This window comes from Nicotiana tabacum, chromosome 23 (assembly GCF_000715075.1).
Source record: "Nicotiana tabacum cultivar K326 chromosome 23, ASM71507v2, whole genome shotgun sequence".
Taxonomy (NCBI): domain Eukaryota; kingdom Viridiplantae; phylum Streptophyta; class Magnoliopsida; order Solanales; family Solanaceae; genus Nicotiana; species Nicotiana tabacum.
The window spans coordinates 134,906,926-135,051,104 of record NC_134102.1 but is presented as its reverse complement, the minus strand read 5'-3'; the positions used below and the strand labels follow the sequence as shown (position 1 = coordinate 135,051,104).

General features: G+C 37.2%; 5 protein-coding genes across 9 annotated transcripts; 1 reads left to right on the top strand and 4 right to left on the bottom strand.

Moving 5' to 3' along the window:
- The first annotated feature begins 53,567 nt into the window (after positions 1 to 53,567).
- On the top strand, positions 53,568 to 61,736 carry LOC107820209 (mitogen-activated protein kinase kinase kinase YODA). 5 transcript variants are annotated; one of them, XR_001655891.2, is made up of 15 exons: positions 53,568 to 53,705; positions 54,693 to 54,788; positions 54,898 to 55,035; positions 55,540 to 56,286; positions 56,398 to 57,102; positions 57,346 to 57,433; positions 57,670 to 57,732; positions 58,015 to 58,175; positions 58,297 to 58,372; positions 59,182 to 59,241; positions 59,328 to 59,435; positions 59,512 to 59,751; positions 60,602 to 61,227; positions 61,320 to 61,419; positions 61,492 to 61,736. XR_001655891.2 is itself a non-coding variant. In XM_016646440.2 (13 exons), the coding sequence occupies exons 4-13, from the start codon at positions 55,733 to 55,735 to the stop codon at positions 61,061 to 61,063; spliced, it is 2,517 nt and encodes an 838-aa protein (XP_016501926.2). In that variant the 5' UTR covers positions 53,582 to 53,724; positions 54,693 to 54,788; positions 54,898 to 55,035; positions 55,540 to 55,732; the 3' UTR covers positions 61,064 to 61,736. The 5 variants fall into 5 exon arrangements, 1 of the variants encoding a protein (XP_016501926.2); XR_001655894.2 differs by having other exon boundaries at positions 53,582 to 53,724; positions 59,530 to 59,751; XR_001655890.2 differs by having other exon boundaries at positions 53,582 to 53,724.
- Positions 61,737 to 62,770: 1,034 nt separating this feature from the next.
- LOC107825842 (short-chain dehydrogenase TIC 32, chloroplastic) lies at positions 62,771 to 78,578 on the bottom strand. The gene is made up of 8 exons (XM_075246151.1): positions 78,295 to 78,578; positions 76,955 to 77,186; positions 76,714 to 76,793; positions 75,656 to 75,809; positions 75,023 to 75,101; positions 63,439 to 63,523; positions 63,203 to 63,249; positions 62,771 to 63,114 (listed from the first exon to the last, which is right to left on the bottom strand). The coding sequence occupies exons 1-8, from the start codon at positions 78,398 to 78,400 to the stop codon at positions 62,950 to 62,952; spliced, it is 948 nt and encodes a 315-aa protein (XP_075102252.1). The 5' UTR covers positions 78,401 to 78,578; the 3' UTR covers positions 62,771 to 62,949.
- Positions 78,579 to 79,670: 1,092 nt separating this feature from the next.
- LOC107825853 (putative aquaporin PIP-type pTOM75) lies at positions 79,671 to 83,320 on the bottom strand. The gene is given in 5 exon segments (XM_016652767.2): positions 79,671 to 79,959; positions 80,118 to 80,258; positions 81,542 to 81,715; positions 81,717 to 81,838; positions 82,898 to 83,320. Coding segments are annotated over 5 exon segments (864 nt in total). The 5' UTR covers positions 83,229 to 83,320; the 3' UTR covers positions 79,671 to 79,863.
- Positions 83,321 to 92,510: 9,190 nt separating this feature from the next.
- LOC107825862 (signal peptide peptidase-like 2) lies at positions 92,511 to 101,795 on the bottom strand. The gene is made up of 14 exons (XM_016652777.2): positions 101,345 to 101,795; positions 100,208 to 100,366; positions 100,009 to 100,120; positions 99,661 to 99,780; positions 98,947 to 99,098; positions 98,661 to 98,849; positions 98,005 to 98,039; positions 97,237 to 97,393; positions 95,670 to 95,723; positions 94,401 to 94,493; positions 94,173 to 94,315; positions 93,599 to 93,669; positions 93,420 to 93,503; positions 92,511 to 92,815 (listed from the first exon to the last, which is right to left on the bottom strand). The coding sequence occupies exons 1-14, from the start codon at positions 101,489 to 101,491 to the stop codon at positions 92,700 to 92,702; spliced, it is 1,632 nt and encodes a 543-aa protein (XP_016508263.1). The 5' UTR covers positions 101,492 to 101,795; the 3' UTR covers positions 92,511 to 92,699.
- A 3,921-nt stretch (positions 101,796 to 105,716) lies between these two features.
- LOC107825868 (UDP-N-acetylmuramoyl-L-alanyl-D-glutamate--2,6-diaminopimelate ligase MurE homolog, chloroplastic-like) lies at positions 105,717 to 110,332 on the bottom strand. The gene is made up of 6 exons (XM_016652790.2): positions 108,408 to 110,332; positions 107,719 to 107,835; positions 107,191 to 107,366; positions 106,834 to 106,979; positions 106,269 to 106,377; positions 105,717 to 106,154 (listed from the first exon to the last, which is right to left on the bottom strand). Exons 1-5 carry the CDS (start codon positions 110,260 to 110,262, stop codon positions 106,359 to 106,361), a joined length of 2,313 nt encoding a protein of 770 aa, XP_016508276.1. The 5' UTR covers positions 110,263 to 110,332; the 3' UTR covers positions 105,717 to 106,154; positions 106,269 to 106,358.
- Positions 110,333 to 144,179: the final 33,847 nt, after the last annotated feature.

Here is a 144,179-nt window from a genome sequence, read left to right as displayed (position 1 = left end):
CGGTTTCTTAGAGGATAACTACTGTCACACCCCTTTTATACCCCCCAAAAGATATATATTATGGCTTGTTGTGGGTTAAATTATTTTTTCAATTAAAATGATAAATTTGAGTAGGGATTATTTTATTTACAGAGTCGCCACTTGAAATTGATTTTTTGGATGTTCCAAGTCACCTTTTATTTGAATCCCTAGTCAAAGGAAGGTTTGACTCTATTATTATTGATCTGCAAAAATAAAGTTCGGGTAAGAAATTTTGTTGACCGGGGAGAAGGTGTAAGGCATTCTGCGAGTCCCGTGGTTCTAGTACGGTCGTTTTATTGACTATATTTGGCTTGAATTAATTTTGGATAAACTGTGATTTATTGGTTTTCATGCTTTATCTATCCGCTTTTAATTATAAAAATACGTAATTATCTTTGAAATGAATCACGTGTGTGAATCTATTTTGTTTATTGTGCCAAAATCATGTCACGCGTACGTGTACACAATTAATAATATTTTATTATATTAAAATTGTTTTGACCAAAGTTGCGCAAATACATACTTCGGTTTTAATTTTGAAAATCACAATTATGCCACGCGAAGGTATACATAATCGCGATAAACTAATTAAAAGTGTGCCTAAAGCACTCTAACAGTGTTCATTATTCTTCCTAAACTTTGAGATTATTGTGAGGTCGTGAATTATGGAATTACTTGTGGAAGAAGTGTATGATTTTAGATATTTGAATAAATAAACTATCATATACCAATACCCTATAGCCCAACAATTGAAGCCCAAACTTATTAGGGTCCAAATCTTCCCAACTTTAAAGCAAGCTTGAATACCATATTTCTAGAAACATAATTAAGCATATAACTTTTAAGGACTAATTTACATTATTATTTATAAAATTTAAAGGCAAATAAATAAAATCACATGAAATAAGATAGGAAAGAATAAACCTTTAATGCAAAATTTCCAATTAAATGAGGCTTCAAGAACAGGTAAAATAACTCAGACGAACGCCGAACAAGCATAAGCGAAGAAGAACATTAAAGCTAGTGAACGGAGCTCCAACGGAATTCTCAACCTCGACTTGTAACGACCCGGCGGTCGTTTTGAGAATTTAAGTCTCGTTCCGCAGCATAAGCCCCTGAGCAGCTTCATATTATGTGTATTGGCATGCGTGCGTGGTTGAATTCGGTTACCGATTGTTTCAGAGTGATTTGGGACACTTAGTCCCTAAAACGGAAGCTTAAGTCTTAGGATTTTGACCGTAGTCGAAACTATGTGAAGACGACTCCGGAATGGAGTTCCGTCGGTTCCATTAGCTCCGTTGGGTGATTTTGGACTTAGGAGTGTGTTCGGACTGTAAATCTGAGGTCTGTAGCCGATTTAGGCTTGAAATGGCGAAAGTCGATTTTTTGGAGATTTGGACCGGAAGTGGACTTTTTGATATCGGGGTCGGAATGCGATTCCGAGAGTTGGAACAGCTCCGTTATGTTATTTGGGACTTGCCTGCAAAATTTGACGTCATTCCGGGTTGATTTGATAGGTTTCGGCATGGGTTTTAGAAGTTGAAAGATTTATAATTTATAAGTTTGATTCATGGTGCGATGCGTAGTTTCAACGTTAGTTGATGTAATTTGAGGGCTCGACTAAGTTCGTATGGTGTTTTAGGATTGGTTGGTATGTTTGGTTGAGGTCCAGGGGGCCTCGGGTGAGTTTCGGGTGCTTAACGGATTAAAAGTTTGATTTGTGTTATTTCTAAGTCTTCAGCGCAGGTGCGAGAGCGCAGGTGCGGAAAGGCAAGCACAGAAGCAGAAAAGTGGAGGAGTGCCAGGGGCCGCAGGTGCGAGAAAAATTCCGCATCTGTGATGCCCGCAGATGCGAAGATTGAGGCGCAGGTGCGAGAAGAGCTGGACTTGACAGTCTCCACAGGTGCGGAGAATATGTGCGCATCAGGGGCTCCGCAGAAGCGGATTTTGGCACGCAGAAGCGAGAGGACGCACAGGTGCAGTTGGACATGCGCACCCGCGGTCGCGCAGATGCGGTTAATTAGACGCAGGTGCGGTCACGCCTGGGCAGAAAAGAGAAATTCGAGGGTTTGATTTCATTCTTCGTTTTTGGACTTGAGAGCTCGGATTTTGGCAATTTTTCGAGGGATTTTCAGAGGATGCTTTGGGGTAATAATTCCTAAATCATTTTTGGTTGTATTCCATTAATCTATAGTTGTTTTCTCCATTTAGTTTCGGATTTTTGGGGTTGAAATTGGAAAAAATTGGAAGAACTCCTTCAATAAAGATTTCGAGTTTTGAAAGGGGATTTGTTGTCGGATTTGAGTAATTCTTATATGGTTGGACTCGTGGGTGAATGGGTGTTCATATTTTATAATTTTTACCCGATTCCGAGATGTGGTCCCGGGTCGACCTTTTAGGGCGAATTTCGGAATTTTTGTTAAAATATTGATTTCATTAATTAGATAAGTCTATTATGGTTGTATTCATGATATGCAATTGTGTTTGGCTAGATTTGGACCATTCGGAGTCGGATAATTGAGAAAAGGGAATTCTTACAGACTGATTGAGCTTGGTTAGAGGTAAGTATCTTGCCTAGCCTTGTGTGGAGGATTCACTCCTCCCCCTAGGATTTGAATCTTTTATGTTGATTGTAGCCCGTATGCACGAGGTGACGAGTGCGTGCACGGACTTATTTGTGAAAAGTTGGCCTTTTAGGGTTCTTAGGTCCTTGTATTCATTGAATATGCAGTTGTTCTTGTTATGATTATATATCTTAATTACTAGATTCACATCTACCTGCTTAATTAGAATAAATTGCTTCATGATCCACTATTATCGTTACTTGATTCATATGTGCCTTAATTGAAACTGTTATCTCTTTTATAGCCACGCTATCTTTTCATAACTGCTTATCTTTATTTGGAATTTATATTATTTCATCCTATAATTTGTTCAGTCTTAATTGAGGTTATGATTATTTTTTCGCTATTATCCTTAATTAAATTATTGAAAATCCTTAGTAATTTCTCAACCTTAAAAGAAGTTTTAGATATCCTATATCTTAGTCGACTTGTTTTATTTGAAATTATTCGACTCGGGTTAGTTTTTCTATTGTTGAAATGTATATTGTGGGATCGTTGATACACATTAGTTTTCCTTTGTTGAGTTGTTCTCTTTACACCTAGCATTCTTTACTGTGGTTATTCCTTGTGATTTGGTCCCACATTTTTCTGTGATTTAAAAGTTCTTGAGTTGATTTACTTGTCGTACTTTGTATTATTGCCATTGTTATTGTTGCATTTGTTGTGGTGATGCACGAGGTTTCTGTCGTGCGGTTGTTATTATTGTGATGCACGAGGTTTCTGCCGTGCGGTTGTTGTTATGGGGTTGCACGAGGTTTCTGTCGTGCTATTGTTACTATTGATATTTGCACATGCGGCGTGACAAGGCGAGATATATATATATATATATATATATGTGGGTTGCGCATGTGGCGAGGGGGGTTGCACATGTGGCGAGACAAGGTGGGAACATTATCATGTACGTGTGGCGATATATATATATATATATATATATATATATATATATATATATATATATGTGTGTGTGTGTGTGTGTGTGTGTGTGTGTGTGTGTGTGTGTGTGTGTGTGTGTGTGTGTGTGTGTGTGTGTGGCGAGACAAGGTGGGAACATTATCATGTACGTGTGGCGAGACTAGGCGGGCATTTATGTTATTATTGCACACGTGGCGAGACAAGGTGGGCTGTGTCAGGGATTGATTTGTAATGATTTATGGCCTGGGGGCATTCTTGTTGTTGATATTTGTGTAGTAGTCTACGTACCTGTGTGAGCTTTATCTTGTGAAAGCTGTGAGAAAATATTCTACGTGTTGTCTGTTCTTCTTCTTCCTTATGCTTATTTGCTGGTATGGACTATGTTAGGACACTTGCACAAGCATACACGTAGTTAAGCACTCTTATCGAATAAGAGGTGTTCTTGATATTGTTGAGCATTGATGCTCACCCTTGTTTACTTGCCTTCTATGTGAGAATGGCTCTATTGGCATGTGAGTCTTTAGTGTGGTTATGAGGTGTTATGAGGGCACAGGATGCCAAGTGTTAGGGTTTGGGTATTTAGACCCGTAAGTTGTGAATTTGTCCGAGGTTCAGTACCTCGAGGAGTTGTTGACTAACACTTGATGTAAAAGCGGTTGTAATTACTGAATTATTACTTGTCCTTGCTGTATTCGTGATTTCGGATTTAGGTTGTGTTCCATTCACTTTGTCTGCGTCGTTTTCATAATATTCCGCTGATATTTGTTGTTTGTTGCTTAAATGCCATTACTGTATTGTGAGCCATATTGCATAGTCTTTATGTAGACATCATACTTCTGTTATTCATGTTCTTATATTTGTACAGTTTATTGGACCGGTAGGTCTCTTGACTGTTCCTCGTCACTACTCCACCGAGGTTAGTCTTGATACTTACTAGGCACCGCTGTGGTATGCTCATGCTACTCTTCTGCACATTTTTGTGCAGATCCAGGTACTTGTTCGTTAGCTAACTGTGTGGACTGTTGCTGTGGAGACTCAAGGTAAACCTGCTGCTGCGTTCGCAGGCTTCGGAGTCACCTTCCAGTTTCGTTTTGCACTGTTTATTCTTATTTCTGGACAGTTATATTTAGAAGTTTTCTAGCAAACACTCTCTAGAGCTTATGACTTGTACCACCGATTTTGGGAATTTTAAGAGATTCTAGTTAAATAATGTTGTTGTTTTAATTAATGTTAGGCTTACCTAGTCCCTAAGACTAGGTGCCATCACGATACCCAACGGAGGAAAAATTGGGTCGTGACACGACTATTGACTCCACTGTTTGGCGCGTGAAAATGGATGTTTTGAAATATTTTTTGTTGGATTTTGGGTGATGACTTGCTGGATTTTTCGAAAGAAAGACGAAGAAAAAAATGACACGAGAAGAAATTTCCTTAGCGTAGAAGAAGAAAAACAATTTCTCTCAATTCCCTCCTCCCTTCTTTTTTTTCTTTCTCCCTCACATTTCTCTTCTATTTATAGAAAAAAGATTCGGAATTTTTTCAGATTTTTTTATTTATTATTTTATTAGTTTTTAATTAAAAAAAATTCCCACTTCCCATTTTTCTTTTTTTTTTTTAAATAAAAATAATTCCCCACTTTCCTTTACTTTTATTTTTTAATTTTCCACTTTTTTTACTTTGCATTTTTTTTCCACTTATTTTACTTTTCTTTTTTTTTAATTTCCACTTATTTTACTTTTTTATTTTTTTAATTTCCAATTATTTTACTTTTTTTTTAAAAATTTCCACTTTCAATTACTTTTTAAAAAAAAATTCAGCTACCTTTACTTTTATTTTTTAATTCCAACTTTCTTTTACTTTTTATTTTTAAAATTTTCACATTCTTTTATTTTTATTTTTTTAATTTTCCACTTTTTTTTACTTTTTTATTAAATAATTTTCACGTACTTTTACTTTTACTTTTTTATTCCATACTTTTAATTTTTTTTTTATTTTATTCCTATCCGAAAATTAAAAAAGAAAATTTAGTTTTTTCGGTTTTTTTAATTTATTTTATTTTAAAATAAAGATAAAAAATATAAATAATACTAATAGTAATAATTTGACCTTTTAAATTATTTTTAATTCTTACCCTATATAAAAAAAATATAACAAAGCTAAAAAATATATATATATTAAATTTCTAATATTATTTACATAGTAAAAGGTGGTAAAAATTTAAATATAGTAAAAAATTAGGTGTTCACAGCTGCCTCTCTTTGCTTGGAAACATGAAAAGTTTTTAGGCAAAAGACTAGGTGAGCCATATGACTAATTTTTGACCAAACTGTTATTCAAAAGGAAAAGAAATAAAAGATAGGGTGTAACCGAGTCCTGATTTTGGACGACCTACATATCCCGGGTTATAGGGGAATCAGGTCACGTGTAGTTCAAGGAGAATGGTGGAATGATAAGTTGAGGAGTCGAGTGAGGTTTCGTCGAGGCTCCGGTCCGCGATCCTACTATTATAATAAAAAGAAACTAAACAAGTCTATCAGCTATGGGTTACAAGATTTCTATCTATAAGTATTCTGAAACTTGATCTTGAATATTGACTGTTCTTCATGCAGACTCTGATCTAAACCTTGATGCTCGCTAGCTTTAGGTGCTAGTTCATTGTTCTATAGCTTCTTCTAATCAAAACAGGACTCCAATGCTCGTGGCTTCAGTCATGTCTTGAGCATTACACATCTTTTCAACTGCTTTTGCATTGTGGATTCCACCACCTAGTTGGAAACACGGAGATGAGAGGTTTACTAGACATGATTTCCTATGCTTTTTCGTTATGGATGTCTATGTCCCAAGGAAAATATAACTGAGTTTTTTCTTTTCAATATCTTTAAATATTGTTTGTATACAGAGACCAGGAGGAGACGATGGTGCTTGAAGAAATTCGAAAGTTGAGAAGGTTAATATAACAGTAACCTGAATTTGCAACTCTAATTTTGTTGATGAAATAAATACAAACTGTGTACGTATATACAAGAGTTGATACATTTTTCTTTCTATTTGAGCAGAGAGAGGTTGAACTAAGTAATCAATCACAAGTAAGTTACTTTCGATAATGTCATTTGAATTGTTTAGACATTCATATCTCTTTTGACATATGATTGCATATATTTCATTTGACAGGAAGAGTTGAGGAAAGAAGTAAGGGCTTTTATGGAGGTATGCAGTTAAACTCTTTGAATAGATTCTTGGGCAAAGCTCCAAATATGCCCTTGTACTATACGAAATTGAGCATATTTGACCTTCGTTAATACTTTAATTCAAATATGTCCTTACCGTCACATAGTTGGTCCATATATGTCCTTAGAGTTATACAATTAGCCCATATATGCCCTTTTCGAAACGGAATTCACCCAAACTAATTAGCTCTTTCGTTAATTGTATTAAAGTATATTACAAACACTATTTCCTTCTTATTAGTACTTTTTTTTCTTTACCTTTCTCTTTTCTTTCTTCTTTTTTCTTTTCTTCTCTTTTTTTTTATTTTTCTTTCTCCCTTATCCGTTTACTCCATTACTGATGTCTTCTCCATTTTCGTCACCAATTTTACTTGACAAAACTCATGAATTCTAATTACTACGAAAATTCTCTCATAAGGTAATCAAGTTCCAATTTCATTGGCTCTCTAAATAAACGAAATTAAATTATTCCAAAAATTATGGTTTAAACTTTAAAATAATAAAAACATCTCATCCTTTAATAATACTCAAAAGACCAAAATATTTAAATTATTTCCAGAAAGATAATTTAATGATTAAAAGCCTAGAGTTCAAGTTGTAGTGTTATAAATTTGAGTTGTTAGTTTTTTTTATCTTTTTTCAGCTGGACATTTTCTATTTTTTATTAACTATGTAAATTAGGAGTATACATGGAACGGGTTGGTTTGGTTTTTATCAAAATCAAACCAAAGCAATTATATCGGTTTGGATTGTTCGGTTTTGTTGAATTTTTCGGATTTTTTGTTACATAAATATTATTTCAATCTTACTTTGTTAAAATTTTTAGAACTAAATATATGTTCAGCAAAAATTAAAAAATTGGCCAGCATATGATCTATAAAAATATTCTTATGGGAGAATTTTCTTAGTAATTGGAATTCATGAGTTTTGTCAAGTGAAATTGGTGACGAAAATGGAGAAGACATCAGTAATTGAGAAAATCGGATAAGGGAGAAAGAAAAAGGAAAAAAAAAGAGAAGAAAAGAAAAAAGAAGAAAGAAAAGAGAAAGGTAAAGAAAAAAAAGTACTAATAAAAAGGAAATAGTGTTTGTAATACACTTTAATACAATTAATGAAAGAGCTAATTAGTTTGAGTGGATTCCGTTTTGAAAAGGACATATATGCGCCAACTGTATAAACTCTAAGGGCATATATGGACCAACTATGTGACGGTAAGGGTATATTTGAGCTAAGGTATTAACGAAGGGAAAATGAGCTCAATTTCGTATAGTACAAGGACATATTTGGACATTTTCTGTAGATTCTTTTAGTCAGACATTCTGAATTACTATTTGATAGTTTTACTGGATCTTGATTCAATCTAGTTCCACAACCATTTTATAATAAAATTTCCTCCACATGTTTTCATGTATTGTACCAAAAATGCTAAAATCATGCAGTCCAAACTCCAGACAACCGAATATATCACTAAAAATCATTCAACAGTAGAAATCTCATGTAAAGATGCATGAAATATGTGCTCATCAGTTGTATGAATGATAAATAAGGAAGTAGAGGTACCTTTGGAATTGTAGTGTAACAGCTAATGGCTTATGAATTCAAGAAAAAAATTCAATGTTTTCAACCATTCTTTCTGAAAGGCAAAATACATATTTTACCCATCGAACTTGTACTCAAATTTCTTTTACACACTTATTAAATACAGAAATAGTATTACACATCTAAACTTTTAAAATTGTGTCAATTACACACTTTTTTTGCCATGTGTCACACGCGTGTATTACACATAAAATATGCGCGTGAAAACTAAAAATTCATCTGAAATTAAGTTTTTTTTCCTTTTTTTTAACTATTTCCTTTTCAAATTAAAGAAAAAAATACAACCCATGTCTTCTTCCCCAACCCCAAACTCCAGCGTTTCCTCCCCCCTCCCCCCCCCAGCCCGATATTGGCGAAAATGTAATCATGGGTTGATACCCTGTATTTCAAAAAAAGAATATAATCAGGGGTTAGTACCCTGTATTACTGAAAAGAATGTAGTCATGCGATGGCGTCCTATATTACTGAAAGGAAATGTAACTAGGGGATGGCACCCTGTATTACGGAAAAGAAATATAACCAGAGGTTGGTGCCCTGTATTACTGAAATGAAAATGAATCCCCTGGGTGAAAAGGTTCTACTTGGGTTAAACTGTGAAAAGCGAGCCTTGGCAAAGAGTACTTGTACCCGGAATATGAAATGGATCTCCTTAGACGAAAGGTTTCTACCTGGGTTAAATTACATAAAACAACATGAGCAAAGAGTACTTCTACCCGAAACTATGAGCCGGATCCCCCTAGACAAAAAGGTTCTACCTGGGTTAACCTACGTAAAACAACCTGAGCGAAGAGTACTTCTACCCGGAACTATGAGCTGGATCCCCCTAGGCGAAAAAGTTTTACCTGGTTAAGCTACGAAAAATAACCTGAGCGAAGAGTACTTCTATCCGGAACTATGAGCTGGATCCCCTTAGGCGAAAAGGTTCTACCTGGGTTAAGCTACGAAAAACAGCCTCGGCGAAGAGTACTTCTACTCGGAAACTATGAGCTGGATCCCCCTAGGCGAAAAGGTTCTACATGGGTTAAGCTACGTAAAACAACTTGAGCAAAGAGTACATCTACCCGGAAACTCTTAGCTGGATCCCCCTAGGCAAAAAGGTTCTACCTGGATTAACCTACGTAAAACAACCTGAGCGAAGAGTACTTCTACCTGGAACTATGAGCTGGATCCCCCTAGGCGAAAAGGTTCTACCTGCGTTAAGCTACGAAAAACAGCCTAGGCGAAGAGTACTTCTAACCGGAAACTATGAGTTCGATCCCCCTAGGCGAAAAGGTTCTTACCTGGGTTAAGCTACGAAAAATAAGCCTGGGCGAAGAGTACTTCTACCCGGAAACTATGAGTTGGATCCCCCTAGGCAAAAAGGTTCTACCTGGGTTAAGCTACGTAAACCAACCTGAGCGAAAAGTACTTCTACCCGGAAACTATGAGCTGGATCCCCCTAGGCGAAAAGGTTCTACCTGGGTTCAGCTATAAAAAACAGCCTGGGCGAATAATACTTTTACCCGTAACTATGAGCTGGATCCCTCTAGGCGAAAAAGTTCTACCTGGGTTAAGCTACGAAAAACAGCCAGGGCGAAGAGTACTTCTACTCGGAACTATGAGCTGGATTCCCCTAGGCGAAAAGGTTCTACTTTGGTTAAGCTATGAAAAACAACCTGAGCGAAGAGTACTTCTACACGGAACTATGAGTTGGATCCCCCTAGGCGAAAAGGTTCTACCTGGGTTAAGCTACATAAAATAACCTGAGCAAATAGTACTTCTACTCATAACTATGAGTTGGATCCCCCTAGGCGAAAAGGTTATACCTGGGTTAAGCTACGTAAAACATCCTGGGCGAAGAGTACTTCTACCCGGAACTATGAGCTGGATCCCCCTAGGCGAAAAGGTTCTACCTGGTTTAAGCTACGTAAAACAACCTGAGCGGAGAGTACTTCTACCCGAAAACTATGAATGGGATCCCCCTAGGTGAAAAGGTTCTACATGGGTTAAGCTATGAAAAATAACCTGGGCGAAGAGTACTTCTACCCGGAACTATGAGCTGGATCCCCCTAGGCTAAAGGGTTCTACCTGGGTTAAGCTACGTAAAACATCCGAAGAGTACTTCTACCCAAAACTATGAGCTGGATCCCCCTAGGCGAAAAGGTTCTACCTGGGTTAAGCTGCGTAAAATAACCTGAGCGAATAGTACTTCTACCCGAAAACTATGAGCTGGATCTCCCTAGGCAAAAATGTTCTACCTGGGTTAAGCTACGAAAACTATCCTAAGCGAAAAGTACTTCTACCCAGAACTATAAGCTGGATCCCTCTAAGCAAAAAGGTTCTACCTGGGTTAAGCTACGTAAAACAACCTAAGCCAAGAATACATCTACCCGGAAACTATGAGCTAGATCCTTTCTAGGCGAAAAATTTCTACCTGGGTTAAGCTACGAAAAACAGCCTGGGCGAAGAGTACTTCTACCCGAAACTATGAGCTGGATCCCCCTAGGCGAAAAGGTTCTACCTGGGTTAAGCTACGAAAAAGAGCCTGGGCGAAGAGTACTTCTACCCTGAACTATGAGATGGATCCCCCCAGGAAAAAAAGTTCTACCTGGGTTAAGCTACGTAAATAATCTGTAATAGTCATGTATGCTGAAAATAAAAGAAAATAGAGATTTTGTGAAACTCACCTTTGGTGACATTCGTCCTTTAGGAATTGCCATTCTGCACTGCTTTGTTCCTACTTTAAATAAAAAAAAATGTGAGTTTTAAAAGTGGTGGTCGTTTTGTGACCTTGATGTCTTTGGTATCTTGGCTTTGTGCTCAACTTCTTTTGATGATGATTTTAACCTGCCACTAGATGTTTCGTGAATACCACTTGCATTTCTGGCCCTAGAGAGACTTTGAGTTTTCAACCTTTTAAATGACGGTTGGTCGAGTGGGACTTAACCTTTTAAACTTTATTTTGCCTTTGTGGCATTTCACTTTCGACTTATTTCCTCCAAAACTTTCAATTTCAGAGCATTGGGGAACCTTTGGATTTTCAAACTTTGCCAAAATGGTTAGCCACTTGGGACTTAACCTATTCAACTTCATTTTGCCTTGTAGGCATTTTAAATTTGATTTCCTCCTTACAAGAGTTTTTGCTTTCTAAGCATCGGCCTCCATGGCCAGTCGGGATCAACTTGATGCTCCTGTCGAGTCTGGGTGCCTTTTTTCATATTAGCTTGTATCAAACGAGAACCCTGTAAATCAGTCTTGCCATCCCTTATTTGCCTTAGTTTTTAAAACAGAGTTAGACCGAAAGGGATTCAAAGAACAACAAACAATGGAATGGACAATGAATTTAGACAAGAGGTATCCCTTTCGGGGAAAGGAAAGAAGGACTTATCTGGATTACATACAGACTTCAATGAACATGACATACCTTTTGGACTGGATGCATGATCTGTGTAAACTGTCTGACTCTCAGAAATTCATCACAACTTTTGCCTCGAAACTGAGAATCCTTGCCCAGGAATGTCCATACCAATGGATGTAAAGATCCTCTTTTCGATTAGTAGTGCCCTTTGCGGGTTTTCACTAATTGACCTCTCTCATTTCTCTTCTCAGCATCGCCTTATAGTGCCCTTTGCGGGTTTTCACTAACAAGACTCTTTTATTTTCATTTTATATGTTCACCATCGCCCTATGGTGCCTGTGAGGGTTTTCACCTATAAGACTCTCTTATTTTATTTCTCTCATTTGGTTGTATCAGATCCAAATAATTATATCCTCAAATTCTTGAACATTCTCGATGATTGATCGGAAGGACTTGAAAAGGATTTGGGTAAAAAGAATTTGGATTAAATTACAACTTTGGAACCTTTAAGGCTAAACCATCGACGAACTATCGTAACATCTCCCACAGTTTTAGTTTTTTTTTTTTTTTTTTGAAAATGTGGATTTTTATTTTGGTGTGACTAAACCCCAGAGAGAGACTGCCTACGTATCCTTTCGGAATCAAGTCGAACGTAGTTCAAGTGAATGAACTTGTTTGGATTTTTATTTTGTTTTCTTTTTCTTCTTCTTTCTCTTTTTTTTTCCTCTTTTTTTTTCTTCTTTTTTTTCTTCTTTTTTTTTCCTTTTTTTTTCTTTTTTCTTTCTTGTTTCTTCTTTTTTTTAATAATATCTTTAGGTTCCAAAGAGGGTAATCAAAAAAAGGTAACCGGCTCAAAAGTGTTAGCAAAGGGTTGATGGTGTTTGGAAAGCGATAATGAAAGCCTTCGTCATCCTAATCAGAGAACATTAATGCTACATATAGGGTCAAACATAGTACCTTTTGACTGCACCCACATTAACAGTTGTTTCAGGGATATGTTTTCGATGCTTCCCGGGTACAACGCTCTCTTTTGGCAGTACTCTCGTTATAACGTATGGACTTTTCCAATTTGGAGCCAATTTCCCTTTAGCTTCTTCATGAGGTGGGAGGATACGTCTCAGAATGAGTTGTCTTATTTCAAATTTCTCGGGCCACACTTTCTTGTTGTGGACACGGGTCATTCTTTATTGGTACAACTGCCTGTGGCAAACTGCGGCCAATCATTTCTCGTCAATCAGTGTCAATTATTCCAATCGGTTCTTGACCCAATCTTTATCGTCAATCTCGGTTTCAACAATGATCCGAATAGAGGGAATTTCAACTTTTGCTGATTTCATTTGGACTTGGCTTAGGCCTACTGTTCCAATTCTTTGTTTATTTTCTCACAAGTCTTATCTTCAACACATTCTGCTTCTTGATTCATTATTTCGAGGCCTGACAGCGTTTTAGGATCTGGGCATGAAGTCCGCAAGCATGTTATGTTATTAAAATCTACATTAACAGAACTGAAAAGAGAATAAGGAAGGTGACAAGATTAAGAAAAGAGACATTCCTTTACAATGAAATATTAATTTTATTTGATTTGATTTTTTTTTAATTTTTAAAGATAGAAGGGTTTACATCAGAAAGTAAGACAATAAAAATAAAGCGTCTGGATTACGCCCTGAAATAATCTAGACGTAGAAAAGATAGCAAGACCGGCTACCGAGACTCCCATCTGACAGGGAACTTTTCAGGTTTGGCGCCCGTTTTTAGGTTTCTCTTCTGCCGCGGCTATGGCTACTGAGGTTTTCAGCACTGGATCAAATTCCTCATCTTCACAGATCATTCCAACTACTGGCCCATTGGTGTGAGTAGGCAGAGGATTGTTCATCATATTAGGGGCTTCTTCCTCCCTTAAGCACTATTGCCTTGATCTCGATGAGGTCTTCCACTGCTCTCTTAAGAGTCCAACAGTCTTCTGTATCATGTCTCACTACTCCAGAGTGGTATTCACATCTAGGATTAGCCCGTTACGAGGAGGACTCGGGGTTTGGCCGGTTCGGGGCTATTGGCTACAGTAGACCTAGCCTGACTAGCTTTTGGAAAAAGCTCGAGTATGATTCACCAACAGGGGTGAACTGATTCCTTCTGGGGGGGTTCTTTTTTTTCATATTTTGGTTTCTTTTTCTTTCTCTTTTTGTTGTTTTTCGCTCTTTGTTTTTCTCTGTTATTTTTTGTCACACTTTTCTTTCTTTTTCACTCAATATTTTTTTCTTTTTTTTCGATTTATTTTTTACTCAATTTGTTTATGGCTGTGATCGAATCCGATGGGGATTGCCTACGTATCTCACATCCGGTAAAAATCAGACCCGCGTAGTTCAAGAGAAAATCAGGAATAGTAAATAAACTAACCCTTTTTTTTACTCATATACAAAACAGATCACGAAAACTTCTAACAAAGAAAATATTTTTAAATTTTGAATTTTGATTATTATTTTTTTGGAAAATTTTTGAAAGGAAAACTTCTTTAAGAATAAAAAAAATATTTTTGGATTTTGAGTTTTTCTTTTTTTATATATATATTTTTTTATGTTTCTTTTTTGGTAATTTTCAAAAGAAAGAAAATATTTTTTTTTTAGATTTTGATTTTTTTTTTGAGAATTTTTTAAAAGAAAGACTTCTAAAGAAGAAAGATTTTTTTTTTAAATTTCGATTTTTATTTTATGTTTTCCGAAGAAAGACTTCTAAAGAAGAAAAAAAATATATTTTTGGATTTTGATTTGGTTTTCTTTTTCGAATGAAAGACTTCTAAAAAGAAAGGAAATATTTTTGATTTTTTATTTTATTTTATTTTATTTGGGATTTTCTAATGAAAGATTTCTAAAGAAGGAATTAAATGAAAATATTTTTGGATTTTTAAAAATTGGGCCCGGAACCTATGAGATTTGCCTACGTATCTCACATCCGGTGAGAATCAGACCCGTGTAGTTCGGTCAAAATCGACTATGTTCTTTTCTTTTTTATTTTTATGAAAATTAATCTTTAAAAACTATTCGCATTAGACCACATCATTTTTTTTAATCTGTTTATTCAACTGATTTATGCTAAAGTCGATCAATATGCAAGCCTCCCAAATAATGCAACAAATAGCACATAACATGACATAATAGTCTCAACAAGGTACATGTCCTAAAGCAGAACTCGGCTCCTGTGCCGACCATTGCTAAGTCAAATGCACGTGATGCAAATAAAGTGAACCTACTAGGAATATCCGACATGAGGTTTATTCTTCTAGGTTTAAATCCTGATGGAGAAGGTATCTAGACGGGCTTACTCGAGCGGACAAATCGACCCGAGGAGGGTCAGCGTACTGGTAATATTGCTTTCCGGCTTAGCTGGTGGTGCTCCTTGCCTAAAATATGTGTGACTTAAATACTTCACCGGGTGACAAGCACCTTGGCTATCGCAAAGAAAGCGGGCTATGTCAAGCAAATGTCCAATTAATTTCAAGAAGACTCAGAGGGGTGCGTGAGAAGACAATTTATATGTACAGTTCAACAATATCAAAGCGATAAAAAGTGGGGAAATAGCACATTAGGCACCAATAAATCACAATATATACAAAATTAATAAAGTCAAATAAAAATCAATATGTACAAGCTCGAATTCTAGTTGAGAGCCCCAATAGAGTCGTTAGAGCTGTTACATCCCCCCCCCCCCCCTCCCCTCACCCCCCCCCCCCCCCCCTCCCCACCCAAAAGATATATATTATGGCTTGTTGTGGGTTAAAGAGTTTTTTCAATTAAAGTGACAAATTTGAGTAGGGATTATTTTATTTACAGAGTCGCCACTTGGAATTGATTTTTTGGGTGTTCCACGTCACCTTTTATTTGAATCCCTAGTCAAAGGAAGGTTTGACTCTATTATTATTAGTCTGCGAAAACAAAGTCCGGGTAAGGAATTCTGTTGACCAGGGAGAAGGTGTAAGGCATTCCCCGAGTCCCGTGGTTCTAGCACGGTCGCTTTATTGACTACATTTGGCTTGAACTAATTTTGGATAAACTGTAATTTATTGGTTTCCATACTTTATCTATCCGCTTTTAATTATTAAAATATGAAATTATCTTTGAAACGAATTACGTGTGTGAATCCGTTTTGTTTATTGTGCCAAAATCATGTCACGCGTAAGTGTACACAATTAATAATATTTTATTATATTAAGATTGTTTTGACCAAAGTTGCGCGAACACATACTTCGATTTTAATTTTGAAAATCATAATTATGTCATGTGAAGGTATACATAATCGTGATAAACTAATTAAAAGCGTGCCTAAAGCACTCTAACGATGTTCATTATTCTTCCTAAACTTTGAGATTATTGTGAGGTCATGAATTATGGAATTACTTGTGGAAGAAGTGTATGATTTTAGATATTTGAATAAATTAACTATCATATACCAATACCCTATAGCCCAACAATTAAAGCCTAAACTTATTAAGGTCCAAATCTTTCCGACTTTAAAGCAAGCTTGAATACCATATTTCTAGAAACATAATTAAGCATATAACTTTTAAGGACAAATTTACATTATTATTTATAAAATTTAAAGGCAAAAAAATAAAATCACATGAAATAAGATAGGAAAGAATAAGCCTTTAATGCAAAATTTCCAATTAAATGAGTCTTCAAGAACAGGTACAATAACTAAGACGAACGCCGAACAAGCATAAGCGAAGAAGAATATCAAAGCTAGTGAACAGAGCTCCAACGAAATTCTCGACCTCGACTATTGACTCCACTGTTTGGCATGTGAAAATGGATATTTTTGAAGTATTTTTATTGGATTTTGGGTGATGACTTTCTGGATTTTTCGAAAGAATGACACGAGTAGAAATTCCCTTAGCGTAGAAGAAGAAAAATAATTTCTCTCAATTCCCTCCTCCCTTCTTTTTTTTTCTTTCTCACTCACATTTCTCTTCTATTTATAGAAAACAAATTCCGAATTTTTTCAGATTTTTTTATTTTTTATTTTTTTATTAAAAAGAAATCTCACTTTCCATTTTTCTTCTTTTTTAAAAAAAATAATTCCCCACTTTTCTTTACTTTTATTTTTTAATTTTTCGCCTTTTTACTTTATTTTTTTTATTTTTCACTTATTTTACTTTTCTTTTCTTTTTTTTAAATTTCCACTTATTTTACTTTTCTTTTTTAAATTTTCACTTTCAATTACTTTTTAAAAAAAATAAATTTCAGCTACCTTTACTTTTATTTTTTAATTCCAACTTTCTTTTACTTTTCATTTTTAAAATTTTCACACTCTTTCATTTTTATTTTTTTTAATTTGCCACTTTCTTTTACTTTTATATTAAACAATTTCCACCAACTTTTACTTTTACTTTTTTATTCTATACTTTTAATTTTCTCATTATTTTATTCCTATCTGAAAATTTTAAAAAAATATTTAGTTTTTTCGGGTTTTTTTAAATTTATTATAAAAAATAAAAATAATACTAATAGTAATAATTTGACCTTTTAAATTATTTTTAATTCTTACCCTATATAAAAAAAATGTAACAAAGCTAAAAATAATATATATTAAATTTCCAAAAATATTTACATAGTAGAAGATGGTAAAAATTTAAATATAGTCAAAAATTAGGTGTTCACATCTACCATAACACAGAGAAGAAATATTACACTATGCTTTAAGTAGTATAGAAGAAGGGGTTGATTTGGGTAAGGGAACACCGAACAATCAAGGTTCTAAGAGAACTCTCTTCTACATTGAAAGCAAGCATATTGATTTAAGTAAGGGAACTTTATTCTTTTTTAAATAACACTTCTTCACTTCTTTACGTTTTAAATTTTGTTTATGTTATGTTTATAAAAATAAATTACTGTTTCTGCAGCAAAATGTTGCCCAGATTCTTATATGTTTACTGCAGTTGTTTGGATTAAAATCTCCTCTTATTTTAACTGCATCTTTTGTGGATTCTTCATTCTTCCTCTAAATAAACTATTTTTTTTTCTTTTTTTGTTTAACTTTAGGCGCAATAGGGGATTATCACCATCAATAAAGTCAAAGCATTTAACAAAGAAGATCAAGATTTTCTACTACAGAAAGAGAAAAACACTTCATATGACGAAGAAAAGGATTCTGTTGATTCTACTGTCTGTTGGGTGCATCCTTCAATTAACCAATTTGTGCGTTCTTCTTCTACATTTTCAAACTTGCATACTAAATGTTGATTCTTGTGCTTATTCTTCATTTGCAAATATCTAATTGTAAGGAATATTGCAGAATTACTTTAAATTATACCATCGTACTATTTTCTTACAAATAAATATTTATCGGGAATAATAATAATTGAAAAACTTCCAACTTCACAACTAAATGCTCAATATGTTTAGAAATTCTCTTATGCAAAGAGAAGCATATAATAACATCTATATTTCCATAAAATTTGGTTAGGAGATAATTGTTGATTTTTGAGGATTTAACACTTTGCAAACTGTCTTTTAATAGGAGTCAAACTCTGATCAGATGCTTAGGCGTACTTCGCTGGTGAGAGTTAAAAACTTTGTTGTAGACCTTAAGTTGGTCATTTCGTGTAGTCATCGATATTTTATCTAACTTCATATGTTAATGCAAATGGTCAAATTCAAGAGGAGATAAAGAAATGAAAAAAGGGCACTTGAGAATGACTTTAAAGTCCATGGCAGAAAAATATAGTGACGGTACAAACAAGGATTTTTACGTGCTAACCACTAAGATTCGTATTCTCTCAAAAAGTTCAAAAGTTAAAAAATTAGAGAAGATTGTATCCAACGAAAAATAAAGAGTAAAAACCCATAATATAAAACTAGAAGAAGTCTATCACAAAGATGTTGGACACAAATTTTAAAAAGAAACTCATTGGTTCGCATAACTTCTCTTCAATACAACACTCCGAGCGTGGTGAAGAAAAAACAGATCATTGACTCTAAATAGCAATTATTTAGGCTGACACCTTTAAGACTCTTATAGGGAGCTTAGAACTAAATTAAGAGTTGTTAATGGATACGTACCTCTGATAAATTACTCTTTTCAATATACGTGTTACTCTGCATTGTATGTTCATGTTCCTGATTGATTTATTGAGAAAATAATCTTAAATCTCAACTTCATAAACACGTAAATAGAGAAAGCGAGTCTTTGATTTAATAGACCAAATTAAAGTTTAGCTACTCCCTCTGTCCCAATTTATATAAGGATTGACCTATTCCGGAGTCAAACAACTCTTTCTTTGACTATGATTTTCTCTAATTCTTTTCATATACTGTGAATTATTAATTATGCAAACTTATAGTACTTTTTATGTAGTTATCAAATATGTAAATTTTATTAAAAAATACTCGAAGAATCTATGTTTGAAATTGAGTCAAAGAAAGAGCTATCTGACTCCCCAAATAGGTTAATCCTCATATAAATTGAAATAGAGAGTATATCTTATGTGATATGGATGATAAGAACAAAGGTATGATGCTATATCTTTTGGTATCGCTATTTTGTTGGTATATATGTGTATGTACGTTCGAATATTCAAGTATAGAGTGCACTAAGATGATTCACTCGAGAAGATGCAGGTTTTATATTCCCTATTTTCACTAGCATTCTGCTAGGATAATCACCTTTTTACCCATTATTTGGATGCTCCAAACTATACTATCAATCTATGGTAACGGAAATTCATATGGGCAAAATTTATGTGTGTGTTTTGTGTGTGCGTCTACTCAAGTTTATCATATAGTTTTGTTGGCCCAAGTGAAGTTTTGTTTTGATGATTGACAAAGAAACTTGTGCATGAACCAGGTCCATCCACAGTGTACACAGACACGGGCAGAATTCGAGCATAAGGGATACACGTGAGGGAGATAAGTTTAACCTGTTATATCTGATATCTCCTGATCGAAAAGGTTGCATAAATGATAAGGAGAAGGACTCCTTACTCGAAGAGAAATTTATCCAAGATAAGAGAGGAGTTAAAAGTTGAAGATAACTAGAACCCTTCCATCAAGGAAGAGTATAACATTGGAACTCTAGTTATTTCTTAATCTACTAACTCTATATATTGCAGGATGTTCTCATTCTACTGGTACGCACAAAAGCTGAAGTTAAACGTGAGTTGAGAGTAAAATAGCAAGGCATTAAGCAAGCAATTCCTGTGTGATTCAAATGTGTGAACCTGAAGTTACATGAATCAGATAGAAGAACCAGTTCCAAGCATCTGTCTTTTATTCTAATTTCATTGTAGTAGGTGATTTTCAAATTGTACCTCTTAGCTTTATCTAGAAGCAATTGAATTAGGTACTCTAAGTATTCACGTTAGAGTTAACTTGAAGTTGTCGCAACAGTTAGAGGCTGGTTGCCACAACGGGATTAGAGTTAATCCTTAGGTTTACAAAGAGTTTTGTAAATACTGTTTTGGCTCAGTGATTTAGTGAAGTGTTGGAAAATATTTTACTGAGTAGTAGGTCGTGGTTTTTTCACCTTTTGAGCCGTTGTTTTTCACGTAAAAATACTTGTGTTCTTTACTTTCCGCATTTACTATTTTCGCAACAATAGTATAAGGAACACTTAGAATAACCAGGTCCTTCTATAATCAGTGCACGTAAAAATTGAACACCACACAAATCACCCATCCCCCTCTTGTATGGAATTGACGTATAAAAAATCAATTGGTATCAAAGCGAGTTATCCTTGAAGAGGCTAACACCTTAGGAGAAAATCAAGATGAGTGCACTACCTGGAAACTAGGAAGGGCAATCCACTACTAGGCCACCACTCTTCAACGACCAGTACTACTCTTGGTGAAAAAATAGGATGAGAGATCACATTAAAGGAGAGGACTATGAGTTATGGGATATTGTCACCGATGGTCCACTGGCTACCATGAAGATAAATGTTGAAGGAGTAGAGGTGCCAAAGACAAGAGCAGATTGCACTGCTGAGGACTTGAGGAAATGGGAGAAGAATGCTAAAGCTAAGAAATGGCTTGTTTGTGGACTTGGTCCAGATGAGTACAGCAGGATCCAAAGTTGTACCACTGCTAAGGAAATTTGGGACACTCTGCAAGTGGCTCATGAAGAAACACCTCCGGTGAAGAGATCCAGAGGAACTTTACTGTATTCTCAATATGAGAACTTTACTATGAAGGAAGGAGAAATCATTCAAGAGATGTACACAAGGTTCACTACATTGACAAATGAACTAAAGTCTCTTGGAAGGATTATTCCTAAAGAAGATAGAGTCGAGAACATATTGACAAGGGTTCTGCCTGTTACTTGGGAGAGCAAAATCACTGCCATTCAGGAATCAAATAAAATTGCCACCCTCCCACTGGATGAATTAATTGGAAATCTTACTGTCTATGAACTTAGGAGACAAACCATGAAAATGGATGTACCTAAGAAGGAAAGGAGTCTGGCACTCAGAATCACTGAAGGTTCTGATCTAAAAGATGACGAAATGGCTATGATCAACAAGGACTTCAAGAAGTACCTGAGGAGAGGAAAAGGTCCTTCAAGAAGTGGAAGCTATAGTAAGTCAAAAGTTCCTGAGAAGCAAATCAGTGATGGATGCTACAAGTGTGGAAACACTGATCACCACATCAAGAACTGTTATCAATGGGAAATTGAATGGAAGAAGGAAAGAATTGAACGAACGAATAGGAAGAAGGAACAAGTTCAACCCAAGAAAAGCAAAGGATCAACCAAGGCTATAGTCGTTGCTTGGGGAGAAAGCTCAGATGAAAGCTCAGATAATGATGATGGGAATGAACAAGCACTTATGGCCATTGGACAATCTGATGAAGAAACTGAGGTAAGTGTAATTCATCTCAAATACAAGATTAAATTATTGTCTAAAGAAAGGTTATCTGATTTACTTCTAGAACTAATTGATGAATCTGAGGATGTAAACAATGAAAAGGAACAGTTGTCTAAAGAATGTGTGATTTTGAAGGCTAAGTGCAAAAATTTAGAACTTAGGGTTAGTGAGACTGTAACTAAAAATATTGTATTGAAGAACCATGTCCATGAACTGGACTCAACTGTTCTAGAACTTAGATCTGAAAATCTAAAACTGAAATTAGGTACTGGTAAAAAGACAGTTGATCACACACAACTTACTCTAGAAGAAAATGTAAGAAAAATGAAAGGTGAGTTGTATAAAAGGGATGAGCAGGTGAGAATCCTAAAGGAGGATCTAAGCAAGGTCAAGCATGAGCTAGACAGAACTTGTAAATAGAACAGTTCCTCCGATGTACTTTCATGGCTATAGGAACACCATAGTAGCAATAGAAGAAGACGTGGCTTTGGGAATCTCGCACCTAAATGGAATCCCAAAAGCAAGTACCTCACATTTCCTGAGAACAAGATTTGCACACACTGTAGTAAAACAGGTCACTATAAAAGTGAATACACTACAAAAGAAAAGGCAAGTCAAAAGAACAAAGAATTTGTTCAAGGGAAGAATAGGCTACCAAGTTGGGCTAAAAAGAATTTGATTCATCCTTTTGCCTATAGAAAGGGACCCAAACTAGTTTGGATTCCTAAGACTAACCCCTGATTTCCTTTTATAGGTCCAAGTGAAGGGGAGCAGCCAAATATGGTACATAGATAGTGGCTGTTCAAAGCACATGACAGGAAACAAGAACCAGTTCATTTCACTTGAGGACCTTAAAAGAGGTAATGTCTCCTTTGGAAATGGGAAGAAAAGTGAGATAATTGGGATTGGAAAGGTAGGTAAGACTGATTCTCACTCTATTGAGAACGTCTACTTGATAGATGGACTGAAGTACAGTCTAATAAGTGTATCATAATTATGTGATGGAGGTAACATGGTAGCATTCACATCTATCAAATGCTTTGTAATTAATCTTACCACTAACAAGATAGTTTTGCAGGGAAAAAGATTGAACAACATATATGTTGTAGATCTGTCCACACTTTCAGAAAATGAACTCACTTGCTTAAGTGTGTTGGTGTCACGACCCGAAATTCCCACCTTCGGACCGTGATGGCGCCTAACATTTCACTTGCTAGGCAAGCCAATGTTAGAATGATATTAACCAATTTTTAAACAATCTTTAAATTTATTAATAACAAATAAGTAAACACGGAAGTACGGCCTGAAATATAGTGATTAATCCATAAAAGACAACAGTATCTAAATACCATCCCAAAATTGGTCTCACAAGTGCACTAGCTTCTAGAATAAATACAAATAAAGGTCTGAATAAAATAAAGTTGTCTGGAAACAAACACACAGCTAAAGTAAAGTAGACGGGGACTTCAGAACTGCGAACGTCGTGCAGTTATACCTCAAGTCTCCTCTGAGTAGCTGAAATCCGAGCAAGTCTATGGTACGCCGCTGGGACCAACTCCAAAATCTGCACAAGAAGTGCAGAGTGTAGTATCAGTACAACCGACCCCATGTACTGGTAAGTGTTGAGCCTAACCTCGACGAAGTAGTGACGAGGCTAAGGCGGGTCACTTACATTACCTGTACGCAATATTAGCAACAATAACAATAATAGAAATAAATCATGTAACTCATTTATAATAATTGAAGCTAACTCAGCAGTCATAACCAATTATCATTTCCATCAATTCTGTTGCAGCGTGCAACCCGCTCTCATAATATATTCACATTCAATTCTGTTGCAGCGTGCAATCCGCTCTCACAATATATTCACATTCAGTTCAGTTGCAGCGTGCAACCCGCTCTCACAATATATTCACATTCAGTTCTGTTGCGGCGTACAACCCGCTCCTCCAATATATTCATTTTAATCAAGTCTGTTATATATTTATTTCAATCAAGTATATATATAGACTTTTAAATAAGTCTATTGCGGCGTGCAATCTGATCCCCACTTTTAAATAAGTCTGTTGCGGCGTGCAACCCGATCCCCCAATATATATATGTATGTCGACTTTTAAATAAGTCTGTTGCGGCGTGCAACCCGATCCTCCAATATGGACTTTTAATAAGTCTGTTGCGGCGTGCAACCCGATCCTCCAATATGGACTTTTTTAATAAGTCTGTTGCGGCGTGCAACCCGATCCTCCAATATATTCATTATAATTAATTCGGTTGCGGCGTGCAACCCGATCCTCCAACATATTCATTATAATCAATTCTGTTGTGGCGTGCAACCTGTTCCTCCAACATATTCATTTACCAATTCTTATAGAAGAAATTTCTCCAATAAATGCAACAATTAATATAAAATTATAAGACAACAAGCATACAATAACTATGATTTAATTATGAAACAAACAAGGCAAATAGCAAATTATTATGAAAATCAGAGAGAAAATATGCAGTTTAATATTTAATATGCTAAATGTCAAATAACAATTAAGGTACATAATTCAAATAGCATGTAACAATTAATACAGGAATTCAAGAATTAATATTTGACAAAGAATAGGAGAGAAACAATTATTATAACAATTAATTCATGATTTAAAATGATTTATGATTTTTCGAGTAATTATGCAACAATTAATTTGACGACGTATAGACACCCATCACCTCGCCTATACGTCATTCACATGCATTTCATATAACAAATAATTTAAGGGTTCTATTCTCTCAAGTCAAGGTTAATCACGACACTTACCTCGCTTTGCAAATTCCAATCAATTACTCAACCACAGCTTTTCCTTTTAAATTTATCTCCAAAAGCTTCAAATCTATTCATAAACAATTCAATATACTCAATACGAATCATAGGAATTAATTCCATATGAATTTACTAATTTTCCGGATAAAAATCCAAAATTCATTAAAATATTCGACAGTGGGACCCAGGTCTCAAATTTTGAAAAAACTTGCGAAATCTGAACACCCGTTCCGCTACGAGTTCAACCATATAAAAATTATCCAATTCCGATATGAAATGGACCTTCAAATCTTACATTTTCGTTTTTGGAAGAATTTATAAAAATCTAATTTTTCTTCCATAAATTCACGGATTCATGATATAAATAAGTATGAAATCATGAATTATAATCAATATAGGATAAGGAACACTTACCCCAATGTTTTCCCGTAAAAATCGCCCAAATTTCGCCTTACCCGAGCTCAAAAATGGAAAAGAGTTGAAAATGGGTCGAAATCCCATTTCTAGAACTTAAGTTCTGTTTCTGGGATTTTTACCCTTCGCGAACGCGGTCAGTGCCTCGCGTTCGCGAAGCACAAATTTGTGCTGTCCAATTTTTACTCTTCGCGAACGCGAGGGCTGCCTCGCGAACATGATGCTTGCCTGGCTTGGCCTACGCGAACGCGAGATGCCCTTCGCGAACGCGAAGGCTAATTTTCCTGGCCAGCCTCTTTTACTTCGCGAACACGAGGCTTTGATCGCGAACGCGAAGCTTCGCACCTCAAATCTTCGCGAACGCGGCCCCTCCTTCGCGAACGCAAAGAGTAATTTTCATCTGCCTCCAGTTTCTTCTTCGCGAACGCGAGCCCCCTCTCGCGAACGCGAAGAAGGATACCAGAAGCACATTTCTGTAGTTTTTTCCAAGTCCAAAAATGATCCGTTAACCACCCGAAACCAACCCAAGCCCTCGGGGCTCCAAACCAAATATGCACCCAAGTCCTAAAACATCATACGAACTTGCTCGCATGATCAAATCGCCAAAATAATACCAAGAACTATGAATCGGACACCAAATCAAAGAAAATTTTCAAGAAAACTTTAAAACTTATATTTTTACAACCGGACGTCCGAATCACATCAAATCAACTCCGATTCTCACCAAATTCGGCAGACAAGTCATAAATATTATAGTGGACCTATACCGGGCTCCGAAACCAAAATACAGACCCGAGGTCAATAAATCCAACATCAGTAATTTCTTAAAAATCATTAAGCTTTTAAGCTTTTAATTTTTCATCAAAATTCCATATCTCGGGCTAGGGACCTCGGAATTCAATTCCGGGCATACGCCCTAGTCCCAAATTACGATACAGACCTACAAAATTATCAAAACACTTATCCAGGTCCGTTTGCTCAAAATGTTGACCAAAGTCAACTCAGTTGAGTTTTAAAGCTCTATTTCACATTTTAATCCATTTTTCACATAAACCCTTTCCGAAAAATTGTACGGACTGTGCACACAAGTCGAGGAATGATACATGGTGATTTTCGAGGTCTTAGAACATAGAATTACTTATTAAATTTAAAGATGACATTTTGGGTCATCACATTCTCCACCTCTAAAACAAACGTTCGTCCTCGAACTGAGTTAGAAAAAGTACCTGAGCTGGAGAAAAGGTGTGGATATTTACTCCACATGTCCGACTCAGACTCCCAGGTAGATGCCTCTACCGGCTGACCTCTCCATTGCACCTGAACTGAAGGATAACTCTTAGACCTCAACTGTCGGACCTGTCGGGCTAGAATAGCCACCGGCTCCTCCTCGTAAGTCAAATCTTTGTCCAATTGGACTGAGCTGAAATCTAACACATGGGATGGATCACCATGATATTTCCGGAGCATAGACACATGGAACACCGGATGAACCGCTGATAAACTAGGTGGTAATGCAAGCATGTAGGCTACTTCACCCACCCTTTCAAGAATTTCAAAGGGCCCGATATACCTAGGGCTCAACTTGCCCTTCTTTCCGAACCTCATTACACCTTTCATAGTTGAAACCCGGAGAAATATTCTTTCTCCAACCATGAATTCAATATCACGAACTTTTCGGTCGGCATAACTCTTTTTCCTAGACTGAGCTGTGCGAAGTCGATCCTGAATAATCTTAACCTTATCCAAGGCATCCTGTACCAAATCGGTACCCAACAACCGAGCCTCTCCCGGTTCAAATCAACCAACTGGCGATCGGCATCGCCTTCCGTATAATGCCTCATATGGAGCCATCTAAATGCTCGACTGGTAGCTATTATTATAAGCAAACTCCACAAGTGGCAAGAAATGATCCCAAGAAACTCCAAAGTCTATAACACAAGCGCGGAGCATACCTTCCAATATTTGAATAGTGCGCTCTGACTGTCCATCTGTTTGTGGATGAAATGTTGTACTCAACTCCACCCGTGTGCCTAACTCACACTGTACATCCCTCTAGAAATGTGAGGTAAACTGCGTACCTCGATCTGAAATAATAGACACGGGCACAACGTGAAGGCGGACAATCTCACGAATATAAATTTCAACTAACCTCTCTAAAGAATAGGTAACTTCCACTGGAATGAAATGTGCTGACTTGGTCAACTTGTCCATAATGACCCATACTACGTCAAATTTTCTCTGAGTCCATGGGAGCCCAACAACAAAATCCATAGTGATACGCTCCCACTTCCACTCAAGAATTTCTAACTTCTGAAGCAAACCACCAGGTCTCGGATGCTCGTACTTAACTTGCTGACAATTCAGACACCGAGCTACATATGCAACTATATCCTTTTCATTCTCCTCCACAAATAATGATGCCGCAAATCTTGATATATTTTGGCCGTACCTGGATGAATAACATACCTGGAACTGTGTGCTTCTTCAAGAATTAATTCATGAAACCCATCCACATTAGGCACACAAATACGACCCTGCATTCGCAGAACCCCATCTTCCCCCACAGCAACCTGTTTGGCATCACTGTGTCGCACCGTGTCCTTAAGGACAAGTAAATGAGGATCATCATACTGCCTCTCTCTGATGCGCTCATATAAAGAAGACCGAGCAACTGTGCAAGCTAGAACCCGACTGGGTTCCGAAACATCTAACCTTATGAACTGATTAGCCAAAGTCTGAACATCTGCAGCTAATGGCCTCTTACCAACCGGAATATACGCAAGACTGCCCATACTCACAGCCTTTCTATTCAAAGCATCGGCCACCACATTGTCCTTTCCGGGATGATACAAAATGGTGATATCATAGTCTTTCAACAACTCCAACCATCTTCTCTGCCTCAAATTAAGATCCTTTTATTTGAACAGATATTGAAGGCTATGATGATGTAACGACCCGACCGGTCGTTTCGAGAGTTATAACCCCATTTTCCCCATTCCTACTTCTTTTTGTGTTATTCAGCTATATTATGTTATATTGGGTTAGTTGGTTCGATTCCGGAAGGAACTCGGAGTGAAATGAGACACTTAGTCTCATAATTGAAAATTTTAAGTTAAAAAAGTGGACCGGATATTGACCTATGTGTAAACGACCTCAGATTTGAATTTTGATAATTCCAATAGCTCCGTATGGTGATTTTGGGCTTAGGAGCGTGTCCGGAATAATATTTGGAAGTTCGTAGAGGAATTAGGCTTGAAATGCCGAAAGTTTTATTTTTTTGAGAAGTTTGACCGGGGGGCTGACTTTTTGATATCGGGGTCGGAATTCGATTCTGAAAATTGGAATACCTATGTTATGTCATTTAGGACTTATGTGCAAAATTTGAGGTCAATCGGACGTGATTTGATAGGTTCCGGAGTTGTTTGTAGAAATTAGAAATTTCAAAGTTCATTAGGCTTGAATTGGGGTATAATTCATGGTTTTAGCATTGTTTGAGGTGATTTGAGGATTCGACTAAGTTCGTATGATGTTTTAGGACTTGTTGGTATATTTGGTTGAGGTCCCGAGGGCCTCGGATGAGTTTCGAATGGTTAACGGATCAAAAATTGAACTAGAACAGCGCTGCAATTTCCTTCTGTTGGAAATTGCTTCTGCCCAGATCGAGCTCAGGGTCGAGGGCCACGACCGAAGCCCAGATCGAGCTCAGGATCTAGGGCCACGATCTAATCCATGATCGAGCCCAGAGTCGAGGGCCACGATCGAAGGCATGATCGAGCCCAGAGTCGAGGGCCACGATCGAAGGCATGATCGAGCCCAAAGTCGGGGGACACGATCGAAGGCCTGATCGAGGGCCAGGACCGAGAACCAGGATCGAGGACCTCGATCGAAGGCCAAGATCGAGGCAGAACCGAGGATGTCTCGGCAGAATTATAAAAATGGGGACTTCATCCCATTTGCCATTTTTGACAAATTGAAGCTTGAGGAGAGGCGATTTTTGATATATTTTTAAGGAAAACTTGAGGTAAGTCCCTTGTGATTATTTCTACTCCATAATATTGAATTATCATCGAATAATCTGACTAGAATACATGATTTTGAGGTGTAAATCGGAGATTGGAACTTAGAAATTTGGAAATAAGATTTATAGATTTGAGGGTCGAGTTGAGGTCGGATTTTGGTAAAATTGATATGGGTAGACTCGTGGTTGAATGGGATTTCGGATTTTGTAACTTTTGTCGGATTCCGAGACATGGGCTCCACATGCAATTTTTTTAGTCAATTTCGGGTTTTGGTCTAATTTTGAAACTTTTCTTGTGGAATTCATTCCATTAGCATATATTGATGGTATTATACTGATTGTGAATAGATTTGGAGTATTTGGAGGCTGAGTTCAGGGGCAAGAGCATTGCGGGGTAGAGATTTGACCGATTTGAGGTAAGTAACGATTGTAAATCTAGTCCTGAGGGTATGAAACCCCAGATTTCGTACCATTCTACTATTTTGAAGTAACGCACATGCTAGGTGACGGGCGTGTGGGCGTATGGGCATGCACTATTGGGGATTTGTGACTTGGTCCGTCCCGTAGCAACTGTAAAGTTGCATACTTTGTTGAAACCATTGATACTTATATGTTTTAGAAAGATTTTCTGTAAATTGGGCTGAATGCCATGTTTGGGCCTTGCGCCAATGCTGTTTGGACCCTTAGGGGCTATTTCTTACCATCCTTTCACTGTTTTCGATTGAAAATCTATACTCAGTAATGTTTATACTTGTTTACCGCGAAACTCGGTTTTATGACTCTATTTTGATGCATATAAATGTTTTGGGCCGAATGCCTTGTTTTACTGAAATGCCCGAGTGGCCTGATTTGTGAGGATGAGTGTGGATCGGGGCTGCCCGCCTGCAGCATACTTTATGATTGAGTGAGGCTGAGGGCCTAATTTGTGAGGATGAGTGTGGATCGGGGCTGCCCGCCTGCAGCATACTTTATTATTATCGCACGTGAGTTGTCCATGCAGATTATAGCGCTTGGACTGAAGGAGCCCCTCCGGAGTCTGTACATACCCCCAGTGAGCGCAGGTACCTATTGAGTGCGAGTGCCAAGTGTCGAGTGCCGAGTGGTGAGTGACTGGGAGGCATGAGTGATTGTGAGGTATGCCCGAGTGGCAAGAGTAATTGTGAGGTATGCCCGAGTGGCAAGAGTGATTGTGAGGTATGGCCGAGTGGCAAGAGTGATTGTGAGGTATTCCCGAGTGGCACAAGTGACTGTGAGGTTTGCCCGAGGGGCTGTATATGAGTGATGTTTTGCCCGAGGGGCTGTTTATGATTTCATCATTTTTGCTCACCTTTGCATTTAGCCTTTGTTTGAAAAACTATTGGAAAAATGTCTTTAAAATGATTTTTACTGGAACTGGGTTTAAACGAGATGTTTGATTCAAATCCTGATTTTTAAGAGCATGTGGTATTTTACTGAGATTTCCTGATATGAACGTTATATGCTTTATTGCTCGTCACTACTGCTCAATCTTTATTTATTATTGTTACTTACTGAGTTGGCGTACTCACGTTACTCCCTGCACCTTGTGTGCAGATCCAGGTGTAGCTGGACACGGTAGCGGTTATTGAGTGTTCTGGTTGCAGATTTTCTTGGAGATAGCAAGGTAGCTGTTTGGCGATTGCAGCCCCTGCTCTTCTCCCTCTTATCTTCCTCTAGTTGTATTTAGCTATTTTTTGGGCTGAGTTAGCCTAGATATTGTTAGACAGATTGTAGTATATGCTCATGACTAGTGACACCCCGATGTCGGGCTTTTCTTTTCCGCACTTCTATTTTTCTTTGATTTGAACTCTTTAAATGAAGGTTTATGTTAAATAACCTTGAAATTTTCTTTAAAATGAAAATATCGGTTTGTTTTGGAAATGAGTCGGCTTGCCTAGTTCCACGATAGGCGCCATCACGACAGGGGTTAGTTTTGGGTCGTGACAGAGTGGTATCAGAGCCTAGGTTACATAGGTCTCATGAGTCATGAGCAGGTTTAGTAAAGTCTTGAGGATCGGTACGGAGACGTCTGTACTTATCTTCGAGAGGCTGCAGAACTCTTAGGAAAACTTCACATTCTTGTATTCTATCGTGCGAAAATGATTCAGCTTGAGACATAACTCTATGAATTCCTTCCACGCATCTCGTATGTGCACATGAGCGCTCGGTATCAGTTGTGCATCGCCGGCTTGTGATTCTATGAACAAGGTTGAGATGTGTATTCTTTGTTATGGTGGTGGGCCAGTCTGGAGGACTTGATGCCATGGTTAGACCGCAGCTTAGGCTCGGTAGCTTCAGTTGTAACCTATACATTTGGATTCATATGTCCGATAATGTCCCTACGAGTTGAATTGTGGCTCGATGAGCAGTGGAATGGCTTTGTGGTGAGTATGACATAACTGCTGGAAGTGTTAAGACTATGTGAGTGTGACGAGAAGTGTTTTCCTTGAATGTAAAGAAAGGCCATTGGGTGCTTGGATTTTCGTTTTGATGTGACGAGAAGTGTTTTCCTTGAATGTAAAGAAAGGCCATTGGGTGCTTGGATTTTCGTTTTGATGCGACGTACCGTCTCGAGTGTAAATGTTTTGAAGGATCTTTCACGTTGTTAAATTTTGGGGAAAATTAAATTCCCATGTCTGTCAATGAGTTTGAACTCAAGAAGAGTAAGTGGTTGTGTAGTAATGGTGGTTGCGAATGGGTATTTTGATATTGATGGCTCGGGAAAGATAATCTTGAAAAGACTTAAAGTCGGTAACATTTTATTGGTTCAGGTGCGATAGAAATACATTTCGATTTGATGCAGTAGTTGGGTAGCAAAGTATGAGGGAAGACATGGCGGGAAGTGTTCGCGGTGGTTGAGGTACTAGCAGGTCAAGTAGGAGAAGTAGAGGTTGAGAAGTTTCTTAAGGGAGATGGTTTAACCGAAGTAAGAGTGGAAGATTAACATATGAATTCACTAGTAGGGTAGTCGTGCGCCTTGAGAAAGTGTAGAATGGTTTGGAATCGTGTTAATATGTGAATCAGCCTGCATACTCTGTATACTCTAAATTGAATATGGCAGAAATGAGTGTGTTTGAAATGAATAGAGGCGTGAAGATCTGATTATTGTGTCAGGTGCAATATGACTTGAGTTCGGAAGGTATTGTTGACGTACAGTTGATGTCAATAAGGAAAGTGCAGACTTATATAAATGGTGGGCGAGCATGAACTCAGGGGAATTTACGAATTTTGTGGTTGTTTCTCTCAGTGCAGTATCATTGGAAGATGTCGGTAAGGAATTCCACATGTAGGTTATCTCCTGTGTGCAGCTAGCGGTGGCGTGATGTTGATGAAGCTTTTGTGAGGAATATTACTAACTACCCAGGTAGGAGGTCGCGTGTGTAATTTTGGCTGGAGATTCAGAATGTTCACGAAAGGCTTAATAAAAGACTTCGAGAAGTCTGACAGGTTAACGGTGCGAGACCTTGGTAATTGAAAAGGAGAAATCCTTACAGGTTCTAATTTTATATAATTGCAGCTTAAGGCTAAGTGGGGGAGTCTGCTATCGACGAGTTGATTGCACAGTTATGGGTCGTATTAGTTTTGGTTCGGGGTATACCAGTAAAGCAGCTATGACTTGCAGAGGCCGAGGTCGAGGATGACTCGGGTAAAGGAATTTCTAGACACAAGTTGTATTACACTCTATGGTTATAGGAGGACCATAAAATAATTGAGTGGTTATTCACAGAGAATGTAGTGTATATGGATCGGGAATTTGCTCGGTTGCATAGGAGTGTGGGTTACTCTTTATTCCCTTGGGTGTTGGTGTGCTAATGGGGCACAGGTCATTTCGGTCTGTTTGGTCAGTTAATTCGAGAATGGTTACAATAGATTCGAGATTTATAAATATGGCTAGAAAACTGGGAGTTGCATTGAATGGTGTTGAGACTCGTGGAATCTTATATCATTGTGAATTATGCATTTCAGTATCAAGAAGGTGAAGGAAACAGTTTTAGATTCACCTAAAGTCTCTTCGGAGTAAGCATTTTTGGTTGTGGAACCTTTGGAATACATAAAAAGGGAATTCGGCGGCTTATAAGCCTTAGGGTGGTGTGATTCTATGCTAGAGTTCGCGAGGCAAGTTTTAGTTAAGGATAGTAGTGTTCTAACAAGGAAATAAAATAGCAATTTGAAGGCAATTTGGGAAGGACTTGGGAAAATAGGACAACTTGGTAGTAGGTTGGGTTAGCACAGTAATGTGTATGATCGGTTTTTTTGGGTACTTATGATGTGTCTAGTATCTATAGGTGTTTCGTGGAAATGCTCTCGAATTTGGCAACCTGTGTGGCTTGGTGGAGTTAGAGGAATTCAATTCAGATAGCTTGATTATGTGCAAATGGATTTCAAGGTGTTCATGATGGGTTCTACCATGGTTTAAACCGGATAATTTCTACCGATGTACGGAACGTGTTGTGTGTTATGATTTTCTCCTAGAAAGAAGCAAGAAAGAGGTTTCTGACTAGTAAGGTATGTAATTGCTAGTGACTCAGAGTTGATAATGAAATTCTTATACTTGTCACATGATGGCATAATAGATGTGGTGTGTTGTGCGGGAATAGGATTTACATGTATCAGGTCACAGTTCAGTTTTGAAGGGAAGGACATAAATTCTTAGGCAGCATGAACGGTTTCCGATGATTAGGTAAATGATATTACTATCTGGTATAGCTTGATGAGAGTGTACATTTCAGAAGGGGCAGTGTATTTTGATTTATAGGTACTTCGCTAGTATTGCGGCACTCTCTTGGTTGATCGATTGTTGATATTCAAATTTTTGCCAAGAGGCATGGAAGAAGTTTCAAAGTATTTCTCGTGGGAGGATTGTGTATGAGAGAGGTGTTAGGCATTCGGGCGGTGGAGATGGAATCAAATAGGGTGATTCATGTGTTCTATGGAATTGAAGATTGGGAGTTCTTATGAGCAGATTGTTTCATGGTGGTGGACTGTGAAGTTGTGGTCGGAGCTAGCCAGATGATAGAAGGTGTTATGATTCCATCATTGTGGACTTTCGGAGGTTGTTTATCTATTGGTGGCTGACCATAGTTGATTCGGGGCCCATTGGTAGGCCCAATTAGGATGTGTATTCTACACCGAGCCGGATTGATTGGCTCCATACTGCTATTGTTGAAGGATATGCCATTCGGTTGATGTGAAGCTTATTCGTGCTCTGAAATTATCGGTGAGTTACTCTTCTATGCTATGGGGAGTTGGGATTCGTGGTTATATGCACATATGGTGCAGTTCTATTATGGACTTATAGCGGAATTTGAGCGAGAATAGTATTGGATATTGCTTAGTTGATGACGTATTGGTCGTGTTCTTTTGGGTTTTATATGGCATGGTGTCGTTTGCTTCTCTGTGGTTATGGTAATGCACTTTGGGTACTTGATGTCGAATTGTGCATGGTTATTGATTTTTTTTTAGCGGGGTGACTTGAGGTGTTTTATATGGACCAGTATTTGGATAGGGTCGCGTATTGCAGCAGAGTTATGTGGAAATATGATCCCTTGTGTAAGATTTGTATGTTATGGTTCTGTGGTGTGTGATGGGTTCTTAACATTGCGTCGGGGTGGCACTCGTCGAGCTTGCGGAACGATTCTCCTGTTTGGGTCATTATTACGATTGGGTACATTTGGAATGTTGCTATATGGTGCACGGATTGCACGGGTTGTGTCTTTAAATTGTATTGATGTGTCATGTCACTAGAGTGGTCGTGTTGGAGGAGACGAGGTCATTGGGCCTAGAATGGATGCTATCAGATTTGATTGTGGTATAATTAGGAGGATAATATCGGAAGTCGGCTTTGAAATTGGCTATAGTTCTTGTAGAAGGAATGAGAGCTCCATGGCCTGATGGTCTAATGAATGGTTATGAATTCGGTATGTTTCTTTCATCATCGGCATTGTACGAAGGTTTTAGAACGAGGGTTTGTTTGATATGAGGTTTATGACTGGCACTAGATTGATTTGAGTCGATACTGTGATTTGAAATCATTGCTTCGAGCATTCGAGCTATGCGGTATTTGAATTTGAGTATTTGAGTTATGGTTACAGCTTTTGGTATAGATTTTTCAGACTTATATGGTATGTAGATGCAAACTTCTCATCTTATAGGAAATTTCGGATATTGAAAATTTGATTCGAAGGCTTGTGGGCTAGGTTGAATTGAGAAATTTCAGTTATGCTGTGCTATCGGATCTGTATGGGATAGGGTGATGTGGGATCACCCCCGGGTATGTGCATGTGAAAGCTACATAGCGATTTGATGGCTTTTGGAACAACTCTGGGCACGTTCGAGGACGAACGAATGTTTAAGAGGGGGAGGATGTAACGACCCGGCCGGTCGTTTTGAGAGTTATAACCTCGTTTTCCCCATTCCTACTTCTTTTTATGTTATTCATCTATATTATGTTATATCGGGTTAGTTGGTTCGAGTCCGGAAGGAACTCGGAGTGAAATGAGACACTTAGTCTCATAATTAAAAATTTTAAGTTAGAAAAGTGGACCGGATATGGACCTATGTGTAAACGACCTCGGATTTGAATTTTGATAATTCTAATAGCTCCGTATAGTGATTTTGGGCTTAGGAGCATGTCCGGAATATTATTTGAAAGTCCGTAGAGGAATTAGGCTTGAAATGCCGAAAGTTTTATTTTTTTGAGAAGTTTGACCGGGGGGTTGACTTTTTGATATCGGGGTCAAAATCCGATTCTGAAAATTGAAATACCTCTGTTATGTCATTTAGGACTTGTGTGCAAAATTTGAGGTCAATCGGACATGATTTTATAGGTTCCGGAGTTGTTTGTAGAAATTAGAAATTTCAAAGTTCATTAGGCTTGAATTGGGGTATAATTCATGGTTTTAGCATTGTTTGAGGTGATTTGAGGATTCAACTAAGTTCGTATGATATTTTAGGACTTGTTGGTATATTTGGTTGAGGTCCCGAGGGCCTCGGATGAGTTTCGGATGGTTAACGGATCAAAAATTGAACTAGAACAGCTGCTGCAATTTCCTTCTGTTGGAAATTGCTTCTGCCCAGATGTAAGCCCAGATCGAGCTCAGGGTCGAGGGCCACGACCGAAGCCCAGATCGAGCTCAGGGTCGAGGGCCACGATCAAAGTCATGATCAAGCCCAGAGTCGAGGGCCACGATCGAAGGCATGATCGAGGGCCAGGACCGAGAACCAGGATCGAGGACCTCGATCGAAGGCCAAGATTGAAGGCCAAGATCGAGGCAGAACCGAGGATGTCTCGGCAAAATTATTAAAACGGGGACTTCATCCCATTTGCCATTTTTGACAAATTGGAGCTTGGGGAGAGGTGATTTTTGATATATTTTCAAGGAAAACTTGAGGTAAGTCCCTTGTGATCATTTCTACTCCATAATACTAAATTATCATGGAATAATCCGACTAGAATACATGATTTTGAGGTGTAAATCAGAGATTGGAACTTAGAAATTTGGAAATAAGATTTCTAGATTTGAGGGTCGAGTTGAGGTCGGATTTTGGTAAAATTGATATGGTAGACTCGTGGTTGAATGGGCTTTCGGATTTTGTAACTTTTGTCGGGTTCCGAGATGTGGGCCCCGTAGGCAATATTTGAGCCAATTTCGGGTTTTGGTCTAATTTGGAAACTTTTCTTGTGGAATGCATTCCATTAGCGTATGTTGATGGTATTATACTGATTGTGAATAGATTTGGAGCATTTAGAGGCTGAGTCCAGAGGCAAGAGCATTGCGGGGTAGAGATTTGACCGGATTGAGGTAAGTAACGATTCTAAATCTAAGTCCTGAGGGTATGAAACCCCGGATTTCGTACCATTCTACTATTTTGAAGTAACGCAAATGCTAGGTGACGGGCGTGTGGGCGTATGGCCATGCACTGTTGGGGATTTGTGACTTGGTCCGTCCCGTAGCAACTGTAAAGTTGCATACTTTGTTGAAACCATTGATACTTATATGTTTTAGAAAGATTTTCTGTAAATTAGGCTGAATGCCATGTTTTGGGCCTTGCGCCAATGCTGTTTGGACCCTTAGGGGCTATTTCTTACCATCCTCTCACTGTTTTCGATTGAAAATCTATACTCAGTCATGTTTATACTTGTTTACCGCATAACTCGGTTTTATGACTCTATTTTGATGCATATAAATGTTTTGGGCCGAATGCCCTGTTTTACTGAAATGCCCGAGTGGCCTGATTTGTGAGGATGAGTGTGGATCGGGGCTGCCCGCCTGCAGCATACTTTATGATTGAGTGAGGCTGAGGGCCTAATTTGTGAGGATGAGTGTGGATCGGGGCTGCCCGCCTGCAGCATACTTTATTATTATCGCACGTGAGTTGTCCGTGCAGATTATAGCGCTTGGACTGAAGGAGCCCCTCCGGAGTCTGTACATACCCCCAGTGAGCGCAGGTACCTACTGAGTGCGAGTGCCGAGTGGTGAGTGACTGGGAGGCATGAGTGATTGTGAGGTATGCCCGAGTGGCAAGAGTAATTGAGAGGTATGCCCGAGTGACAAGAGTGATTTTGAGGTATGCCCGAGTGGCAAGAGTGATTGTGAAGTATGCCCGAGTGGCACAAGTGACTGTGAGGTTTGCCCGAGGGGCTGTATATGAGTGATGTTTTGCCCGAGGGGCTGTTTATGATTTCATCATTTTTGCTCACCTTTGCATTTAGCCTTTGTTTGAAAAACTATTGGAAAAATGTCTTTAAAATGATTTTTACTGGAACTGGGTTTAAACGAGATGTTTGATTCAAATCCTGATTTTTAAGAGCATGTGGTATTTTACTGAGATTTCCTGATATGAACGTTATATGCTTTATTGCTCGTCACTACTGCTCAGTCTTTATTTATTATTGTTACTTACTGAGTTGGCGTACTCACGTTACTCCCTGCACCTTGTGTGCAGATCCAGGTGTAGCTGGACACGGTAGTGGTTATTGAGTGTTCTGGTTGCAGATTTTCTTGGAGATAGCAAGGTAGCTGTTTGGCGATCACAGCCCCTGCTCTTCTCCCTCTTATCTTCCTCTAGTTGTATTTAACTATTTTCTGGGCTGAGTTATCCTTGATATTGTTAGACAGATTGTAGTATATGCTCATGACTAGTGACACCCCGATGTCGGGCTTTTCTTTTCCGCACTTCTGTTTTTCTTTGATTTGAACTCTTGAAATAAAGGTTTATGTTAAATAACCTTGAAATTTTCTTTAAAATGAAAATATCGGTTTGTTTTGGAAATGAGTCGGCTTGCCTAGTTCTACGATAGGCGCCATCACGACAGGGGTTAGTTTTGGGTCATGACAGATGATCAGTAAATACCTCACACGAGACACCGTAGAGGTAATGCCTCCAAATCTTCAGCGCATGAATAATGGCTGCCGATTCTAAGTCATGAACATAATAATTCTTCTCATGAACTTTCAATTGCCGTGGCGCATATGCAATTACTTTGCCATCTTGCATTAATACTGCACCAAGCCCAATGTGAGAGGCATCACAATATACCGTATACAATCTTGAACCTGTGGGTAATACCACGACTAGCGTTGTAGTCAAAGCGGTCTTGAGCTTCTGAAAGCTCAACTCACACTCGTCTGACCATCTAAATGGGGCACCCTTCTGGGTCAATCTGGTCTTAATAGTTGTTCATAATCAATTATAGAATCGTCAATTAACTTCATGTTAACAAAAATCTCGTTTCAAACCTTCTCAATACTAATAACGAGATGCGAGGCATTAAGACCTCATAATTATTTACCCAAATTAACGAGTCACATTTAACGCCACCTGGGCGGGCACCTACCTCGTAGGTTACAACTCAATATTCCAACACGAATTTGGCAAGTATGCACAGAGAATTTCATACAAGAATTTTCACATAAGCCTAACAGGCATGACTCCCCTATTATTACTATAGTACAAATTTAGTTTCACAAGGGAGAACTTAAACACAAGAATTTTTCTCACAAGGATCTCGTCCTTATATAACTTCCACCGCAGCTCGTAGCCCGATTTAAACATATCATTTTATATTAAAATGTGAGGATCTCGTCCTCAGTTTTGAATCACAAGGAATATGCACATCGTGCCAATCGAAAATTTCCGTTTTCTCCTTTTAAATAATTTTGGTTACACAAAATCACAACACATAATGAACCCCACACCTGTAGGGCATATAATTCACAATTTGTAATTAATTATCCGAAAATTACATCAAAACTTATCGATATGAGTAATAGAAAGCCACCTTTAGCCTCACAGTTCTTATTAGAGACCAACATGGAATGATAGGCATAGTTATCTCCATAAAACCTCCCAACAGGAGTAAACACATAAGTAGATTATAGAATTACGAAGCTCACTCATAAGTGGAGCACAATAGGAGGACTCGTCTTGATACTCAGAACCGAATCAAGTTAAGGAAATTATTCCTTTATTTTAAATCGAGGCCGTACCCATAATGGCACTATCTAATGTAACGACCTCTGCCATACCATAAAACAAATATAACAACGGCTGGGTCTCCACCTCTAGGACACCTTCTACCCGCCTGTCCTCCACCCCTACCTGGTCGTGTGGATGGTGTAGTAACTACAATGGGGCACGTAGACTAAGTGCTTTGATGAAATATGTCTCTCCCAAGTCTGGGACAATTTTCTCATGATGTTCCTAGTATCACCGTATTTATAACAACCCATTTGCGGGTTTGGCTGCTCATATTGAGTCTGTGCCAGATAATTGGAATAACCATTGTAGGAAACTCATGTCGGTGGTGCATTAAAAAAAACTTACTAGAGCACCTCGATTAATCCGATGTGCGAACTAGGCTAGCCGACTGCCCGAGCCCCCGCCATAATGATTTATACTTGCAGAGTAGAATCCACTGAATCCCCCAGAACCTCGAGACATCTTGGTTTCCTTAGTTTCCTTCCCGAACACATACTAATATCTTGGCAATTTCTACCACTAGCGGAAATGAAGTATTAGCCTGTAGCTCCCAAGTCGTACCAAATTTTATAATTATGATTGGGTCCTTTAATGAGTCCGTGGACTCGCTCTCTGATTGTAGGAAGCAAAGTAGGAATATGACGGGCTAACTTATTGAACTTGATGGCATATTATGACACCGTCTTGGTGACCTGACGCAACCGTTCAAACACTATGCGCCACGTATTACGGAGAGACCAGGAACAAACTCTTTCAAACGCATTTCTGAGAACTGAGCCAAGTGGGCGGTGTTGCATTGGCTGGTCTGCTCTCTTCATAGGCTTGCCACAGACACTTGTGGAGAATTATCTCTCCCAAGGCCAATTTATCTTTTGTTATGCTGACTCAACACTGTTGAGCTGACCTATTTCTTAACACCCTTATTTATACATAACGATCACAAAAGTAGAGCTCCATACAGACAAATCTTCGTCCAAAATCTCGTCAACCACTGTATTTCCTCCGATGCACCCCAAAATCCGCAACCATAACGTCCACGCTGAGTAGACTTTCTAAAATTAAAGTTATTTCTCTAACTCCTTTGGTACTGAAGTATAGGATTATTAAGTAGACGGACATACCGCAAGTCCCAGCCTTATCCTCTACAAAATCTCAGGTCTTAAACATGTATAAATTTTGGAGAACCTTTCAGTACCACATATATACATTTCAGGTCAAAACTGATATAACATATGACCCCGCAATCCATCCATTGATAGTGGACTCCCCCACTCGGCGCGATGTCATAGTTCACCACGTCCGATAATCCATAATATTACCCTTCACAGCTCATATAAATCAACCAGATGCCAAGGTCTGTTGCACCCCTCACATGATTCACTAGTTGATCTCTCAATACGTCTGCATCTTCAGTCGGAACCACACGTTGAGGCAATGTTGAGCATTTATGGCTCTCTCGCAATCTATTTGCGGCATCACGAACTGTCAACGCACAACTAATACCGAGTGCGCAATATCATACACGAGTGGATACAAAACATTATGAGATATATGTTTCAAGATAAACCAATGTCGCACGATAAGGAATGAAAGAAGTGAAATTGTTCCTAAACTCCATAGCCTCGGAGAGATAAGCACAGACGTCTCCGTACTGATCCTTCAGACTCTATTAAGCTTGCTCGTGACTCGTGAGACCTATGTAACCTAATGCTCTGATACCAACTATCACGACCCGAAATTCCCACCTTCAGACCGTGATGGAGCCTAACATTTCACTTGCTAGGCAAGCCAACGTTAGAATGATATTAACCAATTTTTAAACAATCTTTAAATTTATTAATAACAAATAAGTAAACGCGGAAGTACGGTCTGAAATATAGTGACTAATCCATAAAGACAACGGTGTCTAAATACCATCCCAGAATTGGTGTCACAAGTGCACGAGCTTCTAGAATAAATACAAATAAAGGCCTGAATCAAATAAAGTTGTCTGGAAACAAACATACAGCTAAAGTAAAGTAGACGGGGACTTCAGAACTGCGAACGCCGTGCAGTTATACCTCAAGTCTCCTCTGAGTAGCTAAAATTCGAGCAAGTCTATGGTACGCCGCTGGGACCAACTCCAAAATCTGTACAAGAAGTGCAGAGTGTAGTATCAGTACAACTGACCCCATGTACTGGTAAGTGCTGAGCCTAACCTCGACGAAGTAGTGACGAGGCTAAGGCGGGTCACTTACATTACCTGTACGCAATATTAGTAACAACAACAATAATAGAAATAAATCAGGTAACTTGTTTATAACAATTGAAGCCAACTCAGCAGTCATAACCAATTATCATTTTCATCAATTCTGTTGCAGCGTGCAACCCGCTCTCACAATATATTCACATTTAATTTTGTTGCAGCGTGCAACCCGCTCTCACAATATATTCACACTCAGTTCTGTTGCAGCGTGCAACTCGCTCTCACAATATATTCACATTAAGTTCTGTTGCGGCGTGCAACCCGCTCCTCCAATATATTCATTTTAATTAAGTTTGTTGCGGTGTGTGTGTGTGTGTGTGTGTGTGTGTGTGTGTGTGTGTGTGTGTGTGTGTGTGTGTGTGTGTGTGTGTGTGTGTGTGTGTGTGTGTGTGTGTGTGTGTGTGTGTGTGTGTGTGTGTGTGTGTGTGTGTGTGTGTGTGTGTGTGTGTGTGTGTGTGTGTGTGTGTGTGTGTGTGTGTGTGTGTGTGTGTGTGTGTGTGTGTGTGTGTGTGTGTGTGTGTGTGTGTGTGTGTGTGTGTGTGTGTGTGTGTGTCTGTTGCATCGTGCAACCCGATCCTCCAATATATTCATTATAATTAATTTTGTTGCGGCGTGCAACCCGATCCTCCAACATATTCATTATAATCAATTCTGTTGCGGCGTGCAACCCGATCCTCCAATATATTCATTTACCAATTCTTATAGAAACAATTTCCCCAATAAATGCAACAATTAATATAAAATTATAAGACAACAAGCATACAATAATTATGATTTAATTATGAAACAAACAAGGAAAATAGCAAATTATTATGGAAATTAGAGAGAAAATATGCAGTTTAATATTTAATATGCTAAATGTCAAATAATAATTAAGGCACATAATTCACAATTAATGCAGGAATTCAAAAATTAATATTTGACAAAGAATAGGAGAGAAACAATTATTATAACAATTAATTCATGATTTAAAATAATTTATAATTTTTCAAGTAATTATGCAACAATTAATTTGACGACGTATAGACACTCGGCACCTCGTCTATACGTCGTTCACATGCATTTCACATAACAAATAATTTAAGGGTTCTATTCCCTTAAGTCAAGGTTAACCACGACACTTACCTCGCTTTGCAAATTCCAATCAATTACTCAACCACAGCTTTTCCTTTTAAATTTGTCTCCAAAAGTTTTAAATCTATTCATAAACAATTCAATATACTCAATACGAATTATAGGAATTAATTCCATATGAATTTACTAATTTTCCGGATAAAAATCCAAAATTTATTAAAATATTCGACAGTGGGACCCACGGCTCAAATTCCGAAAAAATTTATGAAATCCGAATACCCGTTCCGCTACAAGTTCAACCATACAAAAATTATTCAATTTCGATATCAAATGGACCTTCAAATCTTAAATTTTCGTTTTTGGAAGAATTTATAAAAATCCGATTTTTCTTTCATAAATTCACGGATTAACAATATAAATGAGTATGAAATCATAAAATATAATCAATATAGGATAAGGAACACTTACCCCAATGTTTTCCCGTGAAAATCGCCCAAAAATCGCCTTACCCGAGCTCAAAAATGGAAAAGAGTTGAAAATGGGTCGAAACCCCATTTCCAGAACTTAAGTTCTGTTTCTGGGATTTTTACCCTTCGCGAACGCGGCCAGTGCCTCGCGTTCGCGAAGCACAAATTTGTGTTGTCAAATTTTTACTCTTCGCGAACGTGAGGGCTGCCTCGCGAACGCGATGCTTGCCTGGCTTGGCCTACATGAACGCGAGATGCCCTTCGCGAACACGAAGGCTAATTTTCCTGGCCAGCCTCTTTCCGTTCGTGAACGAGAGGCTTCGATCGCGAACGCGAAGCTTCGCACCTCAAGCCTTCGCGACCCCCCCCCCCCCCCCCCTCCCCCCCGCGAATGCGAAGAGTAATTTTCATCTGCCTCCAGTTTCTTCTTCGCGAACGCGAGCCCCCTCTCGCGAACGTGAAGAAGGATACCAGAAGCAGATTTCTTCAGTTTTCCCAAGTCCAAAAATGATCTGTTAACCACCCGAAACCAACCCAAGCCCTCGGGGCTCCAAACCAAACATGCACCCAAGTCCTAAAATATTATACGAACTTGCTCGCGCGATCAAATCGCCAAAATAACACCAAGAACTACGAATCGGATACCAAATTAAAGGAAATTTAAAATAAAACTTTAAAACTTATATTTTTACAATTAGACGTCCGAATCACGTCAAATCAACTCCGATTCTCACCAAATTCGGCAGACAAGTCATAAATATTATAATGGACCTATACCGGGCTCTGAAACCAAAATACGGACCCGAGGTCAATAAATCCAACATCAGTAATTTTTTAAAAATTATTAAGCTTTCAAGCTTTTAATTTTTCATCAAAATTCCATATCTCGGGCTAGAGACCTCGGAATTCGATTCCGGGCATACGCCCAAGTCCTAAATCACGATACGGACCTACCAAAATTGTCAAAACACTGATCCGGGTCTGTTTGCTCAAAATGTTGACCAAAGTCAACTTAGTTGAGTTTGAAAGCTCTATTTCACATTTTAATCCATTTTTCACATAAAAACTTTCCGAAAAATTGTACGGACTACGCAGGCAAGTTGAGGAATGATACATGGTGATTTTCAAGGTCTTAGAATACAGAATTACTTATTAAATTTAAAGATGACATTTTGAGTCATCACAGTTAGATAATGATCCCCTTCTTTGGCACAAGAGACTTGGACATGCTAGTCTAAGTCAACTAAACAAATTAGTCTCCAAGGATTTGGTGATAGGACTGCCTAACATTAAGTTAAAGGAGGATAAATTTTGTGAGGTTTGTGCAAGGGGGATGCAGGTAAGATCCTCTTTTAAAAGCAAGAAAGTGGTAAGCACCACTAGGACGATGGAACTCGTCCATATGGATCTTTGTGGATCAATGAGAACATTAAGCAGAGGTGGTAAGATATATATATGATAGTGCTTGTTGATGCTTATTCTAGGTTTACTAGGACGTTGTTTTTAACATCTAAAGATAAAGCATTTAACATGTTTACTTCTTTTGTTAGAAAAACTCAGAAACAACTAGGTAATCAACTTGCATCAATTAGGTGTGATCATGGTACTGAATTTGAGAATGCTAAATTTGCTCAATTTTTTGATGAGCATGGCATAGATCATAATTTTTCTGCTCCTAGGACTCCACAACAAAATGGAGTAGTTGAAAGAAAGAATAGGACACTTGAAGATATGGCTAGGACTATGCTTCTTTCTAGTAAACCGCCCCATAGCTTCTGGGCAGAAATTGTGAACACTGCATGTTACATCATAAACAAATGCATGACTAGACCTCTTGTAGAGAAGACTCCTATGAGTTACGTAAAGGGAGAAAGCCAAACATATCCCATCTTAGGGCATTTAGATGCAAGTGCTTTGTGCACAATAATGGAAAGACTCCCTAGGTAAGTTTGATCCCAGAAGTGATGAGGGAGTATTCTTGGGATATTCTTCACATAGTAAAGCTTATAAGATTTATAAAAATAAAGAACTATGTGTGTAGAAGAAAGTGTACATGTAGTTTTTTATGAAACTAGCATTCTTTTTGAGAGGCAGGAACATGATGATGAAGCAATTGGGGTGGTGAGAAACTCAAATAAAACTATAGCACAGACTGAAGCTGCACCAGAAGTAGGAATAGGTAAGAGAACAGGTCCTTCCACTCAGGGCAACTTGATAGGGGGGACTGAACAAATAGGAAGTGATCCTCAAACCTCAAGGGAACCTGTCCATGAACTTGTTCCTCAGCAACAAAATATTTAACATCTAGGGAAAATCAGCTGGTTGTGAAACCTTACAAGTATCAAAGTTCTCATCCCATTGAGAACATAATAACTGATCCAACCTCTAGAATCAAAACCAGATCTTCTTTGAATAATCTTTGTGCTTTTGATGCTTTTTTATCTCTGATTAAACCTAAAAATGTTGCTGAGGCTTTGTAGGATGCAGACTGGGTGAATGCAATGCAAGATGAACTCAACCAATTTGAGAGAAGTCAAGTTTGGCATCTAGTACCAAGACCCAAGGACAGATCAGTAATTGGCACAAAGTGGGTCTTCAGAAACAAACTTGATGAAGATGGAACAGTTACAAGGAACAAGGCAAGATCGGTGGTTCAAGGATATAGTCAAGAGGAGGGCATAGACTATGATGAGACTTTTTCTCCAGTTGCAATATTGGAAGCAAATAGACTCCTTATAGACTTTGCTACTTATATGGAATTAACTCTCCATTAGATGGATGTCAAGAGTGCCTTCTTCAATGGCTATCTAAAGGAAGAAGTATTTTTCAAGCAACCTCCGGGCTTTGAAAGGACGAAATGTCCTGATCATGTGTACAAGCTTGACAAGGCACTTTATGGGCTTAAGCAGATTCCAAGAGCATGATATGAAAGATTATCAAAATTTTTGCTTGAGCATGGCTACAAGAGAGGTAAAATTGACAATACTTTATTCTTGAAAGAAAAAGGTAAAGATCTCTTGGTAGTTCAGATATATGTTGATGATATAATCTTTGGAGTAACTACTGATAAGTTAAGTAAAGAATTTGCTAAACTAATGGGGAGTGAATTTGAAATGAGAATGATGGGTGAGCTTAATAATCTTTTTAGGCTTACAAATTAAATAAAATTCAAATGGAACTATGATCCATCAGCATAAGTATGTGAAAGAGTTATTTAAAAGGTTTAAAATGGAAGATTCCAAAAAAATTGACACTCCTATAGCAACTGCCACACAATTGGATGTAAATGAACCCGGTTCGTCTGTTGATCAGAAGTTGTATAGGGGAATGATTGGCTCTTTGTTGTATCTCACTGCTAGCAGACCTGACATTGTTTTGAGTGTAGACCTTTGTGCTAGATTTCAGGCAAGTCCAAAGGAGTCTCACTTGACTGTTGTCAAGAGGATCTTGAGATACCTAAAAGGCACCACTGACCTTTGTCTATGGTATCCAAAAGGTAGTAATTTCAACTTAGTGGGATATATTGATGCTGATTATGCAGGTTTTTGTGGATAGAAAGAGCACCTTAGGTATGGCACACTTTCTTGGCTCATGTCTTGTGTCTTGGGCCACTAAAAAGCAAAATTCGGTGGCCTTATCTACTGCTGAAGTTGAGTATGTTGTTGTTGCCTCATGTTGTGCTCAATTGTTATGGATCAAACAATAATTAATGGACTTTAAAATTGACGTAGGTTGTATCCCCATCTTATGTGACAACACTAGTGCGATTAGTATGAAAAAGGTTTGATCACTGTGGAATTTTTGCTACTGACAAGCAAATAGCTGACATCTTCACAAAAGATCTAAGTAGAGATCACTTTGAAAGGAACAAGATAGAATTAGGGATGATTAAGATCACCTAAAAGGAACCAGTTCTAACTCAAAAAATTAGTTAGAGAAATTATGAATTTCTGTAAATAATTAGATTAGATTTTGCTTAGTCTCATGCCTTCATCAGTATACTCTTGTGCCATGTGCTAAAATGACTCATTAATCTCTAATGATATTATCTCTATTTTCTTGAAAAATTCAGACTTACAAAAGAGATTTCTCAGTGAAGAACCCGGTTCATCAAAATTACTTGGTATGTATTCTCCACTCTGCATATTTTAAAATAATTATATTTGGATTATGATCAAGAGGAAAGTTCCATTCAATCCTAAACTCCTTGACCTTTGTTGAGGCTATTGAAATTGATGAGATGGACCTGGTCCTTCGGGATGAAGAGGAGACAGAAGAAATGGAGGTTGTGACAACAAAGGCAAAGAAAGCCAAGACTTCCACAAAGAAGTCTGTTTCAAAAACAAAGTCTGCGGAGCCATATACTTTGACTAAAAGAACCAGGTCTGCATTGAAATCAAGAAAAGTGAAAATAGTGGAGGGAGAAGAATGGAGTGGAGAAGAAGAAGAAGAAGAAGAATATGATGCTGAGAAGGACAAGATGGTTAAGTTTGGGAAGAGAACCATCTTAAAAGGTAGACTCCTCAGGGACTTGGAGAGGAAGGTATGTTAATGTTGTTGGAGAAGTTACAATTGCAAGGATGGAAGGACATGGTCCTTCAGATGGATGGAAAGCTGGCCAGAACTGAGATTGCAGAGTTCATGACAAATTGTGAGATCAAAGATGGTAGGGTCACCAGTGTGGTAAAGGGGGTGACAGTGAATTTTGATGATAAAGAACTAGGAGAGATCTTAGGTGTACCTTCTAAAGGGTACAATGATTATAAGAAGCTCAAATGGCCAAGTCTAGAGAATCTCTCTACTGCCCTTGCCATTACAAGAAAGTTTGGTGACAATGATGAAGATCTTGAGCCCAAGGCTATGTATAAAAGTGAGATGAAGCCACCCCAAAAAGCGATGTTCGAATTTGTTAATAAAGTTGTCCTACCTAGACAGGAAAGGAGGCACATTGCCACATTCATAGACCTGGTCCTTATAGAATGTTTGGACAGTGGGAGGCAAATCAATTGGCCTGGATTTATTATTCATCTTCTTGATAGGTTTCTAACTGGCACCAAAACTCATGCCATACACTATGGTTTTATTCTCACGACTGTACTTGCACACTTCAAAGTACCCATCAAGAAATTGGAAGTTGGTACAAACAAGAATCACTTTGGGGCAAATATTTTGACTGTTTGAGACTATGAAGTCCACGCCACTCCTAAAGAACCTGGTTCATCCAAAAAGGTACTTGTGAACAGCAAAGTGCAAACCTTAGTACAAGAGAGTGGGGCTAAGGATGTTAAAATTGAAAGGCTGAAGAAGAGGTTGGCAGAAGTAAAAGCTGAGAGAGATGCTCTCGAAGCTGAGCTTGCAAAGGAGAAAAAGAAGAATGATAGCATTCTTCAGGATATGCTGAAACTACTTCAAGCCAAGAACCAAGAACCCGGTCCTTCCCAGCCTTAAGACTTCCTAGCCCAGTTAGACAAACCAGTGACCCGGATGGGATTTTTTTTCTTTCTTTTGCTCATGATCCAGTGTTTTTATTTCTCTTTATGCTTTATGGATAACTAAGTATCAATGATAATCAACTGCTTTTGTGCTCTAATTGTTTGATGATGCTTCTTAGATGGCTAATATCATTAGATTGATAAATAATACTTGATTCCATGATTGCATTTGAAGTAGCCCTAGTAGCCATGAGTAATTTCTATTAAAATCTGGTTATCTAACATAATTATGCAACTTTTCGATGATGCCAAAAGGGGGAAGATAGGTTGTGCATTTTACTTTGGATTGTGATGTTTATAACCTAATGAACCTGGTCCTTGATGATTAGTGTCTTTAAAATGGAAAGTATTCTAACATTGTGTTGATTTGAACTCAGTTGACACAAGGCTTATGCTTATGAAAAGCGCAAAATTTGTCATCATCAAAAGGGGGAATTTGTTGGCCCAAGTGAAGTTTTATTTTGATGATTGACAAAGAAACTTGTGCATGAACCAGGTCCATCAACAGTATACACAGATACGGGCAGAATTCGAGCATAAGGGATCCACGTGAGGGAGATAAGCTTAACCTATTATATCTGATATATCCTGATCGAAAAGATTGCATAAATGATAAGGATAAGGACTCCTTACTCGAAAAGAAATTTATCCAAGATAAGGGAGGAGTTAGAAGTTGAAGATAACTAGAACTCTTCCACCAAGGAAGAGTATAGCGTTGGAACTCTAGTTATTTCTTAATCTACTAACTCTATATATTGCAGGATGTTCTCATTCTACAGGTACGCACAAAAGATGAAGTTAAACGTGAGTTTAGAGCAAAATAGCAAGGCATTTTGCAAGCAATTCCTGTGTGATTCAAGTGTGTGAACCTGAAATTACATGAATCAGATAGAAGAACCAGGTCCAAGCGTCTGTATTTTATTCTAGTTTCATTGTAGTAGGTGGTTTTCAAATTATACCTTTCAGTTTTATCTAGAAGCAATTGTATTAGGTACTCTGAGTATTCAAGTTAGAGTTAAATTAAAGTTGTTGCAACAGTTAGAGGTTGGTTGCCACAACGGGAGTAGAGTTAATCCTTAGGTTTACAAAGAGTTTTGTAAATGCTGTTTTGGCTCAGTGATTTAGTGAAGTATTTGAGAAAATCCTACTGCGTAGTAGGTCGTGGTTTTTTCACCTTTTGAGCCGGGTGCTTTCCACGTAAAAATACTTGTGTTCTTTAATTTCTGCATTTACTATTTGTGCAACAGCAGTATAAGGAACACTTAGAAGAACCAGGTCCTTCTATAATCAGTGCACGCAAAAATTGGATACCACACAAATCACCCCTCTTGTGTGGCATTGACGTATAAAACAACAAGTTTGTAACTTTATCGAGATGTAGAAATGTGCTAAAGATATATGATCAAAACTCGCACGAGTTTGCCATGACATATGTGGCTGAAAGTTGATGGGAAGACATAGAAATATCGAAGGTATAAATATTGTAAAATCTATAAAAAAAAAAAAAATTGTTCAAAGCTTTCCTATTGGAATTTCCTAAGCAATATTTGTTTATTTATAATTGATTAGGATATATGAGTGGAGTTACAATGCGACATATATTTTTTTTTAAGCATGACGAAAATTAACTATAATGAGTGTCAGATGCTTGATCCATAGATAATCATTAAGCGTTCTCAATGTCTTCTTTCCTTGGATATTATTAACTAGCAGAATGAATGATCATAGAGGAATCTTAAAAGTAGAAAGGGGGCTACTATCAAACTTTGCTGTTATATATATAAACCAATGCATCCATATTAGAACTATTATGCTTCAAATAAAGTTCTTCGGTCACAGTTACGTTAAACTAATTATGATTTACCGTGATGAACGCAATTATACTATGAAATAGCTTCAACTTTCAACTTTTGTTTTCTTTACTTTACAACATCCGCGAATTATGCAGGTACTTATAACAACAAATAACAACATACCCAGTATAATCTCATATTGTGGGGTCTGTAGAGGGTAAAGTGTAAGCAGACCTTATCCCTACCTTGTGAAGGTAGAGAAACTGTTTCCGAAATACCCTCGGCAGGTAATTATATCGTATATATAAAATCAAGAACTTTATATTTATCATTGTACCAACTGTCTTTATTAGAATATGTCCGTAAAATTTACATTTAGCTAAAAATAAGGCAATAATTTTTTGTGTTGTGATTTTTTTCTCTAACACTTTCCGCGCATCGCGCGAGTACTATACTAGTATAATTAAGAGGAATTTAATAATTAATTAGAGATTTATTAGTGTATTAAATAATGAGTAAGGAAAAAAATATGAATAGACAAAAAGAAACGAAAAGGTTAAAAAAATTAAAATTTAGATAATTTCTGATGTGGCTCTAACGTGGCACTGATATGGCACTGATGTGTCAATGATGTGGCGTATGTGTAAAGCACATCACATTGTGAAACTGGTATTATAGTGTTAGGGTATTATTTAATTCACTTCGAACAAGAATAGGGGTAAAAGAATATCCGTTTAGTTTAAGTGTTCAAACCTGTTTTTTGGACAAATTTAATAGGGTCTTTATGTATTTTGCCTTTCTGAAATAAAGAAAGAGCTGCAAGTTGAAAAAGAAGATGAGAAAACCACAACTATCATCCATGTGCATGTGAGTATCATCCTCGCCTTAATTAGTGTTTGCACTTCTGTTAATTCGTTATATTATGAAGGGGAGCCTTGACGTAACTGGTAAAGTTGTTGTCATGTGATCAGGAGATCACGGGTTCGAGCCGTGGAAACAGCCTCCGGTAGAAATGCAGGGTAAGTCTACATACATCAGCCATTGTTGGCCTAAGTGAAGGTTAGTTTTGAAGATTGACAAAGGAAGCTCATACATGAACCAGTTCCATCCCTTGTGTGCATAGACACGGGCAGATTCGAGTATGTGGGATACACGTGAAGGAGATAAGCTTAACTTGGTATAATTAATATCTCCTGATCGAAAAGATTGCATAATTGATAAGGAGAAATACTCCTTAATCAAAGAGAACACTATCCAAGATAAGGGAGGAGTTAGAAGTTGAGATCAACTAGAACTCTTCCACCAAGGAAGAGTAGCATTAGAACTCTAGTTATTTTCTACTCTACTAACTCTATAAATCGCAGGATGTTCTCATTCTACAGGTATGCACAAAAGCAGAAGTTAAACGTGAATTGAGAGCAAAATAGCAATGCATTTTGCAAGCAATTCGTGTGTGATTCAAGTGTGCAAATCTGAATCTACATGAACCAGATAAAAGAACCAGCTCCAAGTGTCTGTCTTTTATTCTAGTTCAATTGTAGTAGGTGTTTTCATATTGTACTTTTCAGCTTTATCTAGAGGCAATTGTAATAGGTACTCAGAGTATTCAAGTTAGAGTTAACTTGAAGTTATCGCAACAGTTAGAGGTTGTTTGCCACAACGTGACTAGAGTTAATCCTAGGTTTACAAAAGTGTTTTATAAATGCAGTTTTTTGGTTCAGTAATTTAGTGGAAGAGTTTGGAAAAATCCTAGTGGGAAGTAGGTTGTGATTTTTTTCACCTTTTGAGCTAGGTATTTTTACGTAAAGTACTTGTGTTCTTTACTTTCCGCATTTACTATTTCAGCAATAGTATGTTAAGGAACACTTAGAAGAACCAGGTCTTTCCATAATCAGTTTAAGGGAAAAATTGGACATCACACAAATCACCCCCTTCTTGTGTGGTATTGAAGTTAAAACATCAGCCCTTTTCCGGAATCTGTGTATAGCGGGAGCTTAATGCATCGGGTTACCTTTATTACGTTGCTGAACAGACCTTGATAATTGATTCTTGATTCCAGGATTCATTTTCAAGGGATAAAAAAGTGAAATAATACAGTCAAGAACTACCAAGCAAATGCTGCTCCACATCAGTGAAATAATACGTCTTTGTCCCAAGGAGCTGGTAGTTGAGACTAATTCTGATTACTCCGAAAAGAACTACTACAACCTCAGACGAGTCCATCATCCAATGAGAAGATAGTAGTAATAGTTTCATACTCAAGGGGAAACAAAATAAGCTTTTGTCTTTCCAATGTCAAATTGCTGTGAATATTTACTACTACTACTATTGTGATGTAGTGACAGATATTGTTGAAATGTTTTTAGTAGCTCTGTTTTGCTCCTCATTTGATTTGAACAGGTAGATGGTGTTGAAATCCTGCACATTACTCCCTCTTATTTAATTGCATTCTACGTTAGTGTAAGATCATAACATTCAGGGGCCAATGTAATGAAGAAGTCCAAATAAACATCATACTATACAGTCGATGGACAAATGATCCCCACCCCTATCTACAGCAATTGTCGTAGTCCTTGTTTTTACTTCAGAATTTGGTTGCCGTTAAGGGATGAATAGGAGTATGTCTGCATCCTTGACCAGCAGTTTCGGATTCGAGCTCACCTAATAGGGGTGGAGCGCTTCACCTTTTAATGAACCTTACGTGGCACGAATCTAAGTTTGAGTTGTGGGGATAAAAAAAGTATGATAGAGAGCGCCTCCTCCTTTAACGAGCCTTAATACGCGGCACAGATTCTAATTAGTAGGGGTATCAATACGAGTACAACACACATGGAGAGAAACATCAAAAAAAAACCAATAAACTCATTTGCATAAGATATATGTCTCTCTCTAATGGAATTGGTAACTGCCATATTATTCTTTTCCATGATAAACAATTAAATGGAAAACAAAGTTGATAATTGGACGTGATAAGGAAACACAAAAAAGAAATTGAAAACTGAATTCGCAAATATTCAAAAAAGCAACTTTTTTCCAATAGCTCAAAATTAATTTCTCAAAAAAGAAGGGGAAAAAAAAAGTCAACTGACTTGAGAAACTAAAAAGTCATAACATTTGACTTTAAAAAATGACAATGAGGGATATATATGTCATTTACCACTTCAGCATGTACTGCTAAATTTGGTGCTTAGCCTTTTCTCCATGCACACTACACTCTCTTCAATCAATCCTTTCATCACTTCACTTTAACTTCATTCTCCGGCAACCGGCGCCACAAAAGGCCCATTTAAGTTCGGGTCGGGCGCGGGTCGGGATGATATTCGGGTACTTTCTTCCAGACCCCGTAAGTTACTAAATTATTGGGGCTTTGACTTTTTTGCATAAGTCAGCTCAGATTCTGTTTACTTCACTGTAACGTAGACTAATTATAGTGATTTATGCGCATAAATCTGTTTTTTATTTGTGTGCAGTTAATGGATTTATTTAAAGTTTCATTTGAGCTTGTTTAATTATTTTATTTATGGATCAATAATGGATTTTGATTGCTTCCACTTGCTTAAATTTTAGGAAAATTTTGAAGTCTAAGAATTTAGGGTTTTGACTTAGTTCTTACGGTGATTTATGCACATAATTGTGTTTTATTTACTGTTAGTGAGTATTTAAGTTTTCATTCGAGCTTTTCTAAAAATTGTTTATGGATCAAAAATGGATTTTTGATTGCTTCCACTTCTTAAATTCAGTGAATTTTTTTTATCTTTGCAACTCAAGAATGATTGGGGTTTGTATTTGAAATTAGTAGGTGTTGATGGTTTCATTTTCAGCTATTTTTCTTTATTGTTTATTGAACAAGATTTGAATTTGATTGCTTCCACAGTGAAATTCAGGCAAGTTTTATCTTCACAAGTCATAGAATTTAGTGCTTTGACTTTTGTGTTTCCTTTTTCGGTTTGGTATGCTGCTCGAGCACTTTCTTGCTAACCTAGTAAGTGAATTATCGCTTTGACTTTTGCATAAGTCAGCCTAGTTTTATGTTGACCTCACTGTAATGTACATATGCATTACAGTAATACAGTAATATATGCATGTGATTGTATTTTATTTGCAATTAGTGGGTGGTTAAGGTTTTATCTTGTTCCGTGATCAGATTTTAACTTATTGCTTCTGCAGCTAAAAATTGGGAAAATCATGTTCTTTGCAAGTTTAATAATTTTAGTTTCAGGTGAATTTGAAAAAAAAAGATTATTATTTAGAGAAGTCTATTGTTGTGATTGTGTGACTAATGGTGTGGCATACACGCGCATGCACCCACAGACGCATACAGATATGCTCAGGAAACCTTTTCTGGATAACTACTTCAGTTAGCACATGTGAGCACATCCACTAGGAAGCATAATGAAAAATATTCAGGTCATCTATTATTAGCATTTGTTAGCATCATATTTCCTTTTTTCTTTCTAAGTAAATTTGTTAGCATCATAATTTGCATGCATGTAATACTTGTTTCCGTACATTCCAGGTAACAAAGAGGTTTGCCTTTTGATTTCATTCTCGGGGAGCTTAGGAGGATGTATCTGCTATATGAAATGTCTGGTGTGATGGTAATTTCCTTTGAGTTGCTGTGCTATAAGGAGTCAAGACTGACTTCTAAGCCTTTGTAAGATTCTGCTTCTTCTTCTCTTCTTTGTCTTTCATTTACTTATAATTTTGAAGCATTTGTAAGATATACTCCTGAATGATTATACTTTTAGAAATTGTGGATGCCGATGATTGGAGGTGCTTTCAATTGAGTTTCTGTTTAATCCGTATTTAGAGTTATCCCCTGGTTTTATTAATGCTTTAGAGATGGATCACTAATTTCTTCTCCCCCCCCCCCCCCCAAAATGAATTTTTAGAACTTAAATTGGATGAACTTGTTGAACTCAAATTGTTAGGTTGCTGAACATTTTACTTGATAATTATTAACATGCCGAATACTTTGGTTGTCTTCTACCTGTTCATGCTTGCAAAGACATAAACAGCTGAAGGGTGCTGTTGATTAGCCCATTTTCTCTTGCAGACAGCCATAGGTATAGTGCTTGTTAACATAACTCATATATTGCATCTACATCCCTGTCTAAATTGTAGAAATTTTAATCTCTAAGTTGTTTAATGGTTGTAGGTGCATGCATTGGTTAGAAATGAACTCTGATGCTCTTTGACGGACTGAACTAATCACTATGAGCCCTTCTATGACAAAAAAGCATATTCAAAGGAACTCCTCATAGGATTTAGCTATTTACTGGTTTTATTCAGCTAAGATTTTGGTATACGCTACAGTTGACTGTCCTTGCTCACGATAATCTCATATAGCAATGCGTTCATGGTGGGGGAAGTCTTCATCTAAGGATGTAAGGAGGAAATCCAAGAAGGAACGTTTCATTGATACAATAAGTAGGAAACTGAAGATTTTCACCGAGGAAAAATCGAGTGGTAAATCTGGATCATCTCGAAGAAGATGTAATGATATTATTTCAGAAAAGGGTTCTCAATCAAGGGTTTCCAGGTCACCATCACCATCTACGCCAGCTTCATGCTGTCAGAGCTTTGTTGATAGGACTTCTTCTCAACCACTTCCCCTTCCTGAGGGTCACTTTTCTAATGTACATCTTGTCGACTCTGAGAACAGTGCATCCATAAAATCAGTGACTAGTGGAGACTCCAAGCCATCATTGACTTTGCCTCTTCCCATGCCTAGGCATCCTCCAAATGGACCAGCTGCTACAGGGGTTGACAAGGACTTACCAACTGCTTCTGTTTCATGTGACAGCTCCAGTGACAGTGATGACCCTGCTGACTCACGGCTTCTTAGCCCCCAAACATCTGATTATGAAAACGGGAGCAGAACTGCCTTGAATAGTCCTTCCAGGTAAGCACAAACTGATACAATGTGCTGTCCCAGCTTCCAATTTGATACACAGCAGTTCTTAAGAGTTTCTCTTTTTAGAATTTCTAACAAATAAACTCAATGTTTCTGTAGTTTGAAGCAGAAGGTTCAATCTCCTATTGCATCCAAAGCAAGTCCAGGAGAGTCTAACAATCAGGTGATCCCTACATCTCCTAGACAGAGGCTTTTAAACTCTCATGTGGCAGACTTACAGATTCCTCATCATGGTGTTATCTATAGTGCTCCTGACAGCTCGATGTCAAGTCCTTCAAGAAGTCCCATGAGGGTATTCGGGCATGAACCGGTCATGAACTTTGGTTTCTGGCTAGGGAAGCCACATGGAGACATAACCTTATTAGGATCAGGGCACTGCTCTAGTCCAGGTTCAGTCCAGAATTCAGGACAAAATTCAATTGGAGGTGATATGTCAGCACAGCCCTTTTGGCCACACAGCAGGTGTAGTCCTGAGTGTTCACCTGTACCTAGCCCCAGAATGACTAGTCCTGGTCCTGGCTCTAGGATACATAGTGGTGCTGTAACTCCTTTGCATCCTCGATCTGGTGGGACATCGGCTGAATCTTCCACAGCCTGGCTTGATGATGGAAAACAGCAAAGTCACCGGCTGCCTCTTCCTCCCATATCAATCCCTCATTCTCATTTTTCTCCATATTCAGTGGCTCCTGCAATTCCACGAAGTCCTGGTAGGACAGAAAATCCTCCAATCCCAGGGTCACGATGGAAGAAAGGACGTCTGATTGGCAGAGGCACATTTGGACATGTGTACCTTGGTTTTAACAGGTCAGTAGCTGGGATGGTAATCGATACTTTACCGTTGTTTCTTATAAAGTTTACCTTCAATGTGCTTTTAATATTCCTACCTGCATTTTTGCTTGAGATTTGTACACATGCTTTACATTAGATTACTTTAATGATGATCCACTGGAGGTGGAGTTAGCAAACTAATGGAGTTCTTCTTGTATCATTATTTTATCTTTTCAAAACAGACACTAATTTTAATGCATATTTGATAACAATCTGCAGTGAAAGTGGTGAGATGTGTGCAATGAAGGAAGTAACACTTTTTTCAGATGATGCTAAGTCAAGAGAGAGTGCACAGCAACTTGGACAAGTGAGTTACTTTTAAGAAATATCTAAATTTGCTTCTCCGGACTATACTTATGCTCTATACAGAATTTTTATGGGATAAATGTTTTCACACGAAGTACTTAGTTGAAGCTAAATAAAAAACAAAAAGAAGCAATATTATTATTATTATTATTATTATTTTGAAAATTATCATCGTGTTTCTGTTGTTGACTTCATAATTTATCTTCATGAAACCATAGCTTGAGCAATATTTTGTAGGAAATATCACTGCTAAGTCGGTTGCGCCATCCAAATATCGTGCAATATTATGGATCTGAGTCGGTAAGTTTCTTAAAGTGGTTACTGCTGGCATCATGCTTGTCATAATTAATCATAAAATGTTTTCTTTATTTAAAGTAAGTTGTACAATAAGATCAAAGTTGACTAAGTACGATGTGCCCAAAATTTTGTTTGATAAGCTCCAACATTCTATTCTCAAGTTATTCAGGATATCAACAATCATGATTTTATTTTTGAATATGTTACAGTTTGCACTTAATCTCATGATTCCCTTAAATGATGATATAAGATTGCCTTAAATGCCTCGTTCAATTTCATCTACAGGTAGATGACAAACTATACATATACCTTGAGTATGTCTCTGGTGGTTCAATCTATAAAATTCTTCAAGAATATGGTCAGTTGGGTGAGCTAGCAATTCAAAGTTACACTAAGCAAATTTTGTCTGGGCTAGCATATTTGCATGCTAAAAACACAGTGCATAGGTAGGTGAATTGTTGAAAAAGCACTTGTGGGCAATATACATGTTCTTTTTTGGCATTGATTTTCTTAGAGCCCTGTCTTAATATGTCTAATGACTGACTTTTAGTTTTAAATTTTGTTCAGAGATATTAAAGGGGCAAACATACTGGTTGACCCAAGTGGCCGCGTTAAATTGGCAGATTTTGGGATGGCAAAACATGTATGATCTTTTTGTGCAGCACACTCTTGTCTGTCTACTTTTTGCATATGGGTTGGAATGCACTTTTTCATCTCTAACATTATTGTTACTTATGTCAAGTTTTCTACGAAACGCGTGGGGCAAGCCAAAAGTTAGGCAGTGCTAGGATCTGCTTTGTGATTGTCTTATTCCTGATATCTGTAGGTTTCCTTTTAGGTCCATAACAATCTCTGTTGTCCCTTTGTAAAATGGAACTCAGAGTTATTGTTTTTAAACCTTTTGGGAGTGAATACTGGAGTCTTGCAAAAGTTTCCTAAAAATAGTTAGAGAACTGCATAAGGATCATATGATGTTTTGAGTTTACAATTTTGAGAATCCAAGAATCAAAAGCTGTAGAATCTCTTGAAATTTGCATAAGAGTGTATACTTATTAACTCTGGGAATTGGGAGGCTATATCATAACCTAATTGAAATATGGCCATTCATGGTAATCTTTTACAGTCTTAGGTGGGAATACTCCAGAAGCAATAAATTTTGAAGTGATTGCAGGTCAACTTTTCGTATGTTTTATAATAATAAATAATTGTCTAAGTTCTGGCCAAAGAATCCTAAATTTACAGCATATTTCTAAGGTTGCACCTGGATAACAACTGTTCGGTCCTCTATTGTTTGACTAGGAGGATTTCCTTTATATCTCTTCCAAGTACACTTTCCCCAAAAAATGTGTCTTGTAAGGTTTTTGAGTTTCAACTGTTGGTGTTAGGAGGAAATGTTTGTTTGTTCATATTTCTGTACAGGTCTTATTTAGCTAGCTCAGTTACATTTTGCAGATAACTGGTCAATACTGTCCTTTGTCTTTCAAGGGAAGTCCTTATTGGATGGCGCCTGAGGTTTGCATTAGTATTACTCAAACGCTTATATCATCAATGTTTAGCATTGTGTTTCAACTAATTCATTTTATAAATTTATTAATCAGGTTATTAAAAATTCAAGTGGTTGCAATCTTGCGGTAGATATATGGAGCCTTGGATGTACAATTCTGGAGATGGCAACGACAAAACCACCTTGGAGTCAGTATGAGGGGGTTAGTAAATATGTATGATGGTCCAAAGAGTAAACAGTTTCAATGTTTTGTTGTGCTTCTAATTCATTTTTAATAGGTTGCTGCTATATTTAAGATTGGAAACAGCAAGGAACTCCCTTTGATCCCCTACCACCTCTCAGATGAGGGCAAGGATTTTGTGTGGCAATGTCTACAACGCAATCCATTCCATCGTCCAACAGCTTCTCAGCTCTTGGAACATCCCTTTGTCAGGAGTAGCGTTCCGGTGGAAAGACCCATTCTAAGTCTTGAACCTGCAGAAATAATACCTCCACTCATGCCTACTGTGAGATCAGTGGTAGGGTTTCCTTCTTTGTGCATCTGGCAATCTTGCCATTCCAGTGCAACTAAAAGCTACACATGCAGTGCCTGCTTCCATAATTTTGGTCTATCTGTGAGCATGACTTCCACAAGGACATTATCATTTCTTCTTGAACATTCCCTACTTTGATTTTTTTTTTTTTTTTTTTTTTGAGTTTCGCTGTGGTTGGTAAAGAAATTATAATAACTATATTAGAAGATTTTGCGACCAACTTTACTGCATTTGTATCCAAGAATGATATATACTACTATTTGAAATTGAGAAGTTTAAAGGAACAGGACATTCTGAAATGATTTGGACAGTTCTTCTAGACACAATTATTTCTACTGTCTGAAGGTAGTAGGCTACAAAAACCAAAAAACATGTGCAAAAACAAATTCAGAAGGATGATTAACTTATTAACTTTTGAGGGTCTCATATCACTTAAGCGCTTGCAAATGAACATTGGTGGGTTGCCGGCTAAGTAGGTTCATTACGTCGTTTGGGGCAATAGTAGATTTTCCTTCAGTGTAAATTCAGTTATATGAAACCTCTATGGTGCTCGCTCCTTTTGGAAAACACATTTTTTCTCAAAAGGTTTGTCTTTTACATTTGTGGTAGGTACCGTCAGTAACACTCGATCCTCTCTGTCTGGGGAACTCCTCTTAATCATTTCTGGGGAGTGGGAGACTAGTGATGTTATCTGCCACCTTTAGGACTCGCGAACATTCTGCTGACTATATGCACCATGATTTAAATTAAGCAAATATACTCTGGCTGATCATTGCTAAACTCATTGTTTTCCTTGGGTCTTAGAGGGTTGACTTCATATTTTTTGATATTTCAGGCCGTCGGACAATCACCTAAGCATATGAGTGGGAGACTCTCCCCCTCCATCATATCAAGCCCCCGTGCTGTATCTGGTTCAACAACACCTCTTAGTGGTGGCGGTGGTGCTGCTCCACTATTTAACTCAATGACCTATTCATCAGAAGGCATAGGAACTTCTTCAAGGGCCCAAAGAAGCTTTCACCCTAATGGTGAAACTAGTCACGATCTGAATCCTGACATGTTTCGAGGGACTTCTCAATCCCATTTGATCCAAGAAACACTTCCATCTGACAATGGTTTTGTTGGAGATAATTTTGGGGGCCCGGCTCAAAGGGGCGTGACTGAACAACCATATCAGGGACAGTCAGTATTAGCTAATAGGGTTGCGCAGCAGCTCCTGAGGGATCAAGTAAAATTGGGCCCATCGTTTGACCTGAATCCTGGCTCTCCAGTATTTGGTCAGGATAATGGGGTTTAACTTGTAAAAGCCACCTGAAAAAAGATGGATGCGCGTGAAATATCTCTTGGAACAATTGCACAGTAACTATACCAAAAAGTCTGGTTTACTGAATAAAAGTTTTGGAGCAGATGAAAGGAGAAGGCGGTCACAAAATACCAATTTATTTGCTGTTAGTTGCTATTGTAAGTTACTTGTACCTGTAACAGCATTTGCTTATGGATTCCACGACGCCCTTGATACTTTTGACTATCTAGTTTATTTTGGTTCTCCTCAGATCACCGCCCAAGGAGCCATGCAGCAGTATATTACAATGACGTATAATTCAACTGGTTCAGAGAAGTTTATAGTTTTGGTTCCACTTACATGATAGAGAGGTACTAGGAAACACACTTTCTTTTGGGCTCATGGTTTGCAAACTCTTGACATATAGATCTTTTCTTCGTCAGGTTGAAATACAAGGAGGCAAATGTGAAAAAATTGTCGTACTTTTGTACAGGATGGACTGATTTTAAAGGCTAGATGGGGAATCTCAGGCTTGCTTGTAAAATATTTATTGGTAATTGTTCATAGTAAAGCTCTCTACTACTCGTTTGAGCTTTTCAGCAAAAGCCTGTTGTATCTTGTATGATGGTTCCCTGTAAGCCAGGTATAATACAACTTTCAGTAATAATAGTAAGCTTTTGAAGTTGAATCATGAATGTGGTTTCAACTTTTATCCTATGTCCTTTTGTCTTAGATAAAGCATGTTTGACCAGTGGTGGCTCATGACATCCATCAGTGTTTTGTTGGGACTTTTAGCACAAAGCGTAAATAAAGCGTGGGCTTTAAAGAATAAAGGCGCAAATGGATAAAAACTACAAATATGTATGTGTAGTCCAATACCAAATATATGGACAAAGAAATTGAAGAAAATTTACGCTAAAGTAAAATATCAATTGTTTAGTGTAGACTCTTCAGGATTATGCTCATTGGCGAGAAAAAGTATGTCTTAGAGTCTTGATGACAACACCGAAGCGCCCGCTAAGCGAGGGGAAGTGCTCAACAACATATTTTGAACCTCGCTTCACGCTCAACAACATATTTTGAACCTCGCTTCAAGGCTTAAGCGCGCCTTTGATAACACTGACATCCATCAACTTTTATCCTGTGTCCTTGTGTGTTGGAGAAGCGTGTTTGACTAATGATGGCTAATGACATCCATCAGGTGATTTTGCTTCTAAACTGCTAAAAAGAAGTATCAAATACACAGTTCAGCCTACATCCCTCTTATTTTCTAAAGTTGGATAAATAGTTGCAAGGCGTATATATCTTTTTGTTTGTTATCACTTAACTACTAATATAGAGAACTATTAATATAGTAAAGTCTCACTTTTTGACAGGAGTAAGTGCTTGCTAAAGCAGGTTACATTTCATTCTTTGTTCGGGGTGAAATTTACTTTGTTATCTAATAACAAGGAATGAGATTGATACCAACTCTCACTCTGAGAGTCAAAGCATTGGTTGGTGCAATCCTCTCTAAATCATCCCTTCTTCGTAGTGTGGAGGACCTAACATCTATGTTACCCGGACTCTCCAAAATCCTGCCGCACCCGTGTCAGATCATCCAAAAATGCACTACTTTTACAGGATCCGACACGCACCCGGTGACATTTTCGGAGAGTCCGAGCAACATAGGCTAACATTCCCATATATTGATTCTCATCCATTCTTCTTTTTCGCGAAATATGTTCAGCTACTTTCAATAGTCAATTAACGAGTATATAAAGATGGTCATCATTCTACTTTCAATAGTCCATAAGAAGTAAAAAGTATTTGAAAAGACAAATAGGAGAACTTGTGAAGAGCGTTCATACTAAGATCAGATACTGAAATTAGGAATGTATAAACCAAGATTGTCGTTGTTTCTACTGAGGCTTCGTCAAATTCAAGCTGAAATCCCAGAGTTTCTTTGCCAACTCTGTATCTCTAGCATGAGAAGTTGGTGTAGCAACATTGCTGTCTGAAAAATATTCACCGGTTATCCCCTTCACCTGAGGATGCAAAGCCACATAGCACGTAGTTGCCGCTCCCTAGAATTAAGGGAGAAACATATAAGAAAACAAATGTAAAATCTTGTGGCAGACAGTTTATATCTTATATTTACAAGAAACTAGTCACCTGTGGAATATCTTTAATAAAGTATTTGCCAATCCAGTTAACTATGCCTGCAAGTAGTCGAAATCAAACATTAACCTCAATCAGTTGAAGAGAGTTGCAATAAACCTAACTTTCGTCAAACCAACCAAAACACAGATATAAGCGAAGGTGTTAATTTTTTATAGGATTGAAGGTTACAATTTCATGAGACATGCGATAAAAACAATAAGAAACACTGTGGAAGATGAAAAAATTACCTTCAATCAAATTCTGGTGACGCATGAGGTTGGTATTAATTGCCCCTGGGTGAAGCGAATTTGCAGTTATCTCCAATCCTTCTTCCTGTAAGACAAGTAGCAATAGAGCTTATGCTTAACAAGAACAGAGATCCACTTCATCATACTGCATTCCTTCTAGGACAGGTTTAAACGTCATTTTTAAAGAATTAGTAAAAACCTGCTTTCAGGGAATTAAATAAACTCATAATTTCATTGACTATAAAGTTGCACAATATCATATATAGTGGCTCAACTAACAACAATGAAAATTCAAATAGTAAGAGTTTGCTTATCCACCTTTTGTCGCCAAACAATCAGAGGTTGAGGCTTGAGATAGAAGTTGGACCTGAAGTCAGTGATTAGTGGGCCTTACTTCCAAGGATTAACTCTGACCATTGTCCCATTTTACTGACATGTGGGGACTGGGAATTCTCAAAGTCTTACTTTAAATTTGAGAATTGGTGGACGGAGGTAGATGGCTTCAAAGAAAGGATGGAAGGAGGGTGGAATTCATTTCAAATACAAGGTAGACTAGAATATGTTTTGGCCTGCAAACTCAAATGTTTGAAGACAAAGCTGAAATAATGGAATGCTAATAACTATGGGAGCCTGAAGATAAAGAAAACTGGCATACTTGATCAGATTTCAGCAATGGATATTTTACGGGAGCAGAGACCACTTACTAAAGATGAACTTCTTCAAAAGGCAAACTTACATATGGAGTTTGAGAAGATAGCAAAATATGAAGAGATCTCATGGAGACAGAAATCTAGAAGACTTTGGCTAAAAGGAGAAAAAAAACACAAATTTTTTCCAGAAAATGGCCAATTCTCGCAGAAGGTTCAATCACATAGATAATTTGGAGGTTGAAGGAAAAGCTATTACTGATCCAGAAGGTATTAAAAAGGAGATAGTAGACTTTTACCAGAACTTATATGCTGAAACAGAAACATGGAGGCCAAACTATAATTTAATAGATGGGCCTTGCATTTCAGAGGAAGAAAGGGAGTGGCTGCAAAGGGATTTTGACGAACATGAGGTACTGGAAAGTCTTAAACTATGTGCAGCTGATAAGGCCCCAGGCCGGATGGATACACTATGGGGTTCTTTCATAAGTGTTGGGAGATAGTAAGGGAGAATCTCATGAAAACCATTAAGAATTTTCATAATAATGAATACTTTGAAAAGAGTTTCAATGCCTCATACATAGCACTAATTCCTAAGAAGAATGGAGCAAAGGAGCTGCGAGATTTTAGACCAATTAGCCTAATTGGAAGTGTGTATAAGATCATCTCCAAGCTGCTGACAGAAAGATTGAAGAGAGTAGTGAATAAGCTGGTTGATGGTCATCATATGGCATTTATAAGAGGGAGACAAATCATGGACGCTGCATTGATACTTAATGAGTGTGTGGACTCTAGATTGAAAGGGCAGTATCCAGGGATCCTTTGCAAGCTAGATATTGAGAAGGCATATGATCATGTTAATTGGAACTTTCTTCTAAAAATGCTAAAGGATATGGGTTTTGGTGCAAAATGGATTAAGTGGATCTCTTTTTGTATTAAAACTGTAAAATTTTCCATTCTTGTCAATGGCTCCCCAGAAGGATTTTTTGCATCAGATAGAGGTCTTAGACAAGGAGATACCTTGTCATCTTTCCTATTTCTAATAGCCATGGAAGGGCCGAGTCAGATGCTGCAAATTGCCAAAAGGAATGGGTGGATCAGGGGTTTCTCTGCATCAAATAGGGAGGATAGTAGCTTGGAGATCACACATTTGTTGTATGCTGATGATTCACTGGTGTTTTGCGAAGCTAAGGTTGAGCAACTAAGACATCTAAGGCTCATTTTAGTTGTCTTTGAAGCAATCTCAGGGTTGCTGGAGGAAAAGTATGTTGTTCCCGATCAAGGAAGTTCAAAACATTCAGGTATTAGCTACAATTTTGGATTGCCTGGTGGAATCACTGCCAACCACTTACTTGGGTTTGGCATTGGGTTCTAAGAATAAATCCCAGGAAATATGGAATATTGTGGTAGAACTATCAGTAGCAAATCAGCAGCAAAGGTGTTGGGATTAAAAAAAACTGAGCCTGAGACTAATGTTGACTTCCTGAATATGGCAAATCGAACGCTCCCTGAGACTCTTCTCTCTCTTCTTCTTCCTAAGACTCCACCACCCCCATCAAGAGCCAAGCGTCCCGCGTCGAAACCCCAGTGAAATTCTCCGGCGACTGAGCCCTCACGCGCGGCCAACTCGCCTGCTTTTCCGGTGAGATCTCAGCCACGCGCCGGCGCGTGTGGCTTTTTCCGACGACTTTTTCAAACTTTTTTCTTCAGACAACCTCTTCTCGAGGCTTTTCCGAGCCTTCCCGTTTGAGTTTCACCAAAATCCGACGACTTTTTCTTTTTCCGGCCATTAAACCCCAGATTCCGGCGACTATTTCCTTTGTTCAGTACCAGAAAACTTTCTTCCCTTCCTATATACTGTTTTCACCCACTGTGACCACTGATATTCTAATCTTTGAGGCTTTTTCCGGCCAGATCTCACTCCTTTTTTGGGACAGCCGCATTTAGAATATGATGGATTCTACAGAGAGAAGCTCTTTCTTCTCTCTAGAATCTAGAAAATTGGAAAACATGTCTTTCATCAAAGCTGCCTCTTGGCCAGCCCTATAACTTGGGGGAAGATGCCATCGAAAGCTCGACGTTGGGCAGGAGCCGCACTTCTCGCAGTCTGAGGAGCACACTCTCAGGCGCAAGGGTTTCTTGGAATCTAGTCTCATTGGGTCTTTCTCCAAATGGGTTGGTTCTCCGGAGGCTGTTAGGAACTGGGCAGCAGAGGCATGGAACGTCAAGGACGGGCTGAAAATATCGCAACTGGGGGACACTCAATATCTCTTTCGTTTTGTCGGCAAGTCTCAAGCTTCAGAAATTCCTGTCAAGGGAAACAGGTGGTTCGATAGGAACTTCTTAAAGCTAGACAGATGGGTGGAGCACGATAGATGTCTCGACCCTCGTTTCACCGGCGAATCATTGGTGGTCAACATGGTGGGTCTCCCGGTGCATCTTTGGTGTCTCGACCTATTCAAGAAGATTGGAGAAATCTGTGCGGGTTTTATTGATGTCCCTTGCAGCTTACATGATCTCTCGCAAGTGAGGATTGTGGTGAGGAAAGGGGGCAGAATCCCTGTCTCCACTTTGGTTGAGCCCTGAATTTCGTCCCATATTATGCCTGTGATAGTGGCGGAAGAAAAGGGAAGGTCAAATAGAAGGGAGGGGAGGGGAGGGGAAATCAGTCTCTGAGGGGAGGGGAGGGCTCATCGGATCAGTGGACTAAGCCGGAATCAGACGTTTAGATCGAGAAGAGACGGGAGGTTTGAATTTGGGAGAAGACAAAATTTTAACAGGAGGAAAAGACGTGAATGGGTTAGTGATGAGGGTTGGAAAGGCAGAATGGGTCGGTCCTCTTTTAACTAACTATTATAGGGCCGGGCAAGATTTCAGCAAGTATAGGCCTGGGCCTCCACACATGGACCCAGCAACCTTTCCTAATTCTATTAGAATTGATCCCAAGGGGCCCAGATTATATCAAGCTGCGTCTGATAAGGCTCCTAAGCATATGGGAGCAATCGCTCCTTCTTCTTCTGCCAATGGTGCCTCACACAGTGGTATTTCTTCACCAAGCACTAGTGACTTGCGCCCCTCTTCAGCCACTGCTCCAGGGGCAACACCGGCTAAAGCTAGTGGTGTTATTCCACGGCCTCTGATGGACCCAGCTCCATCGCCCCCTCATCTCCCCATGTGCTTAGTTGTGCTGAGGTTACAATACAAGCTCCTTCCTCTTCTAGGGAGATTGTTGCGCTTGCCCCAATTGATGTCAGTGGCGGGCCAGTAATACCAGTTAATATGCCGCCAAGGGCTCCATCACGATACCCTGCCAGAAAGGCATTAATTTCAGAGATTGGTACCTCTCAAGGAAACGACGAGATCCACCCGGCACCTAAAGTTCCTATTGCTAGCAATGCTATGGTTCTGCATTCCTCCGATAGGGACAAGGAAAAGGTACTTATAGAAGACGCATGTCCAATTTCGTCACGGATTGGAGAAGGGGATATGTCCTTTTGGATGAAGGATAAACTATTAAACTTTGGGAAGTTCTTAGGTGTTTTTTTTAAGGGAAGGAAGATATGGTGCTAGAACTGTTGAGGGAGATTGAGCAACAGTCTTTTTACGAAGGTGCAGGGAGGAAGTTGGGTAAAGGTGTTAAGCAAAATAACTTAGGGGATGTAGTGGTGTATCAGAGAAGGGGCAGGGTGTGTGACAGGGAGAAAGGGACCTCGGCTGGGGGAGTGGGGAAATGGGGACTAATGTTACTTATGGAAGTTAAGATTCTTTCATGGAATGTGAGGGGGATGAATAACCCAAACAAAAGGGTCATCATCAAAGTGAGAGTTAGGGAGTGCGGTGCCAACCTAGTTTGTTTTCCGGAGACCAAAATGGAAGTTTTGTCGGATGCGATCGTGAGAAGTGTCTGGGAATGTAGTTGGGTGAAATATGACTGGGTCCCCGTAGCGGGAAGTGCCGGGGGCATTCTACTTATGTGGGATGATAGAAGCTTGGAGGTAAAGGAGATTAGGAAGGGAGTTTTTTCTTTAGCAGCTCTCGTCAAAGATAGAGTGAGTGGGGGTGGAGTGGGGATTTGGGGAGTGTACGGACCGGTAGGGAAAGGGTCCAAGGTGTATTTCTGGGAGGAACTGGCCAATATTATGGGGGAATGGGACATTCCATGGGTTCTAGGGGGAGACTTTAACACTATTAGATTCCCGGAGGAGAGATTAGGGTGTAATCTGATTTCGAGGGACATGGAGGAGTTTTCTGACTTCATCAATGATCACTTTCTCGTTGATCTTCCTCTGTCAGGGGAAAGGTTTACATGGGCCAGGGCGGAGGATTCCAACTCAAGGTCTAGACTTGATAGATTTTTCATATCGCGCTCCTGGGATGAGCTGGTGCCGAATGTGCTGCAGATTCCTTTACCTAGGCTGACTTCGGATCATTTGCCTATCTTGCTAGATGGATGCAGAGGGAGGGGGTGCGTGCTCCCTTCCGATTCGAGAACATGTGGTTGAAAGTGCCAGGATTTGGTGACAAAGTGAAAGAATGGTGGACAAGCTACGGGGTATCAGGGTTACCTTCATTCCGTCAGTCGAAGAAACTCAAATTGCTCAAGGGAGATATTATTAGGTGGAATAAGGAGGTCTACGGGAAGGTAGAGGTCAAAATGAGGGAGTTTATGCATGAATTGGGGGAATTAGAGAGAGGGGAAGGGGCGACGGAGCTAGATGAATTTGAGAAAGCGAGATTGGGGGAAGTTAAGAGGGAAATAGTCGAGTTAGCAATAGTGCAGGAGACTAGTTGGCGGCAAAAATCAAGGGAGCTCTGGTTAAAGGAGGGAGATTTGAATACCAAGTTTTTCCACAGGGTTGCGGTTGCAAATCGAAGGAGAAACATCATAGAGTCCTTAGTTATGGATGGGGTGAGGATTGAGGTAGAGGAGGAGGTAAAGGGGGCGATAGTGGGGTTTTATGAGAACTTATACAAAGAGTAAGTTAGTTGGAGGCCTACTTTGGGGGGAATAGAGTTCAACCACATAGGGGAGGGAGACAGTGAGTGGCTAGAAACAGCTTTTGAGAAGGAGGAGGTGCATGATGCTATGTCGAGTTGTGCCAGTGATAAGGCCCCCGGGCCTGATGGTTTCTCCTTGGCCTTCTTCCAACTCTGTTGGGACACCATTAAGGGGGAATTGATGGAAGCCATTGAATACTTCCACATGAATGGTGCTTTCGAGAGAAGTATCAATGCTTTTTTTATTACTATTGTGCCTAAGAAAGAAGGCGCATCTTGTATCAGAGACTACAGGCCTATAGTCTCGTGGGGAGCATTTACAAGATTATTTCTAAAGTGCTCTCCAACATACTCAAGAAGGTTTTTAACGTGTCTGTTTCGTCCTCCCAGAATGCGTTTGTGGAAAGTAGGCAGATCCTGGATGCTGCTCTGGTGGCAAATGAACTTGTAGACTCCAGAAAAAAAAATAGAGAACCCGGCTTACTGTGCAAGTTGGACCTTGAAAAGGCTTTCGACCATGTCAATTAGGAGTTCCTGGACTTCATTATGAAGCGGATGGGGTTTGGGAAAAGATGGAGGGGATGGATCAAGTTCTGCATTTCCTCGGTCAGATTTTCTGTCCTGGTTAATGGTAGCCCGTGTGGTTTCTTTGGCAGCTCCAGGGATCTCAGGCAAGTTGATCCCCTATCCCCCATGCTATTCATTTTAGTGATGGATGCTCTGAGTAAAATGATGGATCGTGCGGCGGGTGGAGGCTTCTAGAGAGGATTCCCAGCTCCGATCGGGATGCTCAGTGCCCGAAGAGTCTCTCATTTGCTTTTTACGGATGACACCCTGGTTTTCTGTGATGCCGATATGGATCAGTTGACCTGCTTGAAGCAGGTACTGCAGTGGTTTCAGATAGTATCAGGACGCAAAATCAACCTCGTCAAGTGTGAGATTTTCCCGGTGGGTGAGGTTGCTAACATTGATGTTTTATCTCACGTTCTCGAATGCAAGTTGGGCTCTCTTCCCACTACTTGCCTGGGTCTACCATTGGGCGCTTTGCATAAGGATACTACGGTTTGGAATCCAGTCATTCAAAGGGTTGAAAAAAGATTAGCAGGCTGGCAGAAACGGTACTTGTCAAAAGGCGGTAAGGAAGTGCTTATCAAAAGCACTTTGTCGAGTATCCCTACCTATTACTTGTCCTTGTTGCAAGCTCATATGAGCATCACAGAAAAACTGGAACGGCTTCAAAGGAATTTTCTTTGGGATGCGGCGGATGGAACTAGAAAGTTTCATCTAGTGAATTGACAGACAATCACTTCCCCAAAGAAGTGGGGTGGACTTGGAGTAAAAGATCTTAGGATATTCAACAAAGCTTTGTTAGGGAAGTGGCTGTGGAGATTCGGGGTAGAAAAGCATGCTCTATGGAGGGAGGTCATAGTAGAAAAGTACAATTCCACGGGAGGGGGTTGAAGGACCAAGGCAATCACAGCACCGTTCGGGTGCGGCATGTGGAGGAACATCATGAAGAACTGGGAAGCTTTCTATGGCAACATCACTTACAGGGCGGGAGATGGAAGGAGAATCAGCTTTTGGAATCACAGGTGGTGTGGAGAGAATACTCTAAGGGTCTCTTTCCCCACGTCTTCAAAGTTTCAAACCAAAAGGAATTGATGGTCCAACAGATTCGCAAGAAGCATGAAGGGGGGGGGGGTAGTATGGGAAATCTCTTTTAGAAGGAACATGCAAGATTGGGAGATTTCAGAGCTCCAAAATTTGTTGGCACTGCTATACGGGCAAGACATGCCCCATCCATCTTGCGATTCTTGGAATTGTGTGGCGATGGTTTGTTCACCGTAAAGTCATTTTACCAGAGTATGTTGGCGAGAGAGGAGGCTACTTTTCCATACTCATCGATCTGGATTCCTAAGGCGCCCACGAAGGTGTGCTTTTTTGCATGGCTAGCAGCGAGGGGAGTGATCTTGACAGCTGAAAATCTGCGAAAGAGAGGAATTACACTTGTTAGTTGGTGCTACATGTGTAAAAGCTCAGGGGAAGAAGCTGATCATCTCTTGCTGCATTGCCCGGTTTGTGGAGGGCAATCTTGAATCTTTTTGGTGTTCAATGGGTGATGTCAAATACTGTAAAGGAAATGCTATATAGTTGGGTCGGTTTCCGTAGAAGAAGCAAGCAAAAGGCGTGGAAGTTCGCCCCGTTAGCTCTCATGTGGATAGTCTGGGGAGAGAGAAATATGAGAGTTTTCGAGGTGATTGAGTCTCCGTTTTCACATCTTAATAAATAGTCTTTTATCTTTGATCGCTTTTTGGTGCACACATATAGCCCCTACTTGTGTAGAAGATTGGGCGTCTTTTATAGAGAATCATGTTCTGATGTAAATTCTCTACTTTTTGGTATACTTCTTGTATACGGGAGTTTTTTCTCCCTTTTGATTAATACAATTTACCTTATCAAAAAAAACTTGGAAGAGCCAATATTTATCTCTGGGAGGTAGAGTAGTTTTGGTGAATTCTGTTTTGGATGCACTTCCAACATGTCATGTCCTTTTTCCTATTCCAGTTAAGGTGAGAAAAAGAATAGATGCAGCAAGGAGGAATTTTATCTGGCGGGGCAATAGAGACAAGAGTCATTCACTTAGTTAAGTGGGACTCACTCATTACCAGCAAAAGAGAAGGGGGTCTAGGTATCAGGAACTTAAAGGCACACAATCAGAGTCTGCTCATGAAGTGGTTGTGGAGGTATCAACTAGAGACTAATGCTCTATGGAAGAAGGTCATATATGAGAAGTATGGCCAGTTGGATCAGTGGTGTGTGCACCAGTTAATACTCTTTATGGAGTGGGAGTTTGGAAAACTATCAGGAAGTTCTGTAATTCTATGTTGTGCAACACTAGCATAAAGGTTGGAAATGGAAGGAAGACATTGTTTTGGAATGATAATTGGCTAGAACATGGTCCGCTAAAAGAACTATTCCCTGAATTTTGCTGCATTGCTACGGTGCTTGATCTTAGAATGGAAGCAGCTTGGGGACAACATGGTTAGAACATCAATTTTAGAAGAAGTCTGAATGATTAGGAGCTTGGGAGAATTGCCGAGTTTTTTACAACTTTGGAAGCTTTCCAAGGTCTTAAAGAACATGAGGATTCTCTTATTTGGAACAATGGTAAAAATGGGATGTATACTGCCAAAGCAGCTTATCTTTTGTTGTCAAACACTGGTCGTCACATAGAAGGTTGGCCATGGAAGAGTATCTGGAAAGTTAAAGCTCCTTATAAGGTGATTTGTTTCACATGGCTGGTAGCAAGAGAAGTATGCTTAACTCAAGAGAACCAAAAGGAGGGGATTCCAACTTTGCTCTAGATGTGTTTTATGTGGCAGAGAATTGGAAACAAACAGCCACTTATTCCTTCACTGCCCTATTACTACTCTACTGTGGCAATTGTTCCTTAACATTGTTGGGCTAAGATGGTCTATGCCAGCTACTACTGTTGAGTTACTAAAATGTTCCAGGAACAATACTGGAGACTCAGTGAGTCAAAAGACATGGTGGAAACTGATACCTGCATGCATATGGTGGACAGTATGGAAGGAGAGAAACTCAAAGAGTTTTGAAGACAGATACAAATCCGTTCAAGATGTCAAGATGGACTGTATTCTTCTATTTCATTTTTGGTGTAAAGAAAGTCTTATAGAGGATACAGAAATCTCTAGTAGACATGTTAGGCTTTTTGTAATTAGGTAGATCGAGATTGATCTACTATTCCATGTACATATGGTTATGCACTGCCTTAGTGCACTTTTATTAATACAAATGTTACCATTCTCAAAAAAGTCGTGATTAGCGGGTCTGAAAGTGCGGCCTAGCATGGTCACTCATGTACATATTGTACCAAATTGTCCTAGGAGCCAGTTCAGGAATGAAAACTACAATTTTTTTGCAATAACTGACCAAATAAAACAAATAACAAAACTAAGTAGAACTATGAGAATTCTTCTGGAAGGTTATTAAGAATACACTCGGTTCTAGGCAAGTTAAACGACCAATGCAATTGGTTCACCTTGTAATTTCCAACAAGTGACTGAAGGCTGAGAAGCTACTCAGGAAGATGCACTTCTAATGGCTCTCACCATTCCTCACACCTGCATACAGGCTCTTCCCTCTTATTCTACTCTATGTTTTTTTTAATCTTTTAAGGGTGCAATGCAAAACTGCAAGATATCGAACACATGGGAAAACTCACATCGAACATGTGGCATTGACCATTTGACCTTTACTAAATGAATTTACATGATGGATGAAAAACTTGTCATCTACTCTTACTGAGACACAAGAACAATTTCATCATTCAAATGAGGAAACTGTCGCTTAATTGTCTATGAACATTTCTTTGGTTGTGTCATTATTCGGAAAACAATTTCAAATTAACTAATCTTTTTGCATAAAATGATGCACAGGATACAAGAATCTGTGATACTCCCAGGATATCAAGAATGAACCAAAATCTATAGCTAGAACTTAGCAACATGCTGCCCCCCAGCTTAAGGAAAGGGGCTCGAAAATAAGGCAAAGAATAATGTACTTGGATAGATGCAAGGTCTTCTTTCACGAATTCCTTTAGGGGTCATTTGGTACGTGGACTAAATTATATCGGGATTATAATCCCTGGACTAATTTATCCCACCTGGGAGAGGTGGTATAAAATAATCCCTAATTTAATGGGATAAGGTGGAATAAGATGGAATATCCAATATTAAGGGCCCGTTTGGATTGGCTTAAAAAAGTGGCTTTTAAGTTAAGTGCTTAAAAGCACTTTATAAGTGCTGGAACTTGTTTGACAAATAAGCAATTACGTGTTTGGATAAAAGTGCTGAAACTTAAAACAAGCTGATGAAGTGTTTGGTAAACAAGTGCTGGTAAGCATTTTTTCTTGTTAAAATGACTGAAATATCCTTAAAGTTGTTAACATTATAAAGAAGATGATGACTATAATATTATATTTTCCATTCATAGCTTCAAATTCCGGGGTAACACGTAAATTCATTGAATGATTTGATTTTAGAATATAGTTACACCAATTAAAAAAAAAAGGAAGGATTCAACGACCAAAAGTATTAAATGTTATGGAACAAAAAAAGAAGCCAAAAGAACAATATTTACAAAATATTAGAATGTATCAAACATTATTTAAAAAACTATTGTTTGCTTCACGTTAAGAACTTCAAGAAATTGACAAATATTGGAGAATGGAGAAAAAAAAATTGTATGTTGTAGGGTTTTTACTTGGGGGTAATTTCGGGATTTTTAAAAATTATAAGGGATAAGAATGTAATATCCTTGGTCAAAGCAATATGACTTTTAAGCCAATTTAGAAAAAGTTGGGTTTTCCAACTTATTGATTTTGGCTTTTTTTAAGCAGATTTTAACTTTTTTTAAGCCCATTTTTTTGTTGCCAAACACTTCCACAAGTTAAAAGCTGGTTTGACCAGCTTTTAAGCCCATCCAAATAGGCTCTAAGTCTGGGATTAAATTTATACCATGTTTGGTTGACGGTATAAATTTATCACTGCCAACCAAACAAAGTATAAATTTAATCCCACACCTTATCCCGCGTACCAAACGATCCCTTAGTTCCTACACTTGGGTAACAGGATGATGATCAATGAAAAACTAAAACTTGAACATAAATGGTGGGAACTGTTGAAATGTACATTTTTAGTAAATTAAACAATAATTCCATTTTTTTATTTTTTTATTTTTTAAAATATTTTTAATAATAATGCCACTTTCAAATTGTCACTCGGAAAAAGAACCTAGACATGGACATAAGATCAAATTGATATAATTAAATGTTTCCTCTGGATGTTAAAATGTTCAGTTGGTTACCAGTCGCTGAAGTAAAGAGAAGCTTCAATACCCAGAAGACAATAGTTTACCTTGAAACGTCTTGCAAGTTCATTAGCATGTAAGATATTAGCAAGCTTTGATTGTCCGTAAGCATACCAAGAAGTGTAACTGGAAATAGACAAATAATTATCGTCAAATCTCTTGTTCAAAGAAAGATCCACTGCCAGATCCTGAATCTTATGTGTTGTATTTGGTTCTTCATTCTGTTTTCCTGTTATAATTTGCAGTTTTATACTGCTCTACTTTCAAAACAGGTTGTTAAATAAAACTGAAAACTATATATTCGCCAACCAACAAATCTGAAGTACAAAAACTTGAAGCATTGACAATAACATAGAACATTGCAAAACCAAGTATAGCAAGAAAAGTAAAAGGTAGAACAAGGAAATTAATATGGTTTCTATTTTGGATTTTGCCAAAATAATGTATACTTTCCAAAAACTTAACTTGCCACATTCTTTTCTTTTTGATAAATAACCTAAATCTAAATTAATCAAAAGCAACATATAGCCCCACCTTTAGACCCAGTCTTCATATTACAATTCATTTTTTAGACTCTAAAACTTAGCTAGGTCAATGTTTTATCATTAAAGATGTGTAAATATCAAAGCAAAGAAAAATTGAACATTAGTAAGAATATGAAGAGGGCAGCCATGAATTACCTATCTTTGTCGTTGATTTTGTCAAGGCGAATTCCTTCACGGTATGTAAACTTATGTCCCATTGATGAAACATTAACAATCCTTCCTTCTTTGTGGCTCTGTTGAGCTGTATTTTTCAGGTTCTCTAGCAAAAGATTTGTCAAAAGAAAATGACCTGCACAAACAATACTAGTCTTCTTATATTGGCGGTACTTCAACCTGAAACCATCCTATTAGTGCATAACAAGTCCAAGAGAACAAAACACACACGGCTGTACACATGAGATTATTGACTAATAAAGCCAGGGTAACTTCAAGAAGATCAGTCTCTTTTTTATTGGTAGAACGTAATATTTTAGATAATAATTTAAAAAAAGAATGATCTCCCCGAAGTTAGGTGGATCATTCTTAGACTGATATCGTTAAAACACTGGTTATACAATAGGCAGCAGTTTCACCTTTTATAGTCATAAAGGTTTCGACGCAATATCTGAGTATAAAGGACTTTACAACAACAACAACAACAACTCAGTATAATCCCACTAGTGGGGTCTGGGGAGGGTAGTGTGTACGCAGACCTTACCCCTACTCTGGGGTAGAGAGGCTGTTTCCGATAGACCCTCGGCTCCCTTCCTCCAAGAACTCTCCACCTTGCTCTTGGGGTGACTCGAACTCACAACCTCTTGGTTGGAAGTGGAGGGTGCTTACCACTAGATCAACCCACTCTTGAGTATAAAGGACTTTGTAGGTTAAAAAGTGTAGCCATAAGATACATCAAACATAGAACCTCCTCTCTTCTAAGACCCAAACACTAACTAGCCTTGGTATGGAAGCAAGAAGCTCAACTTAATGAAAAAGCTCGTCTACAAGCCAACGAATATACCTCTCACCATTATGCTATTTTCATAAAATAATAGTAAAACAAAATGATAAAATGTCAAATCTTGAGAAAGGGTCCGTGTATTGTACCAACTACCATGTCAAGGAATGACTATGTATTGTGAAAATTCTTCATGAATGTGAATATTCTCCCATTAACTAAGATATGTTAAACAGACATAAGAAATAAACTCATTTACCTAGATGATTAGTTGCAAACTGCAATTCAATGTTGTCTTGAGAAAGCATGAATGGCGGAGCCATAACCCCTGCATTATTGCTTCAAAAATAAAAGGAAGTATTTTATTTTTTAATATTCACACATAAGAATGGAACGCATAGTGACCAAGATGCTCATTCCAAGCAATGCCAGGATGAACGCAAAAATCCATTATGATTGTGCATTCTGCCACTAATTCAGTTAAAGGAATGTTTTCTTACATTAGGATGTTCAAAGGATAGCTGGAAGAGGTGTACTCTGATGCAAACTTCCTAACAGATTCCATAGAACTGAGATCCAACTCCATTACATCAATTTTGGCAGGAGGAATCTCTTTAAGAATACTTTCTTTAACTTTTGCGCCAGTTTTTACATTGCGAACTGCCATTACTACATGTGCGCCACGCATTGCAAGGACACGCGTCGTTTCTGCACCAATACCACTTGATGCTCCTGAAAATTTAAAGATCCGGACAAAAATAAGCCTTCGTTCAGCTTGCATTGCACATGCTAGTAAGTAATTGAGAGGCAATCATCCAAATTCAAAGTGACCCTCTTAAATGCACGAAAAGCAATATGAAACTCTACTGAAATATAAACTTATTCTTGAAACAAATAGATTTTTGAACTCTTGCTAGTTATGAGAAGTAAAAGCAAAGTAGATAGGAGGTCTTCCATCCAAGAAAGATAGTGATTTCACTCTTTCTCTAACATTTTCATGGAATTTTTGGGAGATGAGATGACTTCTTTCCCAAACGGGCGATATAAGTTGCAAATTCTGAGATATTTCTTCAATATGAAACAACATAAAAATTTTGGACTCCCATGTCAGCGACAAATTACTACCATCTAGTTGCAGTCTCGAAAAGAGAAATGTCAACAAGGAAGAAAGATTTCATTTTGGAACTCCATTAATTAATTTGAAATGATCATCGCTTGCCATTGATATTCACATTTAACTTCTACTAATAGTTATATCAATAAATACAGTCAATCAACTACACCTCATTCCTGAGCTAGTTAGACTCAGTTATATGAATCCTCTCTATCCATTCCACTTTCATTGAATATCGAACACGTCCAGCAAAATTAATTCAGAGGATTTTTCATATCATATTGGACAATTATTACATTGGCCATCAATTTACCACAACCCTCCTCCTTTATCCGGGTTAAAAAAGAACCATGCTTTGGAAACTCGGACCGAGTTTATATCAACAAACACAATAAAATTGCAGTCTGGTGCACTAAGCTTCCGTTATGCGCAGGTCCATAAGGATGCAGCTTTACCCTGCATTTATGTGAGGCTTCCACGACCTCTTGCAACAATAACAAACTAAAGTAGCAGGCACAGTTCAACATATTTCCTTTCACCACAAACAATAAGTGGAGAACTAATACAGTATACAGATAATAAAAAAAAAATAATAGAGTCAAATGAAAAAGAAAAAAGAAAAAAAAAAAACTAAAGAAAGCAGATACCAAATTGGTCAATCAAAACATTGGAATAATGGGTATTGAAGAAATAAAAAAATACTTCAAAAAAAAAAAGGTGATGAACCTGTAACAACGGCAGTGAGGCCAGTAGCATCAATTCCTTGAGTAACTTCTTCGGCAGTAGAAGAAGCTGAAAATCCAGATCCTCCTTTCCTTCCAAAAATCCACATCTTTTTTTTGCTCTTTTCTTGGAGTGTTGACTTGTTGATTAGTGTAAATCAAGGAAATGCTGTAATTAGTTCTTTGTTTCTATAGCTATGAATATATATATTAGTAGTTGCTATGTTACGTTTTAAAGAGTAAAGACAAATTTTCTTTCTTGGACACAGAGGTATTGATAAAACCAAAAATTTTACCCATAAAACAACAAAGGAGAAAAGCCAACGCAATGATCCACTATTTGTTTCTTTTTAGAGTGGATTACACGCAAACAATACACAACCAACTTAATATTATTATGAATAATTATGATATTTACCTTAATGTAATTATGGGTAAATTACTCTGATTTATTATTATTAGAGTCTTACTTCATTAAACCGTAACTATCAAATCGTTTTAAACGTAATTAAATGATATTCACCTTAATGTAATTATGGATAAATTACTCTGATATTATTATTATTAGAGTCTTACTTCATTAAACCGTAACTATCAAATCGTTTTAAACGTAATTAAATGATATTCACCTTAATGTAATTATGGATAAATTACTCTGATATTATTATTATTAGAGTCTTACTTCATTAAACCGTAACTATCAAATCGATTAAAACGTAATTAAATGTAGGTACCCACATTAAATAGAATTATTACGGTTGATTGTGGTTGTTACTGTTGATGAAAATAAAGCAAGGTCCAGAAAATAATTGCAATAATCTACAATTACAAATATGTAAAAGCCTTCTGAAAATTGATTTTAACTCCCCAAATGTATTTTCCTTTTTCCTTCTTTTTCTTTTGTGGTTGAAAGAGTAAGGCCATCCAGCTTTTCGTATATATATATATATATATATATATATATATATATATATATATATATATATATGTAAATATATAAAAGCAATCAGTTAGAACTACTAAAATATACATTTCTCAGTAATACTAATAATCTACACTCTCCTTAGCATTCTACTTTTCTACTACTTCTTAGTATCTATTACCTCCTATTGGCATAAATACCTAATAACTTTGTCAACCAAAATTAGGTTTGTGACAGCTAAAATTTGAACTTTAATAATTTTCACAAACTTCATTCACACCTCAATCTAGTGTGCTATTATATGAGCTATTTCTTACAAGGTGTAGTAATCTAATATCATATTAATGTGGCCAATTTAGAATGCTGTAAAACAAGATTATTGTCAACTTTGCTACCTCTAACTATTCTTTCGCATTAAATGGCTTAAATCCTCCAAGGAAGGGGGGGGGGGGGACTAATAGGATAAAATAAAGAACCTTCATTGACAGGGTACAGTACAACATAACCTGATAATTTACACACATAATAGACATCTGAACACAAGAAAATCCACATTACAAATACACCAGAAGGAGGGGATTAAAATTTAACCCCCAAAAAAAAGGTAGTGTGTCTTGAAACTTCAGAAAGATTAAGGCTTCTTGAGGGAACTTAAGAAGACTTGTGGAATGGAATGGCTCTGATAATTATTTGGTGGTAAACTGCAGCAAGTGCAGCTCCAATGAATGGTCCAACCCAAAAGATCCACTGTTGAAAATCAATAAAAACAAATTACAACTTGTTAGCTATAGCTCATTACCATGCCACAAAAAATAAATTTTTTTTTTTTTTGTTACAATAACGGTGACGTTCAAACCAGCTTGAGAGAAAGAAATGTTTCTTAAAGATTTAGATTGAACGCTTACGTGGTCGTCCCATGCCTGATCTGTGTTGTAGATGATCGCAGCTCCAAGACTCCTAGCGGGGTTGATGCCAGTTCCGGTGATGGGAATGGTGGCCAAATGAACCAAGAACACCGCGAATCCAATGGGAAGTGGTGCCAAAATCTGCAACACCATCCAAATTTTTCACAATGATGCCTTGTTTTTAATAAGAATTTTAACTTCTATACGCTGAAGAATGTAAAGTTACACTTGTCAAATCACTTAAACTACAGATGATTGTCAACACACAAGTTTAATGTTATTAATTTAGTTAGATTGGTGTTAAGGACTCATTGTTTCATTTTACAACCATGAAAAATTTTTAAGCTATGTCATAAGTTTTAAACCCTTTTGGGAGTAGATGAGAATTCTTTCAAACACAACTAGGACCACAACATTCAGATATGGTGAATCACTGCATTATTTCATCTATCTAAACAAAAAGAGCCAAACCTACAGTAGCTCATTCACGTGAACATCACTATCTTTAGCCAAACTCATAGCATATTTTTCAATGGCATGGGTCCCCTAAGATAACACACAACACCAACTAAAAGCACTTGCTGACAAAACCAAACATGGCACATGCTAGCATGAACATCATTTTTGCAGCACCAAAAAAGTAAGACCACCTGACGTTGTAAATAACTTTTACACTATTAGTATAATTTAATATGACGATAGTACATTGTTTTACTCTCAGAATTTAACTTATATACTGACAATATAATTTTTTTAACCTGTTATAATAGGTATCTTATCTTTTTTCTAAAGGTTACTAATTTTAGTTTTTATAAGTAGTTACTGCAGTCATATATCTTAGGTGACACTATTAATGTATAAACTCATATTTCTCAGGTAACTAGTTACACTTATTATGGACGATGTCACCTATAATTATCCTGATAGGGTTAACAAAACTGTCAATATGTAAAAGTTAAAACTCTATCTAAAACCAACCCACTCACACACCCCACAACTTCTGCTTCCCCAAGAAAACTTTCCATAAAGTAATACTATTTCATATAAGTGGGAAAAACAAATTCAAGCAGAATTTACATCCAACTCTCTACCTCCCACAAGAGGTGGATGCAATGTATCAGAACCCAGAACCCGTAACTTTTGATGTGAAAGCATAAATTTATGTATAAAAATTCAATAATACTCTAATATATAGTAATATGAACCCATAACGATAAAAATACAATGAGTTCCATGCTAAAAACTTTAAAGTTAGAAGCCATAAAACTTAAATCTATGCCTCCCACAACAACCAAAGCTTACAAGTACAAGGTCAGATGCCTAAATCCAACAGGTAAATAGTCAAGATAAGCAATTTGATCGCACAAAGAAGTAATATTTGAACCAAAAACATGTTAATCTTGAAATTAGTATAGAACACTTACAGGAACATGTGAGTCTCTGGCATTTCTCTTGGCATCAGTAGCTGAGAAAACAGTGTAAACAAGGACAAAAGTGCCAATAATTTCAGCACCAAGGCCATCACCTTTGGTGTAACCAGAGTTAACAACATTAGCACCCCCACCATGTCTCTGGTATGGACCTACCATGAAACCCTTTGACAACACCAGCACCACAGATTGCACCAAGGCATTGCATCACTATGTAGAAAACAGCCCTGGTTAAGGACAGTTTCCTTGCCAAGAACAATCCAAAGGTCACGGCTGGGTTGATGTGTCCTCCTGTTTCATGTCAAAACACAATATAGTTCAGTTTTAGAGAAAAATAAATAAACCCCAAAGGTCCAAAAGCCTAACCAAAGAAGGAAAAGACTCCATATTTTTGTAATTTAGACAGTGAAAAGTACACCGTTAACCATGTTTTCAACCTCTAAAACAGGGAAAAGCTGATCTTTTTTGTAAGTAAATTCAAGAATCCATTAGATTACTTGACTTTAGTATGATGTATAAAGCAAGTAACTAAAAGCTCAAATATGGTGAGCAAAAGAGAATAAACAAGGAGGGTTAGCCACAAAAGGCCATACTTTAAGTATAAAGAGGTAAAAATACAAGCTTGAGCAAGGCAAATGACTAAGAACCAACAATAATGGAAGGGAAAACTCCACTTTTTGCAATTTAGACACAGCAAGTAAACCAATTACATGTTTTGAACATATAAAACAGGGAAAAACTGAATCTTTTTTATAAATACTCAAGAATCCATTAAATTAGTTGACAAAAATATGATGCAAGTACAAAGTAACCACAAGCTAAAATATGGCGACCAAAAGAGAGGAAAACAAAGAAAATCAGCCACAAAGGGTCACATGTTTACAGTATAAAAAGTACAGGTGAAAACTGAAATTTTTTCTTAGTACTCAAGAATCCATAAAATTACTTGACAAAGTATGATATACAAAATAAGTGACCACAAGCTCAAATATGGCGCCACAAAAGGCTATACTTTTAGTACAATAAGAGTAAAGGAACAAACTTGAGCAAGATTAAAGACTTCATTTTCTGTAATTGAGACGGATAAAGTTAACCAATAAACATGTTTTCAACTTCTAAAACAGGAAAAGACTGAATCTTTTTTTATAAATACTCAAGAATCCACTCAATTAGTTGACAAAAGTATGATGTAAGTACAAAGTAAACCACAAGCTAAAATATGGTGAGCAAACGAAAGTAAACAAAGAAAATTAGCCACAAAATGTTATACCTATATATTAGCATAAATGAACAAGCTTTAGCAAGATAATGACTAAGAAACAACAAGAAATGAAAAGGAAAAAAACTAACCTGAGATACCAGCAGTGCAGTAAACCAAAGCAAAGATCATACCACCAAAAGCCCAAGCAACACCTTGAATACCAACTGAAGAACATAAACTATCAGATCTCTTAAGACCCATCACAGTCAAGATAGTGATGTACAAGAACAAGAAAGTGGCCATAAATTCTGCAATTCCGGCTCTGTAAAAAGACCAAGATGACAACTCCCCTGGTTCAAACAAAGGAGCTGGTGGTGGCTCTTTGTAATCTTTGTCTGTTTGAGCAGCTGTTCCTAATGGCTGTGTTTCTCTGAATTTGTTAGCTCCAAGCTTAACATCTTCTTCTTTGTTTTCTGCCATTTGAACACTCACTAAACTTCGCTTCTTTTTCTCTCTTTTTTGTGCTAAGTGGACAGTTCAAAAACCAAGTTTGGTGTTGAGAAAAGATAGGGTTGTGGTTGTTTTATAGTGGAGAACTCATTATGAAGACAAATTAATTAAAGTGTGACATTCTTATTTAATTGGTCTGGTTAATTATTGAGTTGGTCGGTCTATATTTTTTCCTAATTAGCATAATCAATCTGTCATTAACAATTAACAAGAAGAGGAGCAAAAGTAATTTGTCGAGTTGCTGTCATGTGATTCGGAGATTATGGATTTGAGTCGTGAAAATAATTTCTTATAAAAATATAGCATAAGTAAGTATATAATAGATCCTTATGGTCCGTCCTTTTCACGAACCCCGTATGTAGCGAGAACTTAATGTATCGAACTGCCCTTTATTCTGTCATTACCATACTATGTGTTGTACCCCATGGGCTAGTTTGGTACGAGAAATAAAAAATAACTAATCTCATGATTATATTTGAGTTATCTCATGTTTGATTGGGATAAAGTAATACTAAAGCTAATTTTGGAATTAGTTATCTCAGAATTATAATATTATTTTTATCTCTATGAGAAGGTGGGATAATAATTACGGGATAACTAATTTCGGAAAAATTAATATTTAGTCTCTTGACTATAAAAATAATGGTACATATTTTATATCAAACGAATGAATGCAAGTTATATATCAACTAATATATGTATTTCTTACTTTAACTTTTAATTACTCAAGTAAAATTATATTTTAGTATAAATATTGAGTGCTAGTAAGTACTTACACAAATAAATAAAAGTGTGACAAACCTATTGGAATGATATGATTAATTATTGGGTTGGTCTAATCTTAATTTTTGGAATTAGAATAATTATTTTGTTAATGACATTATGGACAGTACTATATGAGAATATTATTAGTGTCTTGAACGGAGAAAGAATAGAGTGTTCTGGAAATGGGCCAGAGCGGGAGAGGGATGTTGACAGATTATTGTGTGGTTTATTTGTTATTCTTATCCTATACAGAGTGTCAGTATTAATTATTTGAAAACATTTTGAACTTGATTAGCTGGTCTGGACCAACTTATTCACCTAATCTTTCAATAGTTGTAAGAATGTGGGCAGCTAAGCAAATTTTAGAAAATTAATAATCATCAGATAATGGGGTGCAAAACCTTTTAATTATTTTTAGGGAGCTTTACGCAAATAGCCGTCATATTTATTGTTTATTATTTCTAGTCATATACATAGATTATGCATTGATTATACACAATTATACATATATAATATACAAAATATGTATATATTATATTTTCATTAACTATTTCTAGTTTAAGTGATTGGATGAACAACTATTTGGGTTAATTCTTCTTATTTTTAAGCTCCCGTGAAATTATTGCCTCAGAGAAAGCTCCATATATTTGCAATTTTTCAATTGCCTTAAAATATTTTCTATTCTATTCTTACCATAAAAGTGGACTTGGTTAACATTTGGGCAAAATATAAAATTGGTCGGCCGATCGAAATTATTAATATTTGCTAGCCAAAAATCGATACATTTTATCGACTATTATTTTCTAGAGCAGCTAAAAATATAAATTTTTTAAAATTTCATGGATATCATCACTCCATGATGTTATTATTTGCTTTCCATCGACTAATTTATGCTATGTATTTTCAGATATCTATAATAAAGCAAATTTTCCTTACTATGCAATAATAATTCTGACATAGCAAAAAGTGAATGAGAAAATTGGAGAACAATTATCACGACAATAGAAGAACTATTTATACTTTATCTTTTTTCTATTTTTTGGATGCTAGAAGCAAACCCAAAATTTTAATCCCTTTCCAATGGAATATTCTAGGAGAACAATCACTTTTACACTAAAAAAAAATTCATTAATCTTGTGACTCAATTCTTTCTTTCTTTTTTAGTTTTAGAACTCTTGAGTGTGTTTGCTCAAAGTATGTAATATTAAAGATCGTAAAATAAAATTCACTTAATTGATATATGTATATACTTTCATCCAGTAATCAATAAATCGCTAATTAAATCTAGAAGGTAAAAAATAATATTACTTCTAATTAGAGTTTGTTCATTTTGTCTCTTGAGTATAAAACTTGTGACAGCTCGACAAACCTTTGAATCAAAATCAATTACTAGCATATATCTTAAAAGGAAAAAAAAAAGAAAAAAAAAGAATGTTATCCTTACGGCTTAGAAGTTAGAAGCAAGAGCTTAGCTAAGCAAGCCTAATAAAGCTCATAAGTCAAGCCCTAAACCCCATATTCTTTTACAGGGGCGGAGCCACACTATTATTTGCGGGTTCGACCGAACTCAGTAGATTTTGTTCAAACCCTGCATTTTTATTTAAAAAAGATGTGAAGTTAATCGAATGGCTGAGGAAAAGTAGCCGTTTTATTATTATGTGACCGTTATGGAAAGGGACAGCCCTCGAATAAGCACATGGGCCAAGGCCCAACGGCTACGATTGGCTGAGATGAAGATCATGATCCATCAATGTCATTCCTAGCTGTGACATCAAAATGGGCCCCATCTTTTTGGAATTGTTTTTAATTAAAAAAATGGGATCTTTATCCAAATAACCGATCATATTTATTGTTTACTTTTTCTAACTATATACATAGATTATACATTGACTATACACAATTATACACATATAATACATAAATTATGCATATATTATACCTCCACCAGCTATTTTTAGTTTAAGTAGTTGGGTGAACGGCTATTTGGGTTAAGCGCTTGTCCTATGGGCAGAATTTTAAAATCAAAAGTTAAAAGTGTTGCCAATGAGGCAAGCGAGGATAACAATTGTTAAACATGAAGTTATGCCCATTGAACAAGCAGAGACAAAAATTCAAGACCATCGCCAACTTTAGGGTAAAGCGAATGAAGCTATATTTAAGCCCCAAAATATTGAGGCCCCAAAAATACTATTATTACACATAATTATTAATTTATATAATTACCATTAATAAAAGATTTCAAAATATACATATTTTTTCTTCAGCTATGATTTTTCCTTCTCTAGGTACACTTCTTTCATGCTCTTGTTTGTGACCATTTTCCTTTCCAATTTCAACTATTATTAGTTGCTCTTTATCTCCGTTTGATTGGTGCGTTGATCATAATATTAAGTTATTTTGTCTCATTAGCCATTAATATATGAATGTTATGAAGTCATTTTAGGGGTCTCTTATTATTATTATTATTATTATTTGACTTTAGGCCCTTCAAATTTTGATAATGCAGAAGCCAAAATCACAAGACTAATACCCCCACCCCCCGCAAAGAATCACTAAATGGTATCTTTAATTTACTACCTTTAACATTTGTGACACTTGTGAGCCAAATCTATGTTGTCTTTGTTTCCAAATTTTATTTTGGATTTTTCCAACAAAGAGGTGGATTTTTAACTTTATATTGTTACTCAAAAAAAAAAGTAGAAGTTCATATCATGGTCTATACAACTCATATACATAAGATGATTCATTGGCATTGTGCCCTACTCACATGCAATTTCAAGCCTACATCCCATCCTTTATGTTTTGCCCCTAAACATTATCTTTGTCATATTTGGTCCTTCAAATATTCTCTTTTGATTTTCTCTTGCATCAACAGACAAAAGAAACAGCTCAAACATTATTTTTAAAAGGTAATATATTTATAAAAGTAAATTTAAACAAAAAGCTATCTCCTCAACATAAAAACGTAACTTCACGCTTTAATATTCGCCAATAAAAAGTGTAGGTTTTCTAAATAAAAAATCTCATCATTTTTGTTGATAGTATTTAACCATAAATTATTATATCAGACGTATTTTTTTTCCCTTTGCATGTACTTTTGGAGTGAGGTGAGCTCGTGAACAACAGTGAGAGTGGGAAAGTAAAAAAATAAAAATATATAGAGAGAGAATTTGAAACTCATTACTTGAGTATTAAGTTGAATTACAATTATTAACCACTACGGAATGTATTGAGATGATTGAGATTTTCTAACGATTTGGAATTCGAGGGTTGAGCTTTGAGAATTTCTTAGTAAAGAGCTCGGTACGTTTCGAATATCAGATATTTAAAACAAAATACAATTATTAATTAAGTTACAACTTCTCTAACTCTAATATAATTGGCTAAAAGATAAAAAGAAAAGAGGAAAAAGACACCAAAATGTTATGCCTTTTTAATTTGTATACATATAATAAGCCGTCCAAACCTTATCAAGTAGCCATTTGTCATCAACAAATGTCACAAATAATAGTAAATTTTTCTACAATGACAGGTCAGCATAGCCGCCTGACCAAACCGACCCATTTATTAATATTTCATTTCCCATAAATTTGTGGACCAATTTTCACAAGAACAGAAAAAAAAAAAAAAAAAAAAAAAAAGCCCTTATATTCAAATGTCAATTTTAAAGACGTGGCTTATATCCAGTGGATGCTTTGATTATTGAGTGATAGCGAAGACCATATTCAAAAGAATGATAAATAAAAGATTAACGGCAAAAGGAAAAAGAAATGAAAAAAGTACATATTTTTTTTAATTTGTGGGATGTAATTAATTATGTTGAAGATAAGGAAATAGGAGCATCTTTTTTGGGTATATTATTTAACTTTGATTGCCAATTCTTAAGTAAGGTTTATATAATACTAATTCATGTCTCAATTAGGGTCGATCAAAATCGAACCGAACCGGACCGATGACTTATTGGCTTATTGGTATCGAATTATCGAGGTAATGAATGGTGAATGGATTGAAATTTTATAATTAACAACTTAACAGTTATTGAATTATAAATATAATAATCCGCTAGTCATTCAATAAGACAACGGACGGCTTGACTTTAATTTTTATGGTAAAAGAAATAGGAAAGTCGTGCTAATTATTGTGCTACATTCTCATCATCACACATATGGGATACTTATCATGTTAGGTATTATTATACTATATATTTGGCCCAATTTCATTGCCTTTAAGAAAATGAAATATGCACCGTATGAGCTATATTCGATAAGGATTTAAAAAGAAATTATATTATTAGTTTACTTTTTATGAACGTGGTGTGTCAATCAATTTACACGCACCTCGACTATTTTATTATGTATTTGTTATCTCTCACCAGTACGGGTACCAGATAACTTTTGACAATCAAATTTTACGTTAATATGTTATAATAGATAAACATGCATTATTTTTCGAGTTACTAATTCTATTATTTATGAACAATATATATAGTCTTATTTGTGCTTCTTCTTTTTTATTTTTTCTCATTTTGCGAGATGAATGAGAGTTTGAATTATATACCACAAACTTTACAAGAGCCAGTTTAAGAATTCTTTCGAATTTGCAATACTTGAAGTGTCATTTTCCTATTATTATCTTCCCCTATTTTTATCATTGTTTTTTAAAAATAATTTCTGCTCTCTTTCTTTCTCGTTCTCTTATCTAAACATCTCACATATCTGCAAACACCAGATATATACTTCCCTTGGGAAAATATTCACAAACGTTGGATTCATGTAGCGTGTTTGACTGTATTGTCGTTTTCTTCCCTCTCTTTGGACGATATATTCTCTCTTTTTCTTCTTGTTTGATAGCAAGTGCAAGAATTTATCGAATTACCGCATTTGGTAAATAAATTAAAAAAAATTACTTTCTTATATACTATTTGAAACTTTATTATACTTCCTACTCAAGTTTTAATTATATACAAATAAATTTTAAATGAGTATCTTTTTATATTAGGAATTGAATAAGGAATATCAGTTATTTTCTTATTCCTTTATACTTTCTCAATCTTTCTCTCTCTGTCTCTGTGTCTCTCTCTCTCTCTTCGTCTCTTTACTCTCTTCTTTGTTTTTCCCCCAAATTTTCTTCATTTGATGTTCACTGTTTTTTTATGTTTTCTTGTTGTATAGAGTTTTAATGGAATTCATCAATAGATTTTAATTATTATTTTTTTAACTTAGCAATTTCCTTTCATGTTGCACAATTGGTGTTCAAATTAAAATTGTCAATCAATAAATTTTGAAGGTGTTTGACTCTCCACCATTGACAGCCATTAAAAAGCTTTGAAGCTTTGAAGCTTTGAAATCGAATTTGGGTTTTCAAAAACTATTATTTGTGTTGGATTGGATGTTGTTGCAAACAATTGGGAATATTATTTGGAGTTTATATCTCAATTTTGAGGGTGTTTTGGTGAAGATTAGACTTGATTTTGGTTGAATTTCAGATTGATAATAGTTGTATAATGTATCGTTGTATAAAATTGTATCGTTGTATAAAATACATTATACAACTATTTAATGTACTAATAATGGATTGTATATAAATTATTAGCAATCCTGATTTAGGGCGAGTAATATACAAAATTAGAATAATTTTGATAAATAAGTTTTAAATATTATATAGGAACGAAAAAACCCAAAAAAATAAATTAAGGAAAGCACACTAAAAGCCTAAAATGAGAAAACTAGTTGCATGGTAATTTTGGTATGGTATACAAAAGATATCACGACCCATTATTAGCAAACCGGTTGGAACACATTTCATTTGATCAAAAACTTACTTGCATTGGGACTCGTACATATATTTATTATTTAATTAAGGATAAGTAAAGTATTCTCCCTTTAATATGAAACTGTTAAGATAAATTGTTTGGATTGATGTAAACACTGCATATCGGATAAATCCTTTTACATTTCACAATGCTTACCCTGTAGAAGAAAAGCTCAAAATTACTTAGCCCCTACAAAAAAATTGAAAGAGAAAACAGTACACAACAACATACCCATTATAATCTCACAAGTGGGGTCTGACGAGGGTAGTTCGTGCATAGACCTTTACCCCTGCCTCGTGGAGATAGAAAGGTTATTTCCCAAGACCATGAAAAGGAGTAGTAGCAATAAGCAGTAACAATAACGATATAATAAAATAACTGAAGCGAAAGAAATAACACGAAGGAATATAACTCTACAAAAAAAAAAAAAGAGAAAAAGACTACAAGACTAATACTAGTGCCACTGGGATGACAAAGCAAAGAGAGTTTTTCATTCATATACACTATTTAAAACCTTATTACGATAAATGTCCATGTTTTGTTATTTACCCGACCTACACAAGTTTTATTTACAAAATATATACATTCCACCTTAAAAGGCTCCCAAATCCATTATTAGTGCTTTCAATCAAGAGATTTAGTTATATCATTTTCTTTTCTTTTCTCCTCATCTCTTTCCTTATTTTTCTGCAATCATCGGCAGTCTCTTCTCTGCAATCTTCACCTTCTTCGAGCATAAGAATCTTCTCTCGTCGAACTTATTTTCACTTCTTCGAGCATATGAAATGGGAAAATTATTGTATAAGAATAAAAGACGGAGTTGAAAAGGTGTGAACACGGACACTGCCTATATTCCTTTCTTCCTTCTTTTTTTTTAAAAAAAAAACTTAGGCAAAATTTATGTTATAACGTCAACGAATACCTTGGTAGAGTACTCCAACACTCATAGATCACTCTTTCTGTAATGGTATAACGGAGAAGGATTAGAAGTCAAAGCAAGAATAACAAGTAAAATCTACCACTTATACTAAAGATACAGTGGTTTTCTGAAACAAGTAAAGCTTTGAAAAATACAAGAGAAGGAAAAAAAGAAGAGAATGATGGAACTTTAACTTAGTATCTGTGTGATGAGCCTTGGACAAAAGCAAGAAGAGAAACAAATAAACTCCAAGGGTTTAGATCTGGTTTTTAGGACATAGTATTAAACCACTTTTTGGAGCATAAGAATCTTCTCTACAATCTTCACCTTCTTCGAGAAGATTTAAGTTTTATTGTAACCTTACTAATAGAGCATTCCACATTAAGAAAAGTGAAAAGAAAATGAAAAACAGATTAAAACTCTGACAGTTTGAGCAAACATATGCCTACAATATTTTGTATCTAATTTATAAAACTTATCTATAGCTTATCTACAACTTTCATACATTATTTCTACACAGTTAAATACAACTACAATATCAAACAACTTAAATACCAATTTTATACAATATGACTTTTGTATATTTTGTATCTGATTTATACATAATAAAAATAAATTTCATACAACTAATTATATATTATACAACTTATTTATAACTTATCTACAACTTATCTACAATTTCATACATTATTTCTACTGAGTTATATACAACTACAATATCATACAACTTAAATACAATTTTTATACAATATTGTTCAACTTTCATACAATAGTTAAATAAAAAAATATATATAAACAACATAATATAATTTTTCTACAATTTTACTACAATTCCGTAAGTATAATGTATATCATGTCTTCTTCTTCTTCTTCTTCTTCTTCTTCGAGTTTCAATCTGAAATTCAACCAAAATAAAGTCTAATCTTCACCAAAACACCCTCAAAATTGAGATATAAACTCCAAACCATATTCCCAATTGTTTGCAACAACACCCAATCCAAACAAATAATGGTTTTTGAAAACCCAAATTCAAATTCAAAGCTTCAAAGCTTTTTAATGGCTGTCAATGGAGCAATTGTTGTTCTCTTTTCCTTTGCTTTACATTACTGGAATTAGGGATTGAGAGATAGAGAGAGACGTAGAGAGAATTCCCAATTGTTTGCAACAACACCCAATTCAAACAAATAAAAAACCCAAATTCGAATTCAAAGTTTCAAAGTTTTTTAATGATTGTCAATGGTGCAATTGTTGTTCTCTTTTTCTTTGTTTTACATTAATGGAATTAGGGATTGAGAGATAGAGAGAGACATAGAGAGAATTCCAACAACACCCAATTCAAACAAATAATATTTTTTGAAAACCCAAATTCGAATTCAAAGCTTCAAAGCTTTTTAATAACGGTCAATGATGGAATTGCTGCTCTCTTTTCCTTTGCTCTACATTACTGGAATTAGGTATTGAGATATATATAGAGAGAGAGAGAGAGCGCGCAAGAGGGAGAGAGAATAAGGAGCGCAGGAGGGAGAGAGAATAAGGATGAAAAATAATTGATTCCTAACATAAAGGAATACTCATTTAATTCCTAAAATGTATATAATTGGTAAATTTGTATATAGGATGTAATTAAATTGAAACTTGAGTAGGGAATAAAATTTCAAATAGTGTATAGGAATATAAAAATTCCTAGTTACATATATAAAGAATATATTGTCCAAGAAAAAGGCAGTGGGGGTTGAGGAGGAAATGGAGACAATAATCAAAACAGCAACTAGACTATTTTCACCAATGGGACAAATGCTGATCAATCAGCTGTACATTAACTGGCATATATTGTTAGTATGTAGCACTGAAGATTAAACAATACCAGAATGTTGATGATTGATAGCAAATACTAATACTTAGGTCAGTAGCAACATAATTACAGGAGGAAGATGCCTTATTCTTCTCAATCCGATTCTTCCTTCGATTCAAGGCGAATATGTGGGCACACCCTTTCTGGTTCACCCTTTGTCCAAAGAATTTTCAGGTCACCTCTCTTCGTCCCCAGCATCAAAAATGTCCCTGCACAAAAGGTATTTATCAGTCGACTGTGAAACTTGGAAGTTCCTCCTCCGTGAAGATTTAGAGTGTGTTTGTGTGACACCCTAGGCAAATCTCACATCGACAAAATATGGGAGAGATGCTGAGTATATAAGTAAACATGCGTTAGACCCTAGTGACGCGTTTTAAAGCCGTGCGGGCCTAGGCTTAAAGCGGACAATATTACTGGTGGACTGGGTTGTTACTTATGGTATCAGAATTCAGTGCCACTCCACTCCGCGTGCAACCTTGAACGATGGTGGGGCAAATCCCAGTGAGGACGATGAGTCCCTAAGGGGTTGTATGTGACACCCTAGGCAAATCTCACATCGACAAAACACGAGAGAGATGTTGGGTATATATGTAAACAGACCTTAGACCCTAGTGACGCGTTTTAAAGCCGTGCGGGCCTAGGCTTAAAGCGGACAATATGACTGGTGGACTGGGATGTTACAGTTTGGTACCAAGAAAACGTTTTGCATGATGAAGTCATTTTATGATGTTCGGTTACCAGATAATGTTTCTTTCACTCGCTTATAAACAAAAGTCGTTTTTCTTGCAACTGAAAGTATTTGATGAGAATTACCGAGGGTAAACGGGACGATGTAAAGAAGTGCAGGTTGGCCATGACCATCCATTAAGTTCAATGCTACATATGTAATAAGAAGACCTGCAATGCATTCCAGAAAGCTTGTGTCAAATGGCAGAACAGAAAATTTCCAACCTAAGCTATAGGCTCATTCTAAAGTAGATGTCATTAAGTACCTAATCCATATGCAATCATCGCCCACAAGAAGTACCCTGCTCGGAGATTCTTCTTAGCAAGCCAATCATACCTGCAAATGAACAATTAGTGTTGATGAATTTTAGAACAACAACAACATACACTGTATATAGTGGGGTCTGGGGAGGGTAGTGTGTATGCAGACGTTACCCCTACCTTGTGGAGGTAGAGAGGATGTTTCCTAAAATCGCTATATTGTTATGTGTGTATATTGTGATGTGAGCAGGGTGAGAGTGGGATTTAATAAGTTTTGCATGACGTCAATGACATAACAGAATGAAAACTAAATTAAGAAAGAATAAAGCTGTATCTCATTTCTAGTGGCCGTTCTAGCTATGCGCCAACTCTCTAAATGCAAATTCATATTCCTCCACTTAATTTGCTTTCCCAAAGAAAACCATATAGATACAGGGATAATTTCCATTGACTCGAGAGTAATTAAAAACCCATATAACAGAAAATGCAAACATACGAGTGATGAATCAAAATCTAAGTCTTGCATGGTTTTCTTTCCAAAAGATAAAAGGTTAAAATCGAGAGTTGCAGATATCAAACCTAAGTGAAAATGCTACTAGCAGGCCAGGCAATAGGATGTCGCCAAAGCCAATAATGCTGTAACCACCCCATGGATCAAATAGTCGTGGGATCTTCAGCAGCATTGGAATGCCATCCTCTCCGCTTTTATCACCACGAGCTACCTTTAGAGACATGGAAAACTCAAATTATTGACTTATATCTAGAGCAACTGGCATTAGCATCAAAGTGAAATTAAGCGATTCCTACCACAATCATAACACTTTCATGGAAGAGCCTCTGGGAAGCAAACACCCAAAATATGTCGTAGATGAAGGCACAACCCAAAAGAACTGTACCGACCTGATATGTAATACTAGTTAATAATTACAAGAGATGATAAAACCATTAAAAAAAAATATGTACTGTAAAAGAGAAGCAAAGTGACACTAGAATGGCATTAAAATAATAATATGCACTCAGGGATTCAATTGGTGTAAATTGCTGTCTTTTTGCAGTTGGAGGAGAAGAGACAGATAATTCGTTATCTATATTTCTTAATGAAAATAAAAAGAATAAGAAAAGGCTCTTCTTTTCTGTGTTGCCACCTCCCATAATCAGCAATACGAAAATGTGAAAACATTAGCATTTCCATCTTTTTGTAAAGTTAATTCATCTAGCACTTCCTCTTGAGAACCATGTAAAGCTAGAACGGAGATGTTAATTGCCGCAGATCTAAGTTACTGTCATTTGCTCTCCCGTAACCCCCCCCCCCCCCAAAACAAAACCCCAGGAGCTGGAGGAGGAGAGACAATAACAAAGAACAACAACAACAACATTGTGATCCTATAAGTGGGGTCGGGGAGGGTGGTGTGTACACACTACACAGATCTTACCCCTAACTTGTGTGAGGTAGAGAGGTTGTTTCCGATAGACTCTTGGCTCAATAAAAGCGTTGTCGAAAAAGGTTTGAAATAAACAAGAGTATAAAGCTAAGGATGAAAATACTGAAGAAAAGAAAGGTATTGACAGCAAAATAGTAAAGATAACCAGCGTAAAAGATCATATTTTTCATGCTGCCGCCTCACAAGGAAAGGAAAATGTTGTTCTTTTCCGTGCTGCCACCTCAGTACCTCACATAATCAGCATTTCAGCAATATGGAAAACATTAGCATGTCCATCTTTTGGTGGTTTAATTGGAAAGGTCAAAGGGCACAAAGTAAAAAGGTGTTGAAAATAATATAGGTGGAGACAATCTCTCAAAAAGATTTTGTTGGTTTTATAAGCAAATTTGGCCACCATTTCTAGCAGCAATCCTCAAAGCGCGGGTATAAAACAAACATCTTGTTAATATAACAACAATGCTTATACTCTTTGTAACACTAGAAAGAAATATACTTGATAGGAAACCAAGTAAAAAAGAAATCAACAACTGAAAGCATGACATGCCTACAAAGTATGCAAGATGAGATTAATTGGACGTTCATGCAAGCAAATACAGCTCCTTCCATTTAATTCTTGCAGGGTAAAATTGTTTACCTTGAGATTAGGTATCCTTACAATTTGCAGAACTGTAATTATTAGTGTGATACCCTATCCAAAAGAAAAAAAGTAAGATCATCAGTTGATATACCTGAAACAGTACAATAAACATATCATACACATGTAACAGCTACGGAAAACCGCATACACAATCGTGGTACTCTATGATGAGATGGAAACGAATGAGAAACCACAGAGTGCAGCTTCAAATAATATGGCACAAAAGGGTTTTTTCTTGATTGAGACAAATTTCCTGCCTCCTCAGAGAAGCAGGTCCAATACTAAATTGGTAACAACCCAACCCGCTAGTGATATTGTCCGCTCTGGGCCTAGGCCCTCACGGGTTTAAAACGCGTCACTAAGGTCTAAGGCTTGTTAACTTATATACCTAGCATCCCTCTTGTATTTTGCCGATGTGGGACTCTGGGGTATTACATACACCCCCTCTTATGGACTCAGCGTCCTCGTTGAGGTTTTCCCCACTGCATGGGATTCGCCTAGACTCAGCACTGAGGTTTGCCCCGCCTAACCGGGATTTGCCTAAACTCAGTTGAACTCTGATCCACCATCGGCAAGGCTGACACAAGAGTGGCTTTGATAACATCGGTAACAGCCCAGCCCGCTAGTGATATTGTCCGCTCTGGGCCTAGGCCCTTACGGGTTTAAAACGCGTCACTAAGGTCTAAGGCTTGTTAACTAATATACCCAGCATCCTTCTTGTGTTTTGCCGATGTGGGACTCTGTCTAAAGTCTGGGGGTGTTACAAAATTTCCCTACTTGCATGCTGGATAATGGTTTAATTACTGGAGAACCTACTAAAAGTTAGACCTTCGGCAAGGAGCCAAAGCAGAAGCTCAGATAGAGAACGGTGATAGTGGTTTGCAACAGCAAGTAACAGTCACTTCCTAGGGGGCTTAATTGGGCTTTGCTCTGTTTCTCATAATAGCATAATTGATTTCTCTTCTCTCTAGTTATATAGAAATCATTTCAGTAATCAGGTACAAGGGCAATTAAATGTTATCAGGATCCTGGTTGAACAATCGCACCATGTCTCATCTTCATCCAAGCTGAGGCTAAAGGTACATGGATCTGGTACTTTTTTTCGATCAATAGGTATATGGATCAAGTCTTAATGTTTACTACTGCCTTTGTGCCATTTTATGTGACTTGTGTATTATGTTAGTCATAAAGGAAGAAAATTTTAAGACAGCCGTTGGAAAGTTAGTTTGATACAGTAAATATCACTTCAGTAATATGAACTGTTAAATAGCATGAAATAAAAACCGTAAACACAATCTCTCAAACACTTAAGGATGTCAAAATCCAACTACGGGAGCAAACAATAAAGTAAAATGACTAAGACCCGGGACTTTTGGAATTTCATGGTCTGTAGCAAATCACAACATTCAAATTTTTTGACTAGCTTGATAAGAAAGGCACAAAAAATTTTTGACATTCAAATTTTTTTTTTTCTTTTTTGAAAAAAACGTCTTCACGGGATATCAAATAAACTGGCATTTAAAGAAATATAAATATTATTTCCCCAAAAAAAAAGGATCCTTACAAGTATGTCTTGACCTATCCAGCCAAAAGAAGAATTTCTGTACACTGCCCAAACCACTGCAAAAGTGATGCAGAATGGGGAAACAGCCAAAGTAAGATAAGAGACTGCACCAAAAATGGGTACTTTAATGAATGACTCTCCCGTACGCCTAAACCACCTGAAAAAGAAAAACACCTGAAACAATTAGATATTCGTTGTATAAAAGAACTTCCAATTACATATCTATATGGTTGTCATGATTTCTCAATTTATGCAGAGAAGGCTATTTACCTACTCAACAGTACCTACTACATGTGTTTTTCCATTTTCTTTTCTTTTTTTTTTTTGGGGGGGGGGGGGGGGGGGGGTGGGGGGGGGGGACTATTAAAGGTTAGCATATTGTAACAAGTAAAATCAGAACGTAAAGACAGATAGTGCACATCGATTTTCAGACCTTCACCAAGTCTTCAGTACATGGAATGCTGGGAAAGGTGAATAACTTTTCACTTCTGATATGATTACAGTTGAAAAAGGAATCATATCTAAAAGAAAGTTTTTTTTTTTTTTTTTTTAAGAAAGTATCTAAAAGAAAGTTTTTCCTCACAACAAAAGGATTTACTTGTTAAGAAAATGCAAACAATTTCATACACAACCAAAAGCTGGATTCTTTAACTACTAAAACAGCCTAAGCTCGGCGGTAAAAACCTACAAATGCAAAAAGCATGATTCTAAGTTAGAGACATCAAATTACACCAAGCATAACGCAATAAAAGAAAAAACAAACCATACCTTGATAGCAAGGCAACTAAACAAGTTTGTAAACCCTGCACATGAAAGAAAATGAATAGTTGCTTTAACAGATTGTGGAAGCCAGAACAAGGTCATATAAACAGAGAAAGAGAGAAACAGGGCAGGATGAGGGGGGCCTTATAGGACCCTCAGATTGCCAAACTGGAGATGGATGACTCATTCGTAACTCTTCTCAAGAAAAAAGGCAATTGTTTTCCCAAGGTAGGCTTAGGTTGGGACGCTTATTTCAAATTCATACACTTTCTGTTTCAATTTCAAACTATTCTAGATCTTCCAGTCTAAATCTTCGAAGAAGCGTAGAAAACTTTTTCATATCCGGGAAAAAAACATGAGCGAAATATCCGGTACTTACACAATAAATTGATTTATAACAATGTGGAAACTTACTGTACACTAACTAATCTTAAGGGTTTTCAGCTGAATATCTAATGCAAATCACGAGCGAACCATATCAAATGGTATTCCTATACATGGGTAAAATTCCAAGGCCGTGTTATCCCAATGTAACCATGTAAAGCAATCTAACATGGACAGATAACTCATCTGCGAACACAGGTCTATGGCCTAAACCATTCAAGAAGTAAATGCAAATTTGTCATTTATGATAAATAACACATCAAAGCAACAATACGCACCTCTACACCACCGATGCAAAAAAGAACCACCAAGATTTCAAAGAACCACGTGAACCTCATCAACTTATATAATACAATCAAGAAGCAGGAAGCAACAACAACAAATAAGACTGCTGATATCATGTTTATATCCATGACAGTGCTTGAACCACCAGTTCCAAAATTTGGAAGATCTTCCTCTGAAGCATCCTACAAAAATAGACAAATAGAAAAGTCACTGCAAAACTGAAGCCCAAAATCTTAACAAACTGTAGAAAGCCTGCTACTTAGATAAAGGATGGATGACCTTCAACAGCTTGTCGTGCTCTATAGCTGCTTCTCTAGCACTCCAAGCAGCCCAATAAGAACCACATAAGATTGTACCAACAGCCATCAGCCACAAAAATACTTCTGCAATGTCCACTACAGGTCGTCTTGGAGAGTAGAGTTGCACAGTAACTAAATGAAAGACCAAAAGATTTGGAAAAAGAAATTGTAAGTCAAAGTACCACCACAATTTCAAATTCATAAACAAAGTAATGAAAGCCTTCTGAAAATTCTGGTCAATCAACTTAGTTGTTTGCTTATCTAATATACCTAAAACACTTTATAAGCATTGGAAAACAAAGATATCCATCGTTTTAAACTAGATAAAGGAAAGGAGAAGGCACCAGCCTTTAGAATCTCTCTCTCTCTCTCTCTCTCTCTCTCTCTCTCTCTCTCTCTCTCTCTCTCTCTCTCTCTCTCTCATATGCATGAATTAATGATCTGGAGAAGTGCGTTATCATTTACTCGCCTTTGTATGTCTGTTTACCTTATTCTGTGCATAATCAAGTTACAGGCTAAATCAAATTAGAAAACTACCATTGAACCAAAGCCCTAGAGGCTTGATTAAGTGTAGTATTTAACAGCACTATCCCTGTCTTGGGCTCTTAACGGTGCCTGGAACATGTTGCTTTTCAGCATAGATCAACTCGAACGTGTTTTCTCATCTAAGTTGTGACTCTTCTTAGAAATGTACCTGATGAGCGATTCAAAAGCATTTTATCCAGCGTTGCCCCAGCATCCTGAGGTAGCATAACAGCAGGTATGTGTATGTCTAGGTCAGTTTCTTCAGGATCACAAACCATCTTGTAAAGTTCTGCAAGACAAATAACACTCGTAAAACAACTGCAAGCGGTGATGTATCGGCAGTATTCGACAAACAGAAAAACAGCAAGAGCTCCACACAACCCCCTCAGACAAGAACAATGAGAAGAAATAACAAATTTTTTATCTTTAGGCTTCAACAAACTTATTATTGCTGCAGAAGACATTCAATTACCGGCATCAACCTAAGTACACTACATATTCATCAATCACCAATTACCTTTTTGATTATTTACTATCAAGATTGCCGAAGCCCCTGCCGCTTCCGCTTTATTAGCCTTTGTTGTGAATTTGCAATGGCCGCGATCTACCATGATGACCTCTCCAGCAAGCTAATAACATAAAAAGCATTATTAGCAGCATAAAGCAAAAGGCCTTTGAGGTATATATCTGGCAAGCATTTATATGGAGGAAATAACCTTCTTCCTTGGAGGCTTGCAACAATCCCGAGGGTCAGAAAGAGTAAGGGGAGTTTGCTGTGCATTTTTCTCCTTTGACACAATAGTAGTGCCAAATCTAGCACCAACACCAACAAATTCTGCATCCTCTTTACCATCAATCCAAGTTTGAACTTTCACCTACCCAAAGAAAAGGGAAGAAGAACAATTGAAACAGAGAGATGGACATACTTTTTCCTTTTTGGGGGTAAGGCGTACACATTTAAATAGACAAAGACTCATTAAAATATAGCATCAAGCTAAATAAAGCACCTCCCACAGCTAAATTTCCAATAGCCAAAGCACAATAAAGCAAAATAGAACAAAATAGAGGAAACCCAGTTTAAAAAATAAAAGTAAACACAGGATCCAGCCAAAAGCAGTCATTAATGCAAGCACAATAAAGCAAAACCAAACAAAGTAGAAGAAACCCAGTTGAGAAAATCAAATTAACATATGGTCAAGCAAAAACAGCACCTTTCACAGCTAATACTCATTACTCCTAGCATTAAGGCATAACCAAAGAAAATAGAGGAAACCCAGTTAAGAAAATACAAGTAACATAGGATCGGGCTAAAAATAGCACCTTTTACAGCTAAATTTTCACTAGTCCAAGCACAAGAATACAATATAAAGGAAACCCGGTCAAGAAAATAGAAGTAACATAGGATCAAGCTAAATATAGCACCTTTTTCAAAAGTAAATTTTGAATAGTCCAAGCAGAACATTAAAAATATAAAGGAAAGCCTATTGAGAAAATTAACATTTACACATGATCAAGCTAAAAACAGCACCTTTTACAACTAAATTTTCACTAGTCCGAGCACAAGAACACAAAAGAGCACAAAATTGAGGAAAACCCAATTAAGAAAATCACATAAAACGAACTGGGTAGAAGAGAAACTGAGCATTAAAAATATAGAGGAAACCCAATTGAGAAAATTCACATTTTGACATGATCAAGCTAAAAACAGCACCTTTTACAACTAAATTTTCACCAGTCCGTGCACAAGAACACAAAAGAGTACAAAATTAAGGAAAACCCAATTCAAAAAATCACATAAAACGAACTGGGTCGAAGAGAAATTGAGCATTAAAGATTCAGGCTAAAAGTTATACCAGCACAAAGTCGTTCTCACAGCCGGGTTTCTTGGGTGCCAAGTCATCGTGATGAACAATATCGCCTGCTGTAACTTTAGCAGGACAATTCAGTGAGAAGAACAATACCACTCCATATATGAAAATTAGAGAGCTAATAATCCTCATAGATTCAATTGAAAATTCTCTTTTTTCTTGATGGGTTCACAGTTCATCACCAAACACTGTATTTGCAGAAAGACAGTATTCCAAGAAAAGCAATTACTATTTACTTTTTAGTTCAAAAAAGAAGGCGAATTCTTTAACTATTAAGAATATTGAGTGGAGAAATTCAAAGGGGGAAATGATCAGTTAGTTGATCAGTGGACTGGATCTACTGTTTTTCCCAGAAGAGGTGTACTGACTTTCACGAAGTTTAAGGGGCCTATCTTTCTTTCATCTTTTTTCTTTTTACTTTTTTTTTTAATTGGACAAAAATTAGTTTGCAAAATGCAACAATTAATTATAGAGGCAAAAAGAATTTTCCCATCTTTTTTTTTCTAGAATAAGTAACAAACATAACATTTTTGTTGAGTCGGAATTTGTGATTTATGGGTATTTATAGCTACCTCAAATTAATAATAATAGTAACTATTTCTACAATTAAATATTTATAAATATTAAGTGAATTTTTCTCGTAAAAAATTCTTGCGACTTGCAAGAATATTTGGATGGTTGGTACATGTCATTTTATAATGTATCGTATTGTATGTACTGCATTGTAATGTATTGTTTTAATGAATACAACACTGGGATAGATTATATCGTTTGCTTGATGATGTCACCACAATATAGACTTGTAATATTAGTAAGAAAAAATAGGATACGAAGCGAAAATATTATACAACAAAGTAAAATAGATAAAATATAATTATTTAAGTAATCAGGAAGGGCAGGATAAGAGAGAAAATCAAAGTAACGACGTCATCACACCAAATTCGTCGTTATATAAAGTATCACTTTTTATTATTACGTAATGACGGATTTAACGATACGCTACAATAAAAAAGTAATTAACAATACGATACGATACAATAACAGATAACAAACATCCAAACAAGCTGTTAGTTTTAATGAAAACATAATCTAAAACTTAGGGGTCGTTTGGTAGGAGGTATTAGAAAAAATAATGAAAGCATTAGCTTTGTGCATTACTAATACCTTGTTTGGTATATTTTTTTAACCTATGTATAATTAATACTTGCATTAGTTATACATCATACTTGGTATTAGCTTATGTATAAGTAATGCATAGAAAACCATGACATTAGTAATACCAAGGCTATTAATGCATGCATTAGTATGGTTAAAGACAAAATTGTCCTTAAAATCCCTTAAAGCTAGAGAATATGGAGGGTATTTTTGTAAACAACTATTTTTCTTAATAATTATGCAATGCATTATAATTTTTAATACACCACACCAAACAGTTTATAATAGATAATATCAGCATAACTAATGCTTGCATTACTAACTCATGCATTATTAATCCCTGCATTACTAATACACTGTATTCTGCACTATTCTTGTACACCCTACCAAACGACCCCTTAGTGTATAAACTACTTGCTCAGCTGCTGAACACACCCCTTTTAGTTTGTTCCAAAATAAATGACACATTTTTAAATTTGGAAATAATTCAACTTTAAACTCTTCATTTTACCCATTTTATCCTTAATGAGAAGCTTTTATAACCACACAAATGTCATAACCCACAAAGTTTTTACCCTTTAAGTTTTTAATATCAAAAGTCTTCTTCTTTTTTCTTAAAATTCATGACGTGTCAAACTAACTCATCTAAATTTAAATTGAAAGTAATATTTTTCTTATGGTCTTAAACGGCAGGAATTTAGATTAATCGATTTTAAATATCACATGGTTAAGCAATTATCAAAATCATAAATTTTAATCATCAAAGACCATATAAGGGTCAAAGTTGTACACGGTTGCCAATGTTCATCGGGGTCATCATTAATTGGACAATCTCGTGATTAGGAAAAGTTTAAATATCAATTTCTCTTGACCACTGTTTTTCAATTGAAAAAACATAGGCGCTTGTTTAAAGTTGAAGTTTTTAGATTTCCAAACTCAGTTTTTGATTTATTTTTTTTAAGTTCTAATTTGTGTTAAATCTCGAATAAAGGTAAATATTTGAAAATTTTATAAAAACCAATATTTTCAGATTTTCTGCAAAAGCTCAAAATTAGTTTACAAACTTCAAAAATACCAGCTTTTTATTTTCCTGTTTATGTAAGAAAAAACAAATTAAGAAACTTCATTCATGATCTTAATATGGAATATTACATTCTTGAATATATCATTTATGCCTGTAAGCTCCTCACCTCTGTCTTTTTCAGTTGTCCTATCATTGTGATTTTCACGATATCGCTATGTGGATTTTGATTGCTGATGAGAAACGGCCATTTTTATTAGTTTTTGTAAAATAAAAACTGTTCTAGAATTTTGGACTTTTCTGCGAAAAATTAGGGTGTTTGACTAAGCTTATAAGCCTGGTCGAACTAGCTTTTAAGCGCTTTTCGGTTTATGTGGTAAAGTTAAAAATGCTTATAAGCCATGTGCTTATAAGTAAAAAATAAATCATTAGCTGGTCACCCCCAACTTATGAATTTTTAGCTAATAAGTACTTTAAGTTTGACTAAGATTTTTACTATTTTGTCCTTAAAATATTCTTTTTTAGTAAAAAAAACTCTTATATCAATACTCACTGCCTCAAGTATTGTTTCAACCTAAACCTCCGCCTCTTCAAGTCTTGAATTCTCATTGACTATTTAAGATAAGCAAATTCTCTATTCCTTTGCATATTTGTATCTATGTTTGACCAAATTTTTTACTATTTTATCCTTAAAATATTCTTTTTTCGAACAAAACTCTTGCATCAATACTCACTGCCTCAAGTATTGTTTCAACCTTAAACCCTCCCCTCCCCCAACCCCAACCCCCTCCCTACCTCTTCGAGTCTTGAATTCTCATTGACTATTTAAGATAAGCAAATTCTCTATTCCTTTGCATATTTGTATCTATGTGATTGTGTATTAATCTTTGAACTGTATATAATAAACGAGGACGACATATCAAATTTTTGGTGTATTGCTTTAAGTGTTGTGGTGATGAAGACAATGTTTGGTTCTCTTCAAATATTTTATCCTATTTAGATTTATTTTTTACTGATAAACTTTTGTCAATTTATTAATTATTAGGTTTATTTTTTACTGAGAAACTTTTGTTAATTTATTAATTATTATAACTTATAACTTTTCAGCACCTAATGCTTATCAGCTACTTCAAATCAGTTAATCCAAACTGGCTCTTATTACTAGCAATTACGATAGGTGAAACATTTAAACTCGGGGCAGTATAAGCATGTTCACCCCCAATAGTTTTCAGAATTTGCACTTCACATCCATGGCAATGAAGAGATAGATGAAGAGTTAGTATATAACATTCCTCACATAATTTAAAGAGACTAGATTATGTTTCTGTCATCGTCTGTTATATTTCACTTTCAAAGTTAAAATAGGCAAAACATGATGTGACAAACATTTGGTGGAAGTGCAAAATATTTCTCTAACATGTTTCCAACTTGGGCTGAGTTGGGTGGAACATACGCCAATTTTGTTCATACAATGTTCACGCTAATTTCGTGTAACCTATAGGTCATGAGTTTGAACCGTAAAAACAACCACTAATACTCGCATTAGAATAGAATTTCTATATCACACCCTTGGAATGCAACCCCTCGCCAGACTGCCAAAGACCGTTGTTGGTTACTAAGGGGCCGGTAAATGCTTTCTACTCCAATTGAACCAACGACCTCACAAAGGTTTTGTAATCCCATGACCATTGATTGAGTTATAAGCGTTGTGTCAAGAGGATTCAAAATATAATATACTATATATATAGGCACAAAACGAATTTTGTCCTATATGTACAATGTGATTTGCCGGCGAAGGTGGTTCGGGTGAACCCCTTTCCACCCCCCTAAATCCACCCCTGGCTACTAGGTTCGACTAAACCCGTAACCTAAATTCTAGCTCGGCCCCAGGACTGACCTGTCTGGCAGCTCGTGGCTCAGTCTGGTAAGCTGATTGAGTAAACTTGTAGCGCATACACCAAAAGATTCTTATGTTTTTTTTTCCAGTGAACAAACAAACAAAACACCCTACTTGTTTTGCAATGAAAACAGTGCTTTAGGTATATGTTCTTCAAAGTCAAAAGATCAAGAAAATTTGTAACTGCTGGTACCTATTCCTTCAATCTTAACTCTATGCATTGAAGTGTTCAGGAGGAGGCAAATACCGAGACACTGCCTAGTTTAACTTCATCACTATGCCTGTAGCCAAGTAGCGCAATAGATAGTAGATAAAAAGTGTAGAGATAACAGATAATTGGTGTGCTAAGCCTAAAGGAGATGGTCATTTATGTATACAACAACAACTATGTCTAAGTCCCAAACAAGTCGGAATCGAAGAGACAGAGGACAACTGAGCTTACTATTCTCTAGTAAGTTTAGACAGGAAGTCCTAATCTGAAACAACAGAAACAGATTCTCAACTCAACAAATTGCTCTTTTATCTCTATGTACTTTCACCTATACAAACATAATCCAGCGAAGGGTGGGAGAGCCGAGAAGCCCTCAACAAATCTCATTCTAGAGATGGAGATCCTTGTCAAAGTCAGGCTTCAGGTTCTTACAAAACTGGACTCTGCTCTGGGCAACATGTTGCTGTTTCTCAGGAAGATCACCAACATGTTACAGCGGCAAAGTGTTAATCTGCCCCAAAAAAAGAGCCTTATACTTCAGATAAAAGGATCAAACTAAGAGGAAATAAACAAGCTCTTCGTGATTTTTTTTTGAGGGGGGGGGGTGGTTAAGAAAGAAACTTACAGTGCTGATTCAAGTTAAATGGGCACTCCACAATGGCTATCCGCTGTCAGCTCACTTTCAAGATCTTAACATACACTTTCTGGCATAATATCAATGACTCTCCGGTAACCTATAGCAGCATCAATTAGAGTATTAATTTTACTGCCAGAATTAAAGTGGCCTCATCCTATCCAGACTAAGAATTTTATTCATATTCCTATTCTCTGGCCTTCTTTTTCTTTGTTCGTTTTAATACAAAGATCAATAATGAAGAACGATTGGGTATGTGTGGCGTTGCCCATCGTTATCTTTTCCTTTAAATGCAGCGAAACCAGTTTAACACAATTACCTCGAATCCTTTAGCTATCAAAGAAGAACTAGAGTATTGTATTTACAAAAAGCAAAGGTAGAAACTTCCTTTTCTATATTTGCCCATCATACAAGGACCTTTACAAAGTTCTAGCTTCCACTGAATTGCTAGCATTAAAACTATAATGATTTGATGAAGACCTCAACTAGTAATAGTTGCATAACTGTTGTATGACAACTACAGTATAACATTGAGACAGAAGACAAAGGTACATACCGCCATGGGAATTCACTTGTGTCAATTCCAGCTTGGTGAAGTTCATCAACATACTGCAAAGCTTCTCTACATTCCTCTCGATCATCAAAAAATTCCTTTTTGTCACCTTCTATTTGGTATGTTTCATGGCCTTTGCCAGCAACCACCTGCAGGATGGTTAAAATAAACTGGATTAAACAACACAAATAAAATTGAATCACCTAGTAAGAACTTTTTTTTTTGAGAATGTGAATCACCTAGTAAGAACTTCTATTATGAATATGTTTTTACCCATGTAAGTTGTAGCCTGTACCATTGGCTAGCTTTTGAAAACAAATAACAAGGACAACAGAAGAAGAATGGACGCAAGGAACTTACAACTATATCACCTTCCTCACCCATGGCAACGGCACAGCGCACAGCCACACGTCTGATATCATGTAGGAAGAGTCTATGGCCATTGGGGAGAGGGGGGTAATAATCATTCTCTCCGTGTTTCAAGTAGTCCTGCATTGACCATCCCACACCAGCCAACATATCATCCAAGATGTCCACTGAGAGAAGATGAGATGTTATAGCTTCAGTGTCGGACTCCCAAACATGTGAAGAAATCGAAATCGACACTAATCTAACCAGAATTGAGTGCATAGACAGTGCCACAGCAGATAAGAGGCGAGGGAAAACTAGTGAGCAAGAGAGATCTGAATCCAGCCTACTGTAGCATATGTAATATCAGATAGGACACTGAAACAGACTATTTTTCTAGGAACAGATCCGCAACTACCAGTGCATATTTCAATGATCTATGATCTTATAGTGAAAAAGAGAAAGACAGCCAAATAATCTCTAATATGATTATTTCGAGAAACCTTCTCTGGTATATCTTCCTCAAGCTATGATACTTACAAGGATCCTCAGTCTTTGGATTGTCAGATGTCAGAATCGTCACATCACTTTTATCTGTCGCAATCTTTGCCATTATGGGCCTCTTCCCTCTGTCGCTCTCACCAGCACAACCAAAAACTTCAAGCAACGAAACAGGTTTTCCTCAGTCAAAAGTAATAGATAGCAGAAAAAAGAAGATTTGCAAACATATATGAGAAATGCTAATCACGATAAAAGGGCTAACATTCAAAATTTGGGCCATGCCTCAGGCAAAGCAAGATTGTGCCGGGGCAGCTGGGTACAGTGCATCTTCTGCAGGGCGAACACCCCTAACTTTAAGGCCTAGCGTGTGTATATACTAGTAATTTTGAAATATTTCAAAATCCTTTGACAAAATAACTAAGTTGGACTTGCTTAATTTCGGTTCTCAAAGGCACCATACAAACTATGTGTATAAATGCAAGGTCGTTTCCCAATTCATTTACATTTTCTTTTCATCCAGAATAACACACACAAAAATACATATCTAAATATCTGTGTCTGTCTATAAACCACGGTTCTATGAACATGGGAACTTTCCAAGCCCACACTAGAAATTAGCAGTCTAACATGAAGCTTGAAAATTTTGCTGCACGTAAGTTATTATGTCAGAAACATCTCTGATTAGGTCCTATTTTAACCGGGGGGGGGGGGGGGGGTTGATTGCTTACCAGTTATAACCCTCCTAGGACCAAGCTCTCTCACATAATCAAGAAGTCTAGATAAAGCATCAGGGGTATGAGCATAGTCTACAATTACTCCAAAAGCCTGTTCCTCATCTATCAATTCACACCGACCAGGGACTGCATCAACCTCTTCAATACCTTTGACAATGTCCTCCAACGGTGCTCCAACCGCAATTCCAACAGCGACTGCAGCAAGAATGTTATAGATGTTATGCCTTCCAAGCAAGCCAGAAGATATTTCCAATATGCCTTGAGGTGTGTTGACCAACACTTGAGTCTCAAAGAGAGATAATTGAAACTTCAAGGGATGAACATCAGCACTCTTATTCTCCATTGCAAAAGTCACAATCGGCACATCTGGGTTTCCTTGTGCTAAAAAGAAAGCTGCATTAGGATCATCAATATTTACAATCTTGCGGTGTCGTGCTGGGTCCACCATCCTCGCAAACAGCTTAGCCTTAGCATCCCTATACTCCTCCTCAGTCCCATGAAAATCCAAATGATCCCGCGTCAAGTTTGTAAAAACTGCAATGTCGAAATCAACCTTATCACACCGACCTAATGCCAATCCATGAGAAGAAGCCTCCATTACCAAAGCCTCCGTCCCGTTATGAACCATCTTCGCCATCAGTTTCTGAACCAAAACTGCATCGGGAGTCGTATGAGGAGACTCCAACTTGTTATCCCCATAAATATAATACCCTACTGTACTCAACATGCCCGTCCTCAACCCCATTGCTTCATACATTGCCTTTATTAAGTAAGACGTCGTAGTCTTCCCATTAGTTCCCGTAATCCCAATCAACGTCATACTCTTAGACGGATGCCTATAAAACGAAGCAGCTAACACTGCAAGCACTGCATTCGTGTCCTCCACAATAACCAATGCTTTACACCCCAAAGTTTCCTCAATATCAATCTCTTTACTAGCTACAACAGCAACAGCCCCTCTCTTATCAGCCTCAGACAAATACAAATGTCCATCAGTTTTCCTCCCAACACAACACACAAACAAATCACCACTCTCAACCAACCTCGAATCGTGTTGTACACCACTAATCCCAACCTCTAAATCTCCATATACTGATAACGGCACTACTCTACTCTCATCTAAAAGCTCAGCTAAACTCATCCTAAACTTAGGCTCCACAATTCTTGGCTTAGTTTTACCAAACTCATCAAAATCAATATCAAATGAAGATAAATCAGAAAACTCACTCTTACCCATATCATCACTTACCTCAAAATCTGATTTTTCTTCATCACTTTCTTCAATTTCAGCCAAACCACTAAGTCCATCAATCTCCTCTAAATCAACAACTTCTTCAGGCTCTAATTCATCAACATTTTCAACTTCAGATTCAACTAAAGTTGAGTTCTTGGGAGGGTTAGGCTTTAAAAGGCCTTGTTTAACAAACTCTTTTCTTTTCAAGGCAATAGCTTTATCAATTTCACCAAATAAATCATCCCCAGAATTGTCATTATCATTTAAAGCAGGATTATCAGGTGCATCTTCCACGTCAGCTAATGCATTTACGAAAATGGACTGTTCTTTTTTAAAAAGCTCTTCTTGTTGCTTTTTTGCTTTAGCTGCTTGGCGTTGAATTTGCTGGAATTTGTTAACACCATGCATTGAATCTTCTGGTGCTTCAGGTGGGTCATCATCTGAGGGGTTGGGGTAGTATTTTCCGTCGGCGCCAATGGCGGAGACGGTGGTGAGGGTGGTGGGGTACTTGAGGCGGAGATGGTGGAGGGAAGTGAAGGGTTTGAATTGGAGGGGTGGTGGGTTATGGTGGAGAAGTGAAGGGAAAGGTGGAAGAGAGAAAAGGGTGAACGGCATGTTCGCCGGGGTTTTGTCGGAGGGGTTTTACCGCTCGCCGGAGTTCAAGTGAGGTTTTTGGAGTGTGTCAGTTTAAAAGGATAGGGGTTTAAAGAGAAGATTTTGGGAAGGTGAAAAACGATGTCGTTAGGAGTTAACTGTATCAACTGCTTGTAACTTCTAAAGATTGGGCCTTTTGAGCCATTTTGGGCTTTGTAAGTTAGAAAATTTGGGCCTGGGTTAGATGACTTTTGGGCTAAAGCTTGTCTTCTTTGGGGGATTTGCATCTATACCCAGTTTTTGGGTCACATTTTAACTTATAGCCATTTTGCAAAAACAATTGCAAGCGTACCCACTTTTTGGGTAACTTCAGACATACGGGCCTGAAGTAGCAAAAATTTATGTCTGAAGTTTGAACTTCAGAATGTTTTGCCTGAAGTGTAGCCTTATCAAAGCAAAACTTCAGATATTTTTGCGTGAAGTTTGGACTGACTTGCAAAGGCAATCACACAAACTTCAGTTCATAGTGCAATGGCTAACTTTAATTCAATAAAACTACAGCATATTTTGGCTGAAGTTTTTGTTTTGTAATTGTTGAACTTCAGCATTCTAGGAGCTGAAGTTTTGTTTTGTAATTGCTGAACTTCAGTATTCTAGGAGCTGAAGTTTTATTTTGTAATTGCTGAACTTCAGCATTCTAGGAGCTGAAGTTTTGTTTTGTAATTGCTGAACTTCAGCACTCTAGGAGCTAAAGTTTTCTTTTGTATTTGCTGAACTTCAACATTCTAGGAGCTGGAGTTTTTATTTTATATTTGCTAAACTTCAGCAGTCTTAAAGCTAAAGTTGTGTTCTGCCTTTCTTTGAAGTTAGATGGCTTTAAAATATATGATTTTTTTGATAATGTTCTGAAGTTATTTTTCCTACCTTTAATTTTTCAGATCCGCAGCCCTTTTCCGTCGTTTTTTCTGCAGATCATATCATAAAGCAAGGGGTAAGCTAATTCCAAGAGATCGCGAGAGCAACTATTGTGTATAATAAATTTCACATGCATGTGCCATTCTTGTGGCAGGTAACTTGGAAGAGAGGACGTGTAGTAGTCAGTTGCTGTTGTATGTTTAAGAAGGATGGATCGGGGAAAGATACAAATCACACCTACTTTAACCAGCTTGTTGAGTTTTATTTACTCATCCTTCAACATAGAATGCGGCAGTTGATAAGATTTAATAAAAACTTTACAAATTCAATCAATAATACTTATACAAAGTCTCATGTGTTTGATAGAGAAAAGAAGAGGAGGAAGAAAGGAGCGCATAGGTTAGGAGGAAGGAGATGAGGCGTCTGAAGTTGTCAAAATTAGGGTATAGGTTAAAAAAAATTAAAATATGAGTATAGGTTAAATGGGGGCGACCAAATAGGGCTCTTCGTGCAATTATCACGTCTTCTTTTATTGGAAAATTGGCACTGTATAACCGCTCTCAAAATAACAGCCAAAAAAAATATTTTTCCAAAAACTGTATAGTTTTTGTATATATTTATATATTTTGTATGTTATATACAAAAACTATACAAATTTTATGCACTTTTTTCACTACAGAATATAAATATTTTCTGACGCGGGCTAAAAGTGAAAAAGCCCTCTTTTATTTGTACCTTTTTGTCCAATAACTAGATTTTCTTTGGTTTTGAGTACCGGTACCGAGGTCGAATAACTAGACTTTCTATGTGGACCTTCTATGGTTAGAGAGTAGAGACCAATTCCGATGTTTTCCATTTCATGTTTTTCTTTCTTTCTATTGATAGGAAAATAAAAGCAATAAAAGAAAACTAGCTAGAAATCAAGCGGGGAAGTGAAACCACAATAACATCTCCCGCGACACGCAAAGAAATGCTAGAAAGCAGAAGCGCATGGCATTCAAAACGACATTTTTGTTTAAAGGCCAAATTGGCTAAACCATCAGCTACTGAATAAGCCTCACTGTAGATATGAGCAATAGAGACAATCCAGTTCCTAGCCAAGAGATGAAGTATGCGATTGACTATATTATCATTCTAAGGTCATTTGAAAACTAATACATGCACTTTAAACTTTCTCATTTGAATACTCGAACTCATATTCCCTTAAATAATAAATACATTTGATCATTGACCATGCCCATGTGGCGTCAGTTGGTTCTAATCAGCCTGTTGCGTAAGAAACACGATGCACAAGAGTGTGAAAGCCCTTTTCTCAACGCCCAACGGTCCAAAATGGGTTGTATTTAAGTGGGTTCTTATTCATTCCTTGTAAAATACATTATTCCTCCATTATATAGAATCTGAAGCTCCATTCCTCTACTTTTTAAAAATTTGAAGCTCTATTTAAATTTTTTTCCTTTTTCAGGCCGTGAAAATGATGCAAAGTCCTATATTTTTTCATTGTGGAGTTGAAACTAAGTTTTGCAATACTTGGAAGCCAACAAATCTAGGAAGAAGGTTTTATGGGTGCTCAAATTATGGTCGAAATAATTCTTGTAATTGTTTTAGGTGGTTTGATCCACCTCTTCCAGATCACTACAAACAAGTAATTTCAGGGCTGTTATCAAGAATTAGAGAGAGAGATCGACTACAGCATATGAAGAGGGTGAAGACCACTGTAACTTTAGTTGTTGTATTAGCATTAATCATTGTAATTTCTTTCTTAGTCTAGTTAGCACTAATCATTGTAATTTTCTTCATAACCCTATGTACAATGAAAATGACAAAATGTATGATGAATTTTTGTGGAATGAAAAGCAATGTTTGATATAAATAAGCAGACATATATAAACAACCAAGTTCGATCAGCCTTTTTGGTTGACAAAATTAGCTACTGAAAGTTGTCTAGTAGCAGAAACAATTTAAACATTGTGAAAAAATAAAAGCCATACTTAAACATCCATAGTTAACCTACAAATTAAGTTCTGCAACTAACAGAGTTAAGCTATCACAAAAATAAATATTCAGCAGATCATTATGGTTAAGAGTGGTTGATGCTTTGCTGAGATTAGCTCAAGTTGGGACATGGAGACTGGCTTGGTTGAGACGAAGAATGGACTTGAAATTGGCTAAGGCTTGCTTGAGTTTGTCTTCTCCTCAATTGTTGTTGAAGTTACCTTTGTGTTATTGCATTTCTTCCTTGCCACCTTAGTCCAGGTGCATTGTGTCCAAGATCAATATTGGTCTGCCCAACATCATCTGCCCAACATCCACTATTTTTGTAGGACCAGAAAGTACTATATCTCTTGATCCATACTGCATAGAAAGTCAAATTAACACCCAAACTACTGATCTCTAAATAAAAATCCAAATTCAAATCACTTACCATTTCTATCATTGTCCCTGAATCACTAAACAAGATACCAAATCCAACAGTTCTTGGTCTTTCTTGAAGTCCAGTAGCTTTTGGATTTCCTCTAACACTAGATAGAATATCCTCAGAAGTCCTTGATCTCATACTCCCAGTATTCTGATATAGGATAAAGTACCATCTAATAATGTAAAAATAATGGTTGAGTTATAGCTTAACTAAAGTAAAAATGCATACTTATAGATGCACTTGCAACAACTGATGGTTGAGTGTTTCTGGTAGCAGCAATTCCAGCTCCACTTGCAACCTGAGATGGTTGAGTATTTCTAGTACCAGCAATTCTAGATCTACTTGCAGCAGCTGATGGTTGAGTTGTTCTTTGAGCAGCTTGAGTAGCCCGAGTATTTCTGGTACCAGCAATTCCAGAACCACTTGTAGCAGTTGATAGTTGAGTTGTTCCTTGAGTAGCATTAGCATTTCTGGTACAAATAGTTCCAGATCCTTGTCCTTTATGAAATTTCAAAAAAAAAAAAAGTTATAGAAACAAACAAATACAAGTCACAAACAGAAAACAAATGAATGAATTATCTGATCATTTACCAGGATAGGACACCCCTTCTTGTTATGGCCTACTGTCTTACAATGAGAGCATGTTATTGGTGTCCCTTTCCTTGATCTCTTACCAATCTTCTTTTTAGGTTCATATTGAGCTTTTCTTCTATTTTTCTTAGGTCTACCAGGCATCTTAGTAATTACAGGAGGCTCAACAGTGGGATTCTGAGTTGATGGCCACATCTCCATGTTGGTTACTGGCTGTATGTAACAACTAAAAGCATTCATGTATGTTTCTTTCCTGTACCAGTGAACAACATAGCCATCTCCTAAAACATATTGCATGGGAGCATGGTATTCCTCTGAGCTGCCATGATCTGCATGTGCACGTAGTTAACAGAGTCAACAATATATTTGTATATCTCATGTTGTATCTCATACCCAGTGTCCCCATTCCATTAAAATTCATGCCTAACTGCATATTGACATTGTTCCTCTATGTACCTCATTGCTATAGGAGATACATAAGAAATCCACCTTGTTGCAAGTTCTCTCATGGTAGTCATCCTATCCATAACCTTCACTCTAATCTCTTCTAACATGGTTATGATAGACTTGTGCCTAACAGACAATATCTAATTATTGAAAGTCTCACACATGTTCTCCACAGCTGCTGACAATGAAATTCCCCGTGTGTCCATCCAAGCTTCCGAAAATATGCCATATACATCTTGTTGAGTTCACACATGTTACCCTAACCCTATGTTGCTCGTTAGGCCTCAACTTAATTTGAACACTCCTTTGTACAGCATAATCTTACAAAGTAGTTCTGAAATGTTTAACACTTTCAAAAACCATTTCCAACTGGAAATAAAATTTCTTGCAAGCAGGATCAAAGTATACCCTGCTGCTATATCTTCTTTGTTGAGGGTTATGTACCACATCTTCTTCAATTACTTCATTATTTGTATCCTTATTATATGGATCTGAACTGTTCAGGTATTGTTCATTCCCTCCCAACTTCCCAGCATATTTGGAACCTCTATCCTTATACATGTCTTCAAAACTAGGGCCTATACCTATATGTCCACTAGGTATCTTATCAGTATTAACTTGACTAGATCTTAATTTACTACTCTTTTCATTCACTTTAGCATGTCTAGCAGCAACAACTTCAGGTTCTAGATCACTTGTCTCTCCAAGAATATCTTCATCAGCACCATATAATGACTCATTTATATCATCATCATCATCAAAAATAACCTCATAATCACCATCCTCGCTCTCAGAACTTCCCTCATCACCCTTAGAATCAGTTGCTAAATGAAAGTTGTAGAACTCACATTCATCTTCAGTAGACTCTTCTTTATCCTCTTTTATATCCTCTTCTATATCAGTAGCCCTCTCTTTACCCTTCTCATGAGTGTTATCACCCCTATTTATATCATTGTTACGTGAGTGTGTTGCCTTAGCATTAACATCACTTGTTTGCCCATGTGGCATTTCATTAAAGCCACATGGTTGAACATTAGTGGGGTCCATACTTATACCACCACTACTCAACATATCATCCAAGTCCAAATCGACTCATGGTATATTAATTGTGTGACATAAATACACATCAATAAAATCCACATCCTTAAGGTCTTTACACAAAGATAACATATCAGCATCATATTTCATAAATCGAAATTCTCCTTTTTTTGTTAATTTTACATGCATATTTATCTACTGTTAAGTACCCCATATCCTTAGCCCACTCATTAAAATGAATTATATGCAATTCATCAATGTCAGCCTGAAGAATAACTGGCCAAATTTGCCCATTTACATACCTCATAAATGGGTCAGCAACTAACCACCCTAGATGATGAAACTGTAATTTGACATATACAACCATTGAAACCTATAAATAAAAAAAAGGCCAAGTCAGATACACTTTAACTCAAAAAAGCCATAACTTTATCACAGTGCGAGACAAGAATATTTTGATATACAAAAAAGCCTTAATTTTTTAACCCTAAATGCCAGATTACTAGATTAGTCATGAAAAAGACAAAATCCCTAAAGTAAAGTTGAGATTCGACTGTTTTGCCCAAAAATCCTAATTTAAAATTTCAAATAACAACTGATATTTTGTGCATGAAGACAAAAAATAGCTTTGGCTATCACACATTATTTCATAAGAAATTAGATGACAAAAGAGAAAACAACATCAAACGAGACAAAATCCCTAAAGTAAAATTAAGATTTGACTATTTTCCCCAAAAACCCTAATTTAAAATCCCAAATAACAAATAATTTGTGCATTCAGAAAAAATATAGCTGACTATCACACATTATTTCATAAAAAACATATGACAAGAGAAAACGACATCAAAAGAGACAAACTAACATTCAGATCCTATAAAGTCACTTGAATCGAAAGCATGGACCAAACGAAGCTCGAACAGAACGAGATGAACAGATAATAAACGAAAATAAAATAATAGGTGAGTGATTATGATCGATTTTGGAAGGGGCTGACCGATTGTTTAGGCCATTATTAACCTAGACTTAACAGGGGAGGGTTTGGTTAGAGAGAGGTAAAATGAGTGTCTTTGGTCGGTCTATGGAATAAAAGAGGGAGGGAGGTGTTACACCCCATGTATTCGTACGTAAAAACACGTCTTAAGTAAATTGATGAAAGCTCGGAAATGAGATGTTACATCCCGCATTTTCGTACGTTAAAGTTTCGTCGTAAGTTAATCAACGTAAGTTCGGGAACGGTATTATTTTGAGATTATAAGCATTTTTCTATTTCAAACAAGTGACGAGTAAATTCGTGAAGGTGAGAGGGTAAGAGAATCGAAGAAAATAAGTTTCGTCGAAGTTTGACAATTTGGGATAAAATACGGTCCAAGCTATAATACCCGATATTTATGGACTAATGCCATACAACCACATGACCATGATAGTAAGGTGTATAAGGTGTGTTAAAAGTAAGTAGTATTTTAAGTCATTTGAGATAATTCTTAATTATGTGGGTAATTGGTTAATTATTGGACTAGTGGGGATTACCAAGTTAATTAAAAAGTCGATGGAGGATTAATTAAAATCTTTTGGATTAGCCTTGAAACCCAACGTGGCAGTAAGATATAGTCAATCAAATGACTCTTTATTCATAAAGCAAGGTGGCAAAGTTAGATGAATTGGTGGCCAAGTCTTACTAAGTGGGGCCTACACTCAAATATTAAAAGAGACATTTCTAATTCATTTTGTGTCTCTACAAAGGAATGAAAAGCTTCAGCAACAAAGTTTCATCCAAGATCATACATGATAATAACGTAAGTTACTTCGGTTCATGCGAGACTTCTTAGCATCATATCAACGGAATTTTGCGATTCTAAGGGAGTACAGTGCAATCTTTCTCAAGAATATCATACGGATATTTCCCTACTTCGATCCGTCGTTACGCGTTATCGCAATCAATGGTGTTAAAGGGATTGTCAAGAGAATCGGTTCAGGTATGTTAAGGCTATCCCTTCTTTCTTTTTGGCGTGATCCAAATGATACAAACGAAACAAGCATAATACGCATTTTTCATAAATGACTCTATTCATAGAAGTATTAGGGGTGTCTATGTTATTGATTCCCCATGCGAATTATTATTATATCTTCTATTCGCAGGTCTCAGAAAAATACATATTTGATAAAGTTTATCCGAAAGGCATATTGATTTTATGACAATCCAAGAAATCTTATTAACGTGTTTCATATGCATTTCATGCATTTATACATACACATTGACCCATGACCAGATGCCGTTATATACGTGTATATATATATATATGGGATATGGAAAAGGTTACGGCGTTATATACGCACCACCACCTGATCAGCTGGTACATGTTGATGATTTGCCCACAGTGGCCGAGATGATATGATGGGATGCCCTCAGAGGCTTTGATGATGTTATGAACGCATATATACATGCATGGTATGACATTTATACGTATATGCATGACATTATAATATTAAATGATTCACAGAGCTATTCACACTTATATGTCGAGTCTTTTACTCCATGTTTCTCTCATGTCTATTATTTACTGATTTTCATTCCTTACATACTCGGTACATTATTTGTACTAACGTCCCTTTTGCCTTGGGACGCTGTGTTTCATGCCCGCAGGTCCCGATAGACAGGTCGAGAGTCCTCCAAGTAGGCTATCAGCTCAGCGCAAGATGTTGGTGCGCTCCATTTGCTTCGAAGTTACTATTGGTCAGTATAATTAGGACATGTGTTGATTGGTATGGCGGGGATCTGTCCCAACCTTTATGAAATTTATGTATCCTTAGAGGCTTGTAGACATATGTCGTGTACATGAAAGATTGTACGGCCTTGTCGGCCTATGTTTTAAGTATATAATGGATCACATTGGTCTTATAGGCCCGTATGTCTTATGTATAAGTTAGTATTCCATGTTGTATCCTACTTATCTCATGGTGGCTTCTCCGGCTCAGTAATCTATGGTAGTATGATACAAAAAGATACGTTATGTTGGTACTCGATTGAGTCAGGTACCGGGTGCCCGTCGCGGCCCATCGATTTGGGTCGTGACAAAAGTGGTATCAGAGTAGTTCTGTCCTAGGGAGTCTGCAAGCCGTGTCTAGTAAAGTCTTGTTTATGGGTGTGTTGTGCACCACACTTATAAGCAGGAGGCTACATGGCATTTAGGACTGTCATTCTTTCTTCTTACTCTAGATTGTATGGTAGAGCTCAGTTGTAAGAACTCAATTTCCTAAACTCTATGTAATTCATAATACGACGATGCCTACATCTAGAAAGACGGTTGATAAGAGATATAGTTGTGGAAGAGTTGAGTCAGAGGAACTCGATTTTGCATGATTCTTATGATGAGTAAATGTGAGGTCTTCAGCAGATCATACATGTACTAAAATGTGTAAGGTTCTTGATAAGGAGCTTTAAGGCAATAATATTTATCCACTATTACGATAAAAAGGAATAGGAGAATCGGAAGGTAGACACAAGTTTCAGCAAGTAAAAGAAGCAAGGTGGAAAGGGTACGAGGTACCCAGTTAATGAAGATTAACAGTATTTACAATTCAGGTTGAGAAATATAAGCATTCTGAGTTACCTTCAACAGTAACAGAGGTATGTACAATTGGCCACACCTATCTCATTTATGCCCTATTGGGGGATAACAGGTATAGTTTAAGAAAAGGACGGGATATCAGGATCCGGGTGGGGTTAGAGTAACCCAAAATGGTGAATGAATTGTTTGTGTTAGTTGACATTTCCGAAGGATATTACAAAGGTGCTAATAGATCTCCTTGTGAGACACCCTGATGGTCCACTCTAGAATATTACAATTATATCTGAATACTAGCATGATAAAAAAAAAAAGTTCAGAAGATAGGCACTGAAAGCTTGGAAGGGATAAATATTACCTTAGTGTGACTCGCATCCCTAGTAGAGAGAGAACGTTAAGCAACTCGAAGAGCCACTGGATGCGAAGCAAAGGGGAGCTAAAAACAAAAGGATGTCTTGTTGAAGTTTTCTGAATAAAGTAATAGACATAAATGTTAGCGGGAAATAAGAAGAGAGTTAATGAAGCATTGTGAGTAAGATGTGATACATGGATGACAACAGTAGATCAAAAAGATGACAGTATTACAGAGTCTATACTCAAGTGAAGGAAAATATGAGAGGTGACAGGCCTTGAGACAACAAAAGAGTATAGGCCATAAAGTTATATCCTCATTTCGAAAAATAAGTTCGTGACTCCAACGTGATTATCAAAAAAAAAAAATTAGACCCCAGAGTAATAAGAAATCAGCATGGACTGATGAACAAGATAAACTAAACATGAACTAGGGACTGAGTAATAGTCGGCATTATGAGAATTTCAGAGATTGCGTCCCTGCGATAATGGAATGGACGACAGAAGAATACCCTTTAAAGGTCATTCAGGAAGACGCTTCCCAAAAGCAAGCAAGGTGTGTAAAGTTAAGCTTAAGGGACTGTATGTGCCAATTACACTAAGTGTCACCCTCGCGAGTGAGGAATTTCGTTATCCTTGGTACAGAAGGATTACCGCGCGAATAAGGATCATTGATGATGTGAAAAGATGCCAAAGATGAGAAGGTAAAACATCTATACGTAGGTCATCGTAACACTAAATCTTAGTGCTTTCCTAAAGGGGGGAACATGGTGTGATGTGGCATTAAGTCATAATTAAGCAATTCTAGTAACTATGAAATGGTAAAAGAATGCGATAAAAATGAGAAAAGGAATGAGATTGCACTAATTCAAATCCTACAAATATGCTACGATTCCAGAACATTATGCAAACACGATGTCAAGGAATGGAAGTAAGGGTTCCTACCCGAGATGTTATTGATAAATAAGGAGCCAATGCAAGTCGTAAGTTAAGACAAATGGAATAACCCAAGGGGGATTACGCGGAATACAGATATGAAAATGGACCAACGAGCAGTTAGTAGTCGATTCACGAAGAGTCTAGTTATGGCTAGATAAGAGGTAACAAATAAATTAATAGATCGTGCAAGATAAACATAGTGAACCCCAATATGGGAATTCAGTCTCGCAGATATGACATCGTGATCCTTAAGATATATTCAGATAGGAGTTGGGGTAGTTAAAGGTAAATAAAAGAGAGTCTCACTAGGAAGACAGTCAAAACTACACTTCAGGAGTAACCGTACGAGCACAAGGGCATAAAGGTAAGTAAGTAAGGATAATTACAAGTAAGAAAGAACATAAAAAATTCCTCCGGGTAAATGATGTAATAAGCTCGCAGCCTTGCAAGAATCAGAGGGACCTCCCTAACTACTACAATGAAAGACTAGCTGAGGAAGTAAGGAAGAATGCTTCGACCTAAGCTCTGTGACTTAAAGAGGAAGTGATCTTATAACAACAGTCTCACAACAATATCGTATGCACTCCATAAGAGAGTGGCAACTATCGTGGCTAATAAACAGGAAGAAAAAAAAATAATCAAATCAATCAAAAGGTGATATTCAAGATCATATGGGCTGTATGGAATTCCAATGTGTGTGGGCACTAAGGTAAGCCAAGTATTTATGCAACAAGTGGCAGAACGACCAGGAATAACAATTTCTTACATTTAGAAAAAGTTGAGAAGGAACGAAAGAAATTATTTGATCAATGATCTAGAGTTGGTTAAGTTATGAACGTACTTAAGATTTCAGAGTATTATCCATGCAGCATATATGTTGACAATCATACAGCCGTAGAATATTCCAGTATAAGTTAAAAGAAAGAATTGAGCCCAGGTCATAGACAACGGATCAAATTGTTAGAAGATTGAATCATGGATATTCCATAGCATCCTTGAATGGCTAAAGTAATAACTAACACCATGAGCCGCAGATCGGAAGATAGCTTAAGCCTACATAAAGGTTGATCAGAGAAAAGAGGTAACTAAAGAGTTACACCAACTAAGTAAATTATAAGTCTGATTATTGGACCCAGAAAATTAGAGATCTCGCGATTGAGAACATTGCAGGATCACTCTTAAACATTAGAAGTACAAGAGAGATAGTACAATAACCATATTCTATAACGACTCTACGATAAAGCCAGTCAGAAGAGTACTAGCCTTATAAGAAGTTAGTAGGAAGCTCCCAGCGGATTGTGTATGCACCAGGGGTGCAAGTATTATAATAGAGCTTCAAGTTGTGAATGTGAATTATACTTATGTTAAAGCGAGGTCATGAAAGAGATAGAAGATGTGATACGAGATTTTAAAATAAATAAGGTAAAGGTGAATGACGTACGAGATACTCAAATACAGAATATTATGAATAATCCATACTACAGATAGAAGGTTAGAAGCGTTGGGATTCAGTATCCAGGAATGGTAGAGGCGTCGTCAGTGGCATATCTTCCAACCTATGGTTTCTAGGTATCAAAAGATCTAGTCAAGAGAGTAAAGAATAGTTAGAGACAATGTGATGTCTCGCTTGATGTTCTAGGATGACATAAGGAAATCTATGATGCAAGCAAGCTGAAGAAAGGTTACGAGTAGTATAAATAGACATGTATAGGTCGCAAGCTAAAGTATGGTAAAGCGACAAGGTTTTAGCAATACATGAGTAAGGACAAGAAAGGGCGAGTGAGAAGGTGACGAGAAATGGATAAGTCCTCGGGATTCAGCCTATGAAAACAAGAGAGCTAATGGTTTCTCTAAGTCATATAAAACTCAGCATAACCTGAATGAACTCAAATGAGTCTAAGACTAATAGCATTTAGAAGAGATGGAATACTGCCTTGGTAGTAGAATGGGGGTGTAATTGCGATAAATAAAGGATGACATTTGGTCATTCGATTGAGTAATGATTTGATGAATTCTACAGGAATAAATTACCCACGTAAGTGAATCACATTGGGATGATATAAAATACGGTTATTGAAGTACAATATCACCGCTAAGTGGATCAGGAAAATCACTTCAAATATTCCTCGATACAACGCAAGCCCTAGTGGCAAGGTATTGCGTAAGAAGTTTCAAGTTATTGGTGGTATATTGTAGATCAATATTGAGATAAATCAACAATGGATGGACAAAAGTCACAAAGTATGAGATGAGATTAGGCCGTCATTCTTAAGATAAACAGTAATGAGGAAACATTAAAGGACTTAGATTTATACATATGGCATAAGCAACGAAAGTAACATGGAGTTTGGTAGCAGACCCCAGTAACGATAAATCGAAGTAAGAATTATATTATAGTATGACCTACCTAGATACAGTAAAGTCATACGAATGGATAACCAGGTCTATGAAATAAGATATAGTAATATTCGTAAGTTCAACAAAGTACCGAACAAAGAACAATGTACTTATAGATGCCCAGAGGGACATCTTATCAAGCTCTGTATATGCTTACAAAGTGAGGCTTAGAGATTGGCTAAAAACTAGAGGAAAAAAGAGAGAGAAGAATCGCATAGGCGCATTTACAAGGTCAGAGTCGTACATGCCGCATGATAAAAGGTAGCATCAATTACAAGATTAAAAGGATTCTGACCACAAGTCGTGGTTTAACAAAGAGGCCTAAAGGGGGGAATGCCCTGGACTTTGGATTTATTCACATAACAGTTGCCTAAATGGCAAGAAGAGTATTAAAATATTCGCAAGAGCTATGGGTTATGAGAATGATAAGTGCACCAGTCAACATTCGAGGACGAATGTTCAAAAGGGGGGAATGATGTTACACCTCATGTATTCGTACGTAAAAGTACGCCATAAGTAAATTGATGAAAGCTCGGAAATGATATGTTACATCCCGCATTTTCGTACGTTAAAGTTTCGTCGTAAGTTAATCAACGTAAGTTCGGGAACGGTATTATTTTGAGATTATAAGCATTTTGCTATTTCAAACAAGTGACAAGTAAATTCGTGAAGGTGAGAGGGTAAGCAAATCGAAGAAATTAAGTTTTGTCGAAGTTTGACAATTTGGAATAAAATACGGCCCAAGCTATAATACCCGATATTTATGGACTAGTGCCATACAAGGTACCGCATGACCATGATAGTAAGGTGTATAAGGTGTGTTAAAAGTAAGTAGTATTTTAAGTCATTTGAGATAATCCTTAATTATGTGGGTAATTGGTTAATTATTGGACTAGTGGGGGATTATCAAGTTAATTAAAAAGTTGATGGAAGATTAATTAAAATCTTTTGGATTAGCCTTAAAACCCAACATGGCAGCAAGATATAGTCAATCAAATGACTCTTTATTCATAAAGCAAGGTGGCAAAGTTAGATGAATTGGTGGCCAAGTCTTACTAAGTGGGGCCCATACTCAAATATTAAAAGAGACATTTCTAATTCATTTTGTGTCTCTACAAAGGAATGAAAATCTTCAACAACAAAGTTTCATCCAAGATCATACATGATAATAATGTAAGTTACTTCGGTTCATGCGAGACTTCTTAGCATCATATCAACGGGATTTTGCGATTCTAAGGGAGTACGGTACAATCTTTCTCAAGAATATCATACGGATATTTTCCTACTTCGATCCACCGTTACGCGTGATCACAATTAACAGTGTTAAAGGGATTGTCACGAGAATCGGTTCAGGTATGTTAAGGCTATCCCTTCTTTCTTTTTGGCGTGATCCAAATGATACAAACGAAACGAGCAAAATACGCACTTTTCATAAATGACTCTATTCATAGAAGTATTAGGGGTGTCTATGTTATTAATTTTCCATGTGAATTATTATTATATCTTCTGTTCGTGGGTCTTAGAAAAATACATATTTGATAAAGTTGATCCGAAAGGCATATTGATTTTGTGACAATCAAAGAAATCTTATTAACGTGTTTCATATACATTTCATGCATTTATACATGCACATTGACCCATGACCAGATGGCGTATATATATATATATATATATGTATATGGGATATGGAAAAGGTTACGGCGTTATATACGCACCACCACCTGATCAACTGGTATACGTTAATGATTTGTCCACAGTGGCCAAGATGATATGATGGGATGTCCTTAGAGACTTTGATGATGTTATGAATGCATATACCCATGCATGGTATGGCATTTATATGCATATGCATGACATTATAATATTAAATGATTCACAGAGCTATTCAGACTTATATGTCGAGTTTTTTACTCCATGTTTCTCTCATGTTTATTATTTACTGATTTTCATTCTTTACATACTCGGTTCATTATTTGTACTGACGTCCCTTTTGCCTTGGGACGCTGTGTTTCATGTCCACAAGTCCCGATAGACAGGTCGAGAGTCCTCCAAGTAGGCTATCAGCTCGGCGCAAGATGTTGGTGCACTCCATTTGCTTCGGAGTTGCTATTGGTTAGTATGATTAGGACATGTGTTGATTGGTATGGCGGGGCTCTGTCCCGACCTTTATGATATTTATGTATCCTTAGAGGCTTGTAGACATATGTCGTGTACATAAAAGATTGTACGGCCTTGTCGGCCTATGTCTTATAGGCCCGTATGTCTTATGTATGAGTTGGTATTTCATGTTGTATCCTACTTATCTCACGGTAGCCTCTCCGACTCAGTTATCTATGATAGTATGATACGAAAAGATAAGGAAAGGGTTTGGTCAGAGAGAGGTTAAAATGAGGGGAGGGGGATCGGTCTATGGAATAAAACAGTGGACCCCGATCTGTTGGGTTAGTGTTTTCATGCCCTTGACGTATAAGACATCCATTGGTCATTTGTTGACTGGATGGACATGTATGTGTATGTGTAATACATGCACGCATGGTCTCTTGTTAGATGTGTTTATTAGTTATGGAATAATGAGTTCGAATGTTCAAATGGAAAAGTTTAAAGTTCATGTATCGACTTTTAAAAGCGCTACAAGTTTAAGTAGTTGATAAATGTGGATTTTGACCACTTATTAGTACCTTTTGCTTTTGCTTTAGTGTGAAAGTATTGATTTATGTTATCAAACTAATGAAAGTGTGCAAATTGAAGGAATGCTAGAAGTTTGGGCTCCCACGATGAAATTCGACTCAAAAAGGAATGTTCTGATGCACAAGGCAAGAAGGGGTGCAGGACATAAGAAGTGCGGTCCGCAGAAGAATTTCTTCAGACCGTAGAATTCCCTCTACGGCCGCAGAACAAGTGAAGATTTCCAACATATTTTAAGCCAATGTGCGGACCACACATAAATTGTGCGGCCGTAGAACAGGGTTTGCACTCACAGAAGTTCAAATGTTTAGAGAGTGTGCAGATGACCAAGACTTGTAGCCTTGCCTGAAGTGCGGGACGCACAAGAATTATGCGGACGCAGAATATGAGCTGCAGCCGCAAACCAAATTGAGCAGCTGCCGAATCCAAGTCCTTGCAAACTGATGCAATTTGCGGACTGCACATGAAATTGTGCAGCCGCAGAACCTCCCGATGGGCATTTTTGTCAGCGAATTTCGGGCCACTATAAATAGACGATAGTCATATTTCTAGGTTATGTTTCTAAGTTTGAGCTGTTGTAGCCATTGTATTTTGCTATTTTAGAAAAAAATGTGACTATTTTAGGATTTAAATATCATATTTTATCATTTTAATCTTTGATTATGAGTTTAATTAGTATTTCTTCTTTGTTTTCTTCATTTCTCACTATGAGTAGCTGGATTCTTACTAGGGTTGTGAGTCAACCCTAGTGTGTAAACCTTATGGGTATTTAAATTAATATTTATTTATGATTGAGTGTTGATTATTTAGCCCAGTTTATGCTTTAATTTTAGAATGAATGGTTGCAAACATTGATTCATACCTTTTTGACTTGGTCTTTGCTTGAGAAAGAGAGACCTAGTCTAGGAAAACTTGGCTAACAAGAAATTCAGCTAATTAAGAGTTTGATTGTCCAAATTAAAGGGTTTGAACTAGAGATAATGAGAACCTGACTTGAGCTCATATCAACTATTTAGCTTGATACCCATTTGGGCTTGAGAAGGCGAAATTGGGAAAAATCACTCTATGATCAAGAGGTTTTGAGTGGGTAACTCAGAGTTGAGAGCTATAATACACCCCGATCAATAAAACAAGTATTAACGTATTTAACCTATTAGGCAAACACTAGGTTGAGGTCACATCCCTAGGCTTTTTAATTATTTGGAAAAATACCAAAAACAATCATTCACTTTCTTGTTTTTTCTCTTAGCTTAGAATTGTTATAGTAAAATTAGAATTAGAAATCAAAACCCTTTGTTTTGAAGTGCAATCTAGTTGTTCCATTTGCTTTCGTCAAGTGTATACCCCTAACACCTATATTAAATTCCTTGTGGAAATCGACCCTGAATCTTATTGGATACTATTTTTTCAACGATCGTTTTCACTCACTATTAAGTGCGGATTGGACGTGGATCAATTTTCGGCATCGTTGATGGGAGTTAAAATGGTGTTAGCATTATATTTGAGTTTGCTTTTAGAATATTTTGTTTTCCTTTCGTGTTACCAACTTGTGTGAGAAATTATAGGTACAAAAATGGCGAACAATGATCTCAAAATTTTTCCCTTGAGGGAATTGGACGGCGAGGAGGAGCAAGTAGAGGAGGTGCCTCTCGAGCCTCAAGCCAACCGGAGAGGTCGGGTACCTCATGACATGACAATGTGCCCGTTCCACCCCCACCTCCACCACAAAGGCTCCACACCGTATGTTGCCCAACTAAGGTTATGTTAGTGCAATAGTACCTCCCCGTATTAGGGACGGCAACTTTCAAATAACCAATGTAATGCTCACTTTGCTTGAGCAACGTGGTTTCTTTGCCGGTGCTCTAACTCAAAATGCTTACAAATATTATAAGGACTTTGTGGATACATGTTGGGGGAGCAAGCAAACTAATATTTCCGATGATGCATTGAGGCTAAGGCTTTTTCCCTTCTCTCTACGGGGAAAAGCTTTAGATTAGTTGCAACGATTGCCGAACTATTCAATTTACACTTGAGATTAATTGGTGAAAAAGTTCATTGCTAATTATTTCTCTCCCGGGCACATTACTACATTTCGAGATGAGATTTTGGCATTCAACCAAGAGCCTAATGAACCACTACACAAAATATGGGAGCGATATAGAACAATGGTTAAGGAATGTCCCAATAACGATATGACGGAAAACATGATTCAACAAACCTTCTATCATGGGATTAACACAACCAACCAATGTGTAGTGAATTAACTAGGCAGTAGGAACTTTATGATTATGCCTTATGCAGAGGCATGTGAAATCTTGGATGAGATGGCAGAAACGTCGTCGGCTTGACAATCCCGGGCTAATGTTCCACAAGATGATCCGAATATGATCCATCTTCACAAAGAATTGTAAGACTATGGGCAAGCCATTGCAGAATTGACAACTACCATGAATCAACTAGAAAAGGCCCAACTAAATCAAGTGAAAGCTCCTAGCAAGTAAATGATATGGAGAGAGTGAACATGATGGTGAAAAAAAGGAGGACCAAGGGTCCACAAGTGCAAACTCGAGTGCATAACTATGTGCAAGATGGTGGTGGTTTTGAGCAAGATGATTCCTATAATGAACAAGAAGAGGAAGTGCAACGTGTGAACAATTTTCAAGGGAAAAGAAACAACTTTCAAGGACTAAGCCAACAACAATGGCGACCACAAAACAATCATGGCAATTGGAATTCTAACAATCAAGGCAATTGGCATAATAATAACAATGAAGGATATTGGAGTGGAAACAACGAAGGAAATTGGGGAGGCAACAATCAAGGTGGATGGAGTAACAATCAAGGCAACCGGGGGTCGGGTTTTCAAAGGCCCTCGATGTACCAACAACCAAGCAACCCACCTCCTTATCCTTTCCATGGTTCAAGTTCTTCAAAAAATGAGATGGGACGTATTGAAAGTATGTTCAAGCAAATGATGGAAAAGAATGTCGATTCGGATGCCAAACTTGCCTCACACAAAACATCAATCAGCAACCTAGAAGTTCAAATAGGGAAAATCTCTCAAGCTGTAGATTGTCATCCTAAGGGGACACTACCAAGTGACACGGTGGTAAACTCAAAGGGTGGTAACAATACGGGGCATGTCATGACGGTTATCACAAGAAGTGGAAGAGGTGGGAATGCACCCACCTCAAGTGAAAGGCGACTTGTTGATGATGATCAAGTGATGCAAGAAGAAGAGATCCCGAACAATGTTGTTCAACCTAATGAGGAAGTTCAAATTGATATTGATGATAGTGTGGAAGAGACTCAAGAGGAGGTGAGCCCATCTAGGGAACACATTATTGACATACCGAAGCTGGTAGTGCAAAAGGCTAAGGCACCTTTGCCTAAGCCTCCTCCTCCATACCCTCAAAGACTTGCCAAGCAAAATGGTGAGAATAAATTCAAGAAGTTCATTCAAATTATGAAGAGTCTTTCAATCAATGTGTCGTTGGTCGAAGCTCTAGAACAAATCCCCGGTTATGCAAAGTTTATGAAGGATCTTGTGACAAAGAAGTGGTCAATAAATTGTGAGACCATCAAAGTCACTCATCAAGTGAGTGCAATAGTTCAATCAATGGCTCGTAAGTTTGAGGATTCCGGTACTTTCACGATTCCTTGTACAATTGGAAGTGTCGAGTTTGATAAAGCTCTTTGTGATCTTGGGGCAATTATAAATCTTATGCCCCATTCGATTTTCAAGACTTTGGGAATTGGGCTACCAAGACCCACCTCTATGAGATTGTAAATGGCTGGTCGTGCCATGAAAAGGTCGTTGGGTGTGATTGAAGATGTTTTGGTCCGGGTTGATAAATTTATTCTTCCAGCGGATTTTGCGAGATTGATTATGAAGTGTCAATTATTCTTGGGAGACCTTTCATGCTACGGGTAAGGCTCTTTGTGATATTGAAGCCAGAGAACTCACTTTCCGGGTTGGTGATGAAAAAGTGGTATTCTATGTGTGTAAATCCATGCGGCAACCAAATAGCAATGAGGTGTGTACTTTTGTCGATTTGGTGACCGATATTATTGTGGATGAAACAAGTGCTACAATCAATATTGGTGATATGTTGGAGGCCGTTTTGCTCAACTTTGATGATGATGAGATGGATGGCTTCATGGAATGTGTGAACTCTTTGCAAGGAATGGGGTCATACAACTATGCACCCCAAAAATTGTCCTTGGATCTTGAAAATAGGACTCCTCCTCCTACAAAACCTTCTATTAAAGAGCCACCTATCTTGGAGTTGAAGCTATTGCTTCCACTTCTTCGGTATGAATTTCTTGGCCCTTGTTTTACTTTACCGGTTATTCTTTTCTCTTGTTTGACTAACGTGTAGGTAGATTCCACATTGGCGGTGCTATAAAAGAGGAAGAAGGCTATTGGGTGTACCTTGGCGGATGCTCGAGGTATAAGCTCCGCATTTTGTATGTATAAGACAAAGTTAGAGGATGGCGCAAAATCATCTATTAAACATCAAAGGATACTCAATGAGGCTATGCAAGAAGTTATCAAGAAGGAGATTATCAAGTGGTTGGATGTCAGGGTTGTCTACCCCATCACGATAGTTCATGTACTTCTCTGGTTCAATGTATCCCAAAGAAGGGGGCATGACGGTGGTCACCAATGACAAGAATGAGTTGATTCCTACAAGAACGGTGACCGGTTGGAGGGTGTGTACTCGTTATCGCAAGCTCAACAAAGTCACAAGGAAGGACCACTTTCCATTTTCTTTCTTAGATTAAATGCTTGATAGATTGGCCGGTCGTGCTTTCTATTGCTTTCTTAATGGGTACTCGGGCTACAACCAAATTCTCATTGCTCCGTAAGATTAAGATAAAACAACCTTTACATGCCCATATAGTACTTTTGCTTTCAAGCGGATGTCGTTTGGTTTGTGCAATGCACCGACGACTTTTCAAAGGTGTATGATGGCTATTTTTACGGACATGGTGGAGGACTACCTTGTAGTTTTCATGGATGAATTCTCGGTGGTTAGAGATTCTTTTGATGATTGTCTTGAAAATTTGAACAAAGTGTTGTCTAGATGTGAAGAAACTAATTTGGTGCTCAATTGGGAGAAATACCATTTCATGGCCGAGGAAGGTATTGTCCTTGGCCATAAAATCTCAAGGAATGGAATTGAAGTTGAAAAGGAAAAGATTAAGGTGATTTCTAAGCTTCCACCCCCAATTTTGGTGAAATATGTGCGGAGTTTCTTAGGCCATGTGTGTTTTTACCGGCGCTTCATCAAAGATTTCTCTAAGGTGGTAAACCCGTTATGCAAGCTTCTTGAGAATGATGCTAAGCTTAATTTCAATGATGATTGTATGAGATCTTTTGAATTGTTAAAGCTCAAGTTTACAACAACTCCCATTATCACCGCTCCAAATTGGAGTGTGCCTTTTGAACTCATGTGTGATGCAAGTGACATAGCGGTTGGGGCTGTTTTGGGGCAACACATCAAAAAGATTTTCCATCCGGTCTACTATGCTAGTAAGACCATGAATAGTACCCAAGTCAACTATACCGTTACAGAGAAAAGATCTCCTTGCTATTGTGTTTGCAATTAAGAAGTTTTGCCCGTACTTTATGGGTGCAAAAGTTATTGTCCATACGGATCATGAGGAGCTTCATTAATTTATGAGCAAAAAGGACTCCAAAGCTCAGTTGATGAGATGGGTGCTCTTGTAACAAGAATTTGATATTGACATCCAAGATAGAAAATGTAGTGAAAACCAAGTGGCAGACCACTTCTCGTTTGGAGGAGGAGGGGAGGCTGCATGATGGCCTTGAAATCAATGACTCCTTCCCCGATGAGCAACTCTTGGAAATTTCAATGAAATAGGTGCCAAGGTTTGCGAACTTAGCAAATTTTCTTGTGTGTGGAATCATTCCTTATGAGTTATCTTCAATCCAAAGGAAGAAGCTCAAAAGAGATTGTCAAGATTATTATTGGGATGAACCATACATTTTTCGAATTTGTACGAATGGGCTGATTAAGAGGTGTGTACCGAAAGAAGAGCAAGGTGATATTCTTGGGGCTTGTTATTCTTTGACATATGATGGTCATCATAGTGGAGTAAGAATGGCGGCCAAAGTGCTTAGTTGTGGTTTCTATTGGCCTACTCTTTAAAAAGATGCTAGTAGTTAGTGAAAAGATGTGATAAATGTCAACGGTCCAGTGGAATCTCAAAGAAAAATGAAATGCCTCTCACAACTATTTTGGAGATTGCTATTTTCGATGTGTAGGGCATTAACTTCATGGGGCCTTTTGTGAGTTCTTATGGAAACACCTACATCTTGGTCGCAATGGATTATATGTCCAAATAGGGTTAAGGTTGTTGCTTTACCCAACAATGAGGCGATAAGTGTAGTGTATTTTTTGAAGAATAATATTTTCACAAGGTTTGGTACTCCACATACAATTATAAGCGATGGGGGGTCACATTTTTGCAACAAGTCTTTTGACACTTTACTTAGCAAGTATGGTGTTACTCATAAAGTCACGACTCCCTATCACCCACAAGCTAGTGGGCAAGTGGAAGTCTCCAACCGGGAGATAAAGAGTATCTTGTCCAAAACGGTGAATGCTAATCGGACGGATTGGTCCAAGAAGCTTGATGATGCATTATGGGCTTATCGTACGGCTTACAAAACACCTATCAGAATATCCCCATACCGGTTGGTGTTCGAAAAAGCTTGTCATCTTCCGGTGGAACTAGAGCACAAGGAATGTGGGCTCTAAAGAAGTTGAATCTTGATTGGGATGTAGCCGCTAACTGAGGGTTGCACATTTAAATGAATTGGATGAGTTCTGGTACCATGCTTATGCGAGTTCATCCTTGTACAAAGAAAAGATGAAATATCTTCATGACAAATACATTTGGAACAAAGAGTTCAAGGTGGGCAATCTTGTATTGTTTATCAACTCAAGGTTGCAGATGTTTCCCGGGAAGCTAAAATCCAAGTGGAGTAGTCCTTTTGAAATTATTGGCGTGACACCTTTTGGTCCATTAGACTTGAAGAACAAAAACAATGAAGCGAGTCAATGGCCACCGGGTGAAGCACTACTTGGGAAAGGTTGGAGATAGCCACGCGGTGGCGGTCATTTATTTCACTAGAGAGTATTTTGCGTTGTGCCGCGACGTTAAATTAAGCGCTTCTTGGGAGGCAACCCATGTTTTTTTACTTTTTCTTTTGTAGTTAGGTATTATTTATGTTCTAACTTGATTTAAAGTGTGCTACAGGGATGGGTGTGACTTACACGAAAGGTGGACCAAAATATAGCTAAGTGTTCAAAAATTGTGCGGACCGAACTTTATTTGTGCGGACCGCACATTTCTATGTGCCATAGCAGAAGAGTATTGCGGCCGCACATTTCTCTTGTGGACCGCATATTTGAAATGGCAAAAATACCAACTCTCTGAAGTTTAAGCTTGTCAGTGTGGAGGTCGATCTGCGACCGCACCTGAAATTATGCGGACCGCAGATGGAGTTTTGAGATGAGGCCCCTAGGTGAAAGAGTGCGGACTGCACATGAAAATATGTGGCCGCACTCACCTCTTTTCCCTTCTCACAATAGTTGGTATAAATAGAACAGTAGGGCTCATTGAATACTTTTCCCTCTCTGAACAAAACACTATTGCTCTGTTGAATTTTCTTGTATATTTTTCACTATCCTCACACACAAACCACCTTGATTATCAACCCATTGCATTCACTCTATCTGGTACACTTCAATTTCATGTTAAAATTTTTTGTGTTTGTTAAAATTTTAAATTTTAAATTAGGTCATTTGTTATTAGAGTTCAATTATGTGTCCATGTGGGGTAGATCTGAACTGGGTAAACTTGATACATGCTCTAATGGGGTTGGGTTAGTGTAATTTCATATTTTTACCATGTTGACACGCCTATTTGTGCAAGAAACTGAAAATTCTAAGTAGAAAAAATAGGTTTGTTTGTAACTTTTTGAAATCTACGGCCGCACTTGAAATTGTGCAGTCTGCAGATCAGCAAAATTGGCAAGTCAGTGATGAAGGAATCTGTGGCCGCAAGTTAAATTGTGCGGATCCCAGATTTCCCTTTGCGGCCGCAGATAGTTTATTTCTCTGTCATCAAATACTCACCATTTTCAAGAGTTCAAAGTGCGGTCGCAAGTGAAAATTTGTGGACCTCACTTCTATTTTACGACCAGACACTAGATTTTTGTGGACAACAACCCCTATCTGCGGCCGCACATAAAAAAATGTGCGGGCCGCAAATCCCTTTCACCTGCAGACATATATTGCATGCATAACCACACTGTGTCCAATTGTCCCTCTTTTACCTACAATAGTCCTAAATGTGTTGAACAATGAATTACAACTAACAATCTTCTTTGCTTTTATACAGACAATGGTTCGATCAAGAGGCCGAGGCGACACTTCAAAAGGAATAGGTGAGTCTTATTGGTGTCGAGGTAGAGGTACCTATCCCCTTAGCCAACCTAAGACAATCAGAAAGAAAACCATAGCTGGCAGAGGGAGAGGTGCAGACCTCTCCGAGTCTAGCTCCTATGCCCCATCTAAGGAGGTGTCAGAGGGCAACTCAGCCTCCTTTCAGGAGGAGCAGACGGTCACATAATCGAGGCCACAAGGGAGATACCAGCTTAGGGATGAGCCTTCTTCATCTTACAACACCTCCGAGGGGTCGGAGAGTGCTAGTCATGCTTCTGAGCCATCAGCTACACCAGTCCTAGAGGCACATCCTACATATGAGATCCCTGATGATGGTAGATGAGGAGATGTTATAGCTATAGGTCTGGAGAGATCAAAGAAGAAGGAGGTCTGGGAGGATCGATTTGTCATCTTGGCCGCCTTCACTAGTTTTCGTATGTTGTGTCCAGTGAGGTTGTTGACTCTTGAGCGCCAGTTCTTATTGAAAGATTTGGATATATACATCCCAGCAATATTGAGACACTTCAGGGCACAAAATGGTGGATGTGGTTCATCGAGAGAGTGGAGGATGCCAAAGAATACCTCGTCAGAGAGTTCTATGCCAATGTTGCTCATATAAAGAAAGGGACGAAGGTGACCAAAGTGCGCAACCTCAAGGTGAGGTTTGATAAGCATACACTGAATGCATACTTAGGCTTCGAGGATATTGAGCCAAAGGAGTATATGGAGAAGCGCACTGAAAGAGGAAGTCCGACTTTGCATGGCTGAGATCTTAGCACCACCAGGGCCACCACCACCATGGATTACTGCTAGGGTTCCCATTCAGCGGAGCACTTTGAGTTTTGAGGCAAAGGGGTGGCAGACGTTTGTTTGTAGCAGATTGGATCCATGCCAGAACGAGACTCACCTTCCTATTCCTGGGGTAGTTCTTGTGTCTTCCATTATGGCCGGGTACCCAATCAATGTGGGTGTTGTGATACCGGTCAATATTTCAGTGATTGCACGGCAGAATAGCTCGGCCTACCCTTATACCAACACTATCACAAAGTACCTTACTGATGCAAAGGTAGAGCATAGAGATTTTGAAACCAAGGTGAAGCCGAAGAAGCCATTCGACTAGTATTCACTGATGGATGCGAGTAACCCAAAGAAGAAAGTCCAGCCTTCTACCACCACATGCCAGTTTGATGAGCCAACAGTGGTAGCTTCTGAGATAGCTGATCTTCCATCCACCTCTGCTGAGCCTTCTACCACTGTCGTTGCTATGCCTTTACCATCATCCTCAGCTCCTACTACAACCCCTAGAGCAGCTCTAAAGCCAGTGCCCGTGCCCACAATTCCACTATCTGCTCTCCGAGTCTCCCAGACATTAGCGAGTCTCAACAACTGGATGCAGACAACTACTTCTAAGTTGTCTGACTTATCTAGTATCGTTGCAACACAGTCCACTTCTCATACACCACATGCTCCTTCTGACATTGATAAGATGCTGAAGAAGATTTCGGAGAACCAAAAGACGATCATGGACACTTTGGTACATCACGAATCAGTTATTGAGGAGCTGGGAAAGGGAGTAAAGAAGATGAGTACTGGGTAAGCAAGAAATCAATGGACAAGATTCGGAGCGAGGTGACTAGACTCGCTACAGCTGGAGACCTTCCTTTTGATATGTTGCTTGACCCGCACCAGTCCGCCCCAGATACTTCAGCACCATCTGCACCGGTAGCACCAGCTGGCCAGTCTGACGAGCCAGACCTTGCAGTCAACACTGCTAAGGCAGTGCGTGCGATATTCGACAACCCAGCCATGCCAAGATTTGATGATGATAGGATTCAATTGGCTAATCCCGAGGGAGATGATATTGCTGGGGACATTGAGCTATTCAAGGATCCTTAAGGAGTTTTTTTCACCCTCTCTTATTTTACTCTTATTTTGCTAAGCATTGGGGACAATACTTACTTTTATTGGAGGGGAGAGGGGTGGAGTTTATTTGATACATTGGTACACTTATGATACATTTGGTCTGTAATAATTTGATGATACTCTTTCTTTTCTTATTTGTATTTATCTGTCTTCTCTATCTTTTCTTATATATATTTATCTATCTTAGTAGTTATTGCTTATTAGCTTCTTTATTTTTTCTATATTAGTTCTTGTTTTGTTAAGTAGCTTCTTTTTATGCTTTAGTAGATAATAAGCCTTTGATTTTCTTAATGCCACGATTTTTTCCAAAGGTAATTTTTGTGTGAACAGAGTGACTCATCCCAACGATGGATGGCGTGATAACCTTCTTAAGGGAATGAGTCTGTTTTTGTGTTTAAGTAATAATAATAATAGTAGTAGTAGTAGTAATGAATAAAAGGACCTAATCACGTCATTCTCGAAGAGTTAATCATGCTTCATTTGGTACCAACACACTTAACTGTGTGCTTATGGTTAGATACAAGATTTTTGAAAGAAATAACTCTAGTTAGGGACTTTGTGACTCTTGAGTTGACTTTGGTGATCTTCAAGTGGTTTATCGAACCATAGTAATATTTAAACTTGAATGTGGTCATTGTAGGATCTCGACTCTATCCTCTTTTATAACCTAGTTGCGTGAGGGGTGAGATTAATTATTGCTAGTCCAAGTATCCGTGCGAATGGTCTAGAACTTGCCTCGAATGTGTTTCAAGGCGAAATTATAAGTTTTGCTTGGTTTGAGAAGTGATTGTAGGCTTTCCTTGACCTGTTTGAGCTTTTTATTGCCAACCTATGTCGGTATCCCTAATCAGTCCCCTTTGAGCCTCTAGCATTTCTCATTTGATAAATATGACATAGGCCTTTACCCATTTTTTCGTGATCCTCTCTTGGCACCCAGACTTTTCTTAACACTCTTGTGAAATAAGTGATTTAAAACATAAGTTTGGGGGAGAGATGAGGAATTTGAAAAAGGTATCAAGTCATAAAAAGAGAAAAGAAATGATGTCTATGAAAAGAGAAGGCAAAAAAAGAAAAATGCAAAAAAATGAATAGGTGGAAGGATTAATGGATTCAAAAAGAGGTAATGATCCCAAACACGAGCAATCAAAAAAGGAGAAAAAGAATGAAGTGAACAAGAAGGAGTGATTTCAAGTATCTCTAGTCCTCAATGAAAAGAAAATGCCTCTAAGAATTGGTAATTGTAAGTCGAGAAATAAAAATATGGAGTGCTTAAGGAAAGGTGTAACCACTTACCCATATGGTATCCTACCCTAATCCAAAAGCCTTCATTACAATCCGAAAGAAATTCTACTTGATTTCAAACCGAGTGAGCTTACATTAGTAGTGATCTACATGAGAAGCAATCCTATGGTACTTGAAGCCATACTTGTGACATTCTTTTGTGAGAGAAAAGTGAATCTTTCATGAATTTTAAGATTGAGTTCTAACTTTTTAAGTGAGCTTGACAAATGGAAAGTAGACGAGGAAGAGATTGGAATCCACCATGACCCACGTGATAGAACAAGAATCCTTGATGAGTAAAGTCAATTCTTGAAGCTCAAATGTCACATTAGAACTATATGTGCATGAATATTTGACTTGTCACCTTGTTGATAATGCATGAGTTGTGTGGGTAATTGTTGGTCCCAACTGATGTGTGAATGGATCACCATTGACTCGCTGAAATGACCTTTAACTCTGAGGAGGTAGGAACCAATTTATTTGCTTGAGGACAAGTAAAGACTTAAGTTTGGGGGAGTTGATAAGTGTGGATTTTGACCACTTATTAGCACCTTTTTGACTTTTATTTTAGTCCGAAAGTATTGATTTATGTTACCAGAACTAATGAAAGTGTGAAAATTGTAGGAATGTTAGAAGTTTGGGCTCCCATGATAAAATTCGACTAAAAAGGAGTGTTCACAAGGCAAGAAGGGGTGCCAGACGTAAGAAGTGTGGTCTGCAGAAAAAAGTGCGGACCGCAGAATTCCCTCTGCGGCCGCAGAACAAATGAAGATGCCCAGCGGATTTTAAGCCAATGTTCCCACCGCACATGAATTGTGCGGCCTCATAACAAGGTTTGCGCTGACAAAAGTACAAATGTTCAGAGAGTGTGCAGATGGCCAAGACTTGAAGCCTTGCCTGAAGTGCAGACCGCACAAGAATTGTGCGGATGCAGAAGATGCACTGCAGCCGCAGACCAAATTGTACGCCTGCAGAATCCAAGTCCTTGCAAGCTGAAGCAATCTGCGGACCGCACATGGAATTGTGCGGCCACAGAACCTCTCGAGGGGCATTTTTGTTAGCGAATTTTGGGGCACTATAATAAGACAGAAATCACATTTTTAGGTTAAGTTTCGAAGTTTGAGCTACTGTAGCGGTTGTATTTTGCTATTTTAGGAAGTTTATAACTATTTTAGAATTTAAACATCATATTTTATCATTTTAATCTTTGATTATGAGTTTAATTAGTATTTCTTTTTTATTTTCTTCATTTTTCACTATGAGTAGCTAGATTCTTACTAGGGTTGTGACCCAACCTTAATGTGTAAACCTTATAGGTATTTAAATTAATGCTTGTTTATGATTGAGTGTTGATTATTTAGCTTAGTTTATGCTTTAATTTTAGAATTAATGGTTGCAAATTTTGATTCATGCCTTTTTGACTTGATTTTTGCTTGAGAAAGAGAGACTTAGTCTAGGATAACTTGGCTAACAAGAAATTGGGCTAATTAAGAGTTTGATTAGCCTAATTAAAGGGTTTGAACTAGAGATAGTGAGAACCCGACTTGAGCTCATATCAACTATTTAGCTTGATACCCATTTGGGCTTGAGAAAGCCAAATTGGGCAAAATCACTCTATGACTGAGAGATATTTAGTGAGTAACTCAGAGTTGAGAGCTATAATATATCCCGATCAATAAAATAAATACTAACGTATTTAACCCATTAGGCGAACACCAGGTTAAGGTCACATCCCTAGGCTTTTTAACTATTTGAAAAAACACCAAAAACAATCATTCTTTTTCTAGTTTCTTCTCTTAGCTTAGAATTGTTAGAGTAAAATTAGAATTAGAAATCAAAATCTTTGTCTGGAAGTGCAATCTAGTTGTTCCATTTGCTTTCGTCAAGTGTATACCCCCAACACCTATATTAAACTCCCTGTGGAAAATGAAAATCGATCACGATTCTTATTGGGTACTATTCTTCCAACGACCGTTTTCACTCACTATTGAGTGCGGATTGGACGTGGATCAGTGGCCAGGAAGCCATTACACCTTATAAAAATAACTTAAAAGAAATAAAAATCTGGTTGTATGATGAGCCTCTCCGGAAGCAGTAATATGAACAATATTAAGAACAAAAAAACGCGAGTATTTTTATAATATGAGAGCAAATTATAGCCTTTGTGTACAGATGATTTTTCGTGTCCTATAATGGATACTAATTCTCCTATTTATAGCTTTATTTAGGGCGACAAGATCCCCAAATCAAGCTCCTATTGAATGAGAATAAAACTGCCAAAGCTCCTACTGAATGAGAATAAAACTGCTATTAATGACTGCATAACAATTGGCTATTAATACAGAAATTCTTTGTAACGACTGCTCATTGAATGTTGGTTTTCTCAACCGATGTCTTCCCTTCAAATCTTTATTATCGGTTTCCATGCCTTCGGAATTTACACAACACCGAGCTCAGGTTTGTATACAATGTCAACTATTTCCCGACCCATACATTACCTGTCTCCGGTTACACGTATCACCTCATAATTCATCCACATGTTGCTAAATAATTTTACCCCATACACTAATACCCTGCACTCATATATTGGACATTCAAATCGTGAATATAATATGAACTTTTAACCTAACTCAATCAAAAGTTAGCTTATAAAGTGAAAAATACATAAAAATTATATTAAAAAAATGACAACCCATTCCTTGAAACTGCTGTACGACATTAACAGTTCCTTATAGAATTTTCTCTTCAACCTTACCGATGGACGAAAAGTCACATAATTTCAATAAAAACAAAATGTCGAACTCGTAACATTTTCCTATGTATAAAATTTGTAGACACTACTACCGGAATACAATTAATGACGATTATTTAGAATGATAATGTGTAAACGAATAAAATGCCGTTTACTTTTACAAAATTACTACTACTACGACGTAAAAACTTTTTTGCCTGTTTGCTTTTCATGAGATATGAATACACTTATGACTTTTCATGTGAAGTAGAAAACAGTAGATAAAGAGGGAAAAAATGGAGTGAATGCATATATACACATACTAACGGTAGTGGTTGTAGGAGAGACACAAAATCATTAACACTTGGAATAGACTATAAGAAGAAGAGTCAAAAACAGTAATAAATGTTGCAGTTGGTATATTAGAGTGGAGGATGTGGTCCCTATAATTGTTTGTTTGCTTCCAATAAAACAAGATTTTCAAGTAAAATATTCGTACCCTATATTAAAAATTGAAATGAAAATAAAAAAGAACCTCTAATATTTTGGATTCTAAGATTGCATGCAAAGTCGGAGTAATGATTTTAAATTTATGATTTCTAAATTTTAGACCAACAATCACATTATAAATCTTAAATTTAGTATTTGTACATATTTAATGAATATATTAATACAATAAATTATTTAAGTAAAAACTATTAGATTCGGCCGAACTCATACCGAACTTCAAGCTCCGTCCCTGATTGCACGACCGACGCAGTTAAAGGACTGTCTAGAAATAGCATATCACTATTATTTTTAGTGTCAATTTGCCTTAGGATTTTGGGAATCCTATATGGTGTCTCCATCTATGTCATTTGAGCACATTTTGCTAAAAAACATAATAAGATACAAACATTTTTCATTAAGAGCAACAACGTCAAGAACAATGGCATCTTATGGGATGTATCTATTATCATTTTGTTTTCACATTTGCTAATTGCTATACACAAAAACGGTAAATACTTTTTATACTATCATAACATTTTTTAACATAGATTGGTTAACAGGAGAAATAATAAGTAGCTTGTTACAGCCTGTAATGTTGCAGTGTAATCATTTGTAATTTAAAAATTTTTAGGTACGGATTGGTAAAGAAAATGTTCGCATCTAAGTAATTTATTACTTCTCGTTAGGGGTGTTCATGGTTCGGTTTGGATCGGTTTTTCCCTAAAAAGAAACCAAACCAAGTAAGTCGGTTTTTCAAATATTGGAACCAAACCAAACCAATTACGTCGGTTTTTTATCGATTCGTTTTTTGTCGGTTTTTCGATTTTTTCGGTTATTTATCGGGTTTTTCTTAAATATGATACATAACTACCTAACGCATATTCCGGCGACTACATTTTCAACGTAACACTATCAAACTAATTGTTCTTTGAGAAATCTATCATTTACCAAGATATATTGATGATAATTGACTCAAATAGTGATGAATAATTTAAGTACTCAATTAAAAATTGATTATTTTTAATATGAAATAAATTCTTGTACTTAGCAAAAGAAAACTACCAATCAAACTAGAAGGCAAAGAATTAGATTATTATAATAGCAAAGAACTAGACTAAAAATACAAATGACTAATATGTACCATAAAATTTCAGAAACTTTATATAAAAATATACATATATATAGGTATAATAATAAATTTATATAACTACTTTTATAATAATAAATTTATATAGCTACTTTTATAGTCGGTTTGGTTTGGTTTGATTTTTTTCGGTTATTTTTTTATTAAAACCAAAACCAAATCGAATTTGATCGGTTTTTAAAATTTAAAACCAAAACCAAACAAAACCTAAAAAGTATCAGTTTTTTTAGTCAGTTTGGTTCGGTTTTCGGTTTAGTTCGATTTTTCGGGTTTTTATGAACACCCCTACTTCTCGTCTTGAGTTATTCTTTCAAATCTTAAATCCATCTTGTGTTAGAGTCCTTCATGGAAAAAAAATTACCTCACTATTGTTTGCGCAAAATATGTAAATGCATAAATTAACTAATATCTGTGTCGAGTGTGCGAGTAAAGTCCCACATTGATAACTCATAAATTGGAAATCCACATATAAGGTATATGAATCTCTTAATGGCGATGAGGAGCCTTTTCGGAAACCCGAGCGGGCTTTGGCCCAAAGTATATAATATCACGTCACGTTAAAGAGTATTTACGGACTGGTTGATCCCAACAATTGGTATTTCAGCCCTGGTTCAACGGATGAGTATGGAGATGGCCGAGTGATGGTGAGAGGCTCGGTTTGTTTACCCTTACGAGCTGGGAGATGCGCACACAAGAAGAAATTAGTTGCGCACTTCGGTTGTCATAATATTCTAGCAATGTATGTAGTACACAACGAATCTCGAAAATTAACCCGTGGATAGTGAGTAATGGGCCATATGAACTTAGTTCGAGGGGGAGACCCGTGCATCATGGCAATGGGCCGCATGGAACTTAGATCGAGGGAAAAATTATTACGTGTGCGAACAAAACCCTATGTTTGTAGCTGAAAAAAATGAGAATCTACCTATAAGGTGAAAGGTTCTATGGACCGTTTTAGCCCAACATTTTATTTTTAACCAAAAATTTAATCATTTAAATTTTCGTGAATAAGTATTCATGCGTCGGTTCATCACTTAATCATGATAAATTAGGATAGTTTTACTCAAATCATAAGCATTTTATTGGGGATGAATGCTTAATTAACAACAACAACAACCGAGTAAAATTCACTAATGGGGTCTGGGGAGGGTAGTGTGTACGCAGACCTTACCCCTACCCTGAACGAGTAGAGAGACTGTTTTCAAAAGACCCTCGGCTAAAAAAAAATAAAAAGACAAAAGGACAAAAAGGGAGATAATATTAGTATCACAACAACAATCATAGGATAAATAGGAACACAATGAAATCCAGAAGAAAGATGCAAAGCAAAGGGAGACAATATTAGTAAATATTAGTATCATCACAACAGTAATAAGAAAAATAGGAACACTATGAAATCTAGAAGAAAGATGCAAAGCAAAAGCGATAGCTAGTAAATAGGACATGCACTGAAAAGCGAAATAGTAAGCCACAACATTCCCACTAGTTATCTTAGACAAAAACCCTACTTGGCTAGTCCCACCATGGTACGAAGTAAGACACGACTCAACTACCTCCTAACCTACAACCCTAATACTCGACCTCCACATCTTCCTATCAAGTGTCATGTCCTCGTAAATCTGGAGCCTCGCCATATCCTGCCTGATCACCTCTCCCCAATATTTCTTAGGCCGCCCTCTACCTCTTCTCGTGCCCTCCGCAACCAGCTGCTCACACCTCCGTACTGGAGCATCTGGGCTTCTCCTCTGAACATGTCCGAACCATCTAAGCCTCGCTTCCCGCATCTTGTCATCAATGGGAGCCACATGCACCTTCTCCCGAATATCATCATTCCTAATCTTATCTATCCTAGTGTGCCCGCACATCCACCGCAACATCCTCATTTCTGCTACTTTCATCTTCTGGATATGTGAGTTCTTAACGGGCCAACACTCAGCCCCATACGTACCAGAAAAACTTTTAGATATTCCTACTAACCGACATTAATCTGCACAAAAACCATTTATATGTATTTCTTAACGATAAAATATTGAGGAAGCCATGCAATAATATGTGAATTTATATGAAAAAGAATTTTCTTCAGGAAAGATTGATTAGATACTCAATAATTTTATATTGCTGGTTGGTAGAGGAATATCAATTCATTGTTTATTTGGACTATCTTTTTTGTCCCCTCCTTTTATTGAAGATTTTAAGTTATGAAAATTAATGTTTATATTAATTTTTTTTTTCTCTCAGGGGATAAATCTTTTTAAACAATATTTTAACAGGATCGAAAAATTGATGAACCAGAAAAATTGCAAACACCAGTTATTACCGGAGTCAAACAACGAGTGGCTAGGAAAAAGACAAGTTTTTAAGGAAAAATTACATTTTCCACATAATACATTTTATATATATATATATATATATATATATATATATATATATATATATATATATTAATGTATAATATATAAAAATATACATATTTTAAATATAATCAATGTCTATTTTTTATATATTAGCTAGCGGATGTAATTAGTTTTTGGCCTGCCGGTCA

What these genes read in the sequence shown, in the direction of transcription:
- LOC107820209 (XM_016646440.2), top strand. Translation starts at nt 55,733, where the DNA reads ATGCGTTCATGGTGGGGGAAGTCTTCATCTAAGGATGTAAGGAGGAAA. An exon ending in AATATTATGGATCTGAGTCG is followed by an intron (nt 57,733 to 58,014) that starts GTAAGTTTCTTA and finishes TTTCATCTACAG; the next exon opens with GTAGATGACAAACTATACAT. An exon ending in GCTAAAAACACAGTGCATAG is followed by an intron (nt 58,176 to 58,296) that starts GTAGGTGAATTG and finishes AATTTTGTTCAG; the next exon opens with AGATATTAAAGGGGCAAACA.
- LOC107825842 (XM_075246151.1), bottom strand. Translation starts at nt 78,400, where the DNA reads ATGTGGATTTTTGGAAGGAAAGGAGGATCTGGATTTTCAGCTTCTTCT. An exon ending in CCTCACTGCCGTTGTTACAG is followed by an intron (nt 77,187 to 78,294) that starts GTTCATCACCTT and finishes TTAAATTTTCAG; the next exon opens with GAGCATCAAGTGGTATTGGT. An exon ending in GTTTGCAACTAATCATCTAG is followed by an intron (nt 75,810 to 76,713) that starts GTAAATGAGTTT and finishes TTGTTTGTGCAG; the next exon opens with GTCATTTTCTTTTGACAAAT.
- LOC107825862 (XM_016652777.2), bottom strand. Translation starts at nt 101,491, where the DNA reads ATGAGGATTATTAGCTCTCTAATTTTCATATATGGAGTGGTATTGTTC. An exon ending in GCTTTTGAATCGCTCATCAG is followed by an intron (nt 99,099 to 99,660) that starts GTACATTTCTAA and finishes TCTTTCATTTAG; the next exon opens with TTACTGTGCAACTCTACTCT. An exon ending in TTAGTTGCCTTGCTATCAAG is followed by an intron (nt 97,394 to 98,004) that starts GTATGGTTTGTT and finishes TTTCTTTTTCAG; the next exon opens with GTGGTTTAGGCGTACGGGAG.
- LOC107825868 (XM_016652790.2), bottom strand. Translation starts at nt 110,262, where the DNA reads ATGCCGTTCACCCTTTTCTCTCTTCCACCTTTCCCTTCACTTCTCCAC. An exon ending in TCCTAGGAGGGTTATAACTG is followed by an intron (nt 107,836 to 108,407) that starts GTAAGCAATCAA and finishes CGTTGCTTGAAG; the next exon opens with TTTTTGGTTGTGCTGGTGAG. An exon ending in TCCAAAGACTGAGGATCCTT is followed by an intron (nt 107,367 to 107,718) that starts GTAAGTATCATA and finishes ATCTTCTCTCAG; the next exon opens with TGGACATCTTGGATGATATG.